The following is a 139,306-nucleotide window of genomic DNA, read 5'->3' on the forward strand; positions in this document are numbered from 1 at the left end:
TCTGTCTCTGGAGTTTATACCCGCACTCCTCCTGCCGAGGCTTTCCCCTCACAACCCTCTGTCTCTGGAGTTTATAACCCGCACTCCTCCTGCCGAGGCTTTCCCCTCACACGCTGCCAGCCCTGGGCACACGGGCTCCTTGTGAAGGTGTCCCCAAAAGACGGCGGGTTTAGGAGTCCATGGCTCCCTCAGGCCATCCCACAGTGTGAGATGCAAAGCTGTGTTTCGTGTCAGGTACAAACAGGTGATGTGTGTATTTGTCAATGCGAAATGTGTGGACCCCGACAATGGGAGAGCTGTGAATTCTAATAATAACTGAGGAAAATAAAGCATGGAAAAAGGCCCTTGAACCTATCTTTTGTTTGCCATTAACCCTGGTTGATTTAGGAGCATTGGAATTAAGGTGTTAAAGATATTGCTTTTTGCTTGCATTTAATCCATAAAAAGCTCTGCAATAATAACCTTTTGAAGTATAATTTTAGAATATTACTTGTATCCTTGAAACTATAGCTTTGGAATATATATAAAGGAAATATGCTTATCTCACGCCTTATTGAAGCAGAGAAAAACAGCTTGAGAAAGGAAGATGAACATCACCTCAAAGATTTATGGTTTCGACCAAAGGGAAGCTGGATATCACTGTTATGAAATTTATAGTCTCTGTAATTAAAAGGTGGACACACATCTGGGAGCTGGACCCCACCAGATGGGATTCGTCTTTCTTCTTTTGGAAACTGGACCATCACCATCTGGGGATACTCCTTTGAGATACATCCTGAGAAAATAAGATCACAATAGTGTATAGAATCATGATGTAATAATTTGGAATAAAAATTGCTGATGAGTAAAAATTGGAAATAGAAACTGTTGAAAAAAACTGATGGGTACCCCTATAAATACCTGTAACCATCAATTATCGGTGTGCAGTTGGAGGGAGAACTTCCCCCACTGCACCCAGCTCTGTATTGCTCATACTTTACCATATTAAATAATAAATTGATTGCTGCTTGAATATTGGCCTAGTCAAGCTTCTTATTCACAACATGTCTTTACAAACAAGCTGTGGGTCTGCTGGTAGATAAAGCTAGCACTGGGAAATAAACAGTGGGAAGGATTTCACTGATTGATGAATGGAAAAAGATATTTGCTTTTACAAATAAACTGCAGGTTTGCTGATAAATGAAATTAGACATTGAAAGATGAAAGAAACAGTGGACAAGAAAAACCCCTAAATTCTGTAAGAATTAAAAATGAAAAGGGAGGGCTGCACATTAGAGGGAAATCTTCGGTACCAGGCATTCTGGGAAGTCTGTACCTCTCAAGTACCTCAGAAATGGGGAAAGAGAGAGGGAAATGTAGCTGGGAAATTGGGATAAAAAGGAGGCTGCGTCCTCCAAAAACTTGAGAGACCCCAGGGGAATGCCCCATGGCCTCTCCCTTTATTGGAATAAAGCCAAAAAAGGACTCCTCTGTCTCCTTTTTGGATGTAAACCTCTGGCGTTTGTGGATTAATTTTCCTAACAGTTGTTATATTGTAAAAGAGGTTAAAAGAGTAGTTATAAGAAATTACACCTCAGTAAAGTGCAGCACCCCCAGCCTGGACAGAACTGTAATGAGCCAATCGAGCGCCTTAAAAACCTTCATGCAAATGAAGGACCCAAGCAGAAACCAATCCAAAGGGATAAAAACAGGATAAAAAGGGGGATCTGACCCAGGGAAGCTGTGCTGTTCCCCTGGAGCATCGGGGCCATCGCTGCTGAGCAGCCCCAGCGCCGGCGCTGCTCCATCCTTGAGGGAAGGCCCAGACCCCTTGCTTTGGGCCTTTCTTTTTTATTATAATAAATAATATTTATAATAATATCTTTTTATTTTAATAAATAATATTAGCACTGGGAGCCTGCTCTCATTTTTAACATGTACTGTTAGTTTGGTTGTTATATTGCAAAAGGGGTTAAAAGGGCAGTTATAAGAAATTACACCTCAGTAAAGGGCAGCACCCCCACCAAAACGAGCCAGCCTGGACAGAACTGTAATGGCCAATGAAGCACCTTAAACCTTCATGCAAATGGAGGATCCAAACAGAAACCAATCCAGAGGGACAAAAAACAGGATAAAAAAGGGGATCTGACCCAGGGAAGCTGTGCTGTTCCCCTGGCTGGCACTGCTCCATCCTTGAGGGAACGCTCCTGCTCGGCCCAGGCCCCCTTGCTTTGGGCCTTTCTTTTTATTATAACAAATGCTGAAATCACTTTAGTATTCCTTGCTTTGGGCCTTTCTTTTTATTATAATAAATGCTAAAATCACTTTAGCTGTTTTTAACAGCTTGGCACTGAAATTGCTCCTGCGCCTCAAGAGGCTCAGCACTCGTGGCAATGGCACCATCGTGTTGATGGAAAGGTGGATGAGGCTGCAGGGCAGAGTTTAAACTCTGTTTGCTGACCCTGAGACACAGCAAACCACGCCAGCTGTGGCATTCAGGCATTGTCACCAACCACAGCAAGGTAAGAAGTGTACAAAATCCTCACCAACAGCAAGGAAGGAAAAGTGTTTCCCAATACATCAAAATAGGAAACTGAAAACAACTCTCCTTCTCTCTGTTTCCATTTCTCCAAAAATGAATGGCAAACAGCTGTGAATTGAGGCTGCTGCTGCCCAGCCCTGTGGTCACACCTTGCTGTGGGCACTGATCAGCCCTTGCTGCTGTTGGAGCTGCAGTGACACCGAGCAAACGCCACAGCCAGCGCTGCCCTGTGCCAGCTGTGCCTCCCTGGGGCTGGGGCAGCAGGATGGGATCCCCTGGGATGGGACAGGAATCCCCCTGGCATCCCCACAACACTGCAGAGCAAAGCCAGGGAGGCCACACTACATAAAACACCAAATTCCAGCTAATTTAAGGTCTTCTGAATATTTCATTCCCATTAATTTACATGAGAGCCACTCAAGGCAGTGTGTGAAAAGAAAGACATTTTGTCTGAAAACACATTTTTGTAATTTATTAGATCTGTACACAGCTAGTGCTGTTCTCATTAGCATATTTTTAACCTTTTAACCTCCATCTCCCCCTCCCCAGGCCAGCAGCCTGTTCCACTGGACACAGGGAAGGCAGAGCCCTCAGCCTCCTCTGGCATCCTGAACTTCCACAGGACCTGAAACACTCGGCAGCCAAAAGGCAAGTTTGATTAGTTTATTTAAAATTAAACATTTCTTTCTGTTCAGCTACTGCACGTGGAGCCAAACCTTGTGTCTGATCATTGTTAGTGCCAGAAAACTGATTCAAAATTAGAGACTAACAGAGCCCAAAGCTGCAGAGAAGCAGCTTCTCAGGTGTTGCCTCAGAACTGCAGGATTTGGGTTCATGCTGAAGCTTTTAACAATTTTAAGCTCAGAGCTGCCCTTTTCTAGTGTGAAAAGGTTTTATGGTTACTGGACATGTTACTGGTGTGGAAAAGCAGCAATGATTTTGCTTGGTTGTAGTTGTTGCACTGATTTCCCTGGGCAGCAGGATGTTCTCCTCCAAGCTGATTTCTTCCTGTTCCATCAGACAGCACCGTGCAAGGCCCAAGTCGGTATCAAAACAAAATTAAGCAAATCAGAGAAAGCTCCTTGGAAATGCATGGGCAGGAAAAATAATAAAAAAATCTGGACACTTCACTTGGGATTGTCATTTTCTTGACAAATGCCTTTAAAAAGCCAGGACAACATCCCAGAAAAATCAGAAGACCTGAGGACATTGGTCAAAACTGATTTCTGCCCTCCAATACTGGCTTCATCATTCCAGGTCAAATTTGCAGTTTTTACCACTACATGTGGTATTTTTCCCCACCAAATCAACATAAGTAACATTTGTAAAGTGCTTCAAGATAGTGCTTGAAAATGCTAAGAGTGAAAAGAGGGGCAGAACATCTGTTATCAGCACCCAGCTGATTACTGTGAGTTGGTTTTATCCTCAGAGCAGCATCACTGTGTTCTCCTTTGACCTCCTATTAACCAAGAGCTGGCACAAAGGAAAAAGGAGTTTGTGCAGGGCAGTGAAAGAAGGAAAACAAAGGAAACACGAGGATTTCTTCTGGAAAGAGGCCTGAAGCAGAGCTCCAGAGAAGGATGGGTATTTACTTCCCAGATCCATCAGGAAAACACACACAGACTCACATGCACAGAGCTCTGCAGGAAGCTTCACACAGCACAAACATTGGCCAAATGAGGAGAGAGGTGGGGCTAATTTAACAAAAAAAAAAAAAATTGAAAAATCAAGACAGTGATGCTTTTTTTGAGGGGAGGACATAACTGCTCACCAGAAGCTACTGCCTGAGGGCTGTCAACTATGTCATAGTGAAGCCCTGCCACCTTCTCCAGTTGACAGGAACTTCTCTCTAGTTAGCAGCTTCACAAAAACAATCCTTGTATAAATCCATAAAGCTTTCCCAGATTTTTAAAAGGTTAATTTTACCATTATAATTGCACTTTAAAAACAGGCATCAATCCCTATGCACTCTCCCCAAACACCTCCTCACCTAAAAGAGGAAAGAAAGGCTACAATTATTCACTGTCCTACAGCTACAGGATTCAAAGGTTTGATTTAGGTGCCTGAAGGAAGGATGCAAACACCCAGTTTTCAGGGCAGGGCCAGAGTGCATTTTAAAAAACCTGCAGGCTTCACAGCTTAGCTTGCATTGGCTTCAGGTGTTTGTGGAAAGATTCATGAACCTGCAGGACAACAAGACAGAGGTTACAAGGTCAGGTTTGATCTTTGAAACAGTTTTACCTCCTCACATCTTGCAGTGTGTTTGTATACTAAGAATATTTGAATCAGAGGCACTTTGGAGATTTAAGAACAGCCAGAAAACTTCTATATTTCAGGCTCAATGTGATAGAAAGCATGAGGATATAAAAAACAGCCTGCCCACTACCTTTCCTTTAAGAAAGAAATGCAAAATTTATATCCATACTATTGTTTGGCATTTTAATTACAAGAAAACTGGTCCAGGTTTCCTAAGGGGCTGTAATGAAGCTCCTAAGCCCCACTGACTTCAGAAGTACAGAACACTGAGCAAACTGTGGGATTTAACTGCAGCTGCAGTCTCTGGCAGCCCATTGCAGGAGACACAGTCTGCCCTCATCAAATAAAGGCACCAGCAAACAGGATTTACTGTTCAGGTTATTTTAGCTCAGCTGCAGCTCCAATCCTAGGCCAGATATACAACATCTGACACCTCAATACTACAGGGTGACAGTTTACTTTCTCCTCCACTCACTGCTAGGGCCTGAAGAGTGGAAGATTTGCCAGAAAATGGGCAAGGCTTCCACAGCTACTGTCACTAAACAGAATTAACAGCAGGTGATAATTGCTTTTGAATTCACTGAAATACTTCAGTTGTTTCTCTGTGGAGTGCATCATTTCCTCCCTCAACTGAGAAGCTCAAGAGATCCCACAGGGATGAATGCAAGATACATCTGGGAGAGAAAACTACAGAGAGCAAACTGAAAGCAGATTGTTAGTTTTGCTCCATTACTACTTGTGACTTTTCTCCCCACTTCCATGAGATCACTGAGCAGAATCAACAACCCTAAACTGAGTTATTTCTTTGGCCATGTGAGAGGAAGAAGAGAGGTTTCTTTACCTGTGTTTTGTTCAGTGGGGATTTCTTTGCCCACTCAAACATGTTCTCGTAGACGTTGCCGTCGTAGCGGCCGAGCACAGAGCCCAGGTGGACATCATGGAAGTCAAAGGAGTCCACCAGGGCCACTGCATTGGGACGAATGGCAGCCAGGAGCTCCTTCACCTGCTGGTTCACCTGGGTTATCTGGGCACTGCTCAAGATACCAGCCTTGAGAGGGGAAACAAGCATTACACAAGTCACAGATCCTTCCCTTCCCCAAGGTCTCACACAGCTCAGCTTTCCCACACACAAAAATGCAGCAGTTCAGTTTCTAAAGTAATTAAATTGGCAATTTGCCACAGTGCACAAGCAGAGGGAGATGCCCTCCATACTGCCCAGCTATTATTCCTGGATGGGAGATTCACTCTGTGAGTACCTGGAAGTTAACTGTAGCAGCAAGTTTCCTTGGAGAATATGCATATTCACAAATTGTGCCTGACTTCAGGGAAATTTTTAGTGAGCATCAAAGAGGAAAATGGGAAGACAAAACATATCATGTCTGCCAGAAGAGCAAACAAAACACTGCTGCACAAATGCATTCTCAAACTGACAGAAGAACAGAAAAAAAGCAATGCCTGACAGTGTAAAGCCATTAACTGAAGGATGGGTTAGAATTTGGAGCACAAGATCCCCTTTCAGGGTTATTAGCTGTGAGCACATCTAACTGCAGCTCCTTTATTAATTCCTTGGTTTTTAACACATAGCACCTGGTCACCAACTGGAAACCATTTCAGCTAAACCCTGGCACATGCCTGGTTTCCATTTATGACAAGGGAAACCTACAAGAGCCTTCCAGCAGGCTGGCACTGCTAATGACCCTACACCTCTACCATCCACACAGCTTGGCATTTAAAGCACATTTGCAAGCAGTGAAGCTGGCTTCAGAGATCTGGAGTGCTGGAGGAAGGCACCAACCTGCAGGAAGTCTCCTGCGTTCCTGCTGATGCCGAACAGGGCGTAGAGGAGGCACAGCTCGGTCAGCACGGCGCGCACGGCGGCGTCACCCACCTCAGCCAGCTTGGCTGTGAACAGCTTCACCACCACGTAGTGACAGTGGGCCTGCAGGAACCAAACAGGCTCAGTCAGGGACACAGAAACATCAGCAGCTCTCACAGCATGGTTCTTTAGCAGGCACATCACTGACCTCTGATGCCCGCACAAGATCAACAGAAGTTCTGTTCCAGGCGTCCTCCTTGCTCTTTCTGTGGGCCAGCTCAGCTTGCAGATTCTTTGCTGCAGATTCTACAAGCCTGTTTCACATGAGGAAGAAAAACAGTTTAAATAATAACACCACATTAACAGGATGACATACACTGAATTCACACATGTCAGTCATGGCACATGAGCTCAGAATTCTTCTCATGTGCCAAAGACAGTGACTGGAGTGACAAGTTGTGCCTCTATAACACCAGTAATCACTGCTGCAGCTACAATACAGCTACAGAGGGGTAAGAGGACTTCTGACAGCACACATGTGGTGCTTCAATACCTACTCACAAACAGGTGTCTGTTCTACTCTCCCACTTCCCTCACAATGAACTTTAATATCAGGACTGTTTCTCTCCAGAGAGATCTCTGAGTAGTTTGGTATTTGTAAGTTTGAATATACTTTACACATAAATAAGAAAAAGATACATCCCAAAGGACTGAGGAGCAGAGTAACCAGGCTATGGGCAGGCTGTGAGCAACCTCAAAGCCCTTAACCCTGACCCCAACCCAGTAAAGTGTGTCACTTCCTGAAAGCAACACACTGATCAAAGCTTTGCCAGCCACACCTCGAGAACCCAGCACAAACAGGGCCGTGCATCACCACCACCTCACCCAGTTTTTCTTGGCTCAGCCCAGCCAGTGTGAGCTCACCGGGCAGCACGTGACTTGTAGGCCTCCACCAAGCTGGTGGGGTCATTGATCCTCACGGTGACAGTCCTGGCAGCCACGTGCTGGGGCTGGATGCGCTGCCTGGAGAGGTCGTTCAGGTAGGACACCATGCCACTGACCTGCTGGCCAGAGGTCACCTGGGTGTAGCTTTTCATAAGGAACCTGAAAAGAGAGACAGCAGATGGCAGCAGATCTTCCTCCTGAGCTGTTTGAATGGACAAAAGTCATCTCACTGAGGCTCAGGCCAGAAAGTTTATCTGTCAAAAATGGGGCAGGGGACAGAAACATGACACCACTTTTGTGCTAATACAGACACTTCTGCTCATTACTTTGTCACCAAATTCACTGCAAATAAAAGACTCCTCAACACCAATTTAGTGTTAAGAAGGGCATAATTTATTGCAGGTGTCTGGTTGCGTGGGGATAACTCCTACTTGTGTGCATGTGATTTTTCACAAGTGTGTTGCTTACATACAGTCACTACATGCATATTATAATTAACTCATTACCATAAAACCTTCCCCACGTTCCCAGATTGAGTCCTTGTTTTGGCTGTAGCTGCATTCCTAAGCCAGGTGTCTCCCCCTTATCTCCCAAGTGTCCTTGCTGGGATTCTGTTTCTCTGATCAAAGTTACATAGACATAGCAGAAATCCAATTAACCCTTTTGGTACCAACTCCAGCCACAAGGACCAGTCTCAAGCTGCGCCAAGGGAGATACAGGCTAGAATTAAGGAGGAAGTATTTTACAGAAAGAGTGGTCAAATACTGGAATCATCTACCCAGGGAGGTGGTAGAGTCACCATCCCTCGAAGAGTTTAAAAAAAGACTGGATGTGGCACTTGGTGCCATGATCTAGTTCAGGTGTTAGAACATGGGTTGGACTCGATGATCTTAAAGGTCTCTTCCAACCTAGAATTTCTGTGATTCTGTGAAGAGAGGCTGGAACATGCCTGTGCAGAGCTCCCCTACCTGGCAGTCTGCAGCATCATGACAGTGTTCTCCCCCTCGTAGGTGCAGGACGGGGTGAAGGTGACATAGATGTCAGGAATGCCACTGCAGCGGGAGTAGCCGTGCCCGCCGCACGCCATCCGACACTCCTCAATGCCAGCATTGGCAGTCCAGGAGGTGAACGCCTTCAGCCCCGCCGTCAGGGCGTGCAGCTGAGGGCAAACAGCAAAGCCAGCTTCATTTTCCACTCTTAGCTTGCACACATACATGTTAAGGACTGCAACTCCCAGAAAAAGGAAAGTGAAGTCAAAACCATTCTTGTGCTGTTTCACAGGTTTTTGTTTCCCTTGAAGGAAGTCTTTCCTGAGCCAAATATTTATATGAAAACCCTTGTACATGGAAAGACTTATTTTAAGTCTTTAAGCCTTCTGCCCCTACACATTTTATGTACAAGACTGTTTTCGACTGCCCATTGTCACAAACCCTTATAGAAAATTAACATTTTACAACCTTAACCCCTCAGTATAGTACTGACACTTTGATCAACAAGCCTATTCTACCCTAGGCACCTGGAAGAAGTTACAGCACAAGCACAAGACCAGTCTTAACTCCCAAACAGTACTCCATCATTCCTGGAAATGCACCTTTTGAATAAAAATATATTCCCAGTAGCTTTCTCACTGTGCATTACTCCCTGTTTTTTATAAAGTGCTAAATTAATAGAGCAAATAAATGTCACCAGCATATTCTGGACTGCGGGGCCTCTGAAACTACAGAAGTAGAAGACATCTCATGAGTGAAAGCCAAAAAGGTTCAATGACTCTTTTTCCAAGCTGTGAAGAAACCTCACACAAATTCAACCAACACACTGGTTTCCAGAGGACACAGTACCTCTGGCAGCTCACTGAGGTCCCCCTTGCTGATGTCCCCATTGATACGATGATAGGTGTCCTTTATGTAGGCTCCCACAAAATGGAAGGCGTATGCTGTTGCCAGGAGAGGAAAGAGTTTGTATTGCTGGGTCTGATAATCCAGGATCTGGGGTTCTGGCTCCCTGGAGCAAAACACAGATGAGTCAGCATGTCAGTGGTAACAGCCTGCTGCAGAAATCCCATTTATCCCTACTCTAACTAAGTTCACCATCCACATCAAGTCAGACTCTCTAACACCATCCAGCAAAAGCCTCTGGCAGGGGAGGACATTCCAAGAACGAAAGATTACACACTCCCCAGGACAAACACTGTTTTGAAACCATACTGAATGCCAAAGCAAGTATCAGCCACAGCCCCCATTCCTGCCAGCAGTTCAGAATTTTCCCTCAGCAGTTTGGCTGCTCTGGGTCTCCTGCCCTCACCCTGGCTTCAGCTCAGACTGGTGTCTGACGGCGCTGTAGCGGATGGCGATGGTGCAGGCCCGGGACAGCGAGCGAGCAGAGTCACCCACGATGAGGGAACGGATGAACACCATGGTCCCATAGGTCAGCTTGTCACTGACTGGTTTCACATAGGTGCCATCTGGTTCAACCTGCCAAAAAATAAAAGATTTAAAAAAATATAGCCTGGTGATTTGTGGAGTTTCCTTCCTTTTACATGTTCATACTCAAAACTCATCAAGCAGCCACCCACAACCCTTTTGGTGCAGTACTCAAGCTCACAGGAGCATTCAGCAGGCCCATTTCTAACAGCAGATCCTGAAGCTCGCTGCTTTACCTGGGCATATTTCATCAGCATGTTCTCCCGAGGAATTCGGAAGTTGTCCATTTTCAGGTAGCCATTATCCATTTCATCATAGCCAAACTTGGGGCCAATGTCACCCACTGTGATGCCTGCCACAGACAAAGCCACTTGCATTAAGAAATAAACACCAAACAGCACACAAGAGTTTGGTTCAAGCCTTCTCCCATAAGGAGATTGGTTTGTTTTCTAGCAAGTCCTAGCAGTGTTATGAGTAAGAGTTACCAGGGACCTTAATCTTTTTGATGGAAAAGTGGTGTCCTGGTTTTGGCTGAGATAGAGTGAAATTATCTTCCCAGTGGCTGGTACAGTACTGTGTTCTGGATTCAGCACAAGAACAATGTTGATAACACACTGTTGGTTCAGTTGTGCCTGAGTAGCATTCGCATCAGACCAAGGACTTTTCAATTTCCACACTGCCCCAACAGTGTGAGGCTGGGGGGACACAAGAGGGTGGCAGGTGACACAGCCAGGACAGCAGATGCCAGCTGGACAAAGGGATATCCCCCACCATGTGGCATCATGCTCAACAATAAAAATGGGTGAAGCCAGCTGGGGGGAATGACAGCTCTCTGCTCAGGGACTGGCTTGGCATCAGTCAGCTGCTGCTGAGCAATCACACAGTCATCACCTGCTCCGCATATTCTACTATTAATATTGTTGTTGTTGTTGCTGTTATTATTGTTGATTTCCCTTCCTTTTCTGTCCTATTAAATTGTCTTTATCTCAGCCTGCAACTTTTACCTTTTTCACAACTCTTTCCCCCATCCCCCTGTGTGGAGGGATCTATGTCCTATATCTATCTATATATCTATATATATATATCTATATCTATCTATCATCAGCTGCCTGATGAGTTGAACCACAACAACTGGATATCAAAACATGGGAATCTCCATAACTTCCATGCAGCCCCACTATCCACTCACTGCATGAGCTGTCTGTAAACTTCATCCAGCTCATTTCCAGCTAAAGAGTGATGAAAGCTCTTCTTCCCCTATCAGAAAGCAGAATTGTGGAATGCATAGCTGGGACACACTGGGGCAGAATCAAATCCCAAACTAAACTTCACTGGGGCAGAATCAAATCCCAAACTAAACTTCACTGGGGCAGAATCAAATCCCAAATTAAACTTCACTGGGGCAGAATCAAATCCCAAATTAAACTTCACTGGGGCAGAATCAAATCCCAAACTAAACTTCACTGGGGCAGAATCAAATCCCAAACTAAACTTCACTGGGGCAGAATCAAATCCCAAATTAAACTTCACTGGGGCAGAATCAAATCCCAAACTAAACTTCACATTGAAGGCCTGGTAGGAAAGATGATTTAGTGGTAGTTCAGTTGTAAGAAAGACTCATTTAAGCCCTGTGATCTACCAGCTGAATTCAGCCAACGAAATAAGCCACGGACTTTACAAACACAGCAGGAAGTTTAACAAACACTGTATACAGTGAGAGAGAAAGAGATGTAATGTGTAATGCACTCCCTGAGTGTGAACCTGTACCTGGCAGAGGTTCATGTGTGCCCAGCTGCCGGATGGGGACAATGAAGGCGTGCAGGCCTTTGCACTGGCCCTGGGTGTAGAGCTGAGCCAGGACGATGGCATGGTTCGACGTCTTCCCAACTGCAAAGGGAGCAGGGCTCAGCACAGAAACACAGCCAGACACACTCACACACTGAGTCTTTCTTCTGAGATAACCTCATTACATCATGCTCCAGAAAACCAGATTGACCCCACTGGATGCCACCCCAATTGTACAGATCTGTGACAAAATGTTGCTCAAGTCAATGGAAGTTGAACAACACAATTTTCTCGACTATAAAACACTGAGTCCTTAGCACATCCATCATAGAAGCAATCAAAAATTACACCAAATCCACAGTGTGAATGGCTCTGAGCAACAGTCCAGAGCACACAATGTTTAGCAGGCTCTGCTAAGTCTGCTTGTTATGCAAGAGTGACTGGATTTCAGCCAACCCTTTGGATCAACTTTCAGCTATCACTCTGCAGATATAACACACATAGCATCACCTCCCTTTCTCCATACACCTTCCAGATTTAGACACACTTACGTCCACCTGGCCACCACTTAATGGAGGTGACAGTGGGGCTGTTGAGGATGAACTCCTGTGTAGAGGGGTCATAAGTGGCTGTTGTTTCCAGGCCCCTGAGATGAGTCCCTGGAAACAAGCAAACACAGTGTTTTGGCAGGAAGTCAGTCACAAAACAGAGATAAGGACAGAACTGGGCAATGGAAAGTGGAACTCCAGTAGTAATGTTTGAATTTTAATTTTGCTTTTAGGCTATATGTATAAAAAGCTAAAGAGCAACAAATTAAGGAAGAACAAGTGAGGGTCAGACCATATTCTGGGACCGCCAATTCTCAGAAAACATTGATTTTTTTCCCCAGTGGTCTAAGACTGGTTTTCCAAGCACCTCCAATCTGACACCTTTCTGCTATCACACACCAGAAGCCCTTTCTCATTCAAAATGTTCCACAGGAACACAATCACCTGAATTTCACTAAAATGCAAAATAAAACCATCCAGTTCTCAGCCACAAGACGAAATAAACAGTGCCCATCCCCTCATCAAGCCTACATTCTCCTCACTTGATGGAGCTGATCTCCCAGAAGAGACCATCCATAGCTCCAAAAGAACAAGTAATGGCATGTGTATGCCAGGTGCTGATGCAGGTAGATGAAGAGACTACATAAAGATGGAGATAATTCCAGGAACAGTCTTTGTCTTCTGCCCTCACTGCTTCACTTCCCACACACCTCTCAGAGCAGTGGCACTGCCCCTGAATGCTTTAAAAGCTCCCAAAATCCCCAGGCCTGCTTGCTCAAACCAGACAAGCTGTGAACACTGCTGAGAGTCTGGACTGGCAGGGCAGGACAAGAGCTCCAGCAGGAAAAAGGAGATCACCTTGCAGCAGCCACGTTCCCAAAGCATGGAGGTAATGGCACATTTCCACAGGCAGCTCAACACAGACTCACTCTGCTGGCAAAGGATCTTCAAACCTCACTAGTTCCAAGAGATTCTCCTCAGACTTGCAGTTACTTTATGCTTCACACAGTCTCTACATTTCCCTTCAACACAAAGGTGAATCCTGCTCATTTTTAGAAAATAATTCTCATTTGCAACTCTGAGATGACCAAAATTAAAGTTTCCCAAGGCAGAATATCCTCCCTTTGAAACTTGAATTAGAAGTGTTGCAATCACAATACTGCTGGAGTTATCAAAATCCATTTCAAAGCTTGGAAGCGAAGGAATAGCAATGAAAAACAAAGTCAACATGAGACACAGAACTCAAAAAGCCCAACACATTTCACAGTCAGTTAAAAAGAACACATGGGAGTGAACTAAGGGGAAAAAGCTCCCCACAGAACATGAGCATTGGAACCAAGGTTAATCCTGAGGTGAACAAGCAACTCTTAATTTTTTGGCATCTCTTTCACCACCTCAAAGCTCTGTCCTTTTGTTTTTACTCTGAACATGAATCAGAGCAAAGCAGAACTCCAATGGAAAGAACAACAAATGAACAGATGCCCCCAAACTGGCAGCACAGTGCTGGGCAGTAATGACACTGGTTTGAATGGCACAAGGAGCCATTCCTTACAGAGCCACACACATCCAAGCCTCCCTTCAGAGGAAAAGGGAAGCAGCACATGGCAAATGCTCTATTAACCCTTGCAGAGGCTCTCCACCTTTCCCTACAAGCACAGCAGGCTGTGTAAAACTGCAGGGCACACACACACACTGCTCGAGCAGGCAGGGGAATCCTCTGCACACAAAGGCATTGTCAGAAAGAGCATTTACTGAGGGTACTGTACCATGGCCCATCTCAGTCTGGGCATAAGTGCCAATGATCTCCAGGTTCCAGGCAGGCATGAAGAAGCGATCCTGCTGCTCTGGGGTGGCCTGGGTGAGGAGGGTGGGGAGGAACATGCCCAGGTGAAGGTCCAGAGGCTCAGGCCGTCCGCGGTGAACAAAGCTGGGAAGAATTGTCACGGGATGGGAGCGTGAAGGGAATGTTATGGGAGGGAAGCAAGCATGAGGATTCATGGTGGAGATTCAGGAAGAGACAAAAAAGGAAAAAAAAAATGATTCACGTGTCAATCAGAATTCAGCAAGTGTATTTCAGAGAGGCAGAGCACTGTCCTTTTCTCAGGCTGAGTAATAAGAAATTGCACTCACTTTGAAATAAACATGCTGCAAGGCATTTCTCTGTAATCTTGCAGAAAGTGCATCTGCAGCATTCCCCTATTTTTGATGCACTAAGATGAATTAAAAAAAAATTAATCCAAACCAAAAGATGGACCAGACCTTCTGGTTTGAACATCAGAGCATCCCTAAGTTCAGAGGGCTGAGGCAGTCAGCTGAGAATGTCAGTTTGTTGGAGATGTGATGTGGCTGAATGCCGTGTGCTTTCAACCAAATACAGAAAAGTCTACTGTTTTTTTATTTTATTACATGTTTTGAAGGTAGAATCTTGTGGAAGTCCCAGTTTATTCAGCTAAACAAGTTGGATTTTCAACAAATGTTATTTTTAAAAAAAAGACAAACCCTAACTGACTGTACTATTTACTCTGATTTTTAAAAATGAAATATCACACACAATTAGTGTACATGGCATTTCAAATCAACTCCCTTCAACTTCAGCTATTTTAAAGAACTTTCTTAAAAGGACAGTGCTCTGTATGTGTAAGTCAAAGTTACACATGAACAACTTGGGAAGAAAGCCAACATTTTTCAATTTGTAAATCACCAGCACAAATTATCTCCAATTAAACATATTGCAGTAGAATTACTTTTTCTCCATGTTCTGTCAAGCACCACTGTGAGGTAATTAAGTAGTCTATTAAGCTTTTCAATAAAAAGAATTAATTAATCATTCAATCTTAAAATATTGGCAGCTTTGAGTATTAAAATGGTGGTGATAGATTGAGGACAAGTACCTTCATCTGGCTCCTTTATGTATGAAATAAATTTAATTTTACTTTAACAGGAATATATATATATATATAAATATTTAAATTATATGCATCATATAAGAGCACTGGTCTGAGCTTGGCTCAAACTCATCTGATATTCTTAGCAAAGTGATAACAATGCATCCTTGGGTCCTCTAAATACACATTAATATGAACTGGTTCTGTCCCTAGGCCTTCCTAAGAATTGTTTTTTGATATTCTCAGACTCCTATAAATAAATTCAACTATCTAATAAACCCAGCAGTATGGTTTTCTAAGCTTTCTGACTGCACAGTGACTGATGGCCTACCAGGAATACCAGATTTTAATGAGTTCAATACTGGTGAGAAGTCCTGAACAGCTACAGCTGACAGCCAAAGAGTGACAAAAAAAAGAAAAAAAAAAAGAAAATCCTTATTTATCAGCAGTAGTTATAAACCAGATAGAAACAGCACAGGATTTTCACTTGTTTCATTTTCTGCCCTGTGCTATTTGTGTCTTTTCTTTCTTTGATTTTTTTTTTTTTTGAGAGACAAAGAGACTTCTTCACTATGAAAGAGGTTAAAATCAACACAGGCTATCACCAAAAGAAAACTGAGGAACTACCCCTCCAGGCCAGAGTTCAATTCAATAATCCTGAGCTCTGCTTCCCCATCACCAGATTTTAAACATCAGGATTAAATTAAGCAAAGCTCAGTGACAATTACTGCAGCAGCTTCACTGATGGAATATCAGCTACTCAACATTCACAGCAGGAATGCCAAATGTTTGCATTTTTTAATTATTCAGCACAGAGAGCATATCCATTTCACTGTATTCCATTTAGTGTCAAAATACCAATTTAACCATGAAACAACAAGAGAACTACAAGGAAATCAACCATCACCAGGCAAGAAAGTGCAATGATCTAATGTGAAATCAGGAGTAAAACCAATCACTGCAGTGTGGATGGGACTGATTTCAAGCAGCTGGTGTGAGAAAGCAAATGAGGCCAGCAGGCACTGATTGTTGCCATTCAGTTCTCCCTCAGCTTCTGGGGTTCAGCTGGGTTTGCTGAGCAGGACAGAGGACAGGGTTCTTCCACTGAGTCTTCCACAAACGTTTCAGCAGCTGTAACTGAGCAACCAGGCAGCTGCCATTGCCATCCAGCAGTGTCCAGACCTGACACTTCAGACTTTCCCACTTCAGATGCCAGCACAAGCACTGGAGTCTCTGTTTGTTAACTATTCTTGCTGGTATTTAACAGCCATAACTCCAGGTTCTGGGCCAAGAGACTGGTTTTTGATCCATTAAATGTTTTTCCATTTGAAGCAGTGAAAGTTGCTTTCAACAGCAGCAGGAATAGGATGGTTTTTTTCTTTTTGTAAACAAGACCTTGCCAGGAAGCTGTACATCTGGAAGAGAAGTGCCTGGGGCAAAGCATACCTGACTTTCAACCAGAACTCACAATCTCACCGTGCTCCACTGCTCCTGCAGGAATGCTCCTGACCTGTTTGTGCAGGCCAGCCATGCACTGAGGGCTCTGCCATACACGTCCCAAAATCAGGCAAAAGCAAAAACCACAGCACTGCTCATTGACACAGTCAACTGGCTCAAGTGAAATTCAGATTCTCAGGGCTTAGAACAACCTCCTCATTTCAAAACAAAGCTAACAACTACCCATGCAGCGATCAGCTAAGAGGTGCATTCTGGAAAAGACCAAAAGGAATCCTGGCATTGTCAGGATGTGAAATGAGGCGGCTGCCTGGCTACAGACATCAACCATTAACTGAGGAGCTTTACCTTTCCCCTTTTGGACTGACCCAGGGAAGATGAAGAATTACCCAGTGGAGTGAGAGCAGAGGTTACCCAGTGATCCCTGCAGGGAACTAACCATGTCCCATCTCGGTTTGGGCGTAGGTGCCAATTATCTTGACTCCACGGACCAGGGGCAGCCACTTCTCCTTCTGAGCAGCAGACGTTTGGGTCTCTATGGTTTTGTGAAACATGCTGAAGTGGAGACCCAAAGGTTCAGGAAAATTGCCCAAGCATGTTCTACAGGAGAGAAATAGAGGGATCTGGATCTCAGTCTTACTGTTAGCATGAACCTGAAAGGCTTTTCCCCAATTGGAGCATAAGATAAATAATCTCTGCCTCATTCAACCTTTTTTTTTTTTTTGTCCCACAAGCAACCTCCAAATGTGGAGGCATCAGAAGCAATGCTAATGGGGACTCAGATGGTATTTTCTTCACCCCATGAATCCTGCTGTTGCTATGTAACTGGAAAAAATATTATTCTACAAAGGTTCATGAGGAACTTGAAACTAAGGACATGAAAACCAAAATATTTTCTCCTCCATCTCTCAGGCTTTGTGGGAATAAATCCCACTGTTGCTGGGAGCCTACAACTAGGGCATTATTAGTTAGAAGAAATATGTATTAAAAATGAAAAGGTTTCTTTGGTGACTGAGCTCTTTTTGGACCAGCTCTGTATTGCCTGCAGCTGCTTCTATCAGTTGTGAGATCTGGAACTCACCTTCAATTAAAATTACCATTACAGTCTAGTGCTGGAGGGAATGGAAAGAAAAATCAGGCATTTTGGGAGAGCTTCACCAAAGCAGAAGTTATTTCCTGAAAGAAAACTGTAGTCATCTAGTAGCCACAATGCCAGGCAAAGCATATTCTCAATTAAAACATCTATCTAAACTATTGTAATCAAGTAATCTAATGCTGGTGATTAAACTGTGCTTTAAGCTGCTGTGGGTGCAGGTACAGTGTCTGAAGTTCCTGGAATTGAGGCACACAGTTCTTTCACCAAAAATACTCTTGCCTACAGCAGCAGTTACCAAAGCTGATGTTTTCAGGGTGACCAAGGGCTTAAAAATACTGCAAGGACATCAAGACAGAACTTTTTTAACTCTTGTGGTTTTCTAAGTAGGTCATTCTTTTAGCCCAGGACCTATAGAGCAACAGCAGCAGCCTTTTCTCCCTCACTGCCTGCAGCACAATTATTGTGCACATACTCCCTGGGCCCAAAAAGGACAAATCTGCAGGGAGAAAATGAGTGCTGACCTTGAAACATGAAGTTTCAAGGCTTGGGAAGAGCTTGAATGGGTCTTTGCATATTTTCAGCACTCATTGAAAGATCTTGAGAAAAATGTGCAGCTCATGCTTTGCTGTTAGAAAAAATCAGGTCAGACAGTGCTTCTTTGAAGGTAATGTTCCAGGAAACATCTCAGCAATCTTCTGAAAGGTCACACCAGCAACTTTCACTGCCTATGAGGAAGATTAATCACAAGTGCCAGATATCTAATGATTAATATTACCTTCTCTGACAGGAGGAAGACAACAGACATTCTGCAAGTGGATGCTTTAACAGCCCTGTGTCAGGAGGTCATGATGTTTCTGTAGCAAATCATGCAGCGTTTTAACAGCTTCTTGCATTAACTAAGTTTAAGTTTAATCAGAAGTGCCAGATATCTAATGATTACTATTACCTTCTCTGACAGGAGCAAGACAACAGACATTCTGCAAGCAGATGCTTTAACAGCCCTGTGTCATGGTCATGATGTTTCTGTAGCCAATTGTGCAGGGTTTTAACAGCTTCTTGCATTAACTAAGCTGAAAATTAAATTACAGCAGAAACTGTTCTTCTCTGCATACTCCACACTGAAGATTTAGGATTTCCTTAATGTGCCTTTTAACACCTTGAATGACAATGAGAGAGAATCCTGTTTTCCTCAAACACAGGGCAAACAGAAGAGGTACCAGCTGTGAAGGGAGGAACAACAGGATTTCTTCCCTTCTGTTTCTTTCTCTGAACTCTTTACTGCTTTCCATTCCAATTTCATCACTCCCAGCACCTGGATTGGCTGTTCTCCAATTCTGCTCTCTGCTCTGTGTAACAGTTCAAAGACTGATGGTGGCAGTGACCACCTGATCAATGCCCAGCTGCTCTGAGGTCACCCTTGCTACAACAACCAGTGTCACAATGAGCCTGCAGCTCCAAGTGCACTTCTGGGAGAAGGCAGGGTGTAAAATGTGCTTTGGCAATACAGAGCTTCCCAGATTGCACAGCAACCAGTGCCACCCACACAGCAAAAGGCACTTATGTGACAGGTGTGTCACTGGCTCAGGACAGAGGATGACAGAAGCAAAGCTGGGTGTTCAGAGGCTCCAAAGCCATCCTCAGGCTGCAGAACTGGGTCACAGAACAGGGACCTTTATTTTACATCAGTCTGTGTGCAAACTTTGCTGCTTTGGGCAGTTCCTGAAGTTACTCTTTCAAGGATGAGCATGAAGGGTCATCCCAGGGGAGAAGGAGCAAGAGCTGTGTTTGACCTGTGCTAACTGGGCTTCAGAGCTAACAACTGTTCTGGCAATAAACTCCTGTTCCAGCTCTATCAAAGTAAGATTAAGCCAGACTCATTCACTCTGCATTAATTTAGTAGTGCCCATAGTAGAGTTTTTCTGCCTTGGTTTGCTCAAAGGTCCTAATTCAGAGATGTAAGAACAAATTCCAACAGGCAAAGTGCACATTCATGCAATGCTTATGAACACAGGACTCATCTGGTGACCAGCAGCTCTCAGATCTTCTCTTCTTCCATGACCCAGTTTGTCTCAACTGCTTTTCACTTCTTTGTTTAATCCCATTTTCCTCAATGAAAGTTAATTAAAGTTGGAGGTGAATTAAAACTGAGCAGCTCTCTCTCTTCCAAGAGCGTTGGAGCATTACACCAGAAACATTTCCCATTTTTCATGCTGACTTACATTTTGCAGCAGTTAGACTGTAAAAGAAATCTGAAATATTGGCATTGTTTGGCTGATGGCCTTCAAAGCTGTAGTCACAACAGCTGCAACTGCAGTGTTGACATAGAAGAATTACTGCATGAAAAGCAATTAAGGATATTTAATAGATCCTCTTATGATCTGGAGTCCAACAAAGCCCTTTGGAAACAGGAAGGAGGAGCATTCACTTGAACATGTCACAGCAGCAGCAGCAATTGTTTAAGTATATCTTCAGGGCAGTGAAGGAAGCAGCATTTCTCCTCACCTACTCATAAATCAAGCTATAAAGTTGGTGAGTCATGTGCAAAGCTACCTAGAGGTGTTCTGGCACTTTAGGAAAGCTACAGGAAAAAAATTCTTTAAAATTGCATATGTAAATCTGTCCCTGCCTTTTGGGGATAACTGACAAAATTTCTTAAGCTTCCAGAAGTAGAAATGTCAATCACAATAAATACAACTTGACATCTGAATCAAGGATGTCAGTCTTTTTCATAAACGTCTTTTGAGGCATGTTGCAACACCATAGCCATTCAGTTTTCAGTTTGGAAAAATGAATAAGCCCAAACCACTTTCTCCAGGTCACCTTTTGCACTAATGAAGTAATTTCCAGTTAGCACCAATTAGCATGTTTGGATATGGGATAGAAATAAACATAATTTTGTCAGTTGGGTGCAGTTCACCAAATCTAAAAAATCTTTACCACTCAGCAGGTGGGAAAGTGGGGACAGATGTTAAAATGCAAATGAAATCAAAGGATGAAAAAAATAATCCTTTCATTTAATCAAATTTTTAAGCAGCAGCAAGCCCACATCCTCCCTTGCCAACACCAGAGATTATAGTAAAGAAGTAATTTCAGAATATCAATAGTGTACAGTTCTTAGAGCAAACACTTCACCTGTAGGCAAGAAGTTTATGCACTGCTCTTCATTCTGTCACACATGATTACAGAAGAAATATGGTATATAAAATAAATAAAAAATGGCAAATACAATCAGTCTGCAGTAACTGCAATTATATTTTGAAATCTTAAATGGTGGCAATTAGATTTTACCTTGGAAAAAAGTAAGCCTTTTTTATTGTTTCTGTTGGTTTTGGACTGTGAATTCTGACTAGTCACACCTGACCATTTATGCCATGTTAGATATGGAGGTACTAGCTGGTATCTGTATGAAATATTTATTACACTTTCATTCACTTAGGAATTGCTGAATCCAAAGTGAGCTTATGGAAAGACAAAACTAGCATCTCTCATTTGACTACTTCAGAAAAGCCTGTTTTCATATAATATTGTCACTTAATAATGGTACAAAAAGACAGAAATTTTGTTAAAACTTTCCATCTGATAGATTGGATAGACTTTGCTGAATTTTGTCTGTAGAAACAAATAAATAAATGAAGAAACTTCCCCATCACTTTCAATAAACCCTGTGTTGGAAAAAAAATTATTAACTTTGGCTGTGCAGCACCTGAATAACCTCTACTGTCACTGAGCTTGTTCCCTGTTATCACTGTCCACCAATGATGATTTTTAAATTATTTACATGACTTCCATGAGAACTTTGATGACACAGGTCAGTGCAGACCATTTTCTCTCAAAGTAAAACCACAGTGGACAAGATAACTTCATTTTCCTAATGCCAGGGGTCATGCCCTGGGGCCCATGGCAGCTTTTCCACAAAACCAGTCACAGGGGGCTTGTGGCTCATTATTTAATCTGCCAGAGTATATATCCATGGGATTATGAGAGATTTCTAGATCTGTGTAACTTCTCTGTTATCACTTTCTGTTTGATTAAATCAGAAAGAGTTTAACAGAATTAAGGGAAGAAATACATCAAAATCAGGAACTGAGTTCTAATTTCTTCTGGAAGGAATGAAAACCCACATGTAAAGGCAATCTTATTTTCATTAACTTGATCCAAAGGTGGTGCTATCAGATAAACCAAAGGTCAGGTACAACAAAAAGCCTCTGGGTCAAAGAGAACCTCTGGAGCTTAGAGGAGGGAGCCAGAGCAGACAGTGATACACAAGAACTTATAAACCATCTTGGAATAGTTTCAAGTATCTCTGCAATGTGACTTTATTGGGTCTAAGTGCAAAGTGAAGTAATCAGCTTTTAGAGATTTCATTAGAAGCTGCAAACTCATCAGATCTATTCAGATTCAAAGTAATTCAGTATGATTTTTTTATTCCTTTCAGGACAAAAAAAATCTGACTTCAAGTTCTGTTTTTTAGTTTCTGCACCACACATACAAAAGAGCGTATCATTGTTAATGTTGCATTTCTCTTAAAAAAAACAAAAACAAAAACCTAAGAAAACACGACATTAAGGAATTCAGGGTTTCATCTGAAATTCACTGAAGCCAGACTCAAGTGGGCTTTTATACAGGTCTTGAGCTTCCTTTAGACAACAAACACAGGAAAAAAGCACAACCCTAGCATCCTTGGTGGTGACTGAAGTACAAGAAGCAAACTCTGGATCTTTTTGGGTACCTTTTAAACCAGTAGATCTCCTCGGGATCTGCAATTCCATATTCCCTTAGCTTCATCACCATCAAGGAGCTCTTCCTGATGGCTTGCTCATAGCGCTGGCTACGGGACAGGAAATTCAAATCCTCGTGCTGGAAGTCGGGGTCATTCAGAACTAAGGCCTCTGGGGACAGAATGGGAGAGGAAAACAAACTCAGTTTCCACAAACCTCAGCAGGGAGTGAGCAACGACCCAGCATTTTACCTGCTCTACCTCAAGGCATGGGTATCAAAAAAGTGAAAATAAAATGAGAGGTTAACGAAATGAGAATGAAATCAAAGCTCTTTGAGAGCTGCTGGCAATCTCATTCCACACATAAACCCCATTCACAGTTCAAAGCTCTCTGGACTTGGCAGGAGGGCAATTCACTGATGTAAGACCAGCGGGTCCCTCAGCAACAGCCCCAGAGGCTGAGGCAGCCCTGTGAACTCTGAACCCCACGCAGCTCCAGCAGAAGGGCAATAATAACAGGAATAACAGGGGTTATTATTCCCCCCGTGCCAAGTGGAAAACAAGGTGCCCAGAGAGCACAGACTTTCTGTGTCCCCCCTTTGGCAGCCAAGTTTCACAACAACTCTGACAGTCCCAGCCCAGGGAAGAGCCTGGAAGTAGCTCATTAATCTCTCATAACCACATCGCGCCGGTTGACAAACAGATGACATTTGTACTGTTGGGCAAGAGCATGCTAGGAAGGAAAAAGGAGGGGACGGAGCCCATGGGAAGCGGCCTCTGAGCCTCTGGAGGAAGGGGAAACAGAGTAGTAAAAGGACACCGCTCTATCAGGGCCACCCTATGTCCTTTCTGAGGAGGAGAGGGACCAGGGACGTAACACAGCTCCTGTTCCTCTCTAACCCCCCCTTTACGCTGTCTCTGCACCTGCCAACCCTCTCCTCACAGCTTTCTCCCCTCTCCACAAAAGCTCCTCCGCACCCTCTCCCGACCCACGACCCCCTCACAACTCCGTGGCTCCTCGCCCCGCTATCCCCGCCCTGTATCCCGCTCTCCCTGGGTCTCCCCACCCCGCAGCCTCTCCCCTTCCCACCCCGCATCCTCTCCGAGCCCTGACCGGGGCTGTCTCTCCCGGTGCCCGCGGCCCGGGCCCTCTCTCACCGATCTCCTTGCGGCGGCGGGTGCGCTCAGGGCCGCCGTCTAGGATGTGGGTGAGCAGCTCGGGCTGGAAAGTGGCGGCGGCGCGCTCCCTCCGCAGGTCCGCGTTCACCGACATCGCGGCGGTTGCGGCGGCGGCTGTGCCCGATCCCGATCCCAATCCCGATCCCGAGTCCTTCCCGTCCCCCCTGCGCCGGCCCCGCCCCCGCGTGACGTCACTGCCGCGACGCCACGTGGTTCCCGAGCGGGCGGGCCGCTGCCGTGCCCGCCCTTCCCGCGGCGGCCATGGCGGAGCAGTGAGCGCGCGTTCGGTGTGCGGGGAGCGGTGCCTCGAATCGCGCTGTGTGTGCATGGAGCAGCGCTGGGAGAGCGCCCGGCATCGGCATGGAGTGGCTGATTAAATAAACAGCTCATTAAGTGCCGTTAGCGGGCTGCGTTTGTGCACGCGTTAGGTACGGTGTTGGGTAGTCTGTGGATCTGTGTGTAAGGGGCTGCGCTTGGGGCTGGGCCTGCCTTAAATCTCTCTGCAGGGTCCTGCAGTGGAGCTGCCGCATGCATTGGGTAGCACATTGGGTGGGCACAGGGTATGTGGTGATTGAGGTATGGCTTTTACAACCCAAGTGACTCCGTACGTTGAAAAGTGCATTAAATGCACACTGAGTACCTTGCATCCCTGGCTGATCCACCTTGCTGCACAGTGGGATACGGGAGCAAAACCCGAGCGGTACAGGACAGCCTTTGCCCTTCTGGAGGTGCAGAATTGCCGCTGCTGTTTGAATGTTAGGTGTGGCGGGGATGGACGGAGCCGCAGAGGGCCGGCAGGTGGGTTGGGACCCTGCCGGAGGGGTTTTCTGAGTGTCCGCAGCCTGGCATGGCACTGTGGGGCCGCACAGGGAGGCGTGTGCAGGGATGGGGTAAGCCGGGATCGCCCTGGTTTCCCCAGCCTCCCACAGAGTCCTCCGTGGGGCATTTTGCAAGGTTGCAACCCTGTGAGCAATGCATGGGGTGGGGGAGGACACCAGGCATTAAAGCCACAGCACGTGTGTCACTCAGTGTCCCCTCTGCTGAGTAGTCAGTGTTGGGGGTCCTTGAATGCCCAGCGATGGACCCACTTGTGTGAGTGGCAGGAGTCCCTGCCTGGGCTGTTGTGCAGCTCTTGGGGTGCCCCACAGAGAGGAAAAAAGAAAAAAAAAAGAGAGAGAAAAGCAGTAAATGAGACATGGAAACATTCCAAACACAGGCAGCCTGCAAGGGAGATCAGAAGGAAAATTATGCCAAAATAAAACCACTTCAGGGCACAGCCAGGAGCTGGGCTATGGCATTGACTGGGCAGCGTTTGAACTTTGCTGAAGCTGCTTTGCATTCCTGCCTTTCTGTGTGCTCTGTGCTGTGGCTGTGACTTGCCTGTGCCAGCCCTGCTCCACCGCAGGCACTCCCAGGAGGTCCCACCTGAGCCTCTCCTTTGCATTAATCCTCACTCCTTGCTGTCTGCTAAACCCTGCCAGACTTCTGATGAAACTCGGCTGGCTTGGATCCAGTTTATTGTTCTCCAGCTGCAGGATCTGACACTGCCAGCACTTTTTTATGTTGCAGTAAGGGAACAGGCTTGGGATCATTCCTGAAGTCTTGCTGCATAGTGCTCTGTCACCCCAGCAGCTGAGGCTATGCCACACTCTCTGAACTGCTCAGTCACCATTCTCCCCACTTCCTAAACCTTTCTCAACTCATCCATAGCCTGAGGGAGACCCAGAGGACCTGGTGAGCTGCCTGTAGTTCATGCTGGGTTGTGTGGGACTGTGCAGCTCCTCTTTGTGCCAGGATGCCCTGGGCTTGGCTCGTGCAGTGAGCTGCATTAGGACTCAGCAGGGAAGCTGTGAGGCTCTTGCAGCTCCCTGGATGGTGGAACCTGGGCAAGGAAGGAATTGAAGGGCAGTAGCACAGTTTGGTACTGGAGAAGCATGGAGTCAGAGCCTTTGCTTTGCTGCAGGTCAGCCGTGGTGTGAGATGCTGCCAAGTGCTGGTGTTTATTACTTCCCGTGGGAGATCAACAGCTCAGTCCCCGAGGGGCAGACACTGAGGACATTTGGCAGGTGAGAAGGGTACCCTGCTCTCCTTGCAGGCCAGGCCTTTCCTTCACTGACTGAGCACCCCCTTTTTGGTTGTAATTGGATTTCTGCACAGCTGAGCTTCCCAAATTGATCATTCCCAGGTTATGCTGCTATGACCTGGCCCGGTCTGAAGCCATTCTCACCACGCAGCACAACTCAGCTCAGTACCAGGTCTGTGTTGACACCGAGTTTGTGGAGCCATTCCAAGCCCAAGTGGGATCTTCCTACATGGTCCTGGGAGAGGCTGAACACAGGGAAGGTAAATGCTCTGGGAACTGGTGCTCTTTGCTGCTCTTCATGGTACATCAGCTCTTTTGGGGCTCCCTGAGTCACTGAGGGCAGCCTGGACCAAGGCTCCTCTCATGCAGCTCCTCCATCACACATGTGATTCAAGGGAGGAGCAGCCTGTCTGTCCCAGCTGACCATGAGAAGAGCCACCCTTACCTTGGTGAAAATCTGGTCCTCTGGCACTGATTGTTTTAGAAACAGGAAGCATTTCAGCCACATTGCTGGGCTTGTGAAACCTATGCTGAAAAGCCTTCTGGCATCACTGCCAGCCACCAAACCGACTGTCTTCATCCCAAACGTGGCAGATTGCAGCAATACCTCTTTGCAAGTGACTGGATTGGTCTTTGCCATCCTTGAAAGGCTCTAATAATATATTATCCCTGCCCTCAGACATGTGAGGAATGCAGGCAGACTGTGTCATGCAGGGCACCCTGTTGTCCTTTCCTGGGGTGCCCTGTGTTCCAGCTGCTTGGTGCTTTGTGTGGAGAGCTGATCTGAGCTGAGCCATGGGATGATGAAGCAAATTCTTTGTTATCTTGGCCACACTTGATAAAAAGCATTCACATTCATGCCATAAAAGTCCTCAGTGGCATGTGGAAAGCCACATTTCACGTGGCCTCTGGAGAGTGACCTGCTAAGCCATTTCTGCAAAATTCCTTTTGAAAATTGTTCTTTTGGTCATCCTAGCCTAGGAGAGAGTTGGCCCTGTTTTGCAGGGGTGGAGGGGGAAGCAGACTGAGATGGTGACTGTGTCCCCAAGGCTCTGTCACCAAGATCTGGCCCCTTCTGTGCAGCTCCATGTTGCCACTTGAATGCCACCAATGAACTGTTGGTAGTAGCCAGCTTTGAGCCTCTTCTAAGCCCTCTTGTCTGCACAGGGATGTTCAGAAATGACCTCAGACCCATCACTGCTGCTTTTCAGCCAGGGAAAACCAAAATGCATCCAGCCACAAAGCAGACAGATGGCAGACAGATGGGGGTCCTTGAATGCCCAGCGATGGACCCACTTGTGGCACTGGCACTGTTCCCTGGTGCAAGGCGAGTGCAGTGTCAGTCAGCAGCATTTTGTAGCCATCAGGGCAGAGGGAAAGCACATCACTGAATTAAGCTGCTCCTGCTGCTCACATCAGTGGCAGCATGCAGCCAGACTGGTCTCCTGAAGTTCTCAGGCTATGATTATTTGCCCAGCTTGAGTCATAATGTTGCCTGAGGGAACTCTCTGTCTCCAAACTGCTGTGTTTTCCTTTCTCTAGAAACTTCCAGTCCTGTGGTAAAAGCACGAATATTGAGCTGCGTGGAAGGGATGAACGTGGCCCTGCTGGAACAAGCCATACAGGAGCAGAGGAAATACTTCAAAGAGAGGCAGGAGCAGAGGGAAAGCAGCACATCCTGACAGCAGCTCTGAGACCAGCCACACGCTGGTCCTTGCACTGCCATTTGCAACAAATATGTTAAAAGCCAATTAGGAAGTGTGTTTGCTGTGGCAAACAGCAAAGTCACTGAGCAGGGAAACACTTGAAGACTGAGTCAATGTGTGTGACTGTGGGCTGTCCATTCCTGCCCCAGGTGTCATGACTGAAAATAGCTCTGGGAAGCAGGTTTGTTGTTTGCTTGAAAGGGTGGTTAAGGAAAGGGAACACTTGGTTTACACTGCTTCTTTCATAATGCACGACATGAAGGAGTCAGAAGCTCTGAATCTGGAGTTCAGCAGCTCACCTTTGACAGATGGGGGAAAGGGCATTAGCACAAAGTTCATTAGCCCTGCCTGGCTGCAGGCCCGTGAGTGCCTGTGTTGGGGTACCCTGACTCAGCTGCCACACAGGAGCATTCCTTGCAAAACACTCACCCATCTGGACTGACCAAAGAAACAAGAAGAACAAAGAGTCACTATTTTCAGTAGCACTTGCCTCTTCAGGTAGGAAGAGCTTGTATCTAAGGGGAGGATTAATTTTAATTCTAAAATAAATATTTGCAGTAGCCTGAGTACTTGACTTTCTTCCTTGACACAACTAAGTTTAAGAGACCTTAAATCACTATTTTTGAAGTATCTAAAGATTTTGATTTCAATTTTCCTAAATAAAGATGAAAAAAGAAGGCAGCCTGTTATTTATTGATTAAATCCCTCTTTCTTGCCAAGTCAGGTGTGTTAGGCCCTATAGGCAGAAACCCTGTAGATGATGTAAGAAAATTCAGTTTTCCTCCTCCTAAGTACATGATGTGTATGGAAGTGGCTGGCTTTAAAAAAATTGCAAGAAAAGGAGACAAAATTGCATCAGAGCCACTCTGGTGTAAGAACACAGTGCCAGGCCCACACAGCTGTATTAAACCATTGACAGAAGGACAGAACATTGCTAATGTCACATGAGAATCAAATGTTTGTGCAAGGGAGAGAAGACTCTCCTGTACTGTGCAAATCCCCAAATTTGGAGTGAGCTGTGCCTGTGGTTTGCAGTGGAATGCAGTCATCTCCAGCCTTTTGTGTTTGCACTCAAAGATTTTGAGCCGCTGGCTCAGCAATGGGTTAAATCAGCCCTTTTTTAGGTCACCTAAAAATTGGAGTCTTCCCTGTGGACCCACACAGCTGCAATGTCCATGCCCACCCAGAGCTATGGAGCCCCCAGGTCCTCCAGATGAAATTCCCTTTGCCTCTGCCTTGCCTGGTGCCACAATGCATAAGATTATTTTAATCTCATCTTCTGCCAGCTATCAAGTCAATGATTAATTCCCGCTCAAGGACATCTTCCAAAAGGCTGACTGAGCAGCACAACCCATGTTGGAGAGGTTCAAGGGACAATTGTGCAAGACAAAATAAAAAGGGGAAAAAAGGACAAAAAAACCCCAAAAAACATCTCCACACACAACATAAAAAACCCCAAAACCTTAAAAAAATCCCCACAAAAAAACCACAACAAAAAACTAAAAAACAAACCAAACAAAAAAACCCCACAACCAAACACAACCAAAAACCACCAAAAAACCCCAATCCAAAAAAAAAACTACACCAAAACCTCCCTTTCACCTCCCCAAACCAACCAAACAATAAAAAAGACATTTCTGCTGGATGTTTGCCCTCAGCATGTCCCAGCAAGCCATAATTATGAACCCAATTACTCCACCGATGCCCAGCACTGTGCAGATGGAGCAGGAGAGCTTCCCCTGGCCCTGTGCACTTCATGCTGCTTTTCCTGAGGCCCCAAAGTACATCTTTCCATCAATTTTCCTCAATTTTTGGCTGTAGCCAGCACACTGCACAACGTGGGCAGCAGAACAAGCAGCCCTGGGCAGCTCCTGTGTGGCTCTGTCCACCTGAAGCTGCTCAGAGCCCACCAGGCCGCCCTGTCCACCCACAGCTGCCCCAGGCAGGTCCCTGAGGGCTCCTCAAGGCTGAGGGAGCACCAAGGTGGGAGCCAGACCCCGGCAGCACCTCAGGGAACACCCGGAGGGCTCAAACGCCTTCCCCACATTCCCCTTTTTGTTTCCCGCTTTTTTCCCTCCCCTCAGAGCGCGGTGCCGGCCACCCCCAGTGCCGTCACCAGGCCGAGGCAGCGCCATGGAGGCCATCCAGGCATCGTTCCAGAAGGTGGAGAAGATTGGCGAGGGCACCTATGGCGTGGTGTACAAGGCTCGCAACAAGCGCACGGGGCAGCTGGTGGCCCTCAAGAAGATCCGCCTGGATGAGTGAGTGGGGCAAAGCCCTGGGCCTGCCATGGTGCCAGGCCTGTGCCCAGTATGGCGTGGGAAGCACAGAAAGGACTCACATGAGGGGGAAAATGGTGTCTCTAGGATTAAAATAATCTTGTGTACTGTGGCACCAGCAAAGGCAGAGCCAAAGGGAGTGTTGTCTGGAGGGCTTGGGGGCTCTGTGTCTCATGGGCATTGAAGCTCTGTGGGTCCACAGGGAAGACCCCAACTTTTAGGTGATCTAAAAAAGGCCTGATTTAACCCTTTGCTGGGATAGCAGCTCAAAATCTTTGAGTATGAGTGTTTAGGGCCTGACCTGGCACCACTTGGCCACGGGTCCACGGCACAGGACAGGGGGAAGCAGCTGCCATGTTGTGAGGTAATATCTCCCTCAGGGCTGTGCTGTGGGGGTCAGGCAGGGTCAGCCTTGGCCCTCCAGGGTGGGACTGAGCAGGTAAGAGCTTATTTCTGTTCCCCTGGGTCATCCCTGAGCTGTATGCACAGTGAGGGAGGTCTGCCTGGACTGGGAGCCAATATGCCCCCCACAGTGGCCCCTCATCATGGGAGAGGCGGCTGCCTGAGGGGCAAAGAGCTTTCATTTTCCCCCCACCTCCAAAAAGAAAGACCTAGGTAATTAATACATTTTTGCTTCTCTAAATGCACCCTTAGATGCTTCCAAAGAAGCTCGGGCCCAAGGCTTGCATGTCTAGGTCATCCCCTCCCTCTCCTTGCCCACAGCTCCATTTCCTCTGCCTCACCCCAGCCCACCCCAGTCACTGCTGCACCCCAAACTCAAATGCTCCCTTGGGGTACAGTGGAAGAAGGAAGGGACACAGAGCCCCATTGGTCTGTGGGATCCCCCTGGGTTATGGGGTGCAGTACAGCCTGTCTCTGCCACAGGGAGTCAGAGGGCGTCCCCAGCACTGCCATCCGAGAAATCTCACTGCTGAAGGAGCTGAAGCACCCAAACATAGTCAGGTAAGACCTGGATGCACCCTCTCCACAAGCTCATCCTTGAGCTCCTGCTCTGGAAGCAGGCAGCAAGAGGGTTTTTCTGTCATTGCCCAATTGTATAGCAGGACCAAAATGCACAGGAAAATGCAGGAATCCCTTAAACTTCCCTGGCTTTCAGCAATACCTCATGGGTCTGCCACTTCACCAGCACACTGCTGCTGCCCCATACAAGATTCTGCCCTTCAACTGCCCCTCTCTTCTTCAAAGGACCAGCAGAGCAGAGGCATGCGTGGGAGGAGGGATGTTTGGGTATTTGCAGAGGTTTGGAGCAGATATTGAAGGGAGAGCCTGTACTTCTTTTACAGGCTCCTGGATGTCATACACAGCCAGAAGAAGCTCTATATGGTGTTTGAATATCTGAATCAGGACCTGAAGAAGTACATGGACTCATGCCAAGCTGGAGAGCTTCCTTTAAGCTTGGTCAAGGTACAGCGTGGAAGGAATGCCAACAGGCAGGGCAGACAGCATGTGCCTGCTGTCTTCTGCTGGGCAGAGCCACCTCAGAGCTGCTTAGACTGTGCCTGGAAATGATTCCTCAGCCTCCCAGATCTCAAACACTTCAGCTGGGAAACCCTCATGGCACTATTGTTCAGAAATGTTTATTTCCCAGCAGTTTCCAGGCTCTCCAGCCTATCCTGCTGCAGAACAAAGGAGGGATCTGTTGCTAATTGCCTTTGTAGAGAGTAATGGGTGGGTGGAAGAGAAAAACAGTGCCTGGACCAGAGTCTCTCTGTCCCCACGTGGTGTGGCAGCAGTTTGTGTGTATTGCTGAGTGGTTTATGGGAACCTGATGTTGCACTGTAACAAGGGCTTTCTTCTCATTCAGATCTATAACAGATCCAAAATGCATTGGTTCACACAATCCAGAGTTCAAAGTGTTTTCATCATGGCCTTATCTGAAATCTCTTCTCTCCTCAGAACTACCTTTTCCAGCTGCTGCAGGGGGTGAGCTTCTGCCACTCGCACAGGGTCATCCACAGGGATTTGAAGCCACAGAACTTGCTCATTAACGAAGCAGGAGCAATCAAGCTGGCTGATTTTGGACTGGCAAGAGCTTTCGGGGTCCCCCTACGCACGTACACTCATGAGGTAGTGTTGAGGCTCCCTGAGTGGGGTACAAATCCACAGTGGGTGAACAGGAGCAGCAGCAGCAGAAGTTGCTCATCTATAACAGAGGCATAGCCATGGAATGTGCTCTTAACCTCACCTGCAGCTAAGGGACCTCCATGTCCCCACAAGGTGCTGACTGTCTGCTGGAGCCAGGCTGCCAGCTGGGCTCCCACCTTCTCTCCACAGGGTACACTTAATTTGTTCCAGGGTGTGTAATTGAAGAATGTTCTGTTAATCCCAACCTTGCAGGCACTAAAGTGTCTGTAAATTCAGCAAGGCCTTAGCATGCTCTGATTTGTACAGTCACTGCATTACAGCTGAGAAAGGAGGGTCCCACCCCTCTGGTTTCATCCAGGGAAAGCAGACACAGTTTGTTTGTGGGTTCCTTTCCAGGTGGTGACTCTGTGGTACCGAGCCCCTGAGATACTGCTGGGATGCAGATACTACTCGACCCCTGTGGATATCTGGAGCATTGGCTGCATCTTTGCAGAAATGGTAGGATGGGTTTAAATAATCTCTTTCATGAGCCAGAGGAGGCAGCTGCAGTGGGAAGGAAGGATGAGATACAGAACATCTGGGATACTGTGTTCCCACCCTGTCCTGGGTTTGCTTCGTGGAAAGTCCACCCTAAGGGTTAGCTGGTCCTTATCTCAGAAGGAAATCTACCACCCTGGGGGCCTGGCAGAAGTTCCAAGTACACTGGAACATGATGCCTCTCCTTGCAAAAGGGGTAACTTCAGCCTTACTGCTGCAGCATTTTGACTCTGGGAGGAGATAACTCTTCCAGATGTCCCCATGGTGGGCTGCAGAGAACAAGCACTCTCGTGGCATGACAGAATGGATCTCCTAGGGATCCATACTCCCCTTGGAAGAGCTGTGGTTAGCCCTGCAGTACAATAGCACTTTTCCTCTTTCCCAAAGTCCCTGAGCTGCAGAGCAGGGAGGAGGGAGCTGGCCAAGAGTGGGAGCAAGCAGTCAGGCACCTGTGATGTTCCCAGCCACTTCATTGCAACTGCCCTGGTCTGTGCACAGTGTTTGCACCTGCTGGGACAGAGGCTGCTTGCAGCAGGAAATAGGGCACACAACTGATGGAAAGATGGGAACTGGCCTTTTCTTTTCTTCCCCCAGATGACCAGGAAGGCCCTGTTTCCAGGGGACTCTGAGATCGATCAGCTCTTCCAGATCTTCCGCACCCTGGGCACTCCCACCGAGGTGACCTGGCCTGGTGTCACCCAGCTCCCTGACTACAAGGGCAGCTTCCCCCGCTGGCCAAGGAAGGAGATGAAGGACATCGTTCCAAACTTAGATCGAGATGGGAGAGATTTACTGACGGTGAGTGAGGGCTCAGAACAGGGCCTGGGGATAGACAGGATGTTTTCAAACTGGGTAAGCAATAGGGATATTTGAGATTTAATTATCTGGAAGTGCAGCTGATCTGGGTTGAATGCTCACCTCTGACATTGCAGCAGCACCAAATCATGGAACAGGGCTCAGTCTTACTCTAAAGAAGGTCTGTCATTGCATGTTCCTCTAGGAACCACTGCACTGGGAGTCAAGGAACTCTTCTTACACAATCCCCAGAGTAACTTCAGTTGTGGGTGACTCCTGGAGCCCAGAGAAGGAAAAAGGCAGGACCAACATCAGCAACTGGGCCCAGCTGTGTGCAGGTGCAATCACTCACCCAGTTTTTAAAATCCTAAATCTGCTGGGTTTTTCTCTTGGCAGCAGTTGCTCCTGTATGATCCCAGCAAGCGCATCTCGGCCAAAGCAGCCCTCAGCCACCAGTACTTCCTCTGCAGAAACTCTGGGAGCCCTGAGCAGCGACCTGTGCTGCGGAGAGACTGCAGATGAGAGGACACAGCTCTCCCCAAGCTCTTGCACCTCCAGGCAGCCCTGCAGATGTGGTCTGGGGCACTTAGCAGGGGCCTGGCTGGAACCCAGGGTCCTGCTTCTCCTGAGGAGCCTGCAAGGGGATGTTCTTGGCATTTAGAGACTTTCAGTCTGTTGCTGGGGGAAAGTTTGTGTTACAGCCAGGAGAGCTGTTTTGAAGAGGTCATGTGCAAAAGGTGGGGGTAATTTATCAGTATAAACCACTGAAATATAGAGAAGAGAGCATTTCTCTGAGGTTTGTCTTTCCACTAGTAAGCTAAGGTGACACACAGTGATTTCTATCCCCAGCTCTGTTGGTGGCAGTTGCTGCACCAGGGAAGGGGGACAATTCTCTGCTCAGCCCTTTGCTGCTGTTATCAGCCAGGCTTCTCAGCACTGGACAAGCTGTTTAGTCTGAGCTCTTTAACACAGCTGATATCCTGCTCTTTCACAAGCTGAAGAGCACTCTCAGGTGTCTTAGTTTGTGCCTTAGCTGTGACCAGGAGGCCAGAGGATCCAGTTAGCATAAAGCAGATCCACTTAGGATAAAACACTTGCTGCATATGACTGGAAACAGGGAACAGCTAAAACACTGGCTTTCCATCATCATTCCAGATGTAATTGCTTTATTGCCTTGGAAATGTTTTTGCTGTTCAAATGTTTGGGGGATTGTCTCTGACTCTTGGTGTGGTGTTGCCATCCTAATTTCTTTTTCTTCAGTACAAAATAAATACTTGTCATTTGTTCAGAAACCTTGGTGTTCATTGTTTGGCAAAGTCTTTCTGGCTGGTAATGCAGGACAGCCTTGCTGGTCCCTTTTTCCACAGAGTCTTTCTCCCTTCCTCATGTCCTGCACTCTTTCTTTTATCTTTTCCAGCCCAAATCCTTGGCAGATGCAGAGATGTGCTCTCAGTCCTGTCATGGAACTGGTACCAAAAGCGTTAATCCAATTTCTGCTGTGTCTGTGTACTTTTAGCAAAGAAACAGGGCATGCAGGAGCTGCTTCCTCATCAAGGACAGAAGGAAGATAAGGGGAAGACATCTGCCTTAGGAATGCAGCTATAGCCAAAACAAGATTATAGAAAAAAACTGAACCTGGGAACATGGGGAAGGTTTTATGGTAATGAACAATTATAATACCCACGCAGTGACTGTATATAAGCAGTGAATGGTGTGCACGCCAGGTGGAGCTTATCCCCCGTGCACCAGGCCTCTGATAACTTCTTAACACAACTTGGGTGTTAAGGGGTTTTATTTTACCCACTTTTTGGTGAATTTTGGTGACAGTTATTGGCCACCCAGGCAGGAGCTCACCTCTGAGCCTCGACAGATCTCCCGCCGGCACCGAGGGGTTCTCGGGGAGAGCCTCGGCCTCAGAGCGTCAGGGGCTCGAGGCAAGATCCCTGGGGTGAGTAAAGGCATCGTTTAAATTGTTTATCTTGGGGTTATTGACGAGGGGTACGAATCCCCTCACAGAGTTACTGGTGAGGGGTTTGAGGCACCAACAGGGGTCAAGTGCCTGGGAAAGCACATCCAGGGTTTCGAGTCCCCAGGGCTACTGGGGCTTCCAGTCCCTCAGGACTAGGGGGTTCCAGTTCCCTCCGAGGGGGTCCCCTGGAGCAGGAAACTTAAAGCACTGGTGTAGCTGGCCGAGGAGAAAAAAAAAGCCAGGCTCGTAACACCGGAGCCAAAGCATTGCTGTACTTGCTTTTGTGGTGGAGTTTGCTTCGATCCTCTGAATTCTTTTTGGTCTCTGGCAGCGTGTGTGTATGTGTGTGTGTGCGTGTGTTGATTTCAGTTTGCCGGCCTGTAAAATCAACACTGGGACGTCCGTGATATAAAGCTTGTTAAGGAAGAGTGTTGAAACTTAACTGACTGTTGGCGTTTCGAAGCATTCGGGGTGTGCTATCGATTATTGATTTATTTTCTGGCGCGCCGCTGAAATCGCATTTGTGGACGCCAAGCGCCCTCTCGTGCCAGTGCACCCCGGATTCCCGGGCGGGCAGGGGCACCCCCAGCTGCAGCTCAGCCGTTCCCCCGCCGGGATCTTGGCTCGGGGAGGAGGAGGAGAAGAGAAGGAACCCAACAGACTCGCAGCACAGCAGCCCTGCCCCGGCCCGGCGGGGGCTCCAGTGCCAGCCGCCCGGGCAGCATCGCCCGCTGCAGCCCAGAACCGAACGGGGACTCCCCGCACCCAGGTAATCGCTGTATTCGCTTTCCAGCCGCTGTTATATACTTGTATCATTGAGTATGGGGGCGGTCTGTTCTAAACCTAGAGTGGGAAATGAGATCCCGAATTCTCCATTGAAGTGTGTATTGAACCGCTGGGAAAAGATAGGGGGAGGCTCGCTACTGAAATCCAAACTAATCCAATACTGTAACCACTGGTGGCCGCTGTATAAACTGGACAATGAGGCCAAGTGGCCGGAGAACGGCACCTTAGATTATCACACCATGTTACAGCTGAGGCTGTTTTGTAGAAGAGAGGAGAAGTGGAGTGAGATGCCTTATGTAGATCTGTTCTTTACTTTAAGAGACCATCTGGAATTGCAAAGGGGGTGCCTGCCCAGCCTGTCAAACCCTCTCATGCTAGTTTTTGGAAAGGAAGGGGAAAAGGACAGGAGATCGGAGCAATATTGCTCCTCTTGTAGTATTGGGCACCACTGTTTGAAATGGCACTGCCGATGGGAGGAGGATGATGTAGAAATGATAGAGGCACCAGATGCAGGAGGCAGGGGCATAGAGAATTGGGGTGTGCCTGATAAGGGGGAAGAACAAGGAGGGGAGGAGCAGTCAGGGGAGAGGCAAGAGTTCATTTCAAGTCCAGTGGTGGGGAGAACCCAGGGTGAGCAGGAGGTGAGAACACAAGAGGTAGGGGAGCAAGGGGTGAGAAAGCAGGAGGGAGGGGAGCAGGGGGGGAGAAAGCAGGAGGTAAAGGAGCAAGGGGTGAGAAAGCAGAAGGGAGGGGAGCAGGGAGGGAGAAAAAAGGAGGTAGGGGAGCAGAGGGTGAGAAAGCAGGATGAAGGGGAGCAGGGAGTGAGAAAGCAGGAGGGAGAGGAGCAGGAGGTGAGAAAGGATGGAGGGGAGCAGGGGGTGAGAAAGCAGGATGGAGGGGAGCAGGGGGTGAGAAAGCTGCAGGTAGGGGAGCAGGGAGTGAGAAAGGAGGACAAAGGGGAGCAGGGGGTGAGAAAGCAGGAGGGAGGGGAGCAGGAGGTGAGAAACCAGGAGGGACAGGAGCAGGGCATGAGAAAGCAGGAAGAAGGGAAGCAGGGGGTGAGAAAGCAGGAAGAAGGGAAGCAGGAGGTGAGAAAGCAGGAGGGGGATAAGCAGGAGGCCATAGCTCAGCTCTGGACAGGGCTGGGGTCTCACAGCCTGGTAGTGGTGAAGGTGCCTTTCTCCCCAGTCGATCTCGAGGCATGGATGAGACTGGCAGGGCCCTACAGAGAAGATCCAGAGAGAGTATCCAGAGTATTTGAAACCATTCTCAAGACCCAGAACCCAGATTGGGGGGTTATACAAGTTCTATTAGATACTCTATTAGACTCCACAGAAAGAGAGATGGTACTCAGGACTGCTAGGAAAGAAGTGGACAGGATAGGTGCAGCAGGTGCATTACCAGGAACTGTGGAGGAGCATTTTCCCTCCCAGGACCCCCACTGGAACCCTTACACAAAGGAGGGGAGGGTTTTTCTGGGACAATATCAACAATGGATATTATTTGGCTTTAGACATGCAATGCCAAAGGCAATCAATTGGTCTAAACTTTATGAGGTGAAACAAGAACCACATGAGACTCCAACTGCATTTGTGGAACGCCTAAAGGCAACTGCCAGGAGATACACCAATATTGATCCAGAAAAACCAGAGGAAGCTGTACAGCTGACTTCCATTTTCATAGGGAACTCAGCACCGGATATTAGAAAGAAGTTACAAAAGCTGGAGGGAGCAGAGTCTCGTGACCTGGGAGAACTATTACAAGTGGCCTGGATAGCTTTTAATAACAGGGGAGAAGAGGAAGAAACCAAGATCCGGGAGAGAGAAAAGGAGAAGGAGCAGAAAGAAAAGAGACGCAAAAGTGAGTGGGAGGAGAGAAAAAAGAAATGGGAAATGGAAAGGGAGGGGAGAGAAAAGAAACGGGGGGTGGAAAGGAAAAAAAGAGAAAGATGTAGGGATGCAATGCTGAGCGTGGCCCTGCAGAGGGCGCTGTTCAAGCGCAGGACGGAGCGCGGCTCTGCCCGCGGGGCGCTGCAGCCGAACCAGTGCGCGTATTGCCGGGCACTGGGGCACTGGAAACGGGAATGCCCCAAAAACCTGAAACGGCACAAGCTGCCCCAGCTGAGCCTCCATCAGGAATGACGGGAACCGCGAGGGAGAGCCCAGCTGAGCCCCTGGTTACAACAGAGCTGGGGGAAAGAGAAAACTGACTTTCTAAGAGTTCATTTATACTTAAACTATATATATTGACTTATATATATACTGACTTTCTTATATTATATTATATTATATTATATTATATTATATTATATTATATTATATTATATTATATTATATTATATTATATTATATTATATTATATTATATTATATTATATTATATTATATTATATTATATTATATTACATTACATTACATTACATTATATTATATTATATTATATTACATTATATTACATTAGATTACATTACATTACATTACATTATATTACATTACATTATATTATATTACATTACATTACATTACATTATATTACATTATATTACATTACATTATATTATATTACATTATATTATATGACATTACATTACATTATATAGTTTATGACATTATAAATACTTATTTGTAAGGGAAATCAGGGAAAATTAAACCAAGAAACTGTAAATGTTGTCGGTGCAACAGGGAAAAATGAAAAACAAACATTCTTTAACCCTGTTAAATTTAAATTTGGCAAATGGTGGATAACACACCAATTTTTATATATGCCTGAATGTCCAGTTCCTCTGTTAGGAAGAGACCTGCTAAGTAAATTGGAGGCAGATTTTGTTTAAACATGGAGAAATACAATTATTGGTGCCCAAGACTAAAGCCATCGAGGCAAGGACTTTTGTGTTGCAAGGAACACTGGAACCAGACAATTCTGGAGGAATACCAGAAAGAACAGAAAATGCAGTAAACTCTTAACTTGGACCAGTAGAACTCCAGGCCATTCCCAACAAGCTCAGCCTGTAAGTGTTACCCTGAAACCTGGGTGAAAACCAGTAAAGCAGAAACAATAACCTTTAAAGTCAGTATCCAGAGGGGAATTGAGAGACTAACAGAAAATTTAAGGGAATTTGGATTATTGATAGAATGTCAGAGCACTCTGATTTTGCCAGTTAAAAAAGTCAGGCATGAATACACAGGTTGGTACAGGACCTATGAGCAATAAATCAAATATTCCAGGATATCCACCCTGTTCTAGCCAGTCCCTTTACCCTATCAACATCCCTTACAAAATATCACCAATGGTTTACAGTAATAGGTTTGAAGGATGCCTTCTTTTGCACACCTCTTGGTAAGCAAAGCCAGGTCATTTTTGCCTTTGAATGGGAAAATCTTCAAACTGGTGGGAAGACTCAACTTACCTGGATTGTGTCACCACAAAGATTTAGAAATAATCCAATGATTTTTGGCAGCCAATGGGCAAAAGAATTAGACACCTGGAAAAAGGAGAACCCTGAAGGGTCCTGCAGTATGTTGGTGATATCTTACTAATGAAAAGTGCATGGAATTGACTATCAGTCTTCTAAATTTCCTAGGCCAAGGAGGTTACAAAGTATTTTGGGAAAAAGCTCAAATCATGAGGCAGGAAGTTACCTACCTAGGGCTTGAAATAATACCAGGACAGTGGAAATTGGGAATGGACAGAAAAGAGGCCATCTGCTGAGTACCCCGACCTGCAATTGCCTGAGATTTAACAGCATTCCTGGCTGTGGCTGGATGGTGAAGATTGTGGGTTTTAAATTATGGACTTTTGGTCAAATCATTGAGCTTTTAAAGGAGGCCCCCAAAGGACCTTTGATTTGGGCTCCTGAGGGTGAACATATGTTCTGTCACCTGAAGATGGCCCTGATGTCTGCACCCACCTTAGGACTTCCAGACTTAACAAAGCCCTTTGAGCTTTTTGGGCAGGAATGGCAGCACCTCATCCTCAGAGTTCTGGCTCAGAAGGTGGGACACTTCCTGTGGGGTGCTTTTCAAACCAGCTGGACAAGGTCAGCCAGGGATGGCCCCGATGCCTGCGAGCTGTGGCTGTCACTGTTCTGCTCCAATCCAAGAGGCCAGGATATTGACTTTGGGACAAAAGATAGCAGTGCACGCTTCACACACCATAACCACCGTGTTTGCCAAAAAGGGGGGCACTGGCTTTCCCCAAGGCATATGCTGAAATATCAGAGTGTTCTAGTGGAGCAAGAAGATGTGGAGTTGAAAGTAAACCACAGTGGTAAATCCAGCCCAAGTCATGAACATCCCAAAGCAAGGAGAAGAGCAACTGACCCTCCATTGCCTACACACAGTTGAGCAAGTTTGTGTAAGCTGACCAGACCTACAAGATGCACCAAGTGAAGATCCACAATTCTTTACAGAAGGAGGTGGCTTGGTGCAAGATGGAAAATAAAAAGCTGGCTATGCCATAGTTACACCAGCCAAGGTGATAGAAGCTGCACCACTGCCCATGGACACCTCAGCACAGCAGGCAGAGCTCAGGGCTGTGAAGAGCCCTGGAATTGGCAGCAGGAGGAAGAGTAAACATATGGACTGACTCAAAATGTGCTTTTAGAGTTGTTCATGCCCATGGAACCATATGGAAGGAAAGAGGCCTATTAACAGCACAGGGATCTCTGATCAATATACACAAGAGATATTGTCCTTCCCTGATGCCACCCAGTTGCCCAGAGAAGTATCTGTACTACACTGCAGGGCACACCAGCATGGGGATTCCCAAATTCTTGTAGGAAACAGATTTGCAGATAAATCTGCACAAGAGGTTGCACAACAAGGCATCCTGGCATTAATACCTAAGAAAGCTGTTTCACTCCCAGAAGTATAGCCAGGCAGATTTAAAATTAGCAACTTACCTAAAAGCCCAGAATAGAGAGGGTGGATGGCTGATAACTCCCAAAACCCAGATCATAGTCTCACCCCAAGTGACATTGCAAATTGTCAAGGACAAATACCAGCAAACCCACTGGGGAATCAGTGCTATGGTGACTGGTCCAAGGACTCTGATACCAGTGTCCCTGTGACAAAAGGTGTCAAGTCTGTTACAGAAAAGTACCTGATATATCTTAAAAAGAATTCTTTGATTTCAAAAGGACTGCCTCCATGGATCACTAACAGAGGAAACACCCCCAGGGATTACTGGCAAATTGTTTTTCCTGAACTGCCACACCAACAACAATACTGGTATCTCCTGGTATTATTCATTGGACACCTTTTCCAGGTGGCCAGAAGTTTTCCCCTGCTGCACCAAGGCCAGGAAAGTCACCAAGGTGTTCCTCGAAGAGATCATACCCTGGTCAGGAGTTCCTATTGGGATGTCACTGATGGGGGACCCCATTTTATATCTGAAGTGTTACAGCAACTTGGTAAGCAGCTGGGTATGAGTTGGGATTTCCATGCTCCGTGGGGACTGCAGTCTAGCAGAAGGGTTGAGTGAAAGACTCAAACTTTAAAGAGGCAGATTGGCAAAAATGTGTCAGGAGGTTTTCTTAAAATGGCCCCAGGTGTTACCACCAGGCTTGCTGTGAGTTAGAGTACAGCCCCACACTAACCTGAAGGTGAGCCTATATGAACTGATCTTTGGGAGATCATATTCTGCTGCAGCTTTCTCTGGATCTGAGGAACAAATTTGGAATTGGGAAAGGGAACATTATTTAATTTTATTAGGGAATTTTATTAGGGAAACCCTTGAATGAACAAAAAGGGTTTGTCATTCTCTCAGAACCTCTTACCCTAGACACCCCAGTTCACTCACTGCAGCCTGGGGATCACAGACCCATGCAGATCTGGAAACCTGAGCCCCTTCAGGAGCAGTGGAAAGGACCTTCTCTGGTTCTCTTGACTACAAGACCAGCTGTGAAAGTGAAAGGAATTAACTCCTGGATACATTGCTCCCAAATTAAGAAGACTCCTGACTCAGACTGAATCGTGGAAAACACCAGACCCTTCCAGCTGAAAATGTTGAAGACATCTGTAAAGGAGCAGCAAAATGTATAGACTAATATTTATGGGAATTGTTTTATCTTTAGGTGGAGATAAAAGAATTTTAAAATTATTTTAAATTTTAATTTTTAAAAATAATTAAAAATTATTATGAAATTTTTCTGAAGAAAATTTAATGTTGAAGAGAATTTAGTTTGAAAGTAAATGAAGAAGAAAAATTAATAATGACTTGAATCCAAGGGTTTGGTAAGATGAACAATTTGTCCAGCATTACAGCCTGCCTCCCTATCCCCAGTTCAGCAGGGGAACCTATTCCTTGGGGAATTATCCCTGTAAATCTGTCAATGGTGATTCAATGTGATAATCTGACATTACAAAACAGAATGCCCTTAGATCTATTGCTGGCCAAAGAAAAAGGGGGTTGTGGATATTTAAAACTGGATAGAGAACGTTGTGTGTACACATCCCAAATGTAACAGATGATCTCCAGAGACCACAAAATGTGCTGTTGCTGAGGGTAGCAAAGCTATCCTGAAACTCATTGGTTCAATAAAATTCTTCAAGGAATAGTGTGATGGTCCCTGACAGGAGGGCTGGCTGGAATACTGGAAATCAGCATAACTGTAATTGCAGTTGTAATAATTATCAGTACTGCTATTGGCTGTGTTTGCAAAATGATCAGTCATAATCTTGTGGGAATATATCTATTTCTATATAGATAGAAATCGAGTTGGAACTTATCAAATGGCCTTAAGAAATTTGAGATATTTCAAAGGGGAGAATTGATACCAAAAGGGTTAATCCAATTTCTGCTGTGCCTTTGTACTTTTAGCAAAAAGAAATGGGGCATGCAGGAGCTGCATTCTCAGCAAGGACCTATTGAATTCCTAAAACATCTGGCTTAGGAATGCAGCTACAGCCAAAACAAAGCTATAAAAAACCCTGAACCTGGGAGCATGGGGAGGGTTTTATGGTAATGGGCACTTAAAATATGCATGTGGTGATTGTATATAAGCAATGCACTTGTAGAGAATCATGTGCACGTTAGGTGGAGCTTATCCTGTAATAAATGATGCCTCTTCTTAACACTACATTGGTGTTAAGGAGCTTTATTTTACTCAATTTTTGGGGAATTTCAGTGACAGAACAAGGGGCTGATGGTTCTGCAGCCCAGTGATGTCTCAGTGTGGGGCTGCTTTCCACCTGAAGTTGCCACACACTATTTTAGAATTATGTTCTACTTGTTTAAATACTCAAAAGTCACATCTAATTTACAGAAGCCAAACTTCTGCACTCCTGCTTTTCATGCAGGTGCACACATGTGCTCTCTTAGTAACTGCAATCTAAAAAAACCAATTTCAGCACAACCTGACAGCTGTGCTTTTACATCTCATGGCCTCTGTGTGGTGACAGCCAGCTTGGAAGCACATTTTTGTGGATGAATCCATGGAAAGATGGATGAATTCTGCTGTGGGAATCATTTCCCTGCCTTTGCATACATGCTGTAAAGTCAAAGCTGTGCTGTTTGCTCTATGCAAACAATGCTCATGTTGTACCAGACAAACTGTTTGCAGAAGAGCTTCCTTTTTGTTTTGTTTTTAAAAGATCTGCAGTAAAAATAAACACCAAGGACATTCATCCAGTCCAGAAACATAAATAAAACACTAGAGCAAACCTAGCCCAAAATAAGAAATGTTTAAAGTTAAGTCAGTTGGCTTCAATTTTTGGTCAATTGAAGCCAACTGACTTAACTTTAAACATTTCTTACCAACTCCACTGCCAGCAAAGGGAACAGCAGCTGTGTTGAAATAACTGCTCTGGGAAAGGCACAGTGCAGCACCATCAGCCTGTGCCTGGGAAGGGAGGAAAAGTCAAAAATCCTACCTGGCTCCTCCTGAGCAACTCCCAAGGCTCTGGGGAAAGCCCTGTGGCTGAGTGGTGCTTCCTATGGAGCATCAGCACACGACATGAGCTGCTTTCTGCAGGTAAGGGGTGCTTGGCAGCAAACAAAAGCATTTTTAGTGAGTGTTTTTCAGACTAGACTGAACTGCTCAGCCACCTCATCATCTCTTAACAACTTCACCCAACCCAGGTAAATCCCTCCTGCCATGCACTTAGGGAGCACTTTGTCCAAAGTGATTAACTGCCTGCCTAATTACCACAGCTCAGTCTGGTAGTTACAGAGCACTGCCCCAAACCATTAATGACCCAGAGCAGGGTGAGGAAGGCTGAGCAAACTCACCTGCTGGGCACCTGATTGCTGCTCTGCTTTCAGCCAGCCCAGGGGAGCAGAGCCAAGGCACACAGAGGCTGCTCCCAAGGGCTGGGAGCCCAGGATTCCTGGGAGCTGCACTGCTCCAGGGCTGTGCTGGGACAGGATCCTCACCTGGCCATGCTCCTGTGCTTCAGGAGAGCTCCTCCAGTCCATGACAGCCCAGCTGCAGGGCCTTGCTGCTGATCCAGAGCAGCAGTGCTCTACCAAAGGAAACGGGCTGCGAGTGGATGCTCTGGGCTCTGTGCAATGGTTTTTCCCTGTTGTAAACCAACAGATTCCCAGCAATCATGGCAGCTGAGATGGCCACAAACAGCAGCCACAGGCCTGACAATAACCAGAGACCCTGCAGAGCCTGGGACAGAGCCTGGGCAGATCTCAGACTGGAAACCTGCTGTTACAGATTACTAATGCTGGGCACTACCTACCACTAGGAAGGTCATGGGAGCTGAGTGTGCTGAGCCTGCCACACTGGGAACCATTTCTTCCTGGAGCCCAGACTTCAAATTCCAGCTAGGCTATATGGAAAGAGACTATGCTGCTGGTCTGGTGGGTGAAGAAGGGGGAGAAAACCTCTACTTTCGTGGGTTATTTAGGATATGTTGGAGTTCCTGAATAGCATCAGCTAAAAGAGCCCTTGGGAGAGGGGAAGGAGTAGCTGATATGAATAGAAAGTAATTTTCTCATCCCATAAACCCAAGGGATGCTCCACAATACGGTAGATACTAGGGAAGAACATTTGGGATATGAGAATTGCTTGTTTCAGGAAGGACTGGGTGATGGAAGTTACACAGAGGAGTAACATCTTTTTAGTTCACCTAAAGAAATAGCAAGTGCAGATTTTCCAGTACTGTTTTGGTGGGACTGTACCCCTTTGGTGTTCAAGTCCCTCTTTTAGAGGTGCCCAAATGGCCAGGAAGCAAAGTCCTATTGGTTTTTAATTTTAAAGACAAATATAACAAAATCTTTAAAAATGTGGACTCATAGGCAGAAGGACACTTTAGGGGTTCAGTGCTGGGAGAGCAGGAGTCTACAAAACCTGTGTGGATTGGGCTGCAGGGCACGGGACTGCATGGGCAGGAGTAGCTGTGCCCTCAGCCACAGCCTGCAGAGACAACACAGCCACAGACACTCACTTGCTATATTTATTGCATGCAGAATGACCCAACTGGAAAACACTCTGGCTCTGCCCCCTTTCTGGGCACAGCCACATTTAACCTACTGCCCGTGAAGTTCTCACAACCAGCCCCTCTCTGGGCTGATCAGGGAACAGCACCTGGGGGCTGTGGGAACCCCTCCGTGGCAGGCCCATGGCCACGTTTTCTTCCTCGCACGGCCGAGCTGTGTTGGGAGGCAGGTAGCTAAGAGAGAAGAGTAGGCAGCCCTAAATGCTAGATGCTCCATTGCTGGGAGCCTGCTGCCTCCATAGGGAGAGGTGTTCTGAAGGGATGAACTCCTGAAGGAACCAGCCCCACTAAGTGCCTTGGTCCATTCAATGCCTGAACCGCGAGAGCCTGGGGGAGCGGCTCGCCTGGTGGTACCGCTGATACCCCTCTGACGCAGCTGGGAGCAGCGGCAGGTGGCTCAGAGAATCCTTCTGGCAGAGGGCCATGGCCTCCTTGTAATTGATCTTCTCTTTAGTGACAGGGTCAATGAGATCTTTTTCATAGTTGGACTCATCCTGGAGCCTGTTGGCGAGGTTGCTTGTTATCATCCCTGTCTGGACAGCTTCCAGCACAGGGATGCGACCGGTTTTCTTGGGATCGATCAGCCCTCCAGTTAGATGCTGGACTTGCAGGTAGGGGAAAGCACTATCCTTGGTCATCCAGCCCTTCTGAACTGCTTCCCCCACAGACAGCCTCCGCCTGGTCACTGGGTCCTCAATGCCTGTGAAAGCTTTCTGGGCATTGAGGAGTCTCTGCATGTAGGTCCTGTCAATCAGCCCCCTCTCGATCGCCTTATGGACCGAGAACCGGTCCCTGGAAATGAGGTCTATGATTCCCCCTGTGGCAGCCTGGGCTTCCAGGAGCTTCTGAGCTGTCATGGGATCGAGCAGCTTCTTCGCAACGGCAGTCTTGATGTTGTACTTGGTGTTGGTGGTGGTGTCGTACACCCCAGCAATGGGGGATGTGTCATCACATATGCCTTTCTGTGATGCTGGGGGGAAGAAGGTTTGGGTTTGGTGGGTGGTGGGTGATGTGAGGGGGGATTTGGAGATGATGGAGCCAATTGAGAGGGATGAGGGAGGCTTGGTTTCCCCGGCCACCAGCAAGGCAAATTCAGAGATGGGAATCTTGCCATCCCGGTACAGCTGGTACTCCTCCTTTGTGATCCTCCTCAGCCTCAGTGCATCATCAATGGAATACTGCTTCCCACTTTTCTTGTCAAGGAGAAGCGAGATCTCCCCATTTGGGCCCAAGGTGGTGACTTCTTCCCAGTCACACTCCAGCTCTTGCAGCTGGATGTACTGGCCTCTGTCTATGATACCTCGCTTATAGGCTTCGTACGGGGACATGTCCTTCCCTGTGTCAGGGTCCAAGATGGAGATCTTGGTGGAGAGGTTTGTCTCTCTCATCTGGGTCTCATGATTGATTTCTTCACGGTTGACCTTTGACTGGAGATCCCGAATGAACCTCTCCTTGTTGTAGATCTGGTCCTTCTCCCTAAGGATGTCTGCCTCCAGCAGGGAAACCTCATGTTCCAGCTGCTTCTTCTTCTGCCTGTCATTCTCAGTCCGTTGGCTGAGCAGTTTGGATTCTTCCCGAAGGAAGAGAACTTTCTGCTGCTTCTGCCTCTCCAGCTCCCGCAGTTCACTCTCCAAGTTGGCTCTCTCCTGGATGGCCAGGTTCCTGGCTTTCTGCAGCTCCGTCTCTTCACGAGCCCAAGTCCTCTTCATGCCTTCAGCTCTCTCAATCTTCTCCCGGAGCCGCCGTACCTCCTCTTCTACCTTTTGCTTGGCTGCCCTCTCCCTGCTCAGCAGCTCCCAGATGCGTGCACGTTCACTCTCCAGAGCTCTGTCCTTCTCCACTCGAATCACCTCCTTGTAGATGGTCTTCTCCTGGGATTTAGTTTTCTGCAGGACATCGACTTGCACCTGCAGGTTCTTGCACTCTCTCTGCAAGTTCAGCACCTCCATCTTCTCCCGGTCCAGCTCCAAGCGCAGGTTGCTGGCAGACTGTTCCAGGACTGGATCCTTCTCCAGCTTGACCACTTCTTCCATAATGATCTTTTCTTGCACTGGGGCTGGGCTCTCCTCCAGCTCCTTTATTCTCAGTGTAATTTGTCTCATCTCCTTCTCCAGTGCAAGCCTCTTGCTTCGATCCTCCTGAAAGTTGAGCAACTTCTCTTGCTCTTCCACCAGCACACGAACCTGCTGCACGTCGCGCTCCAGGCGACGCCTGTTGCTCACCTCCTCATCCAGACTGCGTCTCAGCCTGCTGTGCTCATCTCGGAGCTTTGGATCCTTTTGGGTCAGTATCACCTCTTGAACGACCACCTTCTCCTCTGGCTTCCGCCTCTCCAGCAGCATGTATTTGTTCTGCAGGTCATAGATGGCATCCTCTGCAGCTCTCCTCTTCTGGGACATGTTGCGCACCTCCTGACGCAGGCGATCAGCTTCTTTTTCCAGGAGTGGATCATTCTCATAGCGGATGACTTCCTTGTTGACCAGCTTGGTTTCCACCTTGGATCTCTCCCTCCTCCATTCATCCCTTTCCCCCTGCAGCCTAATGAGCTGCTCCTGGGTCCTGCCGTTGGTGTTCACAAGTTCATTGAGCTGCTCTTTCAGCCTGTCAATTTCTCTGAGAATCTCTGGACTCTTTTCATGTTTCACCACCTCCTCTATGACCTCCTTAAACTCCACCTCTGGTTTTTGTGACCTGAGGACTTTGAGCTCTGCTAAGGCCTCTTCCACTTCACTGTCAATCTTTGTCCTTTTCAGAGTGACCTCCTGCAACTCCCTTTTCAGGTGTGCAATCTGCCTCTCTGTTTCAGGGTCCACCAGGAAGATTTCATTCACCCTCTCTTTTACCTCTATCCTGGGCTTTTGCTTCTCTGCAATGCTGTACTGAGTCTGCAGCTCTCCCAGCTCACCTGTCAGCATCAAGTTTTTGCTCCTCTCTTCTTCAATCAGAGTTTTCAGCTTGGAAGTCTCTTTCAATAACTCTGGGTCCTGCTCTACCTGTTTCACCTCCTTAACAATAATTTTGGGTTCTGTTGTTTCAATCAGTCTTTCCACCTCCTCAATCTTGTTCTTCACTTTCACTATTGCTTCTTCCGCAGACTTCCTTTTGAAGGATTCCTCATCTATTTGTAACTGCAGGGTCCTAACAGACTTCAGCATTTCTGGGTTTTTCTCCAGTTTGATGAGCTCCTTCACCACCACTTTCTCTCGGATGTTGGGCTGCTTTCGCTCCAGCATGTGCAGCTCCCTCTTCAGCTGCTCAAGTTCTGAAGCAGCAGTCAAGCTTTCCTCCTGGAGATGCTTGATCTCCTGTCGAAGACTTTCTGCTTGGCCATCCAGGCTTGGATCCTTCTCAATTTTTGTGATCTCTTTGGTGAGGAGCTGGGCAGGAGCGACCTTCTTCTCGCTCTCCATCTGGGCAAGCTTACGGTTCATCCCATCAATGTCTTCTTGCAGGCGCTGCCTCTTTCTGCCTTCCTCTTCAATCTGCTGTACCATCCTAGACAGGTTGCTCTCCACCTGTGGGTCTCTGTAGTATTCAATCACCTCTTTTTCTTCCACTCTTTCAATGGGCTTCTGAGTTTTCAACATCAGCAGCTTGTTTCTGTGTTCCTCCAGGTCTTCTTCAATCCTGGCCACTTTCCTCCTTTCCTCCTCCAGCTGTGATTTCAACCCCTCAGATTCCCTGCTTGCAGTGGCTTTGTTTTCAGCTTTCTGGGTTTGCTCATGTGCAGCTTCAATGTCCTCATGCACTTCCTTCTGCAAGGTAAAAAAAAAAAGAGAATTTAAAAAAAGGCAGGCAAACCAAGCCACTCTTTTAAGGTGACTCAGAGATCTTTTAAATGACATGGCATGGTGGGAGACAAAACTGGCACAGAATCCTCAGGCAGTCTTCAAATAAGGCTGTTTGTAAATTTGTGAGGACACAACCACATCACCTCAAGCAACTGACTTGGTGGTGTGGGAAATGAATTTGTAGAAATTGGGTCTTCCCCTTCAGATGGAGGTGCTGCAGCAGCCCACAGAGGTGCTTTGTGCTGCCCTCCTGTATCTGCAGCCAAGGGAGAGCATCACAGCCAGTCCCCAGCTTAATCTCTCGTGCTTCCTGAACCCACTATAAGTCACCTGGTCCTGAGACCTTTCCTACAGGTGGTTCAAACCTTAGAAAGGTATAAAAATCCTATTGCTTTGAAGGGTTTCCAGAAGGTTGTGAGCACTAAATTCCAGCCACACCCACAAACAAATCTGAAATTCTCAGTCTGTGATGGTTGGTTAACTATGGCTAAGAAAACTGGACTTAAAAGCCCTAATTTTTTTTTCCAAGCATAAACTACAGCTTCAGTAAAGAGCTGAGGGCCACCAGAGGTGATGGGAGTCACAACCCAAGATCAGTTTCAGTGAAACTGTGGTTTCTTGTGGTCTTTTTCTCAGTGGGACTTCCATTCCTGTCCTTCCTCACACTTGGATGCGGAGTCTCAGGGAGGGGTGGGGGAGCCCCAGGCTGAGCAGATCTGAACCCCAGTCTAGAGCACCCCAATCTTGCAGTGAGCTCTAAGCTGGTACCTTCTCCACGATCTTCTTGGCAAACTCCAGCCGGCTGAGCTGCTGCTTATTTTCTGCTGCCAGCTCCATGTAGAGCTTGGTGACATCATTTTCCTGCAAAAGAAAGAGTGATGAGAGCCTTGTGCCCTCACCCAGACACAGCTCTGCTGCATGGCAGACTCTGCCACAGCTCCTTCCACCTGGACCACTTTTGTGCATGTCATAGTTCTAGAGATTAGTGTCTTCCCATCTGACTCTTTAGAGAGACACAGAGTCTAAGGACCCCTGCAGGAGATCCTGTCCCTGTTATTTGAATTCCTGTTAGATGCCTGCAGGCCTACACAGGGCCCAGTCTTCCAAATTCACAGATGGAGAGCAGCTGGCAAAAGGCTCAAGGTGATGCAGAACTGGGGTGTAACTGGGAAGAGCACAGAGGAGCTCTGGCTTCTTCCCCTCCCCACACACACACCCTGTAAGTTTTATCTTCATACACAATGTGGTGAGGAGGCAACACCAATCTCAACCAAGGTGCCAGGCACAGCCCTAATTCAGGATCTCACACTCAGGATCTGTCCCTGCTGCTTTGGCCCAGGACAAAGGGATCCTCAGGGATCTCTGAGGACTCTGACTCTGGGATTAGGACCATAACCAGTGTTGGCTGTAAGAATGGATTAAGGCCTTGCAGAGGACATTGGGGCATGGGTAATGAGCAGGACAATGGTTTCTGTGTCTTCATCTTAACATTTTACCTGGGCCTGGATGCTTTCCTGCAGGGGGGTCACCCGCAGCCTCTTTGCAGCAGAGTCAGTCAGGGAAGGGTCCAGAGAAGAGCTGTATTTGCCTGCTTCAAACTCATAGTCCTGTCCAGAGCAGACACACGAGAATCAGGTGGGATCTCTTGGGTGAAATGCTTAGGGAGTGACAAATGGGAGAAGCCATCCTTACATTGAGTGTGGACTGCACGTTCTGGGACAGCCTGATCAGGGCGTTCTTCTCAGGCTCCTTGCTCTGGATCTCCTCCACCAGCCTCTGCAGGAGACACACAGGCTGTTAAGGACACTCTGAAACCCAGCTGCCCAGTAATACTCCTGCAGCCTAGAGAATCAGCTCAGCTCAGGAAATGGTGGCAACAGGAAGACATTTAGGAAGAGTCTCCAGGGTTTTAGGGTATCTCAGCTGTGCTATAACTTGCCTAGGACTTCTCACACTGATTTATCACAAATAAGATAAATAACAGCCAACACAGAGACCTCCACAACTCCTTGTCTGAGCTAGTGAGCTTAGAGTCTGCTCAAGGAGAGAAAAATTAAGGACTTGGATACAACATCTTAGCTTGAAGTGCAGTATTTCAGGATCTGAAAGTGTCCTCTCCATGGAGAAGATTTCAGCCTGGAGGTGACTGGCACATATGAGAACATCAGCACTGCAGATAAGCCCAGCAAGGTGAGATACACCAGGAAACACCATCCATGAGCTGCAATCCTTCTCTAGTTCATTCACTGTGGTGGGGAGCACACAGCTAGGAGCTGCCTGGTACTATTTTGCATGTGCTGTTCACAAGCAAATTGCCCCATCCCTGTAAAGTTCCAGGCTGTTCTTGCCCTGGAACACACCTTCTGTGCCTGCAGCTTGTAATTGATCTGGCTTGGCCCATCAGTGGTCTTCACTTGGTGCTTGGGTAGGTTGTTCATCCAGAACATCAGGTTCTCATTGGAGTTTTGGAACTGCTGGTAGGTGAGGCTGATGTTCCTGAGGGTCTTCTCTCTGCACAGCACAAAAGTGGACAGGAATGTTAAGGGAAAGGGCAAAGATTCGTGTGCAAGTTCCTAGGGAGGAAGGTGAAAGGTGAAAATGTCACCACAACAAACACCAAGATAACAAAAACAAGGAGGTGACAGCTGATGCCTGAGTGGGGAGCACAGCTCTGGAAGCTCAAAGCCTGTGCTGTGAATGGGAAGGTGGCAACTGCACAGAAGGACACACCTGGTCCTCAGTATTACAGGACTGGGGTCGGGATCAGGGTCCTGCAATGCAGAACGTACTCAGGGCTTTCACCCTGCCCCAGCCTGTCACAGTCTGTCCTTTCCTTAGGATTTTTCCTCCTGAGAAGCTGAGAGGCCTCAGGAACAAAATGTAAACAATGATTATCTGCTGCTGTGGAATGCAACAGGTGCATCTGTGATTGGTCTCATCTGGTTGTTTCTAATTAATGGCCAATCACAGCCCAGCTGGCTCAGACTCTCTGTCTGAGACAGAGGCTTTTGTTATCATTCTTTCTTTTCCTATTCTTAGCCAGCCTTCTGATGAAATACTTTCTTCTATTCTTTTAGTATAATTTTAATATCATATATATCACAAAATAATAAATCAAGCCTACTGAAACATGGAGTCAAATCCTCATCTCTTCCCTCATCCTCAGACCCCTGTGAACACGGTCACACCATTCCACCCTAGCTGAAGGAGCAGGGATGCCCCAGGGGTGGGTGCTCACCTCTGGTCCAGCTGGTCGGCCACTGCGTGGTAGCGGTCATTGAGGAGCTGCACCTCGCGCTTCTGCCGGGGCAGGTCAGGGCAGAACTCCTGGAAGTTGTTCTGCACAGCACTGCAGCTGTGCTCAGCATCCTTCAGCCCCCTGTTGAGCCTCAGCACACAGCTCTCCTGGGCCACCAGGTCCCGCCTCATCTTCTGCAGGCCAGGAAAAAACACACCTTGTGTTGGCATCAGTCAGAGCAGCACCCAAACACCCTCCCTGATGTGCCACTGACTGGGCAGCACTGGTGAATAAACCCCACTGGTGAATAAACCTCACTGCTCCACCTCTTCCACCTCACTGACAGGCTCTCCAAGTGAGGTGGAAGAGGTGGAGCAGTGAGGTTTATTCACCAGGGAAGCTGGGGAGCAAGGTGGCTTGGACAGTGCATTGAGAAGTTCTGGGGAAGGCAAAACATCAGATCACTGTGGGTGCCAAGGATGGGGCAAGGAGATTGGGAGCAGAAAAGATTAGGGAGAGGTGTGAGGCAGAGCAACAGAGACTGGATGCTAAGGGGGTCATGATGTATTTTAGGGACTGCAAAGGGAGAGACAGAGGGACAGAGTGTTTTGCTGTCCAGTGAGAGCAGGTCAACACCAACATTAAACCTTTAAGGAAAAAGTCCTCAAAAATGCTTAATCACTGGTGCCTCAAGGTGCTCTGTTAAATCCAGCTCCTCCCACTCTGGTCCCTGAGCTCAGGGATCTCCCCACAGTGAGAAGCCTGATGCTCCCCTACCTGCAGGTCATTGGCCCGATCCTGCAGGGCATTGGGGGATGCAGGAATGATGCTGTCCTGAGCCAGCTTGGCCTCAAACGTGCTGACAATCTTGTCTGTGTTCTCAATCTGAGTCTCCAGGTTCAGGGCAGCCTTAGCCCTAGGAAAGGGGAAAAAGAAGGACAAGGTTAGCTACAGAAACCCCACTCTTTCTTTTCTCCCTTTGATGTTTAACCTTACTTAAAATGAGAGCTTCTGCAGGATGTCAGAGAACCAGCAATGTGCTGCTCACAAGTCAGAGATGTTGCAGTTCACCACACAGCAGAGCTGGGACACACACCCATTGTGGTGGATTTTCTGTGGTGAGGGGATCTCCTCACAAATTACCCACAGGAACTCCTTCACAGGAGTCCTTTGATGATGGATGGGAGGTTTCCAACCTATGCTGGATCTCAACCAACATCATATAGATCAAAAGCATTTTCTGTCATGCTTCTTGTTGGCACACCTGTACAAGAACAGCTCCTTCCCTCATCCCCATCACTCACTTCTCGTTGTACAGGCTGGAGAGCATTTTGACATCGCTGTATTTGCTCCTGAGGGCGTTCAGAGTGACAGGGAGCTGGGAAGCTGAGGTGCTGCTGGGTTTCTTGGAAAGGTAGGTCTCACACTCCTTCTGCAAGGCATCCTTGGCTGCCCCCAGGTTCTCAAGTTTCTTTGTTGTTTCCTGGCACACAGATGGAAGCACAGTCACCCAACAGAGCCAGAACAGTGCTGCTGTGGAAATGTGTTTCCCTCAGGGGCAGATTTGGCTGTGGGGCTCAGGGTGTGGTGCCCCTCCAGTGCCCCTTGGGGCACAGCCCCATCCAGACTGTGGCTGTCTGGCAGTGCCAAGGTGTGGGAAAGAGATCCACACAGACAGGTGGAAAAAACCAACCTGCCTGAGCCCATCCTGCTGCCAGAGCCAGGTAAACACCCATGGATGAGGATGTAACAAGCTGAAACACTGCAAACCCAGACCTTGACCCAGAGGAAAGGAGGGGGGCTCCAGGGCACTGCTTCTTTTCCTGTCTCACTGACATTGACAAGTCTGTATTTCCCATCAGGTGAGACAAAGCTGGCCTTGGATTAATTCCCTTTTTCCCTTAGTCTCTTAGGGTGACAGCCTTCCCAGGACAGGGACCCGGATCACAACTCTGAAATGATTGGACCCTTTTGCTTCAGAGACAAGGAAAGATCCTGCGTTTCCTGAGGGTTTCACTTTGTCCCATTTCAAGGGTTCAAGCCAGCCTGAAACCCTTAAATCTGCAGTGTGGTTTTCTCCTTTGGAGCACCAGCTGTCCTCTCCAGTCTCCAGTGTTATTTCCATGTTGTCCTGCTTTGGGCCAGGGACACAGAGCTACCAAACTGCTCCTACTCCTGCTCACCTGCTGCTGCTTGATCCTCCTGCCCAGGTCATCTGTAGGGTCACTGTAGTTCACAGGAGACCTCACTCGGTTCAAGACCTCCTTCTCTACCTGCACCAGGTCCTTGCCCACACGATCCAGGCTGCTGAGGAGCTGGTCAGCTTGGGGATCATCCTGGACTGCTGGAGGGCTCTTGGACAGAGCTGCAGTGAGACACAGCTTAGGTTAATCCCCAGGTTTTAGCTCTGCCATGGTGAGCCACAGCTGCAAAGGAGGGACAGAGCCAAGTGCTGCCATGCAGACACATCCCTTCTCAGCTTTGCCTTTGAACTGCAGCTCTGGGAATAGCACAGATAACCCAGGGTTGGGATTTAGCCACGGCTGCCTGCTCATCTCACAGCCCCCAGCTAGGGAAGAGAACTGCAAGGGACCCAGATTACAAAGCAGGTTTAATTAAAGTTTCTGGATAAGCACATCCCCCTGAAATCCTAAATACCCTCCAGCTGTTGATGGAGCTCAGACGCTTAGGAAAGGCAGCAGACTTTCAGTGAATTGCTGAGACAGGAGTCAGGTTATCTTTGCCATGGAGGAGAAGGCATCCTCCCACAGGGACCTCTGCAAGTGTCACTGTGTGAGCTGCAGGGGCTCTGCCCACCCTGGCTGGGTGCTGTGCTCCCAGAGCTGCCTCTGGAGAGGGCTGGGCTATCCAGGTGACAAACCTTGCTGGCTGGGCTGTGCCTGCTCCTTGTGGCTGCGTCTCAGGGTGCTCTGAACCGCCGCTCGCTTCTGCTTCACCGTGTTCAGCTCCCCTTCCAGCCTGTGAGCAGGGAAAGGCATCATCAGCCACGAGGGGCCACAGCACTGACACAGCCCTGCACAGCAGCAGCAGCTCCATGGCTGTGCTGGGGAGGTGTCCCCAAGGGCAAGGCAGGGTGTCCTCAAAGGCTGGGAGCCTGCAGCCTGCTGTAACTCAGAGATGTCCCTCAGGAAAGGGCACAGCAGCAAGAGCAGCTGGTTGGTTCGAGCAGCTGAGTTCTCTCAAGGAAGCCAGTGATTCCAACTCTCAGCAGAAGCTATCAAAGCTGGAAATGTGTTTGATATGGTTGCAGTGCTTTGCAGCCTTGCAGGAAACAAGGACAAGTGGCTGCTGCACTAGAAATGCCTCATCTCACTTGTAAGGATGGTTCCTGCCTAATGAAACCAGGGCTGGGATCTGCCAGAGCTGGAAGGACCAAAAAATATTTCTGGGTGAGAAGCAGAAGGAGGGGGGAACAGGAAGGACCAGGCTGGTTCTCATCCCTGCTGTGGACTGTTCCAGCTGAACACTGTGTGCTAAAACCAGCAATTCCCAGCTTGCCTGGCTGCTGTCAGATGAGAGCTGTTCCTCTGTGCAGAGGAACTGAATTTGTGTTTTAAAACACTCATGAAACCCATAAATCCAAAGGACTCAATAGTCTGGGATGTGTGAAGAGGGGTACACACTGAGGAACACAATGAAGCAATCACACCCATGGCATACCTGGTGGGCACCCACCCACCTTGGGCATGCCTGCATAGCTCTGAGTCTGGGCTGTGGCCTTTCCTCAGCACTTGAGCAGCCCTGATTTGCCCAAACACCCGGGGCAGTGATTAAAGAGGCAGGGCCAAGCTCCCTGCACCCCGCCCCGTCCTGTGGGAACGGCAGGAGCTGACAGAGCAGGCAGCAAACCCACACAGAGGCTCAGGGAGCCCTGCTCAGTCTCAGCTGGGGCTGCCTGAGAGCAGATTCCACAGATAATTCTGTCCTGTTTGGCAGGTCCCAAGCTCCAGACTGATTCTGCAATTAATTTAGTCAAACCTATGCAAGTCACATGTTTGGGTGAAGAAATCAAGCCTGACTGCCAGAAAACTCATTGAGAGTGAGGTCTGTGCAGTGTGCAGGGATGTTGGGGAGTGGTAGACACCTGGATAAGACACTTGGGTGCAGGGAAAAATCCCCCTCCAAGAAGGATTTAGTACTAGATAGCTGAGAGGCCTGTCCCCAGCTGCTGTCTCTGCAGTCAGGCTGGTTATGACCCAAGAGAGTCCAAAATGTCTCTCTGGGTCAGGGTCTCTGCTGCAGACTCACCTATTGACCTTGTCTATGGACTCAGGGTCAGGAGGAGGGATGGAGAAACAAGCAGAAGGTGCCTCCTGGACCACACCAGTGCTGCTCTGGATCACCCACATCTCTGGGTTGCTGTTGTCCTTCAGAGTGTACTTGTCCCCTCTGGTCAGCTGCACCTGGGAGGGGACACAAAACCCGGTGAAAGGCTTGGCTTTCTGGCCCTAAGACAGCTCCTCACACCTCAGAGCCAGGATCTGGAGCAAGCAGAGAAGAATCCAGTTCTCTGTCCCTCCTGAGGGTGCTGCTGGTCCAGCCTCACCTCCCCAGCATCCCAGTCACAGAGGGTGTCCAGGGTGAGGGGCTGAGGGGGACGTGTCCTGCGCAGTTTCAGGGGGCTGATCTCTTTGCTCCTCCTCTTCAGGTCACTGATGCTCTTCTCTGCCTGCTTCAACGCCTTCTCCTCGTTCTAAACAAAACAGGGGAGACAGAGCTTGTGGCCAGGTCTGGGTAGGAAGGAAGGGGAGGGTCACAATACAGCAGATATGCTGGGACCAATTATTTGGGGCTCTTTGTGGGGTGGAATTGAGAGTTTCTCCATTCTCAATCCCTCCATGTCCCTCCTTTCCCTTTCCATTCCCAACACTCTCCTCAGTTTCCTTTGCTCACAGATCTGCCATTGAGAACACAGCCTGGGTTAACCTTAGGTGAACCCACACTTTCATATCAAATATCCTGAAGGAGTTTTCCTTTTCAGAAATGGAACACCTTCCAAGAGATGGCTGCATTCCAGTGTCAGAAAGTACCAAGATTCCAGCATCTCATGAGAGCCAAATGTGTTGCATACTTGGGAAGATACCATGGTGAACGTGTCCCCTCCCTCTCTCCGGGGCAAATCTTCCTTTCCCATCTGCACCTCACCCCTGAGGTCAGATCTCTTTATTCCCTCCCTTGCCCTTGGCTCATGAGAGTGCTGAGGAGATGGGAGGATCTTTTCCTGTTGGATGCCAGGCCCTCTAACCCAAGTGTCTTGTGCTGGGGACAGCACAAAGCTTCTCCTTGCACTTCTCCTTCACTCTGATGGTGACCTGGGGTCTGGCTGTGTGTCACTGATGGGGACAGTGCCACCTCAGGGCAGTGTGAGCAGCGTGGATCCCCTCCCTAGCACACAGCTGGCCTGAGCTCTCCCTGTAGGATTATTCCCCCACCTCTTCCCTTTCCCCTTTCTAATTTATTGGGGAGTTTTTAACTTTGGATTTAACTGAGGTCTGGCTGGTGCCACCAGCCCTGAAGGCCCCACCTCCAGCTGAAGCAGCAGATCTGACACCACCCCAGGGCTGTCCTTGTTGAATTTGCTGTATTTGGTGTCCAGGTCAGAGCTCATCTTCTTCAGGGAGTGGCTCACAGCCTCAGCATCATCCTGGAACTGGAGGTGTGGGTAGGGAAACAGTCAGGCATGGGGGGACACCACTGTCCCCAAGTCCAGTGGGGTCTCTCAGTTCCCAGCACCTCTAAAAGGTTCTATTTTGAGGGACATTTCCCCAAAATACCTTTACTAGGTGCAAGCAAAGGGTCTCCCTTCCTCACCCCTTTGTTGTCTCTCCTCCCAGCCTGCCCACTCTGGCCTGACCTGCAGAGCCATGGCCCATGAATTTGCTTTTTACCTTCTTATAGCTCTCCACACTTTTCAGTTGGCTCTCCTGGCAAATGCAGAGATTCAGGAAATTCTGCCACTCGTTCTTCAAGGCTTCCTGGTGAGCCTGTGGTGGGACAGAGCACATCTCAGTGGGTTGCAGCTGGTCCTGCCTCTCCCATCACAGGCCTCCTTTCCTCAGAAGTGCCAGAGATCAGAGGAGGAGCAGAGACAAAGCTGTGCCCAGGCACTGCCTGATGCTGAGCCTGAGTGAGGACACCCCTTGGGAAGGACCTGGCTCACACAGAGCAGCCATCACTTCTCAAGTGGTCTCAGCTCCAGTGGTGCTGGGGACTGAGAGCCCACCACAGCCTGGCACTGCATCTGCAAGCTTGGAAATCCAGCCTTGGAGGATGGGAGCTGCTTTCACGTGGGAGAAGTCACACCAGGAACTTCCCAACAGTGTGAAGGTGGCTGCACTGATGTGTGTGAGAACCTGAGCAAGGGCTGGTCCCAGCACACAGATGTTGGCCACTATCTCCTGGAAATTTTGGAAAGGGTGAAGACCCTGCACTTCCCTCAGCTCCCCTGTGGGGCTGGAGCAGGCAGAAGGATGCTGCAGTGCAGCCAGTGCAGTGTGGAAGGAAGCAGTGACACAGCTGCAGGGAGAGGTGAAGGGGTCTCCTCTGCCCCACCACCTGAGGCACAGAAACTGTCATTGTCCCATGGGACTGGGGAAGGGACCCCTCTCCCCACCTGGATAGGTTTGATGGCTGGGTGCTTCAGCTCAATCATCCTGTCCCCATCGTCCTGCAGGTGGTTCACAAACTCCTCCTGGCTGAGCAGCTCATTGGACTTGAAATCCTGGAGGGAAAAGAAACTTTCTGACCCTGGGGTCTCCTGGGGCACCAAACATAACAGAGATGAGGCTCCCAAAGCACAGACAACCTTGCCTGTTTGTTTGTTTTTTAAAATAGAAGGGGCTAGGCAGAGCTAAAACTAATTAGACACATTTGGGCCTCAGAAAGCATCAGGGCATTTGTTCAAAGAGCATTTTCCTATGCAATTATCCCTCTCATTTTCTGTGTCCCAGCACATGGCAGCCACTGGGTGTTGTACTGTGGCCACTGAGGCTGATGTGGCACTGAGCCCCTCCTTTCTCTCTGATCATGGAAAGCCTCCAATGATCCCACGTGCCAGCTCAGGGGACAGGAGGGGTCCCACAGAGCGGCTCGTTCCTAATTCCAGCACCCAGGGAGGCTCTTCCCCCTCTGTTTTGGAAAGGCTGATGCTCAGGGCTGGTGGTGGCTGTGCAGGGGGCTGGGATGCAGGTTCCCTGTGCCAGGCACCCTGCAGGTGCCCTGTGCCAGGCCTGGCCAGCCTTCCATGGGCAGGACACGCTGGCAGCCCCCAGGGCTCACCTCGTACTCGCGCCGCACGCTCTGCACGTCCAGCATTTGGTCACTCCAGTCCTGCTTCAGGATCTTGGTCTGCTGCTCTGTCAGGTAGCCCAGCTCCTTGGTGCAGCCCTGCAGGTGGTGGTAGAGGCTGCCAAGGCTCTGTCCTCGCCAGATGGAAGCTTTCTGCCCACACACAGGACAAAGAGAGTGTCAGTGCTCAGCCTGGGGAGTCCTTTTTCCCTCCTCCTCTTCCTCCCCAGGACCACACTCCCATTGCACATCCAGCAGGAGATTCCCAGAAACCTTGGTGGGAAATCTGCCACCACTGGCTCTTATCTGATGGGGCTGCTGCTCCCTTTCCCTCCTCACAGACAAGATGTGTTTGTCTAACCAGAATGCCAGGTGTGGGCTGGTGCCCGGGGCAGTCTCAGAGCTGCTGAATTTCCCACAAATCCCATTTTCAGCATCAGCTTCCTGGGCCCAGCTGGGTAAACCCAGGACTTTCTTCCTGGCCACATCTTTGCTCTGGCTGTTCCTTTCCTCTCTGGAACCCTTGTTAGGGATCAGGGCAAGCCTCCCCATTTGCAATCCTGATGTGGAAGTGTGTGGGCTGGGCTGCATTTCCTGGTGCCTTCTGGTCCCTGTGCTCATGGACACAGAGGAAACTGCAGGTCCATGACCCACGAAGAGAAGAGACATGGATCTCACCCTCTGCACTGCCCTGAGGACAGAGAGTTCTTTCCTTTACAGCTATCCCAAGGAGGGAAGGAAATGGGGAGATGATATGAGGGACACAACTTTACTGAGCAAGCCCAGGGGTGGCTCCTGTTCTAAACTGGGTGTTCCCTGCCCATCAGGGATGGTGTCACTCTGCTGTAAGACCCCACCTGCTCAGAAAACCACCCAGAATCTTACCAGCAAGTCCTTGTACTGGCTTTTTAAATCTGCCACATCCTGGGTTACACCACAGCCAAGACCAAGGAGGTGAAAAAAAAAAAATTAAGAAAAGCTGTTAGCAAAACATGTGGTGAATGCTGATGAACTGATTTATGGAATGTGCTTTAGAAACCATCCAGGAGCCACCTCCTGGGCCCTCTGCAGAACAAGGGTGTGGAGCAGCAGATGGGACACAGGGCCAGCAGTGGCACGGCCAGCAGGTCCCAGTGCAGTGACAGGACAGAGGGGACAGAGGGGCCTTACCCCAGAGCGCAGGTTCTTGATCTGGAGCCCGTAGGCCTCGATCTCCTTCTGCAGGATGTTGTGCTCAGCGATTTGCTTCTCCAGCTCCGACATGCCAGGGCCATACTGCCCTGCATCGACTTGTTTCTGTGCAAAGGAGGAGGGCACACACTACAGCCAAGGCTTCATCTCAGGGAGAAACCCCAGGCAGGGCATGGAAAGATCTGGTATCTGATAGGGGCCCAGCAGGAAGGGAGAGGATTTTTTGGTTGTTTCCCATCATTGCTGTTGGTTGCCATTTCCCCAGCCATACACAGGGGCAAAAATAACCAGACACACAGCCCTGGGCTACAGCCCTGAGCTGAGCCAGCCCCCTGCCCACGGTGACAGGCATGGGATGCACTTAAATACCATCCAGCTTGCAGGGGAATCCAAACTGCCTCCAGTCTGGGAACTCCACATACCCAAACCTTGAAAGGCAGGGCTGTAAAATCCTAGGAGACAGCACCTTCCCCATCCCTTCATCCCACAGCAGGACTCTCTCCCTGATCCCCCTCTGGTAACTCTTTACCAGAAGAGGTTAATTCAGAGGGTGCTCCAGAGGGTTTTAAGAGGTAGAAGAAGAGTCTGTCTTTCACTTAGAATTATTATTATTATTTTATATTATTAATTTATTAATTCTATTTATTTATATTATTATTTTATATTTTTATATTATGTTATTTGTTGCATTATTAGTGAATTATTCCCACTACCTCCAACAGCCCTGCGTTACGCTGAGCATGTATATATTATTCATGTTTATTTATATTATTTATGTTTATTAATTTTATATTAGTATTTTTATATTATTTCTAATATTATTACTGAATGATTCCCACCACCTCCAACATCCCTGCATTATGCTGAGCATGCACATATTATTTATGTTTATTTCTATTATTTATGCTTATTATTTTTCTATTACTATATTATTTTTATATTATTACTGAATTATTCTCACTACCTCCAACAGCCCTGCGTTACATTAAGCATGCATATACTATTTATGTTTGTTTCTATTATTTATATTTATTATTTTATATTATTACTGAATGATTCCCACCACCTCCAACATCCCTGCATTATGCTGAGCATGTATATATTATTCATGTTTATTTCTATTATTTATATTTATTTATACATTATTATTTTTATATCATTATATTAATTTTTATATTATTACTGAATGATTCCCACCACCTCCAACATCCCAGCATTATGCTGAGCAGGCATATATTATTTATTTATATTTATTATTTTTATAATATTATTTTTATACATATTTTAATATTATTACTGAATTCTTCCCACCACCTCCAACATCCCTGCATTATGCTGAGCATGCATATATTATTTATGTTTATTTCTATTATTTATATTTATTATTTTATATTATTTTTAGATTGATATTTTATATTTATTATTTTTATTTACTAAATTTATTCCCACCACTCCACATCCCTGCATTATGCTGAGCATGATATATTATTTATTGTTTATTTCTATTATTTATATTTATTATTTTATATTTTTGATTATATTTTATATTATTATTTATTTTTTTTATTTTACTGAATTATTTCCCACCACCTCCCACATCCCTGCATTATGCTGAGCATGCATATATTATTTATGTTTATTTTTTATTATTTATTATTTTATATTAATTTATATATTTATTTTTTTCTATTTTTACTGAATTATTCCCACCACCTCCAACATCCCTGCATTATGCTAAGCATGCATATATTATTTATGTTTATTTCTATTATTTATATTATTATTTTATATAGATATTTTATATTATTATATTATTTTTATATTAGTACTGAATGATTCCCACAGCCTCCAACATCCCTGCATTATGCTGAGCAGGCATATATTATTTATGTTTATTTCTATTATTTATATTATTTTATATTGATATTTTATATTATTGTATTTTTTTCTATTTTTACTGAATTATTCCCACCACCTCCAACATCCCTGCATTATGCTGAGCATGCACATATTATTTATGTTTATTTCTATTATTTATATTTATTATATTATTTTTATATTGATATTTTATATTATTATATTATTTTTATATTATTACTGAATGATTCCCACAACGTCCAACAGCCCAGCATTATGCTGAAGAGGCATATATTATTTATGTTTATTTCTATTATTTATATTTATTATATTATTTTTATATTGATATTTTATATTATTATATTATTTTTTTCTATTTTTACTGAATTATTCCCACCATCCCAGCATTATGCTGAGCACGCAGTGGCTGGCACAGCCCTAGAGACAGCAGCAAACACTGTCTGGCCTGGCAGGAGATGGAGAGAACCCCCAGCCCCAGGTGTGTTACCATTTTCTGCTCCAGGATCCTGGCCCAGTCCAGCCTGGGCCCCAGCTCGGGGAGGTTCAGCTGCTCGTAGAGGGCGCGGTACTCGGCACAGAGCTGTGTCACACGCTCGTGGAGCTGCTGGATGCTGCAAAACAAGGGAGAGGCACAGGTGCCCGTGTCACTCAGGGTGCAGGAGAGCCAAGGTGGAACCCAAATTTCACCCCCAAGGCCCAGGTGCTGTCCCTCTGTGGCACTGGCCTCCTTCAGCATGTGTTACAGGGCTTGCAAGGGTCTTCAGGGTGAAGAGAGAGGCGAGAATGTTGACTTCACGTTCAGAAGGCTTGATTTACTAGGTTATCATATATATTACATTATTACTATGCTAAAAGAAATAGAAGGAAAGTTCTCAGAAGCTAGCTAAGCTAAGAATAGCAAAGGAATGAATAAACAAAAGTCTGTGTCTCAGCACAGAGACCCAGCTCTGCCGTGAGTGGTCAGTAAATTCAAACATCCACCCAAGACCAATCACGGATGCACCTGTTGCATTCCACAGCAGCAGATAACCATTGTTTACATTTTGTTGCTGAGGCCACAGCTTCTCAGAAGGGAGAAAAATCTTAAAGACATGATTTTTATGAAAAGATGTCTGTGACAAGCATGTCCAGCCCTTGTCCTGCTGTTCTCCGTCTCCAGGGATGTCCCAGGAATTGCTGCCCTCAGGATGCTGCAGGGAGGGCAGGGCTGCCCTTCCCAACTGGGGAACTTCCCTCCTGATTTCTGCATAAAGGGCTGGAAGTGAGGGGAGCAGAGCACCAGAAGCCAACTGAAGCTCTTCTCCCACTCCAACAACACCTCTGGCTCTGTGCTTGCCCCAGATTAAAGGTATTTCTTTCAGGGAAGGCAGAGGAAAAGGGGATTTGCCCTGATAGTGGGGCCACATTTTAGCTCTGCGTTTTTCTGGTACCTTTTATAAGGGCTCCCAAAATACTGGAGCCACTTGGGCAATCGCTCTGGCATCCACCCTGCATACCAATACCTTTATAATAAATTGGCAGAAAAAATTATTTTAAGGCTAAATTCTGTGGTAAGGGGAGTGAAACTACCACTTATGGCAAGGAGTGGAGCTCATTCCATGTCCTGAGGAGGTTCCCAATTGCTCAGTGCCCTCATCACACCTGTCCCTCCACTGTACTCACTCTTTCTCTATCTCAAGAGCCTGTGGGTGTTTCAGCCTCTTGGCACGGTCCACATCCAGGAAGAGATCCTTCAGCAGGATCTCAGCTTCCTTCAAATTCCTGGCATTCTCTGTCTGGAACTCAAAAGCCTTGTTCTTCTGGTGATTGCTGGAGTCCTGGAGGCCAGAGAGACAGAGGAGAAAGCCTCGTTGGACCACAGGGACCTCCCCACACTTTCCTTGGCCAGCACAGAGGCTCTGCATCCTCCACAGAGCAGCCACAAAGGAGCCCTGGTGCCCAGGCTCCTGCCCCAGCTCCCTCCCTGCCAGGGCCTTTGTGGGTCAGGCTGGCAGCCCCTGGGGCTGTGCTGCCACAGCTGAGACAGCCCTGGCTGTGCAAAGCCTCAGGCACTGAGCAGAGAGAATCTGAGAAGCCTCAGGATGCTGCCCCAAGGGTTGGGAGGCTCTGTGGGGTGTCTGTTCCTCCCCAGCCTCGGGCCAGCCCCCAAACCTGCAGCAGCACACACAGAGCAGACACCTGACCTGCTGCAGTCCTGGGTGCTGAGAGTTTGGGACTTTCTGTGCTGACAGACTCTGACCCCCAGGAGAGCACTGCATTTGACCTGAGGCTGTGGATAAGGCTTCCAAAATTGATTGATAGCACTGGGATTATGGGTGTGTAGTTTGATTAGAAGTGTGTAATATCACAGGATGGAAAATTTAGAGTTTAAGTCTTAGAATAGAGTAATACATATAAAGCAAGATGGAGGTTTTAGGGTGGAAGCTGGTCCTTCTTCTTCATAGGTTTGGTGGTGTTCTGGACAGTGCATTTCTAGGCAAAGCCTTTCACCTCCCACCACCCCCTGCCACGAGTGACCTGCTTGAGTCTGGACTGAGTCTCCAGGATGTCCTTCTCCACCTGGTCAGCATTTGTCTGCATGCGGGAGATGAGCACGGCCAGCTCGTTTGTGGAGGACCTGGAGAGGGAACAGCAAAGCAGGTGGGTAAAGATTCAGCCCCTCCATCCCTGCCCAGGACCTGCCCCAGGCCTTCCCCCATGTCCCCTGGGTCTCTCAGGAAAGAGCCTGAGCTGTGTCCAAGGGCAGGGGCACACACAGGTGCTCAGTGCCTGCTGCTGCCCTCAGAGCTGCTGTGCTCAGAGTCTGGGGTGGGATTTTGCCGCCACCCAGCCCCTCTGCACAACTCCCTGCTGCAGATGCTCCAAACTTTGTGTGCATTCAAAAAAACATCAGAGGGGGAAAAACAATAGAGAAAGAAAAAAAGGGGGAAAACCCTGCTGTAGGGCTCCCAAAAACACCAGTATGGGTTTGGAAGACCCAAAGCCACAGAGGGCTGGAGGCCAGGGGAGCACCCTGCAGAGGCAGCACAACATGCTCACTCTGTTTGGGGGTGCTCCCATGGGTGCTGCTGGCACAGGTGGGCTCCAGCCCATCCCAGAGCTGCCATCCTGTTCTGCCTGTTCCTGCCCTCCATCCCAGAGCTGCCATCCTGTTCCTGCCCTCCAACCCAGAGCTGCCATCCTGTTCCTGCCTCATCCCAGAGCAGCCATCCTGTTCCTGCCCTCCATCCCAGAGCTGCCATCCTGTTCCTGCCCTCCATCCCAGAGCTGCCATCCTGTTCCTGCCCTCCATCCCAGAGCTGCCATCCTGTTCCTGCCTGTTCCTGCCCTCCATCCCAGAGCTGCCATCCTGTTCCTGCCCTCCATCCCAGAGCTGCCATCCTGTTCCTGCCCTCCAGCCCAGAGCTGCCATCCTGGTCCATGTGGAGCTCTCCACAGCTGGGTACAGTGAGACACTGGAGAGCCCAGTGCCACCCCAAGACTGGGCTGCAGGGCACAAGGACTTGCTGTGCAGGCCACAAGCCCCTCTGGGTGCTGTAGGCTGCTGTGGTGTTTTCAGAGCTTGGGGAACAGCACAAAGCTGAGTGAGGGCAGGTTTAGGTTGGATATCAGGAAAGGGTTTTGTACCCAGAGGATGCTCAGGCACTGAACAGGCTCCCAGGGAAGTGGTCACAGCACTGAGCGTGTCTGAGCTCAAGGAGTGTTTGGAAAGTGCTCTCAGCACTTGGGGTGTCCTGCACAGGGCCAGGAGTTGGACTTGATGATCCTGGTGGGTCCCTTCCAGCTCAGGATAGCCTGTGGTTCCCAGACTCCAATTTCCCAAGGCCATGGCAGAGCTACCAGCCCTGCTCACCCCAGTGGGGCTCCACTGAAGGTTCCCAACAGCCATTCCCTACTGCTGTCACCTCAGTGCCACCACACATCCCATCACAGCCCTTGTCCCACCCTAGGGAACGAGCAGCCCTGGATCCAAAGGCTCAGCCAGGCACAGGATGGCTCCCAAGGCTCCCTGCAGACAAGGAAGCACAAAGCTCAGTGCCACCTTTGTCCCCGTGTCCTGTTGTTTCTGACAGCCCTTGGGGACAGCAGTGGCCCTGCCCTGCAGGCAGGGAGAGCACAGCCCTGCCAGGGGGGTGGGCAGGGACAGCAGCACCAGGGACGGAGCCTCGGAATGCTGCTGAGGGGACAAAGTTCAGCAGAGCTGAGCACATTGTGTGCTGGTGCTGGCAGCTGAGAGCAGGGAAGAGTCTGAGCAGCAGCACTGGGACATCAATGGGGGTCAGCTGGAGTGGGGACACTTCTTCAGGGCAGGTTGGTGCCTCTTTGGTGGAAGAAGAAGGTAGGAGAAAGGTGATGTCCTGCAGCAGAGCCACCACACCTGCCCTTTAACCGTGTGCTTTCCTTCCAAGCCCCTGAATCCACAAAGGATGGGGGAAATGATTCCCTTAATGGCTCTGCCATTGCTCCAGCTCCTACTCAAAGCTCCAGCTCATTCCAAAGGCTGGAACTGGTGCTGGGATGTTAATTTATTACAGCCCCAAGAGACTCTGACATGCCAGGCAGTGCTGTGGTCACCCCAAGCCAAGCACTCGGGTGCCACAGCTCCCGTTTGAAGCGAGCTCAGCCCCCACTGAGCACGGCCCGTGTGGCTCCAGAGGGAGCACAGCCCCAGTGCTCCTGCTCCCAGCGTCCTGCTGTCCCCTTTCCCCAGCCCCTCCCTTGTTTTTAATTTCCCAAGCCCTCAGCTGCCCCAGGTTTGGGGCTGGCTGTGCCTGCAATGCTCATCAGGAGGTGAAAGGGAACTGCTGAGCTGGGCAGTGCTGCTCTCCGGGTCTAATTCCAGGGACTGTGGAGCCCAAGCAGAGCATCCATCACCACCAAAGCATCATTCCCTGCTGCAGCCCGTGTTTAACATCCCGTTAATCATCCCTCCTACGACACCCCTGCTCTTTGCCGGTGTAACCTGCGGTGCCCAGGGAGATGCACAGGGTGGGTGGGTGGGTGGGAGCAGCACAGGGCTCGGTCCCTGCGAGCCTGAGCGTGCTGCAGGCTGGAGCTCCCGGAGGTGCCCCCTCCCCAGGAGGTTACACAACCTCCCACTCATCCCTGACACGCCTGGAATGAGGTGGTGTCCCATGAGCAAATACTTGAGCACCACCCAAATTTCCTGCCCGGGCTCTGTGGCAGGGAGGGGATGTGAGTCACGGGCTGGGCTGGGCCCGGGCCCGGAGCCTCTCCCAGAGCCCGGGAACAGCATCGGCCCCCAGCAGCTCTGCCTGAACCCAGCTCCTGCCTAAAGACCTCGATGGGGTGTCCTGTTTGAGCCCATGTGGCTGTGGATAACTCTGTGCTGCTCCAAGAGGGGAGAAGTGAGGATCCATCCTCCCCAGGATGGTAGATCACCAACAAAATCCTGTTTATTCCTGCTGGCACTCCCCTTCTGGTTGAAGGAAACACTGGGGCACTCCATCCCTTATTTCCTAAGGTTGGGCACAGGAACCTGCTTTGTTTAGGCTGAGCCACAACAAAACTGTGGCCAGAAAAGATGTCAGCAACCTCGTGGTCACAGGGACTCAGCCCATGCCAGGCTGTGCTGCACGGAACACCTGAGGCTGGAGGGCAGGATGCTGCTGCCAACAGCCTGGTTAGCAGGAAGGGGGGATGATTCCTGGAGAACATCACCTCAGGAGGAGCAGGGTGTGCTGAGGGGAGTCTGTGCAAACACCCACACACACAGCGCGTGGATACATCCCTGTCCCTCCCTGGGATGTCCCCCTGTCCATCCCTGCTGCCCCTGGGCAGGAGCTCTCACTCAGCCAGAGCTGGGCCCTGCATTTCAGGGTGGACATGCTGCCACCTGGGCTGTGTGAGGCACCTGGCATCAGGTGGGATACAGGCAGCCATTAGCTGATGTTGGACACCCCTCAGCCCCCTGAACTTCGGGTCCAGCCCCACACACAGAGCATGGGACAGCCACAGCCCTGGGATGGCTGAGGGCAAGCTGGGCAAAGCTCCTCCTGCTCCTCCTCCTCCTCAGCAGCCAGGGCAGCCTCCTCCCTAGGGCCATCTCATGCCTAGGAGAGGCACAGCACTATTATTAGCATTATTAATTGGTTCATTTCTCCTTCCACTTTCTGCCTCCTGGACAGTCCAGCTGCACAGCACGGATGGTGTCTCCCAGCAGCAGCAGGACTGTCCCCACTCCTGGTCACCCCTGCCAGGGCACTTTGAGCAGCACCACAGCTCCACCCACAGCAGTCCCTGACCCCTCTGTGCCTTCCTTGTGGGGTGAAAAGGGCCCAAGGCTGGGTCTGTTCTCCCTGACAGACACAGAAGTCCTGGCACATTTTGGTTTGCCAGCAGATCCAAGAAGAGCATCCCTGAGCCCCTGGTCAGTACCTGACCCCTGCCAGCTCTGGGTCAGTACCTCAGCCCTGCCTGTCCCCACACTGCTCCAGACTGATGGGAGCAGCAGAGGGAGATGGTGGGAAAAGCAGCAATCCCAGGAGACACTTAAATCCCAGGAGATGACTTGCCATCCACCTCCTTTGTCAGAATCACACCCAGGCACAGCCAGTCCAGCCAGATCCAATCCAATTCCACCTTCCCAAGAGTTTTCCCTTTCAGCCCTGCAGTGCCTCCACCTGGAGCAGGGCACAGCCAGGAAGCTCCTTGGGCACAAACCTGTGCTGCTGATGCTTCCCTGGGGTGCATCCACCAAGGTGAGACAGCAAAGGGCCGTGGCAGGAGGCTCAACACCACAGCCCCAGGGACCAGGAGCCCTCTGTGGGGGTCCAGCTGCTCAACATGAACCCCAGAGAAAGGCAAACTCAGCTGCTGCTGAGGCTGTGGCCTTGGGGCCACCAAGAGAAGCTGTGGGCCACCAGCATTTTCTTGGGGCCATCTGCAGAGTGTGTGCTGCTGCTGGCTGCTCCCAAGACAACTCATCCACCTTCATTTTCTCAGCTACTTTGGGCACTGACCCAGCCCCAGGCCATGGCCAAGCAAATGAGGCTGTGTCTGATGGTTGGTGCCTCCTGGAACAGGCACAGCTCAGGAATTGCTGTGCTGCTGGCTCCAGCCTCCATCCTGCAGGGGAAGAGCTGTGAGGTCTTGCTGGGATGCAGCTCCAGTTATTCTGGGAGGTTCATGCTGGGGCAGAGCCTGCCCAAACCCTCTGCACTGCTGAGAAATCCCCAGGCTGCTCTGGGAGCTGGCTGGGGAGGTGCAGAGGTTGCATTAGTGAGGCAGAATAAAGCAGAGCCTGACACAGCTCCAGGCTGCTGGGGAGGTGCCTCAGTGCAGCCAGGCCCCAGGCAAAGCTGGGTGCTCAGAGAGCCCCCAGAGCTGCCTTTGAGATGAGTTTGTGCATGCTCAGCCCCACTGAAGGTTCCCATGGCAGGGTCCAGCTGCTGACACCCCTCAGGCAGCCCCAGCCTTTGGGGGGGTCACATTGTCCCCAGGCCCTGCTCCCCCTCTCAGTGGCTGCTGGCTGACCTGGGGTTTGGCCCCAAAGCAGCACATTGTGACCCCCCAGGTGTTCCCCCCACACACACACTGTCCTGGAGTGCTGCTGCTGGCCCCAGAGATGTGGCCAGCACCCCCTTCACCCTGCATGTCCCCTTTCCTCAGCAAACCCCCCTGGCTGCTTCCTCAGCTTCCAGCCATGGCAGGGCAGAGAATTCCCATGGAATCAACCAACCCTACAACGTGCAAAATTGCTGAGGAAGGTGGAAAATAATCCTGATTCAACAAGAGCAGCTGAAGGGAGGGCTGAGATCTCCCTGCAGGAGTTCCTCCTCCCAGAGGAGTCCCTGATCCTTGGGAAGCACCACACATCTCATTCCCTCAGCACTGAGGGACTCTTCATAGAACCACAGAATGGTTTGGGTGGAAGGGGCCTTAAGGACATGGCCAGGGACACCTTCCCTAGAGCAGGGTGTTCCAAACAGGTCTGAAAGAGGCAAACTCAGGGATGAGACCTGGCCTGTCCCAGGCTGGGTCAGAGCAGCCACCAGCAAACCAAACCCTCCATGTCCTTCCCCTGAGCAGCAGCAGGCTCAGCATCCTTTTCCAGGGATCCAGGGCAGCATCCCAGAGCCTCACACAGCCAGGGAATCCTGCAATCCCAGAGCCTCACACAGCCAGGGAATCCTGCAATCCCAGAGCCTCACAGAGCCAGGGAATCCCAGGATCCCAGTGCCTCACACAGCCAGGGAATCCCAGGTTCCCATACCCAGCTTGGGATCTGCATCAGCACTGAGCACACCCCATTCCACCCAAGCACAGAGGCTGTTTTTATCCTGCTCCTACCTGCCCAAAAAGGGCTTTTTTTGCACCTCCCTACTCAGTGACCACAGCTCTGAGCACATTCCAGGGGCTGCAGACACTGCTGGGAAGGAGCATGAAGCCCACCAGAGACCAGGACTGCAGCCAGGCAGCACATTTGGGTATCAGCTCCCAGCAAACCTCAAAATTCTGCTGCTCCTCGGGGGGATGGCACTTAGGGTGGCTTAAAAACCACAGACCATCCATCCCTTGTCATCCTCCAGGGTCACACAGCACTGACAGGGGTCACACAGCACAGACACAGAGAGGGATCACAGAGCACAGACACACAGACAAGGGTTACACAGACACAGACACAGAGAGGGATCACAGAGCACAGACACAGACAGGGGTCACACAGCAGTGACACAGAGAGGGTCACACAGCAGTGACACACACAGGGGTCACACTTACTTGCTCGGTTTGACAGGGGAACCTCTGCTGGGGGAACTTCTGCTCGGGGAGCTTTTGCTCCCCCCCTTGAACATGTTGGCGAGGTCCCAGCTGCTGTCCCGGGCTCGGCACGGCTCTGGTGGCTCCCTGCTCTGCTGTGTGGGATGGAAGGACAGCGCTCGGCGGCGCATAAAGAGCAGCTCCTGCGAGGCTCCTCCCCGAACGCAGGTGAGCAGCAGCAGCGGAGATGGAGGCACCTCTGAAAAAATGACTCGAAAAACCAGTTTAGGGTGGAAAGAGCAGAGCCCCAGAGGGAGAACGGGAGACCTCGCCCTGGCTCGGAGAGTGTTCGGGCTCACACAGCCCCAGCCGAGCAGCAGCTTCCCAGCAGAGGGACAGGGAGCACTGTGCAGGCAGGAAAAGCCTGGGAATGTCACTTGCAGGGAGTGCACTGCAGCCATCGAGGCACATTTTAAAGCATCTCCTTGCAGCATGTTTAAAGTGCTACACAACAGCAGAATCCCCACGGACAAAGCCAGCCGAGCGTTTCCTGAGGTGGCAGCAGCAGTTTGGGAATCAGCAACTCTCAGAACATTTTCAGTCCAACATTTTCTCAGAACAATTCTCAGTTCAGCAAGCTTTTGGCCCAGGCTTAGCACAAGGTGGCCCTGTGGTTCCCAGGAAAACCCTGAGGGCTCAGGGCAGGGGGGAGGTCAGCAGCTCCACACAGCATCCCAGGAGCCCCAAACACCAGGATTCACTTGGGACAAACCCAACCCAAAGATCTGGGTCTGAGGCTCTGCCCAGCCACCCTGGCTGCACCAGACCAGGCTTTGCCTCTGGGCAGCTCTTTCCCCTCTCTGTCAGAGTCCTGAGTGTTCCCACTGAGCCCAGCAGCAGCCTGGCATCTCTGTGGCTCCTGGGGATGCCATCCAGGCTCAGAGGGGCTGCCCAGCCCCAGGGCTCAGACAAAGCCAAGTACAAAGGTCCCCACAAACCAGGAACCCTGATCCAGCACAGATCCCACAGCAACACAGGATCTTACCCAGGGCAGGACCAGGGAGGGAGGGCACAGGAGAAGAGGGGGTCACAGCCCCCACATAAACACCAGTGATGCCAACACAGGTTTATGGTTGTTCTTCACCTGTTGTGTGAGGTCCAAGGACAAACCAGGGCCAGAGGAAAAGGCCCAGGATCCACTGTCCCTTCCTGGGTGACCTCTTTGTCCTCTTTAAATTTAAATCACACTTGTCTCAGGAGAGAAGGGAGGACACAGACAGGATGGAAGGTGGTTGCTGAGAGATCACCCCTTTGCCATTGACATCCCAGTGATGCCAGCAGTGATGCTCTGTGACCAGAGCCAGTCCTGTCATTGGCATTCAAAGGTTTTGAGTGACACAAAGCTTTGCCAGAGATGGGAGCTGAATGCATTTGATTCCACACAGGCCTGATTTTGTGCCCACACAAAACAGAAGCATGGGACAAGCTCTTCTGTGGGGGGCTGATGTTTGCATGGGCCAGGAGGGGATTCATTCACTGTAGAATCACAGGAAACTAAATTGGACAAGATCAAGTGCCTGTAATCCCCTGGAAAACAGCCCCTGGCACGTGGAGGAAGTTCTGAGGATTAGCACCAAAAGTAAACCCAGCACACACCAACACAGCCCTCTGCACAGCCTCTTCCCCAGCCATCCATCACCTGGAGCAGCCTGGAGCCCTGGCTGGGCTCCTCCCCTGCACAGCTCCAGCCCAGCACCTTCCTCTGCTCTGCTCTGTGTAACCACACACTGCTGGGGCCCTTCCCCTGTGTCCCTGCCTGTGAGGAGCCCTGGCAGGACACAGCATTTCAGGTCCCTGCTGTCAGCCTGTGCACACACTGACACACGCCCTGGCAGGCAGCAGCAGCCACACAGACAGGACAGACAGACAGACAGGGGATCATCTCTGGCAGGAGAGCAGCTCCTTGGCAGGGCACCTGGCTGCTCACAGACCGTGTGAGGCACCAGCTGGGAAGCCAGGCCAGCTCCTGAGCCCCATGCAGGAGTGATGCTGCGCTCCCAGCCTGCCTCAGCTGCCTCTCCCTCGCTCAGCCACACAGGGAGGAGGACAGAGCCCATGCCAGGGCCAGCTCCTGGCTGCCTGCTGCTTGCCCAGCCCTCAGCAAAGCCCCATCCCAGCCTCAGCAGAAAAGGCTGGCAGGGGAAGCCAGGGGATGGCTCTGGGGTGTGAGTCTTGCCAGCCCAGCAGCCCTGGCACAGCACCAGCCCAGGAGCTTCTGCTGCTGCCCAGCACCTGTGGCACACAAGGAACGTTCTGCTGCTGCCAGCTCGGCCTCCCCTGCTCTGTGATGGACACCAGGATGTGCTCAGGGGAAGGGGAAGGTGCTGCAGGAATCCTCAGGGGATTATGGCAGACACTCACACTGGTGCCAGGCACAGCTAGGCTGAGCCCAGCTCACTCCACATCCCCGTGGGTTTTGCCCAGACTGGCCCGAGCCGTGCCAGGGCAGAGCTCGGTGGTTAACCCAGACCCTGCAAGAAGCAACAGGCAGGGAGACCAGTTCAACCAGTTCTGCAGCCCAGCCTCCCCCACAGCAGCAGCTGGCACTGGGAGCTGGGCATGGCCCACCTGCCCCAGTGCAGCTGAGGCCTGGGCACAGCCCTGGGAGCCATCCTGAGAGCATTGCCAAGGGTGCCCTTGTCCAGAGCACCAGACCACTCAGTCTGGCACCCCACCCTTGTCCAGAGCACCCCAGGCTGGCAGCTCCATCTCCAACAGGATCATCTGTGCTGCCATGGGGACCAAGCTCCCTCCTGCCAAGCTGGCAGAGCTGCTGTCCCCACACTGGGCAGGGCTGGGCAGCTTCTCCTCATCCCAGCTGTTCCAGCCTGGAAATGCTGCCACCAAACCAGAGCTGCAAAGCCAAGCCCAGAGCAGGTTGTGCCTTGCCCAGGCTCATTCCAGCTGGGCTCCAGCTCTGTTTGGGGGCTCAGACACATCTCCTGAGGGAACAGACCTGGGGCTGGCTGCTCCTGCAGGGCTCCAGACACAACAGGAGGTGGTATGGGAAGTCACAATCACTTCACTCGTTTTCCAGAGCAGGATTTCTCCCCGTGGCTGGGAGCTGTGCCAGGATGCAGATTCCTGGTTTTCCAGGGCAGTCACACAAGAGCAGCTGCCTCTTGCTGCTCACCCAGCTGAGTGGTTGCCTGCAGGGACAGATTGCAGGCACAGCTGCCATGGGGGCTTGGGAGCACAGAACTTTTGAGGGCAGGAAGATTTCAGAACCATCCTGGGCTCACCCGAGAGGCTGGCAGAGGCTGCAGGATGGGTGCTGTCCTTATCAGCTCTCTGCTGGGTTTTACAGAGGGGATGGCAGGTGAACATGGCCCATAAATAATTTCCTGTTACCTGTGAAGACCATTTGCATTCTTGGATGACAATGTGCCTCTCCCTCCTGAACACCTCTGCACACCATTCCTTGGGATCAGTTTTCCTCCCATTTCACCTCCTTGCTTCTGAACTTCTTCATTCTTGAACTCTTCTCCCTGGGACGTGATGCAACAAAATCAAAGCACTGCCCAAACCTCCCGTGTCATCACACACCCAGAGCTGCTTCTGGCCAGACACTGCAGGGGAAATTCCACTTTTGAGGTCCTAAATGACTCTGTAGAGTAGTGGGTGCCACAGCAGAGCAAGGGAAAGACCTTTACAACAAATTTAACCATTGGGAAGTAGGAGGAGAAGCACAGGAACAGCCAGTGAGCACAGATGCAGTGGAGGGTTGGGGTTTGGTCTCCAATTGTTTGGAACCTGGAAACAGCCTAGAGCTGTTTATAAAATACCTATGGAAAAGCAGTTTGTGCATCTCCTCACCCTGTAAAGCCCCTGCTCACAATGACCCATATTTACACCCAATAAAACCAACCCATCTCACCAGCAGCTCCCATCCCCAGGGAGCCCCTGCTCCCTGGAGATGCTCCTTGTTTGGCAACAGGACCAGCAGGTCCGGGCAGCCCAGACCAAGGCTTACAAAGGACACCTGATCTTTGCAGCTGGAGACTGAGCCTGCAACACTTGAGCTGACCTCAGCCACAGGGAAACCCTTCTGAGGGTCCCCAAAGCCATGGGGAGCAGTGGGGGATGAAACCAGAGCCCCCACACCACCTTGGGAGGGATCAGAGCCTGGCTGCCCACACTCCTCAGCCTCTGGTTGCCCTGCAGACACCAAGGCCAGCACAGTTTCATACAATTCCCATCCCAGCCCCTTTCCCCCCTTGTGGAGCAGTTTTCATACTCCACAAGCCAAAGTGAATCTCCAGAGCCTCAGAACAGCCTAGCTGAAAAAACTGCCTCACCACTGGGATAATAGGACACCTGATACTCTGGAGTCTAAAATTACTGGCTCCTCAAACCTTGTTTTGCTTTGCCTTATCTTTGCCAACTGATAAGCAGAGGGGAAGTGCAAAGGGATCCTCCCTCCAGGTGGAATTAAGCCCCTTTCAAAGCTCCCCAGACTGGGGCAGGCTCAGCACCCTGCCAGGGGTCAGGGGCTCTGCATGCAGAGCCAGCCCAGCTCCAGGGATCTTTCCCCAGGAGCCAGAGGTGGCCCAGGCCAGCACAGCACAGATGGGCAGCCCTTGTCCTGCTCCTTTGGATCTCTCTAAGTACAGGGGACGTTCCCACCACGCCATCTCCTTAACAGCCCAGTCCCAGGGCTGTTGTAGACTACTCATCCTCAGCCCCTTCAGACATCAAAAGGAGCTGCCTGCTTCCCACCCCACGGCCTCTCCAGCCTCATTCCAGCATCCTGCAGCTCCTTGAGTTCAAGCCCCAGAGCTAAGGAGCAGGACATCAGGACAATTCCCTGCAGCAGTTAACGCCTTAGCCTCATTTTCCTCTCCCCAGAGGATTAGCAAGGCTGTAATAGCACAAAATAAATTCACTAATGGCAGATTCTCAGGACACTTTGTCTGGAAAACTTGCTTGTAACTTACAGGATGCAGCCTGCAAATTTGGCTTTATTATCCAGTGACACAGCTGAGGAGCTGCTCCCTGGCAGAGTGATTGGATCTGAACAAGATGTGTCCTAGATCATTAACGAGGCAATGAGGTAATTAAACACCTGCCTGAGAGGCAGCCTTCACTCTCATGGCACAGCTGGAGAAGGAACCCATGGAACCAGAGTGGGAGAGCAGAGCTTTTGGAGTGTTTCTTTCAAAGCTGCTTTGCCCAAACAGGAGTGCCCTGGAGAAGGGACCATGCCCTGCAAATGCTGGGATGAAGCACCAGGCAAAGTGAAATATGAGGGCAGGTTTGCTCCCCACACTCAGGTGCAAGGCAAAGGCCCTGCAAGGTACAGAATACCTGCAGGATGGTGGATTGCAGGTGGTGGCCAACTGAAACACGTCCTTGGAGCAGCTCACAGATGTTCCTGCTTGGGAGAACAACTTCAACAAGGAGCTGGCTGAAGCAGGAGGTGCTCAGAGGGGCCCAGGCTGGAGCAGCCCATCCAGCAAGACCTGGAGGCCCTTAGGGAGGAGGGTGCTCACACCCAGCTAGGAACCAAACCCACCAAACCAAGCTCCTGGAAGGGCTCTGCTTGCACCACAGGGCTATCAGGGAGAGAAGACAAACCCTTCCAGGATGACGAAGGCAGGGCACAGAATGGTGACAGCCCCTGCAAAACACCTCCCAACCCATCTGTGAGGGCAGAGGGTGCAGCAGCCAAGAACATTTGAGCCAAGGGGGCTCATACCCCAAACTGCAGCTTCCAGCCCAAATTTCAACCACACATAAACCTCCTGCAAAGCTCCAACTGTGAGCTGCTGTTGCCTGATTCAGCAGTAAGTGCTTCTGCGTCACAGGCAGGGACCAGAGCAGGATGAATGTGTCTGCCACAGCTAATTCTCCATGGCCAGACCTCACCTTCCCTGACTTAATTTGATGCTCTGAGAAAATTAGACGCTCTCCTGCTTCTGTGGAAAAAGGCAAGCACTGAAGGTAATTCAGAGGCTTTGATGCTGCTCTTTAGTCATTCGGGCACCACAGCCCCGGCACGGCTCCCTGCACTGACCACGGGCAGGGACGGGAGTCACTAATCCTCATGCACAGCGTGTGAGCCTGGGGCAAAGCGCCGAGTCTGTGCTGGGCACGGCCGGCAATGTACTGCAGCCCAGCGAGGCAGGGACACCATGGTTCCCACAGCAAGAATTCTGACTTTCATATCGGCAGCACCTCGGGTGCTCGGCAGTGGAGGGGTTTGACGAAGATCCCAGCCTGGAAATGTCCAGTGCACGCTCGGAGCTGGAGCGATGCATCCATTGTGGATGTGAATGGACGGCACTGGGAACATGAAAGCTGCGCCCAGGGCCGCCCGCGCACAACAGACATGTAAATAACACCCTTTGAAAGTGGTTCTAAACCTCTCCTCTGAGCCATTACTGCCTTTTAGGCCAGAGGTGGGAAGGTTTTCACCACAGGTCCCTCGCAGCAGCCCGCGGAAGGGCAGGGGATGGACACAGCCTCCTCCTTCGCAGGCGGAGTCTGCACTTGGGCTCAGCTCTGGCGCTGGCACCGAGCCCCAGCACTGAGCTGCTGGTCACAAAGTAAATCCCCAAAGCACACAGAGGGTGAGCACACTCACTGCGGGGTGGATGCTCCTGAACGAGGAATTCTCTGCTTTGGCCCAACCCGAACCCCGCAGTGATCCCCTCCCCGTGGGCCGAGGGGCGGCCGCCGTGGCTCCCCCTGGGCTGTGGCTCTGCCGCCGTGGCTCGGCAGGAGCGGGCTCTGCTCAGGTCCAAAGCAGCGCGGCCAGGCCCGGAGCGCTCACCCACAGGACAGGGGCAGGGAGGGGCTGCATTCCCACAGCTGCTCACCCTCAGTGTGGTTGCGGTGAGCCCAGCACGAAGCTCGGCTGCCGGTGGGGCCTGGTGGGGCCTGCGGGAGCAGCTCCGGGGAGATGCCCGCACACCGAGCCCTGAGAGTGCCGGCGCTGAGGGGCCGGTCCCAGGGGGACGGGGATCGGGCAGAGACCCCGGGAGCTCAGCTGGGCCGGGCGGGCAGCTGCAGTTCAGCGCCTCCGCAGCCCAGAGCAGGGAGGGAGGATTGGGCAGAGCAGCCGGGCAGCTCCTAACGCTGCCCCAGGCTGCTCCCAGCCCGCTCTGCCGGGGTCCTACCACGCATCCCTCCCTCCCTCCCTCCCATCCGACTCTTTTCCTTGGCAGGAAAACCGACCTCCAGCTGCTCCTGTTTGAAAATAGCAATCCCATCCTGAAGGAAGAGGAGCAGCCACAGAGAGTATCACATTGAATCACTCCTTAAGTGAGCAAACACCTCAGTCACACCTGGCTGCAGCCCACAGGGTACCTGTGCTCTCAGGGCAGTTCACAAAAGCTGTGAGGGAGCACAGGAACCCCTCAGCAGATGCATTTTCTCCCAAGGATGAATTCTATCCCACTGCAGTTGGACAGGGACTTCCCACTCCTCAGCTCAGCAGCTGCCAGCCAAACCTACAACCTGCTGCTCCAGAGACAGCCACAAAGGCCACAGAGAACTCCTGACAGTGCCCACCTGGGGTGACCCACAGCTGGAGCAGCTTGGATTAGGCAACAATTTTCTAGCAAACACAATCCCTTGTTAAAAACACCCCCAACCCATTTTTCAAAGGAGGCAGACACTGTTATTTAGGAGCTCCCAGGCCAGACTGTTGCAATCCCACGTGCCACCTTTCAGTTCTTTCACTGCCCAGTTTGCCTCATGCTCTGTCCCCCATGAGTCCCTTGAGACCCATCCAGTGTCCCCAGACCCCTCAGAGTGCACAACCAGAAATAAACATTGCTCAGACACAGGTCTATCACTGGTGGTGGAGTGAGGGCCGTGATGAACATCTCATTCTTATTTTAATAAATGCAGTGGTACCAGACACGGCTAGCTCAGCCTGTAATTAAAATTCCAGTGCTAATCCCAAAGATACTCCATAGGAAAAGTTGATTGAAAGCAATCCTCTTGACCATTCTGCTGGAGTTTCCTGTTTTGAGGGCAATCACGTGGCCTCCTCGCCGATTAATTCATGGAAAGAGCCCAAGCACTTTAAAGGAGCAGCAATGAAAGAGCAGGGCAATGAGGAAGCTTCCAAGCCCCACAACGCACTCTGTACCTTGCCCTGGCTGTTCCAGGCCCAACACCCGGGCAGGCCCAGGGGAATTGGTTTGTTCTGCACATCAGACACTTCACCCGCCTGCCCTGTGCCCCTGCAGCTCTGTGAGCCTCACCTGAGCCAGCCCAGGCTCCACTGCAGGGCTAAAAGCCTCGGTTTTGTCAGTCTGGTTTGGTCTGCATCATGCAGGTGGCTTCAATAACAATTTCCCCCCCTTATTTACATTTTTAGGTTTCTTTTCCTGAGCCTCATCAGCACCTTCCATGATTTAAGCCACACCACTGCTCACAAACCCCACTCCATTCACTTTCCACTAACATTACACCAAAACAAACAAGCCAAGCACCTCGGAGTGGCGTTATCTGAGCCTTGGGGCAGAAGAGCCTCCTCCAGAGCTAAGTGGCCATTCCCCAGGGGTTCAGCAGCCCCAGGAGATGGTGTGACCTCGATCTTCTGAGTGCTGGGGAGGCAAAGAGTGCTCAGTGTTCCTAATACAAACTACACGCCTCAGAGGTCAGGCATAAAAGTTTATTGTTTTCAAATTCCTTATCTGCGTTCAACTCATCAGTTCCCTGTCAAAAGACATTTAGCAGAAAGAGGCCAATGGCTCTTAGGTTTTTGTAACTGTAGCTAGAAAGTGGCCACAGGAGTTTCCCTGGAATCAATCCAGGCACAATACAGAGCTATGGAAGGAAAGAGTTTGGTGCAAACCAAGAGAACACTGCTGGGATTTGATCCAAAAGCTGAGAAGAGCAGCTCAGCTGGACACAGGGACCAGGTGAGCCTGGTCACTGTGGGCTAAAAGGAAATGGGCTTTAAGGGGAAGAGAAAGCTGCCAGTCAAGACCAAGTTTTCTAGAAATTGCCATTTGATGAATAATCTTCCACATTTCTTTCACCTGTACACCTCCCTTTCTTCTGTAAAATGCCCCTGGAATCCAGAGGCAAAGGGAACTGGCTACAACACCAGAAATTCCCATTTTGTTTCCATGTTGCAAAAATTAAACACAAACAAGGAATTCCTCCTCCCGCTCCCACCTCTTTCTGAGCACAGAGTTCTTCTGTACTTTGAGAACTCACAAATCAGATCAAACTGAACAAAGTGAACATTCATATTAAAATAATGGGAATTGTTAATTCCCCCATTCATCTGACATGCACCTTGCAAGGAAAATTCCCATTACAACAAAAGCCCAATAATTCAAAATGGTCCCGTTTCCAACCTTTACTCCAATGCCTACAAAAGCAGAAAAAACACAAAGTCCAGACAACCAGAACAAACTCTTGCTTCACCTGTCAGGACAGGCTGAGTGAAAACCCACACAGTGCTGATGGAATCTTCCAAATGCTTTATTTAGGAACAGTTCTGCCCATGTGCTGTGGGTTTTTTCCCTACTGAATTGATCACAATTATGAAATTATGTGCACTTTCAAAGTGCCCATCCCCGTGGCACCTGGGTGCTTTATAAAAAACGCTGTCTGGCACGACAGAGATGAATTATCACTCACAAACCTACTGGTCTGCTGTTCCTCATCCCTCATTTCACATGTAGCTACTGACCAGGGACAAGAAACAAAGCAATAGATGAACTCCAGAAAAAGATCATCTTGTTTTCAGGAAGGTTTAGATCAAAGACAAAACAAACACCAAGAGACCCAACTTCCCAAGAAGAGCAAGTAGCTATTGCTAAAGCCACCCATGAAGCTATTTTCCCAGGAAAATACTTTCAGGAATAGGTTCTATACTGTATGTAGGTATGTAATGAAGTGTGTGTATGAATAAAGAAGGGTGCTGTTGGCCCAGAATACAAATTCACCACCACAGCAGGGGTAACCATCAATATTTGATGTTTGCCATCCTTACTGATAAGGAAAGAGGCTCTATTTTGTCATTTCAGAATGTTACATTCTTAAAAAATATAGAGACTTCTGGGTTGAAAGGGAAGGAGAAGTTGCTGGCTTGGCCACTGTTCCACAGCCATTGTGTGGAAGCCTCACCTTGCTGGTTTAGCTCTGCCTCTACTTCTGCCTCTATTTCCCAATTACACCCCAATTTCTAGATCAAAAAAACAAATAATAGTGTCAAATTACGGGACAGAGGCAGGAATCAAATTGTATCCATGCCCTGGTCCGTGGTGAGTAGATGTGTACCAACCCTGGACAGGTCACTGATCACAAACTTCTCCAAGCAGAAAGGAATTTCTCTGTGCTCCAGGTTATTTTCAGCTATTTATAGTGTATGTTTGTTTCTGAGTAATTGTTTGTCTTTAATACACTGGGAGAGAATGTGTGTGCACAGACATGAACACAGGACACAGGGGAGAAGATGGTAAAACTTCCCTCTCTTGGTTTCAGGTGCAGGTATTTGTGTCCTAGAACCTCTTGGAGCTTCTCCTTCAATACAGAATAAAACCTCTGTTCCTCTGGGGGTCCTGGTTAACTTTTGAATCCAAAAATGCCCTTTATATATCCTGTGAGGCCACTCTTGGCCTTCTGCTCCACCTTGTCCTCCAGAGGTGGGAAAGCAACATGGTTAAGGGCCAGGTCAAAGAACAAGGGTTTGCATGGAATGGGCTGGAATCCTGGTGGGAAGTGCACGAGGCTGACTTGCTTGCTGACCAGGGAAGGATCCAGGCAGAAAGTCTCAAACCGTTCTGAGAGAGGCTGCAAGAGACCAAGGCAGGGACACAAATTAAACCCCAGGCACGTCAAAAGGGTCAAACATCAAACAGGGCTGAGCAGCAACTGAGACAAGAGAAGTTCAAGCTCCTTTGTGAGGCCTCTGAAAATGTTTTAAGCTCCTGTCAAAGCACAGCTGCAGGATCTCTGGAAAACCCTCCCAATGTGCAGAGAGAAACCAAATAAAGCAAGCTGCCACAATGGGAGCTGCATCTGCCTCCCAGCTCCTACCCCACTGTGTCAGGTACCTTCAGCACCCAGCCTAATAAAATCTCCTAAATACATGACCAAATCTTGATCAATGTGACATTTCTTGTGTTGTGAGACACACTTAGGTAACAAGATAAAGGTGATGGTCATTAAGAGCACAGCTGGAATTTGCCTGAGCTCTTGGCTCTTACCTTGCCATCCTTGACCTGAGATGGAGACTCAGTCTCATGAGGATCATTTGCATCTGCAAAATTGAACAAAAGGGGGTAAGAATAACAGGCTTGACCTTGGTGTAGAGTAAGATTGTCTCAGAAAGCAGCTGTGCCACAAGCTTAGCCATGATCCTTGCTCTCTGGGATACACAGGACAATATTTCCAGCAGAATCAACTTGATTTCTAGAGTAAGCACCACACACACTCATCTACAGCCAACACAGCCTGCAGTGGTGGAGCTTCTCCTTCACCCTGCCACGAGAAGGTCTGGAAAGCAGCACAGGCTTTGAGTGAAGCACACAAAAAAAGATGAGAACACCCCAGGGAGGATTTGTTAAGGCAGTATTAATGCAATAAAGGAGGCAACACACTCCTTGTCCTGGATTCCCAGCAGCAGGCACAGCAAAAACAGCAGCCCAAGAAATCACAAAGTTCATCCATCCCCCAGAGTTCTGTTGGCCAGGCTGACACTGACAGAGAGAACATCACTGCTCTCCTCTTAGTTCACTCAACCAGGCAAAACTGGGATAAGTAAGGCCAAAGTGTCTGCAGCAAAAAATGAAACACTGAACTGTTCTGTGCAGGCTCCCAAAGTGGGTGCACATCCCCAGGAAGGGTTTTAATATCTCTGGGCAGGGAGCAAGATGCCAATGTCCAGCCACTGCCTGCCTACTGCACTACACACAGATAGAAGCAACCAGAACTGGGGGAAAAGTACTTTTCCAAAGCCTGAGTGAACGGTGATGGAGAAACCTTTGGAACTTCAGAAATGAAATAAAAGGAATGAAACAGCTGCAGGGGCTTCAGTCAAGACACATTAGAGCAGAGTTCTAGTACAGCTGTGTTACTCACCTAAAATAGCTGCTGCTTGCAAGGAATACTTCTCTGCATTGACTTGAGTGATGAGATCCTGAACATCAGGCAGCTCCTACAGCATTAAAGAAAATTATTTGAGAGCCTGAAATGTGCCAGTCTAAGAATCAGAGCAAAGGTAAAACCAGACAGAGTAAGAACTAAGAAATTAACTCCTAGTGTTGATAAATAACCTTTCCCAGAAGGAGAAAAGCTACAGTATTGTGCTTCAGGCACCACAGAAGTTGTATAAGAGAAAATGCACAGGTGAGAAAAAGTGGTAAATTGCTTTGGAGTCAGTGCAAGTCTGTCCCTCCTCCAAGTGGGGAGCTGAAGTGTTCCCATGTCACTAGAAGGTCTCTGCTCCAATGAACATTTCCCTTCTCCCTAGTTAGAGATCAGTCTTGAATTATAATGGCCTGGCACCTAATTAATAATATTAGCAATAAATATAGGGACAGAGCTGCTTCATAAAACTTCAGCTTCAGGACTGGGCTCGTACCTTCAGGCTGTTCCTGTGAGCTCCAGCTCCCGACTGAACCTCGCGGGCGTATTTCAGCACCCTCTCGTACAGCACGAGGGCTTCACTCCACTTCTTCACCAGGACATAGGACTGGGCAATGAAGAAACACCTGCAACAGCCAAGAGAGCATTCCTGATGTGTTTGTTGTCCACACCTTTTGCCAGCTGAAATGACTGGCAACAGGAGATATCTTATTTTCCCTTTAGGAACTGTCTCAAAGGACAGAGGAAACTGCATCAAAGGCCTGCACAGCACACAGAGCTGTGCAATTAAACTTCTGAAAGTGTCACATGTGCTAAAGAAAACCTGGATGTTTCTCAGTCACCTGTAAGCTTTGTACACAAGTGTCTTCAATCCAATCTCCTTTTGGAAGTTCTTGTCCTCTTCTAGGCCAGGAAGTTGTGTGAGTTCCACAAGGTTCTGTGCAAAAGAGAGACAAAATAATAAATGCAGGCATTGCCTTCCTCTGGAATCTGCTGGTCTAAGAGAAAGCTGACCCTTTTGACAAGTCAACAGAACACTCCCAGGGAAATAGTTTCCAGTTTTCTAATCATCAGTTTTCCAACCTTGTGAAGGACTCTCATTGAAACTTGTGCAAGTTGCCCTCAGGACAGACTTCCTGACACAAACAAGAATTAGGACAAAGACTCCTTAAATTTCACATGAACTAATTCTTTCATAAGGCATTTCCCTCTCCCATTCACAACTGCTTCAGCCACAGGCTCCCTCAGTTAACTGCAGAATTATGGGGGAAATGGAGAACCTGCTTATGAAGAACAAGTATTTTTAGCTGCTACTTTCCCTGGCCAGCAGAAACTGAGGCAGCTCTAAGGGTGCTGCACAAGAGTCACAAAGACTATTTTAAAACTTTGAGTGCACAACAAAGGACACCCATTCAAGCAGCAAGTTCTGCTCATAACTAAAAGAGGATTTTTGTGTTTCATGCAGATGTTGAACATCTTTGAGGCACTTGAAGGTACTCAGCTACTCTTCAGACTTCACGGTAGCTCACTTACAGTGCTGTATTTCTGCAATAACCTCTCAGGTTTCCTACCCATGCACATCCTGTTTATCCTAAGCACACAGTTAGTGTGTTCTCTGGCTGGGCTGCTGTCCTGGGTTGACTATATGATGCTTTAGTCCCCAGTTGTCTCATTCTGTTTATGTTGAATAATAATTTTTGTACCTTTAAGAGTGTTCCAGAGAGTGAAAGGGAGGGAGAAGAAGCAGCAGTTTGTTTTCAGACACTGCACTCACTCCCCCACATTCCTGCTCCTGACTGTGTTGTCTGCAGACAGACAGCGGGACAGAACTCTTTTGCTTTTTAGTTAGTGTTAGCTAGCTGAGGCAAAGAAGTTCCCTGGACTGTTTTTTTTTTTCCTTTTCTTTGGACCTCTTGAAACTGCTCTGGACTGAACACCCAGGGGGCACCGCAGCTGCAGCTGTGGCCCATTGGGCAGGCCTGGCCTGCGACAATTCCAGCACTGAGGGATGATCAGAGACTGAGTGAGCTGAGCTTCAACCCGGGGTTTTCTCAGTTTGTCATCTCTTTTAGAGTGGCAAGGGGTCTCATTGTTTAATAAACAGTTTTTTCCCACCTTTCTCCAAGGAGGTATTTTTTCCTCCCGGACCAGTCGGGAGGAGGGGCCGATTGGATCTGCTTTTCCCACCGGAGCTCCTTTGGGGGATTCTTGCCCAAATTTGCTCTAAAGCTGGGCAGCTGCAGAGCTGGCTGTGTTTTCCCAGCAGTACCTGCAGGATGATGTCGTAGAGGCGGATGAGGTCCTGCGGCCGCGGCGAGCGCTTGCCGTCCTCGTCGGAGCGCTGCTGCTGCAGCAGGGCCTTCTGCAGGGACTTGGCCATGCTCTCGTTGCGCTTGATGGCCGTGGACAGCTTGATGTAGGTCAAATAACTGCCAGAAGAAAAAGAGAAATCCCATCAGCACTGTCAGAGCTATTCAGATGTTACTCTGTGTTTTGAGCTGGTGGCGGAAAAACAGCTGGGAGGTCAATGTGAGAGTCTGGAGGGAAATGGTTACAAAGCTCCCTGAATCAGATCCTTATCTGTACAGTCATCCTTTGGGATCCCAAAGGCTCAGAACAAAAACCCATAAAACAAAATCAAACAAAATAAAATCCTGACATAAGAACATGGCTGTTTCACACTAGCACTGGCAGCAATGTTTGCCTATTACCTGTGTAAGTACTGGATGTTGGACACCTTCCCAGAATCATTTTCCAGAGAGTGTTCTCGCTGCTTCTGTGGGCAATGGAGATAAAACACTGCATGATTGACTTAAAACTGGCAGCCAAGGGATGAAAAACACAGAACAACTCAAGGTTTGGGTAAGCCATGGAAGGAACAGGCTTCTAGGCAAAACAGGGAGGGCTTCTCCACTGCTATTCCCTCACTCCAGAGAGAGTAAATTCAAATTTTGCAGCACTTTATTAAAGAAATCCCAGCAAGCTGAACACTAAACAACTCCCAAGGAAACATGGTGTCAATGGAAGTAGAAACTGGTGTTTGCTGCTTACCTGGTCAGGTTTCAATTCTTCCCGAACTGCCTGAATGGCATCTCTGCACTCACTGAGTAAAGACTCAAACAAACGTTCCTTTGTCTCCTCATTTTCTGCCTAAGAGCAAAGGAGATTCAAGAAATCAGATTTTTTTGTACAATTCATGAATTAAGTGAGGAGATTAAATGAAGTTTCTCCCAAATTATGTCTTTAAGGTCCATGGGTAGTTAGAACTCCAATCTGTGCCTGTCTGCAACATATTCTTGGGGGAAATCTGCCAGAAATCTTGGGGAATGGAGTTGGTGCTGAGAACTGAACAGCAGTGACAGCTCAAGGCCTCATTCCTGCACCAGTCACCCTCCTTCCCAGTAACTCCATTCCCTCCTGGATGGCACCTGCACTGCCCCCTGAGCTGAGGCTGGACTGCACTGTGGGAAAGGCCCAGCAACACAAGAGCTGAGCAGCCCTGAACTGGCAAACTACCAATGCAGACAGCTCTTGTTATGCTGATTTAATGTTCCCATGTGGTAAGAACATGCAGATGATTATCTTTTCTCCACTCCCACTCCAGCAATGCTCACAGTGGCAATAACTTGCTTGTTTGAAGCATCTTTCACAGTAACCCTACATTTCAGCAGCAGGAGTGACCGAGTGCTTTTCTGCTGTCACCATAAGTTTTGTTAAAAAAAAAAAAAAAAAAAAAGTGAAGCAGCTTTTGGCCTTCTGCCCCAAAACCAGAACTTGAAAACAACTTTTAAAAAACAAGTTGAAGCCTGATCTCTGCCTAATTTATTGGCATATCGTGTACCCAATTAAACAAGCACCCAAACCGAAACTCAGCCTTTATTCAGATGCTGAGAAGGAAACCAGGTGGAGACTGCAAGACTTGCAATGATTCAGTGAGAAAAAGCTGCTCAGAAGCAAACCTCAGCCTCAGTGATTGAAGGAAAATTCAAGAGCACCAGCACCATGTTCTGCCACTTCCATCTCATGTAACAGTGTAAGATGAGCTTTGCTGCAATAAATTTGCAATTGTCAAAATGAATAAAAAAATGGCTAAAACCTTGCTCACTTGTTAATCTACTGTACAGCTCTACAGACTCTACCTCTCCACTTCCCACATTCACATACCCAATCAGGAATGTTATTTTTACTCCCTCACAAAGCCTCAGGTATCCTGTGATGGAGGCGGTTTTTTGGGTTTGAGATTTTTTTTGGTTTTAATTTAAGATTTGCTGTGAGAATTTTTAAGGTGGGACCGGCTCCTGAGAATAACCAGAGACGAGTCTGACTGCATTCTCAACCTCACCCAGAGCAGCACAGCAATTTCACTGTAAGCACAAAAATGAAAACAGACACGGCCAGATCATCATTCAGGCACAAACAGGGCAAGGGCTGGGCCCTGCAATGAAACAAAGGCTTTCCTTTCCAAGCAAAAACTCCTTGAGCTGATTCTATGCATAAATACACATGTTCTGATTTGGGAGATAGATATCAGATCACAGGACTGAGACACAAGTGCTACAGCTGGTGATACAACTGTCCTGACAGAACTGCACAGGTTCATCTTAGAGGGATCATGGAAACCAATCCCACTGAACCCAACCCCAAAAATGTGGAGTGCTCAGCTGTCAGATTTTCTTTGGTCTAAACCACTGTGTAACATCTCTGACAGTTATTATCACCCATTTTTGCTGCAATCTAGAGATGAGCACAGAATCCTTGAGGCAATAGCAGCTAGGAGCACACCTGTGTCATGCTGCCCTGCAGCTCTGTCACTTCTACCTGGGGAGAGCCACTGGGCCCTCAGTCACACCTGCAAATCCTCAAAAGGACTGACACAAGCAATTTTAAACCTGGATTCCTGTTTCAGTTTGGCTTATTTGTTCTGCTCCTCCCATCACCAATAAGGCACCAAAGGCAACAGTATAATTGCATTGGGAGACTCCATTTTTACACAAAACAGACTGGTTTGACTTCTAATTAAACCCTGCAGAGCACTGCTGTTCTGTCAGGGTTTCAGCTCAGTGAAGGTGAGCAGAAAGGTGCCAAAGATCTCAGGAAGCACCATTCATTCACCTGAAGCTGGAGTGCCCATCACAGCTGACACAAGTGCAGAACTGCTGCCAAAAAGGCAAGTTTTGGCCCTCTGGGAATGTAAACAGTGCTGCTGCAATGCTCAGCTCTCACCAGTCCACTCAACTCTGTTTAGTCACAGCTTCCCAGGAAGGCAAAGCAAGAGGAGAACAAATTCAGGCTGTTCTGCCACTGCTTTAGGGAGCAACTAAACTGAGAAAGTCCAACTGTCAGATCCAGGATTAAGTTAAATGAGGGAACTCTTGAGCTGTACTTCCACCTGCTGGCCACACTTATGTGCTCCCTGAAACCAAACCCACTCAGGGACATCCAATTCCTAACACTATGGGTAACACTCAGGTTTCCCACTCCTAATCACACTCCTCTCACCACTATCCCCTGCTCTGGTCTTAACCCTCTGTAGAGCTTTTGTTTTATCATTTCTGTTTTTTATTTATCATTATTATTCTCCTGGAGATATAAGGTTTTTAATGCTGCAAAATCCCCATTTTTAGTGGCAAGAGTTATTACTGAAGATCCTATCACTGTCTTTTAAAAGTCTGAGTGTGTATGCAGCCACTGAAAAGCAGGATACCTCCTCTGGTCACCACTTCCAAGGAAAAAAGTACAAGTGAAAAACTTGACTACAACACAAAATACATGAATTTTATGTGCCACTGCAAGTTCCAGTGAGCTGGATTTCAATAATCCTTGTGTGCCCTTTCCAACTCAGGATATTCCATGATTCTATAAAGTGTTTCAGAACTATTACATGTGAAATTGATTTACATCCTGACATTTATTAATCCACTTCCTGCTTTTGAAGATTTCCAGATGTCAGTAAGAGAATGGAATAGATCTCATAGTACCTGCTACACCTGGCAAATGGCTATTTGTTGCTGAAGAAAACATGGTCAATATGTATTTTCATTTTGGCTACTCTGAAGTTGGAGCATTTGAGCAAGATGCTTAAAGAAATTAGAAGAGTAATTCAAAACCAGTTACTCTTAAAAATGTAACCTTCATTGCCAAGTGATGCACTAATAATAGTGGTAATCACCCAGCTGCTGGAAGGCAGCCCAGAATGTTCCAAGGAGCAAGAAAACTCAGAACAGATCTCCCAGACTACTCCACTCTGTGAGAGCTATCCCCAGCCATCACTTCAGCTTTGGTTTATAATCAGTATTCCCCCACTTTTACCTTCAGCCTTCCAGCCCCAAGTTTGAAAAACACGAGATTACTCACAAACTTTTAGTTCAGGTACCAGGTATTGCACAGAAGGAGAGAGGATGGTTGGAAGGGCAGGATGGAGAGGGCTGCTGGGTTACCTGAGCAATTGCTGCCTCGTTGTCAGCCAGCCCCAGCAGGAAGATCCTCACTTTGTCAATCTTCACTGGGACAGTTCTCCCTCTCCACTCCACCTCACTCATGGTGGCTGCCTGCTTTGCCCGAGTCTGGGTGATCAGTGCCTGCACAGAACACACTGAGCTTAGGAGCTTCAATTTACAGGGGTGCAAAACTGAACCTCCTGAATTCATGTTTGATTGACTACTTTGAAATCAAAAGGCTTTTTGGGAAAGTGTTGTTTCCCACAGAGCCTAGGCTTGCTTGCTCACTTCTGTTCCATTCTGGCTCCTGAATGGTTTGCTGCAGCAATATTCATGCTCAGCACAGTAATAATGAATATTTCAAGCTGAGGCATGCAAATAAATTACCTCCAGTTTTTCTGCAAGAAGACCTTCAGTGCCACCAGACCTCAGTCTCATCTGCATCAACTCATTCATGGCAGACTGGTCACCTGAGAGAATCAACAAATTGATATCACATTTCCATCTGACTTCAAAATCACTTTCATATACAAAAACTAGACATTACATTTTATACTGGCAGTTTAAGGACAAGCTTGCAATTTTATTCTGACTTCATAGGCACGCTACCACAAACTGTTATTCTGTCTTTCTACACATAACCACAGGTGCTGTTGCAAAATGAGGCCCCTTCTGTGTCACAGACATCTTTTGTGAAAAATCCTTTCTTTAGGATTTTTCTCTCTGCTGGGAAGCTGAGGCCCCAGAGAAAGAATGTAAAACAATGGTTATCTGCTGCTGTGGAATGCAACAGGTGCACCTGTGATTGGCCCATGTTGCATGTTTACAATTAAGGGCCAATCAAAGACAAAGCTCTCTCGGGGACAGAAGGAGAGAGCTCCTTGTTGATTCATTCCTTTTTCTATTCTTAACATAGCAAGCTTCTGAACTTTTCTCTCTATTCCTATTAGCATAGTCATAATGTATTATATTAAATTATTGTATTAAATTAATAAATCCAGCCTTCTGATCATGAAGTCAAGATTCTCGTCTATCTCTTCACCCCTGAGGAACCCTTGCAAGCCCAGCAACACTTCTGCACTGCTAAACTGTCCCAATACACAAGCAGAATTTGCCCAGAATATTATGGCCTCAGTGTCACTTAGACCAGGGTTTAACTAAATGAATATTGCTTTCCTGGGAACAGATGAGGCCCCCTTCCCTTACCAATGTTGTAGGCACAGTAGCGGATGTTGGGTGAGATCTCCTCCACACGCTGGTTGTACAGCACAGCTTGTTCTTCTGTGAAAGCATTGGCCAGCTTTTCATAGATGGTCCTAGAGCAAAGGACAAATATTAATATTGCAGTGTGTGTCACTTGTGAGGTGCCATCCTAAGGGAACAGTTTGTGTCTGTGCTCTGGAGGATGCTGTTTCTTCAGCAGCACCTCCCAGTTAAGCACAGTTAACAATGCACATAGTTATGTTAGTTATGTACATAACTAAAGTGATCCAGCACTGTTTCCTGAAGGAAGCTGGTGAAGGGAGGGACTCACTTGCATTTGTTGAAAGCCTCCATTGCTGCCTTCCACTCCTGGTGCTCGAAGCGCAGCATGCCGGTGAGGTAAGCCATGTACGCCTGCACACAGAGCCAGGGCAAGGTGTCAGAGTCTGTCTGAATTTTCCCTCATCTGCCTCACGATCGTCCTTGGGAGCCCACTGAAGAGAAGACCCCCCCTGTCTAGAATCCCTGGCTCTGAAGGAGAAAAGTCACATGCCAAAGGCCCTGAGAGCTGAAAGCTCAGTGTTGAGCTATTGTTTTCACAGGAGTGTTTGCTGTATGCTAAGAGGGGGCACCGTGCCCCATTTGCAACAACAGCAGCTCTGGGAGCTGTCCCACCTCTCAGCCTGGCTGGACTTCTCCTGAGTCTCAGGTGGTCTCCCACAGAAGACCCTCACCTGTTTTACAACCACTGTGACAGACAGACTGAGATGTGAGAAGCTTCTCCACCAAGGACTGAGACAGAAAACATCCATGTGAAAAGGCCCCTCTGCTCCTTCCAAGGACTGGGACTGAAACCCCCAGCCCAGGGGAGGTGTGTGGGGAGGCAAGCTGACCAAAGCGAGATGTTTGCCTGCAGGTTGTGACCCACTGGACCAAGAAAACAATGGCTCTCATTTACTGCTGAGAACATGGACTACCTGTTACATCTGTTCCCCCCCCTCACAATTTTCAGTAATAAAAACCTCTGAGTTAGCTAGAGCCTTTGAGATCTCCCCAGCATAACAGGTGGATCCTCGACTGGACCAAAGGTAGCTATATCCCCTCCCTCTCTCTCTCCTCTCTCTCTCTCTCTTTTTTTCTCTCCCTTAATCCCTCTATCGCATTTTTGCTGCAGTTATTTCAATAAAACTGCATTTAATTTGATTATCACTGCAAACCCCCTTGTACCGTGTTGGTTTTTGCACTCTGAGATCACTCCTACGAACCATCAGGGTATCTGTTCACTAGGACAGATCCTGACACAAGGTCACATCCCCCACCAGCAGCACAACTGGGGCCACCTTCAGCAGCAAGGCTGCTGTGACTCCTGCAGGGGTGACTAAGCCTTGCCCTTTTCACTGGGGCTTCCCACAGAAGACAACTGATTTGGATGACAGGTTACAGCTACCTACATCTTCTCCTTTAACTGACTCTGCTGCATTTCTAAGGAAGCACAGAATCATAAAATGGAATCACAGAATGAATTGGAAGGGAGCTTAAAGATCATCTAGTTCCAACCCCCTGACATTACAGGGACACCTTCCACTAGACAAGGTCATCCAGAAACTAAAGATATTTCTTGTTTGTTATGCAATGGCCCACTAATGTCACACAACTTTTTTCCCCAGCAATATGCTACACAATGGCAGTTTAATTAAATGAGTACAGCACTGCTGTTCAAAGATTTCACAAGAGCTGTTTCCTGTTTTCCAGGAACTGAACCCCCAAATCTGACATTCTACGTGGCTACTTCAGCACATTTAACAAAAAGGTAACTCAGTAGATAAGCAGTTTCTCAGGCTGTGTTGCACCATCTCAGCTGCCCTCAGTTCTTTGTACTATTGAGAAACAGCAATTATTTCTTCACCCCAAATTCCAAAGGTTTCTTGTTCAGCCCTTACTGTACAACAAGAGGGAAGCATCAGTGGTTACCTGAGCTTCCAGCTTAGTCTTGGCATCCACCCTGTTGCTCTCACAGAGCCTCTCCAGCTCCTCGGCGTGTTTCACAGCCTTGCGCAGCCGCGACAGCAAATGGAAGCGCTTGCGGGGCTCCGTGTTGGCCTCCTGCTTCAGCTGCATGGCATAGCTCCAGGCCCTCTCTGCATCCATCAGGATCAGCAGCAAATACCTGCAGGGCACACGAGGGTGCAAGGGACAAGAATGACACTCAGGCAAGAGTTGTATCAGCACCAGCTCTTTGCCATTTGGTCTGCCAAGTTCAGTACCAGTAGCTGGTTAGTAAGAGGCAGATGCTTTTACTTCTTAAAAGTTCTATGCACACAAAGTCTTGTTATTCCTGGCTAGTTTCTGTCGTGTTTCTCACTCAGAAGTGTAATTACCCCACTGAGGAAGAGCATTAGGTATCATTCTGTAGCACCACAGACACTACAAAGACAAGAGATTGTCATTTTAGGCCACTCTTCAAACTGGTTCAAAATGTTCTTAACAACACAGGTGAATGCAGCATTGTGTGTTGTTTTATCACGAGAAAAGACAAGACAGGAAACATTTCAAGTATTCCTAAAAGATGGGAAGTGAACCCAAAATCCTGGCTACTCTCCACATATTCTGTCAGACGAGCATTCTGTCAAATGTAGAAGATTCAAGTAAAACTTGCAGTGCAATATTTCTGTTCAAACAGAAGGGATTGCATCTCTAACCCCAACCTGCTGGCTACATTCACATTACCAGCATTCCCATGGCTACCTTGCAACAGACCTGAATAAGCATTTCCTCTTCAATGTCACAGGAATTTACTGATTATGAAAAGAATCCATTTTAGCAACAAAGAGGGAAGAGAAGGAACAGGTTGTTACTGCTCCTTCTTGTCCCACTGGATCTGAGCAGTCTCTTGCACCTGCACTACAGCCTGAACTTTTACTAACAGCAACCACACACATCTCTGAAAAGAAATGCTTTGGATGATATTGCACAAAATAGTTTTCCACCTAAAACGGAAATTACTGAAAGAAAACTCTTCAGTATCATGCTGAATTCTCAATTCCATCCAGTCCCTGTACCTGTTGTCTGAGAGAATCTCTTCAGTTACTTTCTTCCCAGTGAACTTGTGTCTGTTGCCCATCTTGAAGTTGAGAGTTTTGCGGAGCCGCCTCAGCCTGCGGGAGCAATAACCCCTAAAAAGAGACAACCACAGTCAGAGTTTGGCCAAAGGACAACTCTGCTTCTCTTTACTGTTCTATCCAAATAGGAAAAAAAAAATTAAGGCTGTACCAGGCAATGTTTTAGCAATTAAAACTCCATGTGTGACATATGGTAGCTCAAAAACTTCCTGTAAAGCAGCAATTAACAGAAAATAAGGTTAGAGGAGATGTAGTTATTGATAATCTTGAAAAATCAGGGTGATGTGGTCATTACTAGCTGCTTTATGTGTGTTTATTGAGCTCTGGAGAAGTACAGTGCCTAGCAGGGAGCTGTGAACACAAGCTCCTGTGGGCAGTGCAGATGCAAGAGGCAGCACAGCCCCAGCACAGTACAGCCAAGGGAGATCAGCACACAGGGCCCCACGTGGAACAGCCTGTCAGGGGCTTCCACCTGGCAGCTGGGTTTTGCTGCCTGCTACAGGGGGTTACAATTTAAATTCAATGAAGTGTAGCCAAGCCCAGGAGCAGCCCCCAGCACTCACCTGTACCTCTGGAAGTCTCCATGCCTCAGGCCGTGCTGCTGCTGCGACTCCTTCACGATCTGCAGGACTGCGGCTGCCGTTAAGGGACACTCACAGTGCAGGGCACCAGCTCCTCCCTCCACCCCAAAACAGCAGCAGGGAACCCACAGAGCCCATCAGACAAACACACTTTGAACGCTGGGGCACCCCAAAACCTCCCAACAGCAGAGAGCTGAGGGCTCTAAAGCACCTCATGAGCCCAGAGCTCCTGCCTGCCAGCAGAGACCAACACAAACCTCAAGCACCTCCTGCAGACACCCACGGGAGTGCTGCTGTCACCAGGGCTCCCTTTGGGACAAAGACCCCTCCAGGATAACACACCTGGCCACAGGACCTCCCCAGCCACAACTGTGACACAGATGTGGTGGAAAAACTGAGGTAGAGAAGCTTTCCTGCCCAGGAATGTCCCCTCGCTCAGGAAAAGAACAGAATCACTGCTGCCTGCCCAGCACAAACAAACAAAGTGCCTTCTGAGCACAGAACCTCATAAAGAGTTTTAGGAAATAACTGATTTTCTCAATTTTCAGCACATTTGTAGTCTTGCTGCAACAAACATCAGTGACACAAAGCACTGCCCTGTGACCTGGAGCACCATCACTCCATCAGTTCCATCCAGCCTCCCCATCCTTCAGTGGATTGGCAGAGCTCCTGCACTTCCTTTATTCCCTCAGATATTCCTGCCAATAAAACCATGCCACATTCCAGTAAATCTGATGGTTTTCATTCAGTTTACAAGGCAGGTTATTTTGTGAAATAAAATCTCCACCACACACAAAAAAAACCTGTGTTGTATATATTCATATTCTAAAATTTCCCTTTTAAGCTTTACCAAGAAGCCTCTAAAGAAAACCCACAAGAGAAAACCAGACTGTACAACAACCTCAACAAAAGAAAAACTACAACTACACCTAAAGAAACCACCAAACATTTAAAGTTTAAAATGCCAGATGTCTAGCAAAATGTTTTCTTGGGACTACACCTAAAAGAAACTCTCTGAAGCATTAAAACCCTGCATCAATCGTTATTACACTGAATTATTCTACATTTGCAGAACAACCCAGTCCAACTGCAATGTCTCAACACAGATCTCCTAATCCCTGCTGCCTACCCAAGATTTTTTTCAGACTCTCTTTTACCCTGCACAGTCACTTGCTGAATTCACACCCCCCGAACTTTTTTATTTTTTCACTGACTTAAACATTCCCAACATTCCCAGGGCAATTGCTATGTCTGCACCTTACCCCACACTTACTGACTACACAACGCCTGCCATGTGCCACGTGGAAAACTGCAACCTGATTTCCCCCGGGCTTTGCTCTGACCCAGAAGATAAAACAGCTCGATCACAGCTGTGCTGGTTTCACGTGGAAGTTTCACCTACAAAACCTCCATGAGTTTTACACGCCGAGATTTCAGAAGCACTAAATCTGCAGGAGCCAGTCTGCCACCTCAGCGCACCTGTTAAGGTTTTTTTATGCATTAACCCTCACTTCAAGCTGCAGTATCACCACGAGCAGCTCACGGGTGCCCTGCTAAGGGTTTTTTAGGTATTATTGCTCACTTCAAGCTGCAGTATCACCACGAGCAGCTCACGGGTGCCTGCTCGTACCCGGCCCCGCTGTGGAGACCGACGCCAGCTGTCCCGGGTTCGGAAGGAGACGCAGCCCAGGCACAGCACGGTTCCATAAATCAGGAAAGCCAGCCGGCCTTTTGTCCCCACCAAACCCTCACAGGCCCAGGCCAGCACCGCCCGCAGCTCCGGGGTGTCCCTGTCCCCATCCCCGCCGTCCCTGCCCGCCCCGGCCCTGCGAGCCCCGCGCTGCCGCCACGTCCCCCCGCCGCCCACGGGGCCGGGCCTGCCACGTCCCCCCGCCGCCGCTGCGCAGGATGCTCTCCAGGCCCAGGCTATCGCCGAGGCCGCCGGGCTGCGGCCCCGCCGGCCGCTCGTTCTCCTTGTTGTCCTTGCCGTCCTTGTGCTCCTTGTTCTCCTCCGCCCCGGCCCCGCGGCCGCCGCCGCCTCCCTGACGCTCCGCCGCCATCTTGCAGCGGGGCCGCGGCCGCAGAGCATCACGGGCCGGGAGCGGCCGCGCGGGGGCCGCCGGGAACGGGGAGGACCCGGGGGGAGCCCGGGCGGGGAGCGGGAACGGGAACAGGGAACGGGATCATCCGGGACAGGGAATGGGAACGGGGATTGGGGATTCGGGACAGGGAACGGGATCAGCCGGGACAGGGAATGGGAACGGGGATTGGGGATCCGGGACAGGGAATGGGAACGGGGATTGGGGATTCGAGACAGGGAACGGGATCAGCCGGGACAGGGAATGGGAACGGGGGAACCGGGACAAGGAACGGGAACAGGGATTGGGGGGATTCGGGATAGGGACAGGGAACGGGATCGGGAACGGGGGAACGGAATCGGGGGGAACCTGGGACAAGGAAGGGGATTGGGATTAGGATCGGGATCGGGGGAACCGGGACAGGGAACGGGAACAGGGACTGGGGGGATTCGGGACAGGGAACGGCATTCGGAACGGGAGGACCGGGATAGGGAACAGGAACGGGATCGGGATCATCCGGGACAGGGAACGGGATTGGGTACGGGATCATCTGGGACAGGGAACGGGATTGGGGGAACTGGGACACGGAACGGGAACGGGATTGGGAACGGGGGCGATCCGGGACAGGGATCGGGATCGGGGGGTCCCGGGGCCCGGCCCCACGCAGGGTGCGGGTCCATCCCCGCCCGGCCCCTCCTGCCCGTGTCCCGCTCATCCATCCCGGGCTGAGCCCCCGGCTCCGTCTCCCCAGCACTGTGCTCTGCCCCAGGGATCCCCAATGCTGAGCCCAAAATCAGCCCCGGCAACCCTGCCCTGCTCACCCACCCAGAACTGACCCAAAATCAGCCCCCAGGGTCACCCACACCAATGCTGACCCCAAAATCACCCCCACCGAACCACCCCAGAAGTGACCCCCAAAATCAGCCCCAGCAACCCTGTCCCGCTCACCCACCCCAAAATCAGCCCCGCTCACCCACCCAGAACTGACCCCAAATCAGCCCCCAGGGTCACCCACCCCAATGCTGACCCCAAAATCAGCCCCACCGAACCACCCCAGAACTGACCCCCAAAATCAGCCCCAGCACCCCTGTCCCGCTCACCCACCCAGAACTGACCCCAAATCAGCCCCCAGGGTGCCCCCCGTTCCTGGCGGTGCTGTTGCTGCTCCGGGCAGCCCTTGGGGAGAGGGGCTTTAACCTCCCCCGGGCTGAGCACTGAAAACAAATCCTCCAACCTCCAGCAGCCTTAACCCCTCGGGCAGTGCAGCTGGGAAAGGAGAGACTGCCCTTATCTCACCTCATCCCGGAGCTGTTTCATGCTGTAAGCACCAAAGACCAGGTCCATTGCACATGGGGCTGAATACCTCATTTGGGACAAACACCAAATTTATTTGAGCACTTAATGGTGATATTTACACGAACCCTTATGAGTACAAACTGCCCCAAGAGCTGCTTGTGCCCCCAGACCCATCTTTGCCACCCTGGGCTCTGCCTGCCTGGCTCACTTTGCTGTCACACTCCCAGGAGCAATTTGGCTCCTCTCCCCCTCCAAGGGCTCAGCTGTGACCTGTTATTCCTGATTTCAAACTTCTCCTTTCCTCTCATAGACAGCAAAGCTCAAAGGGGAAAAAAATGAATAAATAAAAATCAACCATGTCCTCAAGTGGCAGCTTTCTGTGCACATGTTTTAAACTCTTTGCTCCAGGCTCCCAATGCTCTCCCAGGGATTCATTTCATTCCCTGTCTGAACCAAACTGTGCTCCAGGATGATGCTGAACTAAGCAGGCACAGCAATTAAAGCCCATTTTACAAACAGCAGCTCCTCTCTTGCAGCTGGGGCAGTTCACACAGGCTTGGCTTAGGCTGGCACAGCAGCACCCACTCTCAGGTGCCCCAAAAACACCCAAAGGACCTAATTCAGCGTCAGGACAGCCACCAGGTGTGGCACAGGAACATTTCTGCCACACCACCTTTCTTGCACACTGGCAGGAAGATTTGCTGCTCCTCTGGATTCCTCTGGAACCTGGAAATGGGAGGATAAAAGCACCTGGGTGTGTGAATTCCACTGCAGAGCCTTGAGGGAGCCTTGCAGAGAGGCTGAGCTGCCTTTGGTGTCACAGGGACAGCTGCAGAGAATAAATCCACAGAGTTGCAGGCACTCACATGCCTCTGCCAGCCCCACAGCGTGCCTTTTCCTATTGGTTTTGGTCTTTTCCTCTTGGTTGTGGCCTTTTCCTATTGATTTTGGCCTTTTCCTATTGGTTTTGGTCTTTTCCTCTTGGCTATGGACTTTTCCTATTGATTTTGGCCTTTTCCTATTGGTTGTGGTCTTTTCTTATTGGTTTTAGCCTTTTCCTCTTGGTTTTGGCCAGAGGATCTTGCTTTTGGAGACCTGGATCATCCTCCTGCACTCCTGCCCAAGAAACCCATCTAGGTCTCAGAACAAGAATATATTTTGCTGCTATTTATCTTTATCCTGCTACTCCCAGGTTTTACTGCTATTGGGAAGGAACTGAGCATTTCCCCTTGTTTTTTTTTTTAATAATCTCATGACTAGGCCAATATTCAAGCAGCAATCAATTTATTATTTAATGTGGTAAAGTATGAGCAATACAGAGCTGGGCACAGTGGGTGAAGTTTTCCCTCCAACTGCACACCAATAATTGATGGTTACAGGTATTTACAGGGGTACTCATCAGTTTTTTTCAGCAGTTCCTATTTCCAATCTTTTACTCATCAGCAATTTTCATTCCAAATTATTACATCACAATTCTAATCACTATTGTGATTTTAATTTCTCAGGTTGTATCTCAAAGGAGTATCCCCAGATGGTGACGGTCCAGTTTCCAAAAGAAGAAAGACGAATCCCATCTGGTGGGGTCCAGCTCCCCAGATGTGTGTCCACGTTTAATTGCAGAGACTCTAAATCTCATAACAGTGATGTCCAGCTTCCCTTTGGTCAAAACCATAAACCCTTGAGGTGATGTTCATCTTCCTTTCTCAAGCTGTTTTTCTCTGCTTCAATAAGGCCTGAGATAAGCATATTTCCTTTATATATATTCCAAAGTGATAGTTTCAAGGATACAAGTAATATTCTAAAATTATACTTCAAAAGGTTATTATTGCAGAGCTTTTTATGGATTAAATGCAAGCAAAAAGCAACATCTTTAACACCTTAATTCCAATGCTCCTAAATCAACCAGGGTTAATTGCAAAGAAAAGATAGGTTCAAGGGCCTTTTTCCATGCTTTATTTTCCTCAGTTATTATTAGAATTCACAGCTCTCCCATTGTCGGGGTCCACACATTTCGCGTTCACAAATACACACATCACCTGTTTGTACCTGACACGAAACACAGCTTTGCATCTCACAGGAGTGTCCCCAGAGCCCCCAGCACGGCGGGCTGGGCGCTGAACGCCCGCTGAGAGAGCGGAGAAGCTGCGGAGCGAGTTAGTTACAGAAGGAATCGAGGCACTCAATATTTCCCTCTCCACAGAAGCAAAACAAGGCAGGCTGGGGTGGGGTCAGACGGAGAGTCCTTGGAGAGCCGATTGCAGCTCCCAAGGCTTCCACCCGTGCCGGACCAAAAAGGCAATTCTGCACGAGGAAGACATGGCACGAAATAGATTTGTTCTCGCTGCAGTGTATCGCACTGCCCTCCCAGCCGTGGGGAGAAACGCAGTTCCTCTGAAAACCTCACCTCGGGTGTTGTGGTGCGAGGATGGAAAATGCGGACACATGCGCAGGCAGAGGATCCCCATTCCTAAAATCCAGCGCTGCAGCCATGGGGGTGAACAAACCAACCCTCTTTCAGTGAATATTGGAGGGGGAGGCAATAAGAAAGCCCCGCAGACGCCTCACTTTGGGTGCCCAGCTCCCTTTGGGGCGCCCAGCCCGGCTGCCCCAGCCCCTCCCGGGGGTGACAGCCCTGAGAGACATTTCCCCCCATCCCAGGGCAAACCCGAGCCCGAGCCCCGCGAGGGGAGCGGGGCGCGGGTCCGTTCCCGGGGTGTGGGTCCCTCCCCGGGGCTCGGTGCGCGGGGCCGGGCGGGAGCCGCGCCCGGAGCCCCCGGGCCCCCCCGCTCCGCCGGCGCACGGAGAGCGCCGGAGCCGCCCCGCCGGAGCCGCCCCGAGCTCCCGCACGCCCGGAGGAGGTGAAGGGCCCCCGGCTCCACGTGCGCCCCGGCGGGACCCCCGCTCGCTCCCCATGCACCCCCTCCTTCCCCGTGCGGCTCCCGTGTGCTCCCCTTCCACCCTTCTCCCCCTTGCTGTGCATCCCTGCTGCAGTCTCCCTGCACCCCCTTTCCCGTGCAATCCCCGCTGTGCTCCCCAGCGGGCTCTCCCTGCACCCCCTTTCCTGTGCATTCCCCGCTGACCTCTCCGTGCACCCCCTTTCCTGTGCATCCCTGCTGCACTCCGCACTGCACGTCTTTTCCAGCCGCCACTTCCCTGTGCATCCCTGTGCGCTCCTCACTGACCTCTCCCTGCACCCCCTTTCCCTTTTCCTCCCTTCCGTGCTCTTCCCGCACCCCACACGGATCTCCCTGCGCTCCCCCTCACCCCGTGTGCCCCCGGTGCTTTCTCCACGCTCGCCGCCCCCTCCAGCCCCGGGCCGGGCGCTCCCGGCCATGAACGGCTCGCTGGCGGGCTCCGGGGGGGGCTGGCAGCCCGAGTCCGTGATCATCCCCCTCGTGTACTTCATCATCTTCCTCGTGGGCACCGTGGGCAACAGCCTGGTGCTGGCCGTGCTGCTGCGCAACGGGCAGGTGAAGAACACCACCAACCTCTTCATCCTCAACCTGGGGGTGGCCGACCTCTGCTTCATCCTCTTCTGCGTGCCCTTCCAAGCCACCATCTACACGCTGGAGGGATGGGTGTTCGGGCCCTTCATGTGCAAGGCCGTGCACTTCTTCATCTACCTCACCATGTACGCCAGCAGCTTCACCCTGGCCACCGTGTCCCTGGACAGGTAGGAGAGGGAGCAGGGGAGGGGCTGCCTGCATCCCGAGGCTCTCCTTTCTCTGGATCCCGCCGGGGCCGATTCCCCTGGGGCCGAATCCTGAGTGCTGGGATCTCCCTGGGCTCCTGGGGGAATCCAGGAACATTTCCCAGTTGATTTGTGCGAGGAAGTGCAACCCCCCCAATGGGGGGGGCTGCAGATGGGGATCCCTGGCCCCAGTGCCCAGCTGGAGGAAGCTTTCAGACCCCAAAACTGTAGGACTGTTGGATTTATCCACAGGCCTCAGCAGTGAAGTGGGGAAGAAAAATGAGAAAGAAGCAAAGCTCAGTCCCTGTGCAGCTCTGGCTCTTCCTGGGATGCACAGAGAGAGCCCCTTCCCTCCCAACAGCCCCTGGCAAAGCAGGCAGAACTTGAGGAGAAAAAACCACTGGGATGTTTGAGCTGACACACTGAATTTCCCACCCTCCCCTTCTATTCACAAAAATCCCCTTTCTGTCCCCGTGCTGTCCCTTGTCCCAGTGGTTATCCCAGCCTGTTCCAGGGTGGGTTTTGCTGGGAAGCCTGCTGCTCCTGCCTGTGCTTTACCTCAGTCCCTGCCTCTGCAAGGCTGGTGAGTTATGACTCTGCAGCAAGCGAGAGGCTGGGAGCTCCTGGTGCTGCTCCACTCGGTGCCCAAACCCTGCCAGGTGGGATGTGGAGAGTCCCTGTGCCAGCCCTGGGAGGGCCTGGAGCCCGGCTGGATGTGTCCTGCCATCCCAGCACAGCCCTGCACTGGCTGCTGACAGCACCCCAGGGGCTGCCTCTCCCCCTGTGTCCCACGGAGGGAACAGAGGTGTTGGGCAAGGGAGGGCTTACACAAGCCTCAGACCTGGGTGCAATTAAGGGACCAGCTAATTACAGAGCTGAAAAGGGGTGATGTGCTCTCATGTGTGCCAGTACAAGGAATGCTGTGTCTGGGATTCCTGGGCACCTGCTCCTGCCTTTGTATCCTCACTGCTGCAGTCACTTGTGCCAGACGGTGATGGTCAAGTGAGGGTCTGCTGGATTAGGGGAAGGACAGAATGGGAACATCCCCACTGTCCCCACAACCACTGCCAAGAGCGGAGTGTGACGGGACAGGGTCAGGGAGAGAATTTTCCTCAGTCCTTTGTGCTGCACAGGGTCCCTGAGAAGCACCGGGGAATCAGTTGTGTGATTCACAGCCCTGGAAATCCCAAATCCATCATTTCTGCCCTCTCTCCAACCTGCTCCTGGCGATGCTCTCTCTGTGCCCTCCCCAGCACTGCAGCTATGTCCCTCTCCCTTTGCAGGTACTTGGCCATACGATACCCCCTGCACTCCAGGGAGCTGAGGACACCCAGGAACGCCCTCCTGGCCATTTGTCTCATCTGGGGGCTCTCCTTCATCTTCTCGGGCCCTTACCTCAGCTACTACCAGGAGTTCCAGCTGGCCAACCTGACTGTCTGCCACCCCATCTGGGAGATCTCCCAGCGCAAGATCATGGACACCTGCACCTTCATCTTCAGCTACATCATCCCCGTGCTCATCCTCAGCCTCACGTACGTGCGGACCATTCGCTACCTGTGGCGCTCCGTGGATCCCCTCCAAGACATGTCAGAGTCCAAGAAGGCCAAGAGGAAGGTCACCAGGATGATCATCATCGTGGCCGTGCTGTTCTGCCTCTGCTGGCTGCCCCACCACCTGGTGATCCTGTGCGTGTGGTTCGGGCACTTCCCCCTGAACCACTCCACGTACGTGCTGCGCATCCTCTCGCACGTCATCTCCTACGCCAACTCCTGCGTCAACCCCATCGTCTACGCCCTGGTCTCCAAGCACTTCCGCAAGGGCTTCAAGAAGATCTTCAGCTGCCTCCTGCACAAGAGGGCAGCGCACAGGGTGCACGTGGCCCAGGCTGCCCACACGCTCAGCACGCTGGAGGCAGAGCTCAGCGAGCTGACCCAGCTGAGCGAAGCCCTGCCCGGGCGCTCGGCCGCGCGCTGCAGGGTCCCCACGCAGCCCTGGGGGGAGGAAGGGCTGGAGGGGCAGGAGCACAGAGCAGATGGCTCCTCTGTCACCTTCGACGTCAGCTAGCAGAGCTCCCTCCCACCCCAGGGCTTTGCAGTCTCCTCCAGGCCTGGGGCTGGGCGACGTTTTGGGTTCAGTTGAATCGTTTTAATTCAAACGCACCCAGAAATCACAACCGTGATGCTGCTGACACAAACTCAGCCAAGAGCCAGCCAAGGACAGGATTTTCTTCCACCAAGCACTTGCTGAGAGCAGAGAGATCAAACCCCAAAATCCACTGCCATGTGTAAATGCCTGCTCCTCTATCATGGATGGACTTACTCCCTGTTGCATCTACACCCAGAGCCTGTGAAAAGCTCTGGCCCCTCCAACCAGCATTTCCCAGTTGATGTGTGCAAGGAAGTGCAACCCCCCAATGTGAGGGGCTGCAGATGGGGATCCCTGGCCCCAGTGCCCAGCTGGAGGAAGCTTTCAGACCCCAAAACTGTAGGACTGTTGGATTTATCCACAGGCCCCAGCAGTGAAGTGGGGATGAAAAATGAGAAAGAAGCAAAGCTCAGTCCCTGTGCAGCTCTGGCTCTTCTGCACAGGGTCTGAGCTCTGGAGCTTGTGGGTGCAATTTTAGAGACATTTGGAAAATATTGGTTTGTTTGTGTCCTGGTTTAGGAGCTGCATCCCAGGGCAGTGCTGGGCACAAACCCAGCTCAGGTAGGAAAATCCAGGAGCGAAGCACAGAAGGACCAAGGGGAGGGAGGTTGTTTGCCAGGGAAGCACAGCCATGGAGCCATGGTAGGGGAAGGATTTTAATGCCTTTGCACAGCCTGGGGACAGCTCAGCATCTCAAGCAGGCAAGGGCACTGGCACTGAGGTGGGACAGCCAGGGCTGTGTGAGAGCTGGGGGTGCCCAGCAAACCTGGGAATAAATAAAGCCCCTCCACCCCACCTGCCGTGTCCAGCTCCTTTGGGAAGCCCCCCAGCTGCAGTGGAGGAGAGGCTGGAGGGTGGTGGGACCTGCTGGAGGCAGGGAAGCTGAGGGGGGATGGAGGATGTGGGTGACGCCTGAGGACATCCCTGGAGGGGGGCGCTGCGGCACAGGAATGTCATGGATGTCACAGGAACGTCACGGATGTCACGCTGAGTGACTGCTGTGATTCACTCCCACCTCTGAACCCTGCAGAGGCTCCGGGGTGCCTGAGCCCTGTGACTGCCACCAGCCAAGGGCTGTCAGTGAAATCCTTCCTCTTGTTTACCACAAGAGCATCACGGGACCAGGATCAAGTCACCCTTTTGAAAAACCCCGTGGCAGAGCACAGCCAGGGTTGGTGGCCAAATGCAGGGAGCTGGGATGAGCTCTGCATCCCTACAATCCCCCAACAGCCTCCATGAAGGTCAGCTCTCTATAAAACTGCATTACAGAGGCTCTCAGTCTGTCTGCACAGATTCCACTGTTGTGAATCCCCACAGCAGAGCTCCCCAGGCTGGGATGGGTATTTCTGTCCAGGACCCTGGCTCTGCCTGGGGGTCTGCTCCTGACACAGCCCTCCTCCACCCAGCCCCAGTGCTTGGCTTTTTTTTCTTGAGAAGCTTCTGACTGTAAAACATTTCTTTTCCCCTGCTGAGTGTTATTATAACCAGATCTTCCTCTCCCCACAGAGAGGGCCATAAATTGGCCACCTCCTCCTATCAGTGATGGTGATATTTAGTCTAGTCCTGTTCCCAGCATAAGTCACAGAGAGCAGCATATAAGCAGCTCCATTAATTACATCTGCTTTTATCTCCCTGCTCAACCCTTCACAGCCAGGGAAAACATTGAAGCAGCTGCACAAACACAGCTCAAAGCCTCACTTTCCTTGGGCCCTCATTTACCACAGATCTGCTTCCAATGGATCCCACACACAGTGAGGGGTTCAATCTACTCTCCTGGGCAGTTATCAGCTCACCTTGGGGATGGAGATGCTGCAATGGATCCCACACACACTGAGGGGTTCTGTGCACTCTCCTGGGCAGTTATCAGCTCACCTTGGGGATGGAGGTGTTGGCCCACCCCCTGTGCAGTGCCCAAGGGCACAGGTGCCTGTGCTGGCATGGCAGGGGTGCAATATCCCCATGCCCCTGTCAGAGACACTGATTCTGCTCCCCATCCCTCCCAGCCCAGCCTTTCCAGCAGCCTCCCAAGCCCGTGGCTGACCCTGCCCTGCCCTGCTGCTGCTCCAGAGCTGCCCAGCCACTGCCCAGGACAGCCCTTCCTCAGCTCCCAGCCCAAAGCATCACTGTGGCCCCTCTGGGCACCACTGGCACCTGATTATTTCTGGTCACTGCTCAGCAATGAGGTCCCAAAGGGTGACAGTAGGCTGAGGGCAGGCTCTGCACCTCCCTGCTGCCTCCAGCACCCCCAAATCCTCTCTGGCATGGCTCACATGGCTGCTCTCAGCCTCTCCAGGGGCAGAGAGGGGATTGGTGATGGTCACAGCAAGGTCAGGGCTCTCTTGTGACACATCCAACACCCCTCTCCTCATTTTATGGATCCTCACCCATCCACTGACTCTCACCTGGCTGCAGGCGTAAGAGTGAAGCCAGATCATTACTCTGTTCACAGCAAATTCAGAATTAGAGAAAAAGGCCCCCTCCAGCTTATCTGACATTGTCCCTGCTCTGAGGAGGAAAGCATCACCCTCACACCCAGCCCGTGCCTTGATGAGCCCTCCAAGGGCAAACACAAGGTTGTGTTGCCAACACAAAATCACATTTAGAAGCTACTTTCCCCCTCAAATAACAGAGCATATCAGGCCCAGATGGAAAAGACAAGAGCATCAGGATCTGCTGACACTCACCATGCTCCCAGCTGAGAGAAATGGGCTCCTGGTCCATTCCCCTGGGAGGTTTTATCTTAAATTAAGAGCACTGCAAGTCCTTATGTTCCAGTTAAAATTTAATAAAAGCATATTTAACTGGAAGTGAAAAATGAAAAGGCTGAACTGAGCTCCCATCAGGCCCAGGAGCGGGCAGGGAGGTGAGGGACACTTGGCTGAAAGCTCAGTGTGAACTTTCCAGTGAGCTTTCCACACAGATTTATCACTAGGGTTAGAGAAGTTATTTTGGTTTGTGGGTTTGTTTTCAAATATTTACTCTGTCAAATTTGCTCCCCAGTCTGAGGAGGCGGCAGAGAGCACCCCCAGACCCTGGCACTGCCCCCAGCATGGGCAATGGGCAGCTAAAAAATAAACAAGGGAGAAATGGGGCTCTGGCCCTAAAACCTTGGATACAGAGACACATTGCCTGTGTCAGGGCAGAACAGGAGGTGAGGGAAGGGGGTCAGACCCCACAGGAGCCTTGGGGGGAGCAAAAGGGGAGGCAGAGGGGGTCCAGCCCCAGCTGTGGCCCCTTGCCATGGTCTCAGCGTGACCCCAGGCTCCACTCTCAGCCCTCAGAGGGGCAGGAAGGGCTCAGCCGTGACAGGGTCAGGCTGCGCTGGCCGCCATGGTCGCTCCTAATTAACGCGTTGCAAACACATTCCTGACCATAAAAAGGCAGGGAGCTCACGGAGCCCTCCCCTGGCGCTGCCGGGGTTGGACACAGCTCAGCCTGGAGCTGCCACCCTGGGGCAGGGGTGCTCAGGACACAACTGCTGCTGCTCCCACCGCAGCTCCGGCTCCCCACGCCCATGCCCTGAGCAGGGAGAGGCAGAGGGAGGGAGTGCTTACAGCCAGGCTGGATTTAGGGAGCAGCGACCGGGTGGCTCAGGTTTCCCTTTAACTCAGGGAAATGAGGGTCTGGATTCCCACCTGGGAGCAGCAGAATTTACCTGTTCCCCCAGGGAATCATCACTTCCAGCTCCTCCTTACTGCACATATCAGCCCCCAGCAGCCTCCTACCCCCATTCCCTCCTCCAGATCAGCCAGGGCATCCCTGGGGTAGAAACAATGCAGTCAGCTACTGGTGCTGCTGATGGAGGGTTCAGGATATTTTACATCCATCTCTGGCTGCATCTGCCCCCCAGCCCTGGTCTGGTACAGCTTTCCTGGGGCAACAGGCTGACAGCAAAGCCCAGAAAGGCCTCTTTTGGTGGGGGCCACACAGAGGCATTCCCAGAGTCTCTGGAGAACAGGATGTGGCCCTATCCCAGACCCTTGGACAATCTCACACCTTTTCTTTGGGCTCTGGTTGGCACAAAGGCATCAGCTCAGGGAGGATTTCAGCTCCTGCACACTGAAGCTCAGGTGCTCAGGAAAGCTGCAGGCAAAGCTCCCCCTCCCCTCCCCTGGCTTTCCCTGTGACTGTTCCAGGTGAATTGACTCACCCTGGGAACAGCTGCAATAAAACATGTTTTACAGCTCAGCATGAAGTCCACGCACTCTCCTCAAGAAAGAAATTCATATCAGACTGCTGCAGTGTCAGAAACAGAGCCAGAAAGATGGAATCCAGCTCCTTCTGGTGAATGTCAGGGTGTGTATCCAGCAGACTCAACACTGCATGAAACACAAGGCAGCAGAGCTTTGCTTGTGTATAAAAACCCTGCCCGGCGCCTGCCAGCCTCCAGAGGCTCTGGCTTAAAAACAGCAAGTGCAGGATCTCAGCTTTCCACAGACATTTGAGATTTGACAGCAGGAGGAAGGTTTCTGCAGGGAGGGCTCTTGTGTTGGCACTGTGAGCCTGCATGGTCAGACACACAACAACAATCAGGTGCTGGTCAACACTTGAACTCACACCGTGTCCAGCTCTGGGCTGGATGAGCCTGTCACAACTGCTGCTTTCAGGCATTTGCTACACCAGGCTGAGGAAGAAGAGGCCAGGGGTTCAGGGAGGGCAGGAGCTATCTGAAAAACATCTGTCTGAGGAGGCAGGCAGCTGGGTCTGCCACAGCACAACTGTGCTCTCACCCAGGCTCTAACATCCAACAGCTCTTCCACTGCTGGGCTGATCAGACCCCAGCACACTCTGCTCTAAACACTGCTCAGGTGAATAATGGATTTGCTCCAAGCTGCAAAGCAGCAGCTATTGTGAGTGCTCCTGACTCTATGGAAACCCTGGCTTTCAATTGTTACAGACAAACAATGGAGCAGGCAGCAGGAGAGGGAGAGGGGAGCAGGGAAGGCCTGGCCAGAGAGCACAGGTACAGCACAGGTGCCCCAACGCCCTGAAGAGCCTTGGGGCAGTGTCAGAGTGCAGCTCCCCTCTCAAAGCCTGCCAGGAATGCCCCAAGGCACGTGGGAGAGCAGCACTTGCTCTGCACGTGATCCCCACAGTTAAACAAAGGGAATGGGCTCGGCTGCCTGCAGGGAGGAGATGACTCGGATTTGGGAACACAGGAGACAAAGGAAAACAGGGATGGGAGGAAGGTGCTGAGTGGAAATCACTGTGGGAACACCTGCTCTGCCTCAGGTCAGTAAGGAGCAGCACCCAGCCAGGGCACCATGGAGCTCCCTCTGCTTCTGTCACAGCTGCAGGCCCTGCCATCACCCCACTGCCTCATGTGGAACACAGCACTGATACAGGTCTGGTTTTGGGGTAAAACATCCCTGCACATGACTGAACTGCAGCCCTGCCAGCAGCCCCAAACCCCAGATTCAGCATTGAGCCCCATGACTGAACTAAATAACAGCTGAGATCAGCAATGTGAAAATAATTTGGGATCCTACACAACTGAGATTCCCAAAACCCATCAGGGAAGCAGGTGGCACCATTTGGAGCTCACAGCTTCCTGCACCTAACAAAAGGGCTCTACCCATACAGGGTTTTTTTGGTAGTGTATTTTTCTTTCTTTTTGTTTTTAAACACACTCCCCATGTCTGCTGCACATCAAGGCATTAACACAAACCCAGGTGAGGTGGATGTGCCAAGGTAGGAGCCCACAGGGCAGACTTTGCCTTATCCCATGGATCCAGAGCAAAGACAGCCAGGAGTTAGTGTTTCCACAGGTTTATAAATCTGATAAATACAAGTATAACACCCTGCCCACCACAATGGGGCAGGGGAGAAGGGAAGGGAGTCCCAAGGGTTGCTGAGAGAGCACTGGCTTGTACTTGGCAGCTGGAGAGTTCACAACAGCTGGAAATTTATGCTGACGTGTCAAACAGCTTCTCAATCATCTCCCCCACCTGGTCAACCTGGTATTTGATGTATTTCTCAGGGTTCTTGGTGAAGGGCACGTTGCCAAATCTACAAAAGAAAACAGGGGACAAACAACTGGAACACAGCAAAGAGACCCCCTGGTCCCTCCTCTGTCACAAATCAGCTCCAGCACACCCCATTCCAGTGACAGAGTATCCAGTGCAGAGCAATGAGCTGGTTACAACTGGCCTCACAAGTTTTACATGAACAGCCCAGGCTGGCTCAGGGTTTTGTGCTCACTGACCAAGGATCAGGCTGACAGCAGATGTCTGCAAATACTCAAGGTCACCTTGGGGATGTCTGAGTGTGCAAAGCAAAGAAGCTCAGATAGGACAATAGAAAAGTGGCTTGCTCAGGCTATGCAAGGCCCCAAAGACCTCAGTAAACCCAAAGAGGAGAGGACAGTGCTGCAGGAGGTCTCACCTGCTCAAAAAGGCACCATAGGTCTCTTTCACAATGGTTTTCTGTGCCCGGCGGATTTTGTCCCGCTGCTCCATGTCTGGGATGGCCCAGGCCTTCTGGATCTTACACAGCTCCTCCAGCCCATCATTAAAACCCTGTCCAAAGACAAACTCAGTGAGCATCCCATCTGCACTCAGATGCTCCTTCCCTCCCCTGGGGATCACCAGAGGTCTCCTCCTCAGGCACATCTGTGTCCCAATCAAGCAGGGATGTTCTGAACCCAACCAACACCTCCTTACCTTGAAGCGCTCCTTTATCATCTGCCTCTCCTTGTCCTTGAGCTGCAACAAGGAGGGAAAGGATCTGACTTCATCTCCAGAAATAAATACCCAACACCAATGTTTGCCCACAGCTCCCCATCCAACCTAAGCAATCCCCAGTACTTGGTTTGGATTCCCTCTCCTACAGCAGTGAGGAGAGAGGTGCAGAGAGCAGCACACCCTACCCAGCTGAAGCAGGGTTAACAAGGATAATTTTTATTCAGAACAGACATAAAATAGACTTCTTCATGCTTCCAACCCTTTCCAAGGGAAGGTCTCAGGTTCTGAAAATCCAAAATAGACACATCTGCTCAGGTGGAGATGTAAGAATGGAGGCAGAGATTAAAAGACTTGATGAATCTAGGGCAGGGCAGATCAGAAGGAAATGCTGCTGTCCACTTGTGCCAGCCACAGTGGTCACTCTGCAAAGTGATACTGGCATGAGATATAAAGAAGGATTCTGAGACTTTTTTATGACAAAGGAGATGGTGTTTCTGAAAAATTCTGTTGTGTCAAGCCCATCCTTGCCTGTCCTCTCACCTTCACTCCTGGTTGAAAGACAGGCAGGTTTCTCTCAGAGATGTATTCTGTCACCTTCAACCAGCTGCATGTGCAATGAGATGGGAGAGAAGCAGAGAGTTACTCACAGCTCTACCAGAGCACCTCTGTCTTCACCTGTGACCCAAAGGCCAACTCAGACAATGCACACCCCAAAACTTCCCACAGTGAACCCCTTCCCAGGATGGATTAATTGCTTGGAAACCAAACATCCTCTGCTTTGGTTTTAGCCAAGTTTCTGCTTTAGGTGAGTCTCTCCCACTGCTCCAGCAGCTCCCAAAGTGCCAGAAGCAAGGCAGAGGCAGAGGATGTCACTGACCTGCGCTGGTAGGTCTGGATCTGCTGCTCAATGAGCTCCCTGTAGGACCTCTCAGCTGTTTTCTGTGTCACAGCCACCAGCTGGATCAGCTCAGACCTGGAAGAGCAGGAAACCTGAGGAAGCACCTGAGCCAGCTGCTCTCCAGGCTGCTCTCAGGATGGCAGCATTTCAACCCCCATCAACAAGTTCCTTTCAGCCCTTCACAATAAAATGTTCCTTGAAATGTGCAAACTGGGAGACAGAAGCAACTCTGAGTTACTTTCCACAGCCACATCCTCAATCCTCCCAAGATCAAAGGATTCTCTAAAACCTAATGCTTTTATCTTCCACTCTCAGGTAATGTGATGTTTATAATACTGCAAAACCTTCAAAGAGGCAGTTTCAAGGACAGAAGAAAAAGCAGATATGAGGCTGGCAAGTAAATGCTCTCAATGCAGAGCTCCAAAACCATCCAATCAGCCTTGGACTCGAGTGAGATTCACTCAGGACACACACTTACTTCTCCAGAGATTTCAGAATGTAGTTGTAGTTGTTATGCAGAAAAATGGCACTCAAAGCTGGGTCTTCATAAACCTTGGATTTGCTAAGCAGGTTAAGCTGCAGGTTGCCCAGAACTTTGCCTTAAAGAGGGAAAAACACAGAACAAGAAGTTTTGCACTGAAACTTCTTATTATTGACAAAGCAAACCAAGCAGTGGGCCCACAGCAAAGTGAACAGCAACATGCCTGACTGCCTGCACAAAGGCTACAATCACATGTACTTAACAGTCCTTACACAGATTTTCTGCTGCCTTCCATGCCTTGGCAATGGAGGGGCACTTTGGGTTCAGAGGAACCCCCAGAGCCTGCTACAATGCAAGCTCAGGCCTCAGAAGCTGAAGGACCTGCTCTCCATTGTAACAGAAAGAGAAATCACTGATGTCACTTTCTTAACCTTCCATTTGGCAGCTGGGAGCCTTCATGGGGTTGAAGGTGACAATGGTTTAAGGAACAGCTCTGCAGCACAGTGAGCTGCTGCACTGTGCTTTGTCCTGTCCTACTCTAACAGCCCAACTCCCAGTCTGACCCTTTTTTCATCCCTCCCATCTGATTCCAGCTCAAATCACATGGAAAGATCCCATGGAGAAGAGACACAGCCTGTGCTCTTCAGCCAGGAAGGAGCCCAGTGAAGGCATGTCCATGGGGCACGTGCAGGAAGCTGATGCCTTCTAGGGGCTACCTAAAAACAGAGGCTCAACAAAATTAAAAGAGTAAAAAGCAGTTCTATTTATTGAAGGGCCTTCAGGTACATTTCAGCCCCTCCCCTGGGGCTACACCCAAAAATGGACAGGGTCATGGGTGTTCCTACTTTTATAAGTTTGGTCTATTTGCACATTGAGGGTTCATTTTCCAATTACAGCTTTAGGTAATGAAGTCATTTACCCAAAGTTTGCTCCCCTCCAATTCACTTTTGTTTACATCTCTTGGGGCCTGAGACACTGAGGTGTCCTTGACTGCCAGGCCTAGAGAGGAATTGTTGTGTCTGACCAAACTGGGAAAGCAGTAGCTAACACTCTATATGGAGTTTAGAGTTACACACTAAAGAATTGCAGGATTACGAATATATGAAAAATACAAAAGCTAAAATCCTAAGGCATCCAAGGTGTGCAGGGTACTCACAGATGTAGGTGCTCAGCAGCCTCCTGCTGAACTCTGAGCTGTAGCTGCTGGCTGAGGAGCTGGTCTCTGAAAGGAAAGTCTTAGGCCAGTTAACATGCCCTGGGGAGAGGGGGTGTGTGCTCAGCCTGCCCCTATTCCTCACCCCTGCTGCTATGGAACAGTGAAACAGCTCCTGCTCCAGAGCCCACTGCCAGCAGCTCATCCAGGCTGAGGGGGCAAGAGCTCTGCACCCTCAGTCCTTCTGTCTGCATCAAATGCAGAGCACTCTGGCAGAAATATCTCCTTTCCTTCCAGGTGCTCAGGGAACATCCTTTTGATCAGAAAGAATCATAAAACTCCTCCTCCCCATCCATTTCCCCAGCCTGAAAAGTGTTGGTAAGCACTAGAAACTGGCAATCAGAGAACAATGAGCTGGAGCTGTTAACAGCAAGCACACAACAGTAATTGAAACAAGCAGAAGGGCTCTGGAAAGCTTCAGCCATCCCCATGGTTGCTGACAGGGCCTGTGCCAGCAAGGGAGGCTGCCCCTGCAGGCAGCAGAGACTCCAGGCTGGCACATGCTCCTGTCTGGAGATGCCTTTCTGCCCTCGAGGGCTTGTGGGCATGGGGCCCACAGGACACGTGGGGTGGCCACCTCCCCCTGCCCCCTCCACAGAGTCTGGCAGCCAGAGCCAGCTCGGGTGGTCTGGGTTCAGCAGCACCCCATGGGAAAGGGCTCGAGCTCCTGTTGCTGGGAGCTGCACAATAAGGAGCTGAGTGCACGTGGGATAAAGCATGGCACCAGCTGGGCCAATCTGCCACCTGTGCCAAAGAGAGCCAGTGCCATCACAGTGTCTTGAGCCTGTTTCAGCTCCTGTGGCATCCCTCATTGTCTGCTGCTGACAAGCCCTCCCTATTCTCTCCTGGCAAGGATTATTTACCCTCCCCTTTTCCCCCTTTTCAATTATGTGTTAATTTATTTACAACTGCTGGAGGATAAAGAATTAACATACATCACCAGAGCCCGAGGCAATGTGAACAGGTAGGTGTGGGTAGCTTTGCTTACCTCTGGGATCTAAAGGAATATTGTATGTGTCCCCAAGAACTACAGAGATTAGGCAGAGCAGAGAAAAAAGGGGAGGGATGAGAGAGAAAAAGAAATGCAAAAGTGCAAAAAGACAGGTTAGAGACCACCATTCCTTTGAGAACAAAGCAGATATTAACACAGAGCAGCCACAGGCAGGGGCACAGGACAGCAGGGAGTCCCTCCAAGGGCACAAATGGAGTGGAGATCACAGAGGAAAGGCAGAGTCCAACCTCCTTCCCCTGCTGGAGACATTGTTTGCATTGTCATTGGTTGTATTTAGCACAACACCTCGTTCCAAATCAGTCCAAACCCACTTTGAAGGCAAAGCTACCTCAAATCTATGCTGACTTTTCAATCAGCTAAGAGAGATCTCACTGCAAGACAACATGTCAAGACTTCCAAACAGTGCTGACATCACCATTCAGGGGACAACATGGGAAACAGTTGGTTGTTCCAAGAAAAAATTTCAGACCAATTCTTTGGCCAAGGAGAGAGAGCCAAGGCCCAGAAGGGCCTGAGCACAGTGAGCCTGCAAGTGGAAAAGGCACAAGGCAGTGCTAGAAGAGATGGGGCAAAAGCACAGACATCCTCGTTTGAGTTGATTTAGAATTAGCAAAAAATTCCAAATATAACTTTGCAAGTAACAGACTGGAGGCAGCTCTGAGCTTCCTCCTACCCCTGCTTCTAATGGGCTCTTTAATCCTCTCCAGTCTGTGCCTCCTCAGGGCCCTGTGCCCCTGAATCTCCAGTCTGCTCTATTCCAACCTCCTTCAAAGCACAAGCTCTGCCAAGAGCTCACTGGAGAGCCTGGAGTTGCTGCTCTGCTCAGAACCAAAAATCCCACTCCAGCTGATAAGCAGCACCACCCTGCTACATGAGCAACTCTCAGCTTCTGATCTATGCATTTATTTCCAGTGGGTCTCTTCAGCAGCCTGGAGAGCAGAACTAAAACTTGTCTCTCTGACAGGATGCACTAATGGCTCCAGACTGCCCATGTCTCAAGGCTGAGGAGATTCTTGCTGCTGCTGTTGTACTCTGAGCAGAGGATGGTGCTGCTCACACACAGAGCCCAGCTGGAGCAGCCACCCTCACTCCAGTACAGTCACACAGCATCAGGCCAGGGCCAGACTTGGAGCCAAAAGATCCAGGCATCCCCTCTCAGAGCAAACCAGCAGTAAACACCCTCCCCATTGTACCTGCCAGGAACTCTGCATCCCTTGGAGTTCTCCAGACAATCAACTGTGTGGTCAAGGCAGAGCAGAGGACAAGACAAACCACAGGGGGAAGGACAGGAGGAGAACAAGCTCACAGTGCATGATGAGGTTTGGTCACTTCAGGGAAGATGTCCAGGGAATCTGAGGAAGGAAGTGCATGCCCAAGCAAGCCCCATGCATGTGTGTACCTTGTGATGCCAGCATGGCACCTGCTGTCTCCTGGAAATCCAGTAATTGCTGTAGGAAAAGGATGGCCTGGAGGCAAAGGAGGGAATTTAAGAGCAACCAACATTACATCTCCTGTGCTCTGCTATTAAGGATCATGAAGAACCACTTGTCCCCCCACACTTAGAGGCATTCAAGAACAAATCACTACACTCCTCTGAACTGCTGAGTTTTCCCCACACAGTCCCACCATGGCTGAGCAAGGGTCACCAGCTCATCCTGCCATGAAAATTGTATAACTGTTAATGCCAAGACAGCTTCATTTAGGAAGCCTCCCTACTGCTCTTTCTAAAACTCCTTCAGAAGCTGTTTTCCACAAAGCATAGTTCAAACCATCACCACGTACATTGCTGGTGAGCTCATGAACTGTTCCATCTTTTGGCATGTTGTACTCCTTGTCTGGATCATTCTAAAAAGGGAACAGAGAGACATAAGGTGAGCATGGAAGGCGAGACATCTACAATACAACTGCTGCTCCAAGTGAGCTGAAGGCTCCTTCATGCAGCCACTCCCAACACCCTCAGGCCCAGCTCCTGCAGTGCCATCTCCTGGTGCTCAGAAACCAGAGCTGCCAGCAGCTCAGAACCTCAGGCTCTGTTCAGCATGGGACCATCACACCTTCACTCACCAAGCCCATCTTACACAGGAGTCCTCCAAAATGTTTCAAGGCAGCAATTTTCCTTTCTGTTTAAATAGGATTAATTCTGAGATAGACTTGGTATCTGCAGAGGCCTGGATGCTCATATCAAATTATTTGTAGGATCCCTGCTAAGGATCTTAGGCAAAGGCCTTCTGTGTTTGAAATCAGCACCAAGCATTTGGTATTTGACTGTCCCAAGCATTCCAGCAAGTTCCTGCTTCAGTCAGAAGCTACCTGGTATCATGGAAAGCTGAAAGTTAAACTAGGGGTTTTGCTCCAAAAAACCCTCTTCCAAGCTTGATCAGAGATCACTGAGGAGAATCCTACCTTAATGTTGTCTGCAAACTCTTCCAGTGCCTTTGCACCAGTGGTCTCCATGGAAGTGATCAGCCCTGGCAGTTTGTTCTTAGTGCCTGCAGCAGTTCCCTGGAATAATTCCACAATAGGTCAGAAAAGGAAAACAAATAATATCTGAACTTCCACTGAGCACCTGCCCTACCTCACCCCCCCACCCCAGCACCTCATTCTCAGCTCCCCATATGCCAGAAGAATATTTACAGCACATGAAATATCAATATCAACAACACATGAAATCCCACATTTTGCAAGCATAAAGGGAAGATATTGTGGTGGTCCATTGGGGTCAGGACTTGAACTGGAAAGAGCTGCTGCTGAGAGATGCTGAGTTGCTGCTTCACCAGCTCAGAAAGGAGCAAGGTGCATTTGTGTAACTGCAGTCCACACTGGGGGACAGAAGCAGCATGGCTTTGCTCAAAGCCACTGTGACAGTCCAGATAACACAAGCCACAGGACCCTCTCCAATCCAAATCACATTTACCTGCAAAACCTGGTCAAATTCTGGCTTCATCTGCTTGAGATGCTTCAGGATGGGGAAGATTGTGAGCACAGCTGAGTAGTCATGTCTGATGATGGCTTTCCGGGCAGCTGAGACAATGTTATCACCCTCCATGATCAAATTATCCAATGACTCCTGCAACAAAGCCAGAGACTTGTGAGGAAGGAACAGGATTTGTACGCAGTGCAGGACACCCATTCCTGATGCATCATCTGGGGTACCAGTGAGCACATGCTCTCCAGCCTCTCTGCAGGCCCTGGCTCCCTCAACAGAGGCTCAACTGACCTGGATGAGAGAATCAAAGGTCTTCTTCTGGTGGTGCTCTGGGACAATTTCTGTCAGGAGCTGGTATTCGCTCTGGGCCAGTTTGACGAAGGCACTGACGCAGTGGATGTACGCGTCGATCTCGATGTCGAAGACGTCGTCCCTCCCTGCAAGGACAAGATGCCTCTGGTTTACACAAGGAGCACGAGGCTCTTCTGGGAAAGCTGATTCTGGCTTTGCACCCATCGTGTGTGAGAACAAGAGTCATCTTCTCACCACTCCTGCCCTGGGTTTGTGAGTGGGAATCTCTGAGTAGCCTGCAGGAGGCAGGAAAAGCCACCTGCAGCTCAGGAAATGCACATCAGGGCACCACCTCTTTCCAGCCTCGTGACAGGAGTGAAGTTTGGAGCTCTTCTGGGATACAGACTAAATTTAATCAAGGGCTTGAACACAGAGTACTAAACTCAGGAAGGTCTGAGGTGAATTATTCAACATCTCTGCTTGTATTTTTAGAATTCCTTATCTCCACCCGTCATGCAGATGAAGAAGTGCCATTTGGCATCAACATTTCTGGGAAATAAAGGCTGTCCTGGAAGGCAGCTTCTTCCTGCTTGCAGAAACAAGATAAAAAACCAGGCTGATGAACATTTACATCTTATGAAGCAGGAATATCAGCACAGCTAGGTGAGTTATCTGCCACACAATGCTGCATACAAATGCAAATATCTTAGTCCTAGAATACGAATATCTCAGTCAAAGATCCATCAAAGATCCTATGTGGTAGGCATAAGAAGTGATGCAAGGGCCAGCACCAATTTGTGCCAACCACTGCTGGATGTGTCTGCAGGACAGACACAGACAGACCCCATCCTGCAAGACAGCAAGATGACACAGAGAGGCCTTCTCTAAGCTATAGGCTGCTGCTTCTCTCCTCCCAGAGACTTCTGCTGGAAAAAGGACCAATTCTTCCCCATGCTGACAGGTCCCTCAGGTTGAGATTTCAGAAATTTTGGTCAGCAGAGGAGACACAGACTGTCTGCCGTGCAGTGGTGCACTGTAGCATGTGGGCACTGCTCCCTTTGCCACCTACAGGAAAATGTCCCTCAGCATGGTGACCTTTGCTTGGACCAAGTTGGGCTCCTTGTCTGAGGGCTTGGGAGGGGGTGTGATTAGTAGCAGTGAATTCTACTGAGAAGAGCCAGAGCTTCTTAGCCAGAGGAGGCTCATGCTTCAGGAGCAGCCCTGGCTGCACCATGAGAGTGGAACACAGAGCACAGGGAAGCAGGGGACAGCTGGCTCCCAGTGCCACCCCAGTACTTACCCACCGCCGGCCCGTGCTTGTCGCCCAGGGCATCGCAAAGGTGCTTAACGCGTAAGTCATGCTCATGACCTAGGAGGTGGCAGCCGGCACAAACAGAAGGCGCAATTTATCCAGGGTGGTCACAGCAAGGATGCTCACTCTGCCTGGAAGCTGCTTCAAGCCTGGCTTATTTGATCTGGTGGATATTTATTTCCCTACAGTCCCAGGAATGCTTCCTGACCAAATCCTTTTGTTGGGCTACATAGCAGTAGCAACCCTTTGAAACCTGATGAGAAGTGTGATTTGTTTCTTGGACCACAAGAGTCCCTTGAACCTCCTGCCGTATGTTCTGAATGGGATTGCAGGCATCAGAATCCAGTTTTTACCCACAACCATTAAAAATCCAAACTCAAAGGCCCTCTCCTGCTCAGCATGAGGATTTTCCCCCATGTGAGTGATGTTAGTCACCATCTAGGGTTAGCAGGCTACAGCACAGGTGCTGAGGAGACCTGCTTAGGATGGAATCATAGCAGGAGGCAGGAATGTCTTAGAGATGCTTTGAAGCATCTTCTCCCTTATCTAGCACCACCTCTAGGAGCAGAGGAGGTCAGAAAACAGGAGTCACCCATTCAGGCAGGTCTGCACAGAAAAGATGTACAGGCACAATGCACTGAGGTACCTGTGGTCCTACACTTCAGCACCAGGTTTGGAAAGGTCACTAGGAAATTAATGTCTCAAAGTCCAGGCAAAAAGAAAAGAGAACAGGAACACCACAAGCAGATGTTAGCAGAGCTTCCATTACCCCGGTGGCTGTGGTGGGTCAATGTTAAGGTAACATTCCTCTCCACCTCTTCTCATGCTTATGGAGAATTTGAAATTCAGATAGTAAATTCTGAATAAATAAAACAAAAATAATTTGGTTCCACCATCTCTTTGGTTCCAGCATCTCTTTGGTTCCCCAATCCAATGCTGTCCACCAAGCACTGAACCAATGGAAGCCCCACCTGGGAAAGCAAGGCTGATACACAGAGAAAGTCAAGGGTGAAGTAGCTGGAGCTGTGATTACCTTCCATAGGAATGAGGTTAGAGGCCCCCTTTTTCCCATCTAGACCATGCTGAGAGTACTGTTTCAGAAGGTTCTGAGCCTTACGGATCGTGCCTGTCACCAGAACCAGAGAGAAGAGACAAGAAGACCTAGAAAATGAGTGAAAGAAAACAAACCCAGAACACCAGCCCTCCACCAGCAAGTCACCTGGGCCCAGCAAGAGGATGCTGGGCAGCAATGAGGATGCTCAGCACAGGAATGTGAACCCCAAACTCATGTCCAAGTGTGCAGATACAATGGCATTTCCAGAATGCTGCCCTGCTTTGAGGCTGGGGGCATAAATTCCAGCCAGGGATACAGAATCAGTTTGGAGAGACAGCACAGTATGGCTGGGTGATAAACACAACCAGAGAAGGGAAGGCATGAAGCTCCCTTCTGTGTAAAGGGTTTATTGAAGTTGGTGCTCTGCAGACAGAAGGTTTCCTGCTTTTCCTCAGCTGTGGAAGCAGGGCTCTGCATATGGACAATTCGGGTCTGGCAACATGATGCCTGCTCCTCAGAGCCACAGCTGCAGTCACTTAGTACAAGGTGCCTTTTTGAAGGGTATTTTCTGAGCATAATCAATAAAGAGCCACCAGGAGCCCCAGAGCCAAGACAAGGAATGGTACAGGAAGCAGGAAAAGGGTGACAACCTCTGGGCTTTTTTTTTGCAGCAGCAATTCCCATCACAGGAATCCCAGAATAATGGATGCTGCACACCCATGTGTAACTTGCACTAGGCCACCCTAATCCCCAAGACACTTCTCTTCTAAAGAACTGCAAATCAATTAAAACCATGGAGAAAAAAAAAATAACACTGGGTTAAAAGATTTATACTTGAAACAAACAAAAACCAGACAGAACTGAACAAAAGGCAGTGCTGGATATACAGCTGGAAAGCACAAAACAAAGCATTAATGAGACAACTGAAGCCTAGGCAGTGTTTCCACATTAAAAGGTTAGTTGTCATGCAACAAGCTACAATTACCACAAGCACACTGACACCCTCCCAGAGCAGACCTTTGCTGTTGCCTGCACAACAGGGAACTGGAAGTTTTGGGAAGGTGGAAGGGGTTTCTATAGGAGACCCAAATGAAACAGAACTGAGCTGAGTAAATGAAGAAGCCAAAAAACATCAAAATGCTGCTGCCAAAATTAAGAATTGTTCTTCTGCTATAAAGTAATAAATAATTTAAACATGCAGAAGATCTCTACTTCCACCACTAACTGTGAGCCCCAGTGCAGCCTGGAAATGAGTGCTGGCTGCCCAAATGCTGAAGGGAGCCCAGGTACACACTGCTGCACACCCCTGGAACAACATTCCAGGGTGCAGGACAGCTCCATCCCATAAAGGGATTTATGGCAAGGGAAAGGAGACTTCAGGTCCCCCAGACAGTGGGGGAGAACAGGAGAGAGAAGCTCCCCTTGAATTACCAAACTGCCTTAACCTGGTGCACTTACTAAATGACAGAACATGGTTCCCAAAATGTAATATTTCACTGGTAATATTGTCTTTTTACCACCTCAGAGTGTTCTCAATCACTTTGTAAAGAAAGAAAAAAATCATATCCATGAAACAGTTTCTTCTAGCAGGAAACTTCTGCCCTCCTGACCCACACCTGGGAGATGGGAAGGATGGGAAGTCTCACACCCTTGCTGGCTGATGCACTTGGCTCCCAAGTTTCTGCCATATGATCAAATGAGGGCTATCCTCTTCTTCCAAGCTTCCTGATGCTTTTCACACCCTGCATCTCCACTTTGTTCTTAGCTACTTCCAGAAACCTCAAGAGCTTGGGCACACCAGCAAGCTCCTCTGAGCAAGGAAGGCCCTTCCTTACTGCTGCTCCCAGGGCCCAGCAGCTGCAGAGAGCTCAATTCAGGCACTGTTCTTCCACCTTTCCCATTTTCAAGCATTTAGGGGGAGGGGGGAAAATACAAAGGAATAAAAATAGAGGGTGAATTGGTGTGAAAACCAAGCAGACAGTACAACTGCTGCTGCTGTGAGCAGGCTCTCACTCCACAGGTATGCAGTGGATGTTTTCACAGCCCACCCTTGATGGCTTATTCTCTTTTTCAATTTTTTCCCTCTTTTTCTCAATTTCAGGAGCTGATTATGCTGCATTTTATTTACATAAGCACAATTACCTGTGTTTACTGACACACACTGAGTGTTCAGTGTCCAGGGGCATCACTGCAGTGCTGCTGGATCCCTCTGACTTGGCATCATAATTAGGCTTTAATGGATTCTGGTGGAAGCCAAATGTTTTTGTTCCAGGATTGTTTTCCCCTATTAAGCAGCTCCTTAACCAAATGGGACTGTGTTTCAGCTACTAATGAAAACATCACATTCAAGCCAGGCAGTGATCAGGCTGGTAAACAGGAATGGGCTCTTTACTCTGCCACTCAACCTGCCTGTAGGTGCCACCTCACTGGAGCACTGAGGAAACTGGAAAAGAGCTCCCCTGTAGTCTGAAAAGAGCCTCCAAAGGTTAAAAAACACCTGAAACCTTTGCTTCTGCAGCCCAGTTGCTCCATGGAGTGGGGTTTGAGCATCCATGAGATATTTTTACACATGTAACTCATTCTCTTGTTTCTCTCTTCCATTAGGCAGTTTCCTATCCAAGCAGCAGGGCAACACATCCTCTTTTCTCCAGCACCAGCTGCAGGAATCTGCATGAAACCAGACAGTGCCCTCTGGCTTTTGTAGGCAGCCAGGCCAGGTGGCCCCAGCCCTCCCCAAAAGTGCAGAGCTGCTGAGCTGCCTGCTGCTCTCAAGCCAAAAGAGAGCCCAGGGCCTACAGGCATCACAAAGAAATTTTATTTTATGTACATATGTTTGCAGCAGGATGGTTTGGGAACCTGAATACACCTACTCTCTGAGAAGGAGTGCTGTCATTCCAAACATCAAACTAAAAAACAAAAAGCCCACAATTCATCAGCTCAACTTGACCTGTCAAGTGTCACTTAAAAGGAGACAACTCTGCTTTAGAAGCATCTCCAGCAGTCAGATTTTAACCTCCATGATGTAGTAACAGGAGACAGCACAGGATACATCAACAGACAAAACAGGAACAGAGAGATGAAGACCCTCTGAAACAACACATGGATATGGAGCATGTTCTCTAGAATTCAGCACAGCCTCTGGGGCTATCTCTGCCTTGTTAACCCTGCTCCTCACCTTCCCTTTAGCTTCTCTTGTGCTGTTTTGCAGTAAAAAAAAGCTATAGCACATGAGATTTAGTTTGTTATTTACCCCTTGCAACAGGTTAAAGTGTGCATTGGGGTGTGCACTGGGATATTCTTCCTCAAGGACCAAGGAAATCAAGTCTCTTGTTGGAGCTGTCAGAAAATCCCCTTCTCTGAAACCCAGAATGGCAGAACTTGGCTTTACTTACTGAAATAAAGTAACAGAACAGAAAAAAACCTTTGTCCAAATTGAACAAAGGCTAAAGCCAGGGGACTCAAACACCACCAGATAACGTTGCTCTGCAGAGAGCCACTGTGCCAGGGTGAAGGTGGTGTGAAACCTCCACCTCAAAAGCTGTACTTGAAAGCTAATGGAACTGCAGAAAAAACAGTGAATCTGTGCCCAAAGACTCTTCCTCTCCATTTTTAATTTCACTGAAGTACAATTCAGCAGTCATAAGAGATGGCTGCTGTATGAGGTTCAACATCCACTGTCCTTCAAGAGCTGCAGTCTGGTTCTCTGTCTGCTTCATGAAGACTGGAGACAAATGAGCCACTATTTTTTCCTGACATTACAATAACCCAATGGATCACTTGAGACACTTTCCTTCATGCACTATCAGCTCCCTAGTGCATTCAGACCATGCTCTATCTGCTCCATCTCACAAAATCCAATTGAACTGGGCATAAAGACATGAAAATCTTCTGGCACATCTACAGCTGAGGCTTTCCTCATGACAAGTAATTCTGGATGCCCAAATGCATCCACTTTGGAGGAGTCCTGTTTGTAGGAACTTGTGCTCTCCAACGTTTGGGCTCCTCTCTATGGAGCATCCAAGATCTGAGACTCTTTAAAAAATCCCCAGGATTTTTCAATAATCTGCCCATAAAAACAAAGCATCTCCCCCATCCCTGACTCTTTATCTAAGAGCACAGGGGAGATACAATCACTTGTCAGGCTGCTCAGAAATGTTTGCTGACCATGCTGAATTCATAACAATAAAAACACAGGAACCTTTTCAGAATCAGGTGATAACTGAGAAGTGTTGGCCAAATCTGAAGCATCTGCAACCTGAGCTTCCTATGGCTCAACCACAGAATTCCACTGGCACCTTTCAGTGCCTCTGAGCCTTACCAAGTGATTCTCTGCTGCCAGGGAAAATTCACTGAAATTCACAGACCAATTCCATCAGCTTTCAGGGACAGCTCCAGGGCACAGCAGCAATGGCACAGATTGATTTTAAAAGACCACAGGGGTGATGTCTGGATGCCACAGCCTTCCCCCTCCAAATATCCCAGGCACACCCTCTGCTGTAGCAAGAAGAGGCCCAGCAAAGCCTCTCCACACACAGAAGTGAAGAGAGTGAGCACCAGGGCCAGCACACACACACATAGACACATTACCTGGGATGAGGACTGCATTCACATCAGGATTATAAAAATAAACACAACACAATTAAAATGGGTATTTCTTCTTCCTCCCTTTCCCCATCCCATCCATTCCCAGTCCCTACCCACATTTCCTACTATTTTAAGAGTATTTGGACAACACAGGACAAAAAAGGGAAGGGGAGTATTGGCCAGGTAAACCTACAGAAAAATGAACTTTTCTGATGTGATCACAGTTACAGAGATAACAGAGTGCTGGGACACAGAGGATCAATATCCCTATGCTGGCTTTTGCTGTTCTTCCTGGCTGTGCTCCCACCAGATGGCACATTCCAGAGATGGGAACTCCAGAATGACCAACCTCAGCAGCTGCACCAAATGCAGCAAAACTGCATTGTGAGGAGAGAAGGAATAACCCATCAGCCACATTCATAGCTCTTCCTGAGACAGGCTGAGGGCAGAGTTTTAAGAGCCTTTTTAAAGGCTTCAGACAATGCTGTATCTCATTTCTGTAGGCACCTACCTAATCCCCATCTCAGCTCCTGGGGGCTTCTTGCTTTCCAGCACAATAATAATTTATTCACAGCTAATGATTGAAATGAGGTGTTTTATCAGATATGAGCTTTCTATTTGATGTGGCACAGGCTATATTCCACATGCCAAGGCTCAGGATTTTACCTGAGGTGTTCTTCTAGATCAAATCCTTTTACAGCCCACTCAGGTCTCTTTTCACTCATCTCCTTTGTTAAGGAGATATACACAGGGCCTCTCTTTACAGCACCCAAAAAACAGACCTGATGGCTTGACAGCCAGACAGAGTCTGTAATCCCAATGCTGAATCCAGAGCAGAGAAGTGCTTACCTCCAAAATCTCACCTAAATCTCCTAAAACCACAATTTAAACACAGAGATACCTCAGCAATGAGAAAGCCTGAGGATGTGGTAATACCCAGTGCAGTGACCCCTCCTGGGGGACTCACCTGGTCTCTTGATGGGCTTTTTGGTGGGGGTGTCCTTCCTTTTGTTCTGAATGGCAGGGGAATAGGGCACCCCTGAGGAGGAGCTGTTCTTACGGAAATGGTCCTTCAGTCCCTTGATGGAGCGGTCGAGCTGCACAGAGCGGATCTGGAAGTAAACTGTCATGAAATCTGAGGAGACAAGGTAAAAATAAGATTATAAACACACAGGGAACACTATATGGTAAAGCAGACACTTTATACCACTGTAGGGACTTAGAAGCATCGGTGTGGGACCCCAAGTCAGCATCCTTCCCTCCCAGAGCATCTCCTATTTTCTTCAAAAACTTCTTCTCCCTTCCCCTGCAATCCTCATTCCAGCCCTCCCACCACACACAACATTAATTCCACCACTATCAAGTGGTGGAACTGACAGGAGATATTTGTGCAAGGCATTGTCAATTCAAGTGCTCTGTTTCCAGCATGAGAGACTTCACACACTTTTCAGGATTCAGGGCACTCAGGAATTTAATGAGGTGATTGTCATTTGAAAGCAGAATGCAAACTGACTAATAAAATATGCTCTGTATGCATGAGTTGCCTTTGATCATGGAAAAATCCCTAAGAAGCTTTTAAGGATGCTCATCATACTTGGTAGGCACAGTAATCCCCCGCTCAGGAGTGAATCAGTGAGGTGGGGGGTGATTCTTGGAGCCTGCATGAATGTGAAAGTTCACATTTCCTGTACAAGTCTACAAAGTGACTCAATCCTGAAGGAAAAGTTAATAAAAGGACTATAAAGCTCTAGGCAGTTCTTGATGCTGCAGAACAGGAAAGGAGACATGTACAGACTGAAGAAAGTCTGTTCTGCTCTTCCCCCTTGCCCTTGGTCACATTCTGTACAGAGAGTTTTGGTCATAAATATTTCCCAGATGGGAATAAGTGCCCAGTGTCTTGCACATTTATAAAACCTGAGCACTGGATAGCTGCAGCTTCATCTCAAGGCATTACAGGTGCCAGTGCAGTGGATTTTTGCTACAGGACAGACTTTGCATTAACATAATTTGTGCTTTGTTTACACAGCTCATTCTGTTCAACCCACAACCCATCACTTCAGTTTCACTACAAAAAAAAAACAAGCAGGATCTCCAGGTGCTGGAAAGACTGAAATACTCAGCTGAAAGGTGCCACTAAGGTGCCACTCATCCTGCCAGTGCTGCCCACAGGGACAGAGGGGCAGCAGACCCACCTTGGTTCCTGCCGTTCTCCACCAGCCAGCCCGAGATGCGGACGATGTCGTGCAGGACGCTCTCCGGGAGGTGCTCCAGGGACATCTCCTCCTGTGTGTCCATCTCCTCATCCCCACTGATCAGGTCCAGGATCAGGATGGGTGGCACTGGCTTGGTGTGTCGGGTCATCAAGCTGCGGAACTCCGACTCCAGGGATTCCTTGCCCCGCTCAAAGAGGGATTTCTGGCACAAAACAGCAGAGCAGAAGCAGAACAGGAATTCTGTCATCAGGCACTCAGCAGTATTTTTGCATAAGAACATCCTTCCTAACCACTGCCAAGTACTGCAGGCTTCAAACTCCAACCACACCTGCATCTGAGAGACTTTTAAAGTGAATTAAATTTAAGAAATGCTTGGGAGTTGTTCAAGTGGGATTTAAGGAGATCACCCATTCTGCTCAAGCAGCTGAAGGACTTTCGCTTTCTGGAGGGGCCCTCCTTTGCAGACTCTTTAACAAATTTGCCCTAAACCAGGACACAAGAGCTGCTCAGGAGGAGTTTCAATCTACTCCTCCTCCACAGGTGCAAGAGCTGCTTTCAGAGTCCTCCTGGCACAACAGAGAGAGAGAGCAAAATGCCAGGAGCAGAAATTGTGCCCAGAAGCCAAAGCAATGATTCCTTCAGCTGTGCCCAAACACCACCTTCCCCAGGCAGCAAAGCCACAGCCCCTCCAGCAGGGGACAGGCAGCAGGGCTGTGGCTGTCCCCTCTCATCACCCACAGCTTCCAGGTCACCCACCACACGGTTCAGCTCCGGGCTGTCAGGGTTGTTGTCCTGGAAGTACTCCACTGCCTTCTGGATTTTGTCCATGCAATTCAAGTATTCCTCCAACCTCCCCGTGGGGCTAAAAATAAAAGCAGAAATAAAAAGTAGTGCCCCAAGAAGCAAACAAACAAAATAACTAGAAAGCACCAAACCAGACTCAGGATAAAAAATAACAAGGGAAATCTCAATTCCCTTTTCTTCAGCTAGGAGGAGATCATGGAATTCCCTTCTGCCTGCACTCAGTGCCTCAGCAGGATACCCAACCCACACAGCAAGTGCAGAAGTACTGATGATGGAGCAGCACACAACTCTCAGCCTTGCTTTCCTCTCCCAGACAGGCCCTGATGGGAAGGCAGAGGGAACTGCACATCCCATCTCAGACATGAGCCATCCAACAGCCTCCCAGAGCAGGAGGCTCCAGAACAGCTCTGGTACATCCTGGATGCAGTGACAACCTCCATGAGCAGGGAAAACCTTTGGGAAAAGGGCAGAGGAAAACAGAGCAGCCACCAGTGCTCATGGAGATTGCAAAGGGAGCACCTCTGCAAGATCTGGAAGAGATCCCAATGCAGAGTCTGAGTTGTCTTTGCCTGTGGAAATGGCTGAATGTCAAATCAGGGTGCACTGGGGATGAGGGAAGAGTGTGGGAAGGGTACCAAGCATCCCAAGGGTGTGTGGAGTCAGCTTCCCCACCTCTATCTCAAAAATCCAACAGGGTGAAGCTCCCAGCAGGATGTATCTGCTCAACTCACCCTTCCTTGATGATCTTCTCTGTGTCCTTGGCCACGTGGTAGTAACTGATGACATGATCCAAGCAGGACAGGGTCTTCTCCACGTTCTCCTGCAGGCGCTGCAGGTTCTCTGTCTGCTTGTGGACAGGGATGATGGAGTTCTCCAGCTTCATCAAACGGCTCTCAAAGGAGGAGAGGATTGAAACCTACACACCAGAGAGAGACCAACAGCTGAGGACTTCCTTCCTATGGAGAGGGCAGGACTTAGAGCAGTGAAGTCAGGGATCTTCAGGGCCTAGCTTTTGGTTTTGGGCTCTGCTACTAATTTGCCATGGCTCGTTTCCATCCCTCTGTGTCCTGACTTTTATTAACAATCACAAAACAGATCTCCTGCCATAGAGGGATGGGCCAATCCCACATGAAATGCTTACAAAGAGTGAAGATAATGTTCCAAGACAGTAAAAAAGACAAGCAAAATTCTATTCACCAACAGAAAATAAATCCACAGGAACTGCCTGGAGGTGCCCCATGTAAAAAGAGCAGCAAAAGCACAACCAGCAGCCCCTTTGCTCCTCACTGAGACCCAAACAGGAGCTGCACCAGGACCAGTCTAGTGAGAATCTTCTTTTCTATCAGACATTTGGTTTTTAAAGAGGTTTTGGTTTTAAAGAGGATCATGATAGTGCTTCTGATAGTCTTGTTTTCCACACTTCTCTGGTGTTGCCTCTATGACTTTTTTAAAGCACTGAGACCAAGACTGGACAGAGTACATAAGCTGAGGGCTTATGAGCCATTACAACACAATAATTACTTTTTTACCTTTACACAGAACACTCACAAAATAAAACTCCAAACAAAACCTGAATTATGAAGCAACAACACAATGCTGTTGCACAAACTAGTTTTGAGATCTCTTAATACCTTTTCCCCAAGAGAGAGGACTGACTGCAGCAGAGATGAGGCCAACAGCTCAGCTGAGCCCTCAGCAGAGCAGAAGAGAAGCTCAGTACTGAAGCATTTCTCAGGTTTCCCCTTTGCCCAGTCACTGAAACCAAAGTGGTTCATGTCTCCACATCCCTCAGATGGGCACAACAACAGCCTTGAAAACCAATAAACCTAAAAACCTAAGAAAAAGTAAAGCCAGGCCCAACATTAGGACATCCCTACCATGTTCTTGGTGAGCTGGTCACTCTTCTCAAGGCTTTCTTTGATAAAGGACAGAGTTTCTTCTTCCTGTGAGTAAGATGAAAATAAAAAACCTCTTACATTCTGAACACTAAGGTGTAAGTCATGAAACAGTACACACAGGTTCTGACCAATCTTGCAAACTCTGCTGCAAGCCATGTTTGGTCTGATGCTGATTCTGTGGCCACATTTTAATACTGCCACCTCTTAACAGAAATCCGGGCAAGTAACCCAAGGTGGGGACACATCCTGTAATGAGTCAGGGGGTTTATGAATTCATTGTTTCCCTTCAATGCCATGAGCATCAGCACAAAATAAAATTAACAGTTTTCCCACTGAGGCACAAGGACTCAGAGCACACATTTCGCTGCCACAGCACAACACAGGTGTTACACTGGCACCTCCAAATCCACCGGGAACTCAAGTGTCCGATGCAAAGCAGCCACCGAGGGCTGGTATTAGGGCATTCAAGCCCACAGATGGGGGGAACAGCAGCCTGCATGGGCTGGATTGAGTCCCCAAAGGCCCCAGCAGAGGGGGAACTGCAGCCGGTCAGGGCTGCCCTCACAGGCTGCACCTGCCGGGAGAGCCCCCGGACCCTCCCAAGAGCCGACAGCGGAAACCCAGGCCCAAAGCGGGGAGCAAAGATGCCCCGACCCTGCAAACCAGGCCTTGAAGGGGGATCTGGGGGTGTTCCCAAGCCAGGAGGGGGATGCCGAGAGCCTTGAGGGGTGCCAGGACGCCCCCGGCCCGGTGAGGAGCTCCAGACCCAGCCCCGTCTGCCCGGCAACGCTGGGGAGCTGCGGGCCGGGCCCAGCCCCAGGCCCCGGCAGCGCCCGCACAGCGTCCCAGGCCCAACCGCACCTGCTTGAGTTTGTCCTCGATCTCCCTCCTACGGGCCGACACCTCCTCGCCCGGGATCATCGCGCCGAGCCGCTCCGCCGCTCGCTCCCACCGCGCCCGGCCTGTCACTGCCGCGCCGCCATGATGGGCGCGGCGGGGCGCACCGAGCATGCGCAGAGAGCGCCGCCGCCATCTTGAGAGTGGCGCCGTTCAAGACGAGCCCGAGGGTGGCAGGGTTACAGCGCATGCGCACTGCGCTGCCAGCAGCCATGTTGGGAGTGGCAGGAGGGCTGCGCCGCCATGTTGGGAGTGGCGCGATGGGTGACAGAACCACAGGCTCAATTATTTTGGATTTCGAGAATATCGAGTCCAGCCCGTGCCCCAACACCCCCTTGGCAAGCAGACCATGGCACCGAGTCCCACGTCCTGTCTTAAACATCTCCAGGGGCAGTGACTCTACCACCTCCCTGGGCAGCCTGTTCCATTGTCTAATCACAATTTTTGTAAAGAAATTCCTCTTCATCTCCAACATAAAGCTCCTCTGGCACAGCTTGAAACGATGTCCTCTCGTCCTGAGCGTGGCACTGTTGCGTAAAATTTTCTTAAGAGAGGATGTTGTTTGATCTTTGTGTACTTTCAAGGCTAATCAACAATAAAAGAGATTTAATCCGTGAAAGACATAACAGCCAACAAGTTCTGAGTGATGTCCAGCTGTTAGAAAAACAAATTGCATATTGGTAGAATTGCCTTGTAAAGGTTTAAGGTTTGATGTTTTTAAAATTATCTCAGGGGGAGGTTAACAAAGCTTGAGAAGAAGGATGTACCACTGATAGAGGGCACAAAAAATGCAGAATTTACAGGCCATGAGGACATTTGGCAGAACCCTCCAGATAAGGAAGGAACTTATAAAACCAACTCAGCAACTGGGCTGAATCAGCTCTGAGTAACTGTAATTCCACCAGGGGCAGATCTGAAAAGCCCACCAACCCAAAAGAAGAGAAAGACTGAGCACGTGGACTAATTAGCATGGCTAGTGAGAGAATAATTTCCCAATAGAAGATAGAATAATTAATAAGAGAATGATGTAACAATTAATTAAATAATTAATAAATGTAATAATTAATAAGATAACTATGTAACTTGTAGCAAATTAACACAATTCCTTTGTTTGCTAAAATGTATAAATAGTAAAAGGTTTGGATAGTTGTCATGGCCTGATTTGTGGAATCCCAGCAAGCACCCAGGCTTGTGCAGCTCTGGAATAAATAATTATTGTCTCTCTTGAGTGTGTCATAATTGGCTTACTGCTCTGGGGGTAACAAATCTGAATTTGTGCACAACAGATGTGGAGGGAGAGTCCAGGAGTTTGAGCCCAGGGAAGTGAAATTATGAAAAGTGAGCGTGAATTATGTCAGCCCACCCCTGTCCTGCATCCTTTCTAGGGAGAAAGGTGATCCCATGGGGAAGCTGCTCCCTCCCACAGCACAGGGGCATGGCCAGGGGTGTCACACACCCTGTGTCCCCTAAACCACCCCAAGCCCAGAGCAGGTTCTGCAGCTCCTGAAGGTTCTCCAGCCCCTGCAGGTTCTGCAGCCCCAGCTCCTGCTGCCCTGCTCCTCTCCAAGGCTCCTGCCATGCCAGGGACTGAGGTGTGCCCATCCATCTTCCCCTTGTCAAACCTCCCCGGGCTCCAGAAAAAAGCTCTTTTTTTATTCAACAATGGATTTCACAACCCACCCTGTCCTGCTGCCCCTGGATGTGCCCAAGCTCTGGCTCTGATTTTTCCCTGTGTTTTGTGGGGATACCTGATAAAGGGGATTTGAGGGTATAAGAGAGAAAATCCCTGTCCAGGCTCAGCACCCAGCACCTTTTGTGCTTCCCCACACTGGGCTGGTGTGATTGGCAAAGATCTTTCTCCCAGAAGAGCAGATCCACATTTTTCTTTACAGCATTCCATGCTCTTTGCCAGCACTCACCCCTTCATTCAAAGGGCAGCCAGAGCCAGAAGGAACCTCCCTTGGGGAGCAGTTGTGTGTGTTTTGCCCAGTAATGCTGTTATTTCCTGAAAAGCCACCAAAAAGGCTCCCTCACCCTTTGTGGAGCAACAGTTCCTCAGAGCAAAGTGGGATAGATGCACCCACCTCACATGCCAGCTGTGTGGGGTGATAAGGAGTGAATAAATGTACAGAAATAAATGCACAGCATTGTGTAAAAACTGCTGGACCCTGTGCAGCACCACATCCAAGAGGAAGCAGCAGAAAGAAAAAAAAAAAAAAAACAAACCCCAAAAGAATGGCTGGTCAAACGGAAAGAGTCCAAGGGGCTCTTTTGGGTAAAAGGAAAAAGAAAGAGTAGAAATGCAGCAGTTTGAGCTGATGCCTCAGGTTTTAGCTTTTAGATTTTCCAGATTCTGTTCTGCTTTAGTGTGTAAGTCTAGGCTCATATCAGGGGATGGTGAGCTCTGTGCACAGAGTAGGGAGACAAAACAATTCCTTCTCCAGCTGGGCACCAAGGACAGACCCAGATCTCAGGCCCAGGAGCACAAACAACGTGGGTTGAAGAGAGGAAAACAAGAAGGATGGGACTGCCTGGGCTAAAGCTGGAATTGGACAAAAACCAAAATTAATGCAGCCAGAAGCCTCAGAGAGAGGTATTTGATGTGGGAGAGAAGAGAGACCAGAGTACAGAGGAGTCAGGATTAACTCCAATATGCAAATGGACCAGAACTGATCACTGTGACAGACCCCGTGCCCGGTCGTGCATTTTGGGACCATTTTGGCTCATCTTGCGTGCAGCCCTGGCTGGGCTCTGGTGCTGCCCAAGGTGGATCTTAATAAATCCCTATTTGTTCTTTAGCTCTGTCCAGCCTCTGCTCTAGGCCAGTTTCACAAGGCATCAGAGCGTGTTCTAAAGAAGGCAAAGCTTACGGGTGTGTGGGCGCAGGTCGGGCGGGTGTTCCCCAGCAGGGCGCGGAGCGGCGGCTCCGGGACCATCCCGGGACAATCCCGCTCCGTTCCCGCCCCGTTCCCGCTCCGTTCCCGCCGGCGGTTCCTCCCCGCGGTTCAGCGCTGCGTGCCCGGGACGCGGCCCCGGCCGGGCTGGAATGCTGAGTCACCTCCTGCTTCCCCCGCAAAGCCGCGCTTTACCCGCCGGAGAAGGGATTTGCATTATCAGCACGGGCACAGAAGGCGGGAAATGCAGCCAGCTTTGTAGAAAACACGAAAGACTTCACAATTACAGATTTCCCCAAAGAACAGCTATTCATAAAGAAATCGAGAGCCACAAAAAACTATTTTTTTTCTTGTAAAGAAGTCTCCATAACATTAACAAGAAGGACATCTCTCCCTAAGTGAACTAAAAAATACTATTTTAGAAGTGATAAACTGACTAAAATTTTAAGTTTTATTCCTTTGCATTATCAGTAAAAAAAAAAATCTATATATATATTCTATTGTATAGAAGTATACAATAGAATATATTGTATACTATTGCATAGAAGTATATATATACACTATAGAAGTATATATATGTATATATATAGAGTATGTATATATATACTCTATATATAGAGAGAGTAGAAGTATAGAAGTATATATATATATATATTATAGAAGTATATATAGAGAGAGTATATATATATACTCTATATAGAAGTATATATATATACACTTCTATTGTATAGAGGTATATATATATATACACTTCTATATAGATTGTATATATCTATATCTATTATCTATATCTATTGTAGAGAGAAGTACTCTAAAGGTTTTGTCCTAATTCTTATTACGCTTTCTTTTAGTTACTATTAATAAATTTTTCTTTATACCCTTTTACAGTTTTAAACCTACTTTCTCCTAATCCCACCTCACAACAGAAAACGAGTACATTGGTGATTTAACCAACACTAAACCCGTCACACTCAATACTACATTACGCAAAAAAAATCTACAAAATTAACAAAACCTCAAATTAGCAAACCAAAACCACTACAGTGCCTAACTAAGGGTTGCATCCTCAGTGCAGTGGTAATGTGAGATGCAAAGCTGTGTTTCATGTCAGGTACAAACAGGTGATGTGTGTATTTGTGAATGCGAAATGTGTGGACCCCGACAATGGGAGAGCTGTGAATTCTAATAATAACTGAGGAAAATAAAGCATGGAAAAAGGCCTTTGAACCTATCTTTTCTTTGCAATTAGCCCTAGTTGATTTAGGAGCATTGGAATTAAGGTGTTAAAGATGTTGCTTTTTGCTTGCATTTAATCCATAAAAAAGCTCTGCAGTAATAACCTTTTGAAGTATAATTTTAGAATATTACTTGTATCCTTGAAACTATCACTTTGGAATATATATAAAGGAAATATGCTTATCTCACGCCTTATTGAAGCAGAGAAAAACAGCTTGAGAAAGGAAGATGAACATCACCTCAAGGGTTTATGGTTTTGACCAAAGGGAAGCTGGACATCACTGTTATGAGATTTAGAGTCTCTGCAATTAAAAGGTGGACACACATCTGGGGAGCTGGACCCCACCAGATGGGATTCGTCTTTCTTCTTTTGGAAACTGGACCGTCACCATCTGGGGATACTCCTTTGAGATACAACCTGAGAAATTAAAATCACAATAGTGTATAGGATTGTGATGTAATAATTTGGAATAAAAATTGCTGATGAGTAAAAGATTGGAAATAGGAACTGCTGAAAAAAACTGATGGGTACCCCTATAAATACCTGTAACCATCAATTATTGGTGTGCAGTTGGAGCGAAAACTTCACCCACTGTGCCCAGCGCTGTATTGCTCATACTTTACCATATTAAATAATATGGTAATTAATAAATTGATTGCTGCTTGAATATTGGCCTAGTCAAGCTTCTTATTCATAACAGTAATGAGGGAGTTAATGAGTCCCTTTTAGTGCCTTTGCTGCACAAAACTGGTTCCAGCGCTCCGAATTCCAGGAGCCCGGCTGGGATGGGAGCCCGGCGGCCCCGGGGTGTGGAGGCCGCGGGGTTCGAGCCACGGCCCCGCTCCGTTGTTCAGCAACGCGAGCTTGCACCACCGCAGGCATGAGGAAGTGGCACCTGCTGGTGGGGACGTGACAGTCCCTCTGGCCGAGGACAAGGTGTTCAGGGCGTTGGCCTCCCAAAATGCCACTGGAAAGAAAAGGGAGCCCGATTAGCAGCGGGGGAAACTGAGGCACAGAGGGGTTTTGCTTTGCCTGCTCAGGGCTTGGCAGTGAATTGCTGAATAGACCCAGATATCCCCCAGATTCCTGTTTTTACTGTTTCCCTTTATGTGGCAAAGGTCATTGCACAAAAGTGTGATCTTGACAAGATTTGGAGAAATTCGATTAAAAGTAGCTCTTAAAGCAGGGACTTTCTGTCCCCTGCCTTGTGCCTTGGTACTGCTCATCCCAGGAACAGTTCCTGCATTAAAATATAGTGCCGTTTTATAAATAATAAACTATTTTATTGCCAACAAAAATGAATTGTGCCTGCTCTTGCTTCCCACTGGCAGGGTTAATCCTGCTCCTGCAAGAGAGGACAGTGAGGAGGGGATGCTGGGGATGCAACAGGGAAGCAGGATTCCCAAACCACAGGAGCTGCCTGAGGATGCAGTGAGGGCAAAACAAGATTAATGCAGTCAGGAGCCTCAGAGGGGGCTTTGCATTTGATGTGGGAGAAGAGAGAGATCAGAGTATGGAGGAGTCAGGATTAACATAAATTTACAAACCTTCCGTTCTGGGCTGTAGGGTCCTGGACTGTGCTCCCCCATGGTGGGACCCAGCAGTGCCCAGGCTGCAGGAACACTTGGGAACAGTCACTGGTGTTCCTCCTCCCCAGACACAGCCTGTTCTGGCTCCCCTCAGGTCAGCTGAATACAAAAAGTGACAAATCTTCAGCCAAATTCATCTTCAGACATAAAACCAATAGCTCTGAGCTGCCTGACAAGCCCCCAGTTTTACCTTCCAGGAGGGGTTATAACCAGGGAGCCCCTGAGAGAGGGGTGAGTGTGCACAGACAGGGTATGGATGGGCACAGGCAGGGTATGGGGTGTGCACAGGCAGGGTATGGAATGGGCACAGGCAGGGTATGGATGGGCACAGGCAGGTGATGGGGTGTGCACAGGCAGAGTATGGATGGGCACAGGCAGGGTATGGATGGGCACAGGCAGGGTATGGGGTGTGCACAGGCAGGGTATGGGATGGACACAGGCAGGGTATGGGATGGACACAGACAGGGTATGGGCTGGGCACAGGCAGGGTATGGGATGGGCACAGGCAGGGTATGGATGGGCATAGGCAAGGTATTGGGGTGTGCACAGGCAGGGTATGGATGTGCATAGGAGGGTATGGGGTGTGCACAGGCAGGGTATGGGGTGTGCATAGACAGGGTATGGAATGGGCACAGGCAGGGTATGGATGGGCACAGGCAGGGTATGGGATGGGCACAAGCAGGGTATGGATGGGCACAGGCAGGGTATGGAATGGGCACAGGCAGGGTATGGATGGGCACAGGCCGGGTACAGGATGTACCTAGGCACGTTCCCTTGGCTGTTACGTGCCCATGAACTTGAAGGGATGAGACAGGAACCAAATCCAGCACAGGACTTTGCCTCCCTGGTAACGCCTGAGCCCTTCTGACTTCGCTTTGATCCCGACCTGCAGGGTCCAGAGCTCTGCCATGTGTCACAGGGATGTGCACTGCTCCTGGAAAACCACGTCCACTTGGGCTTCAGCAGCTTCCCAGCCATTTTCTGTGTGTCCCTGAGCAGGGCCATGCCAGTGCTGCTGCTCCAGGGAAGGATGTGGCACGGCTGGAACTGCCCTGACACAGAGCCTAGCAGGGAAATCCCTCAAGAGCCCTCCCTGCTCCTTGCAGGAGGGAGCTCAAGGCAATCAGCCCCTCCAAGGCTGGCCCCAGAAGCCCCTCCAAGCTTTCAACTATCACAGACCCAAGCTGTGCTCTCCTTCCCTCTGGCTTTATTTGCAGAGGGAATTAAGGTCCTGCTGGGAAAACCTCCCCTGTGCTCTGATAACTGCCTGCAGAGCCAGCTCTAAATGGCTTTTTGTAAATGAAAGCCCAGGATTAACGAGGTTCCCCTTGTTACTGTTTACTCAGTGCTCTGCCAGAGTGAGGGGAGCAGGACAGAGACCCCCTGCTCTGGGCAAGCCCCTCGGGCCACCAAGGAGCTGGCACATACTGGGCACTAGCAAGGTGCCACCCAGCACCTGGCAGAGCCTCCCTGGAGATTCCCAGCGGGGTTTGGGATGGTGGGATGTGTGTGCACGTAGCAGAAACCTTGGTCTGGGACAGGGCATCTCCAGGGCACCGAGTTTTGTGAGCTGGGGGCCAGCCTGGGGGATGATGCTCATTTTCTTCCTATGCCACGTTGCTGGGGAAGGAAGGGGGGTGTTTGCCATGTGGGTTGGTGCTGGGCACACATCCCCCTGTGACAGGAATGGGGAGGCTGTGCTGGGCTGCAGCTGGCCCCATCCCCTCGGCAGGAATCCACTCAGGGATGGCAAAGAGCTGCCACTGAGCCTTGGGGTCTGCTGAGGGGTGCAGGTCCAATGAGCCCCGTGCAGAGGGGACTCTCCTCAGCCATCCCTGCCTGCCTGAAGCAGGACAAGGGGGTCCTGCCTCTGTCTGCTGCACCCCCAGGGACTGCAGCCACCACAGCCGCCCTGCACAGCTCCGACCTTTGGATGTTTGCACATTCCTGCCTGTTAATGTGTCTCGTAACCAAAAGCTGCCAGGATGGAGCATTACTCCCCCCAGCACTTGCCAGGCTGCTCCCTCCCATTCCCCAGCTGAGAATTGGCACTGACCCCATCCTGGGAGGGAGCATGGGCTCCCCAAAGGAGCAAAACCTGATGCCTCTGGTGGAAGTGAAGATAGCAGCGAGCCCCAAATGCTCCCAGAGCTCCTGGGGCAGGCACAGTCACCTCTCCCAGCCAGGCATGGGGGAAAGAAGCAACATTTCAGAGCAGAGCCGTGCTTCCCTCGGCTGCCAGGCTGGCACATTGCCCACCAGCACGGTGCCAGGCCAAATTCTTTGCAATTTCTAGGTCAACACCCGCCTCTCGTAATGCCCTGAGCCCTCCTGCTGCCTGTGCCAGCCTCCAGCCCAGTGGTCCCTGTGCACAGGACAGGAACATCCCAAAGGATCCACTCCTGCTGCTGCTGCTCACCCTGGCTGGCCCCATCTGTAAGCCCCCAATATTTGTCCCTCATTGCTCTGAACTGGGCCATTCCCCAAACACTTGGCTCTGCCCACAGCAACACCCACAGAACAGCTGTGTCCAGGCAGTGCACAGCCTGCTCTCTTCCACCCTTTTTGAGGGGTGTAAGACCCATCCCAAGGAGTCAGGCACCAAATGAGTGTGTTTGCTTTGGATTTCTAAAGCCATTTTCTCACTGTCATGATGGCAGTGAAAAAACCCCCACAATCTCAAGACATGGGACTGTCCTAACACTCCAAACCTGGAAATAAATGAAATAAATCACCTGGAAAAACAGCCTTTGTAAAGAAATCCCCGTGGCCCCGGCGCTTGTTTGCAAACCGGCCAAGTTTCACCCTTGGCATGACGTGGCTCCCCAAAGGAGGAGGCGATGCTGGCACGGCTCCGGCAGCTCAGGCCCTGCACCGGGGGCTGGCTGTGCCCCCCATGCCCACAGGGAGCCCTTGAGCCGGGCTGGAGGGGCAGGAGCCCTGCACGGGCATGCATCAGGAGGGCGGTGGGGCTGAGGAGGAGGAGGAGGAAGGGGCAGCCGAGCGCGTCCATGTGGCGGCTCTTACGCAGGGGCTGTTGCATTGTGGCCGGGGCACTCCCCCCTCCCCTGTGCAGGGCAAGCCCCGGCCTGCCGGGACATTGTGCCAGCCGGGAACAGCCACTGGCAACGGGCACTGACCCGTCCCGGGCTCCCCGGGGGCACAGAGGGCCACGGGCACCCGAGGGGATCCTG

General features: G+C 49.4%; 7 protein-coding genes across 18 annotated transcripts; 3 read left to right on the forward strand and 4 right to left on the reverse strand.

Moving 5' to 3' along the window:
• Positions 1 to 2,978: 2,978 nt before the first annotated feature.
• On the reverse strand, positions 2,979 to 23,807 carry ACOX1 (acyl-CoA oxidase 1). Its single transcript, XM_064728402.1, has 14 exons — positions 23,603 to 23,807; positions 22,457 to 22,616; positions 14,058 to 14,218; positions 12,295 to 12,402; positions 11,726 to 11,845; positions 10,195 to 10,310; positions 9,840 to 10,009; positions 9,377 to 9,539; positions 8,507 to 8,697; positions 7,518 to 7,697; positions 6,802 to 6,907; positions 6,573 to 6,716; positions 5,619 to 5,825; positions 2,979 to 4,704 (listed from the first exon to the last, which is right to left on the reverse strand). The coding sequence occupies exons 1-14, from the start codon at positions 23,715 to 23,717 to the stop codon at positions 4,654 to 4,656; spliced, it is 1,992 nt and encodes a 663-aa protein (XP_064584472.1). The 5' UTR covers positions 23,718 to 23,807; the 3' UTR covers positions 2,979 to 4,653.
• Positions 23,808 to 23,912: 105 nt separating this feature from the next.
• TEN1 (TEN1 subunit of CST complex) lies at positions 23,913 to 28,089 on the forward strand. Its single transcript, XM_064728404.1, has 4 exons — positions 23,913 to 24,051; positions 25,587 to 25,689; positions 25,809 to 25,966; positions 27,249 to 28,089. Exons 2-4 carry the CDS (start codon positions 25,604 to 25,606, stop codon positions 27,386 to 27,388), a joined length of 384 nt encoding a protein of 127 aa, XP_064584474.1. The 5' UTR covers positions 23,913 to 24,051; positions 25,587 to 25,603; the 3' UTR covers positions 27,389 to 28,089.
• On the forward strand, positions 27,669 to 34,416 carry CDK3 (cyclin dependent kinase 3). The gene is made up of 9 exons (XM_064728886.1): positions 27,669 to 27,774; positions 29,234 to 29,354; positions 29,497 to 29,673; positions 30,577 to 30,654; positions 30,996 to 31,116; positions 31,609 to 31,779; positions 32,194 to 32,295; positions 32,929 to 33,132; positions 33,526 to 34,416. The coding sequence occupies exons 1-9, from the start codon at positions 27,669 to 27,671 to the stop codon at positions 33,649 to 33,651; spliced, it is 1,206 nt and encodes a 401-aa protein (XP_064584956.1). The 3' UTR covers positions 33,652 to 34,416.
• Positions 34,417 to 45,291: 10,875 nt separating this feature from the next.
• On the reverse strand, positions 45,292 to 72,298 carry EVPL (envoplakin). The gene is made up of 22 exons (XM_064728690.1): positions 71,478 to 72,298; positions 65,253 to 65,352; positions 64,398 to 64,552; positions 63,223 to 63,346; positions 60,837 to 60,962; positions 60,552 to 60,590; positions 59,658 to 59,819; positions 58,993 to 59,100; positions 58,268 to 58,363; positions 57,904 to 58,029; positions 56,926 to 57,072; positions 56,628 to 56,782; positions 55,240 to 55,337; positions 54,542 to 54,723; positions 53,663 to 53,841; positions 53,136 to 53,274; positions 52,359 to 52,552; positions 51,481 to 51,631; positions 50,813 to 50,896; positions 50,617 to 50,727; positions 49,889 to 49,981; positions 45,292 to 49,084 (listed from the first exon to the last, which is right to left on the reverse strand). Exons 1-22 carry the CDS (start codon positions 71,948 to 71,950, stop codon positions 45,635 to 45,637), a joined length of 6,492 nt encoding a protein of 2,163 aa, XP_064584760.1. The 5' UTR covers positions 71,951 to 72,298; the 3' UTR covers positions 45,292 to 45,634.
• An 8,647-nt stretch (positions 72,299 to 80,945) lies between these two features.
• On the reverse strand, positions 80,946 to 96,999 carry SRP68 (signal recognition particle 68). The gene is made up of 16 exons (XM_064728638.1): positions 96,829 to 96,999; positions 94,899 to 94,965; positions 94,276 to 94,389; positions 93,188 to 93,383; positions 91,548 to 91,630; positions 91,220 to 91,329; positions 90,401 to 90,483; positions 90,014 to 90,154; positions 86,628 to 86,726; positions 86,288 to 86,352; positions 85,846 to 86,005; positions 84,419 to 84,513; positions 84,073 to 84,202; positions 83,571 to 83,646; positions 82,697 to 82,749; positions 80,946 to 82,280 (listed from the first exon to the last, which is right to left on the reverse strand). The coding sequence occupies exons 1-16, from the start codon at positions 96,974 to 96,976 to the stop codon at positions 82,053 to 82,055; spliced, it is 1,848 nt and encodes a 615-aa protein (XP_064584708.1). The 5' UTR covers positions 96,977 to 96,999; the 3' UTR covers positions 80,946 to 82,052.
• A 4,175-nt stretch (positions 97,000 to 101,174) lies between these two features.
• On the forward strand, positions 101,175 to 104,827 carry GALR2 (galanin receptor 2). Its single transcript, XM_064728532.1, has 2 exons — positions 101,175 to 101,963; positions 103,265 to 104,827. The coding sequence occupies exons 1-2, from the start codon at positions 101,623 to 101,625 to the stop codon at positions 104,043 to 104,045; spliced, it is 1,122 nt and encodes a 373-aa protein (XP_064584602.1). The 5' UTR covers positions 101,175 to 101,622; the 3' UTR covers positions 104,046 to 104,827.
• A 5,052-nt stretch (positions 104,828 to 109,879) lies between these two features.
• EXOC7 (exocyst complex component 7) lies at positions 109,880 to 130,514 on the reverse strand. 12 transcript variants are annotated; one of them, XM_064728301.1, is made up of 22 exons: positions 130,357 to 130,506; positions 129,475 to 129,540; positions 128,329 to 128,513; positions 127,550 to 127,655; positions 126,773 to 126,995; positions 125,548 to 125,715; positions 124,584 to 124,595; positions 119,976 to 120,068; positions 118,931 to 118,999; positions 117,631 to 117,776; positions 117,328 to 117,480; positions 116,817 to 116,915; positions 116,196 to 116,258; positions 115,813 to 115,879; positions 114,390 to 114,428; positions 113,345 to 113,410; positions 112,186 to 112,306; positions 111,687 to 111,782; positions 111,350 to 111,413; positions 110,789 to 110,830; positions 110,511 to 110,644; positions 109,890 to 110,135 (listed from the first exon to the last, which is right to left on the reverse strand). In XM_064728301.1, exons 1-22 carry the CDS (start codon positions 130,504 to 130,506, stop codon positions 110,033 to 110,035), a joined length of 2,265 nt encoding a protein of 754 aa, XP_064584371.1. In that variant the 3' UTR covers positions 109,890 to 110,032. The 12 variants fall into 12 exon arrangements, with proteins under 12 accessions (XP_064584363.1, XP_064584360.1, XP_064584364.1 ...); XM_064728293.1 differs by lacking the exon at positions 119,976 to 120,068 and having other exon boundaries at positions 109,880 to 110,135; XM_064728290.1 differs by lacking the exon at positions 118,931 to 118,999 and having other exon boundaries at positions 109,880 to 110,135.
• Between the last annotated feature and the right edge of the window lie 8,792 nt (positions 130,515 to 139,306).

The sequence above is a fragment of the Zonotrichia leucophrys genome, chromosome 18 (assembly GCF_028769735.1).
Source record: "Zonotrichia leucophrys gambelii isolate GWCS_2022_RI chromosome 18, RI_Zleu_2.0, whole genome shotgun sequence".
NCBI classification, from domain to species: Eukaryota; Metazoa; Chordata; class Aves; order Passeriformes; family Passerellidae; genus Zonotrichia; species Zonotrichia leucophrys.

Bases quoted from the DNA above. Each gene is read 5' to 3' on its own strand.
- ACOX1 (XM_064728402.1), bottom strand. From the start codon at position 23,717: ATGTCGGTGAACGCGGACCTGCGGAGGGAGCGCGCCGCCGCCACTTTC. The intron at 12,403-14,057 runs GTACAGTACCCT...GCTTGTTTCCAG, and splicing joins CCAGACTGAGATGGGCCATG to GGACTCATCTCAGGGGCCTG. The intron at 10,010-10,194 runs GTAAAGCAGCGA...ATTTTTTGGCAG, and splicing joins TGCTGATGAAATATGCCCAG to GTTGAACCAGATGGCACCTA.
- TEN1 (XM_064728404.1), top strand. From the start codon at position 25,604: ATGCTGCCAAGTGCTGGTGTTTATTACTTCCCGTGGGAGATCAACAGC. The intron at 25,690-25,808 runs GTGAGAAGGGTA...GATCATTCCCAG, and splicing joins ACACTGAGGACATTTGGCAG to GTTATGCTGCTATGACCTGG. The intron at 25,967-27,248 runs GTAAATGCTCTG...TCCTTTCTCTAG, and splicing joins AGAGGCTGAACACAGGGAAG to AAACTTCCAGTCCTGTGGTA.
- CDK3 (XM_064728886.1), top strand. From the start codon at position 27,669: ATGAAGGAGTCAGAAGCTCTGAATCTGGAGTTCAGCAGCTCACCTTTG. The intron at 31,117-31,608 runs GTACAGCGTGGA...TTCTCTCCTCAG, and splicing joins TTCCTTTAAGCTTGGTCAAG to AACTACCTTTTCCAGCTGCT. The intron at 32,296-32,928 runs GTAGGATGGGTT...TTCTTCCCCCAG, and splicing joins GCTGCATCTTTGCAGAAATG to ATGACCAGGAAGGCCCTGTT.
- EVPL (XM_064728690.1), bottom strand. From the start codon at position 71,950: ATGCTGCAAGGAGATGCTTTAAAATGTGCCTCGATGGCTGCAGTGCAC. The intron at 65,353-71,477 runs GTAAGTGTGACC...TTCCCTCTCCAG, and splicing joins TCCCCTGTCAAACCGAGCAA to GTCCTCCACAAACGAGCTGG. The intron at 51,632-52,358 runs GTGAGCACCCAC...TGTGCTGTGCAG, and splicing joins GCCGACCAGCTGGACCAGAG to AGAGAAGACCCTCAGGAACA.
- SRP68 (XM_064728638.1), bottom strand. From the start codon at position 96,976: ATGGCGGCGGAGCGTCAGGGAGGCGGCGGCGGCCGCGGGGCCGGGGCG. The intron at 94,390-94,898 runs GTGAGTGCTGGG...GTCTCTTTTTAG, and splicing joins GGAGACTTCCAGAGGTACAG to GGGTTATTGCTCCCGCAGGC. The intron at 84,203-84,418 runs GTGACTGAGAAA...TGGCTGTTGCAG, and splicing joins CTTGTGTACAAAGCTTACAG to GTGTTTCTTCATTGCCCAGT.
- GALR2 (XM_064728532.1), top strand. From the start codon at position 101,623: ATGAACGGCTCGCTGGCGGGCTCCGGGGGGGGCTGGCAGCCCGAGTCC. The intron at 101,964-103,264 runs GTAGGAGAGGGA...CTCCCTTTGCAG, and splicing joins GCCACCGTGTCCCTGGACAG to GTACTTGGCCATACGATACC.
- EXOC7 (XM_064728301.1), bottom strand. From the start codon at position 130,506: ATGCTCGGTGCGCCCCGCCGCGCCCATCATGGCGGCGCGGCAGTGACA. The intron at 119,000-119,975 runs GTAATCACAGCT...GCCACCTCCTAG, and splicing joins TAACCTCATTCCTATGGAAG to GTCATGAGCATGACTTACGC. The intron at 116,259-116,816 runs GTAGGATTCTCC...TTCCCTTTTTAG, and splicing joins AGTTTGCAGACAACATTAAG to AATGATCCAGACAAGGAGTA.